The 144,179-nt window shown below is 37.4% G+C and overlaps 1 pseudogene; it reads right to left on the reverse strand.

The window, feature by feature from the left end:
- Positions 1–38,324: 38,324 nt before the first annotated feature.
- LOC124245783 (WD repeat domain phosphoinositide-interacting protein 3-like) lies at positions 38,325–114,670 on the reverse strand (annotated as a pseudogene).
- Between the last annotated feature and the right edge of the window lie 29,509 nt (positions 114,671–144,179).

Here is a 144,179-nt window from a genome sequence, read left to right on the forward strand (position 1 = left end):
CTTCTTGGTGGAGTGTCCCTTTTATCATTATATACTGTCCCTCTTTGTCTGTCATTGTCTTTTTTATCTTCAAGTCTACTTTGTCTGATATATGTATGGTAAAACTTGCTTTCTTTTGTTTGCCATTAGCTTGGAATATCATCTTCCATCCCCTTACTCTAAGCTTATGTTTGTGTTTAGAGTTGAGATGTGTTTCCTGGAAGCAGCATAATGTTGGTTCTTGTTTTGTAATCCATCCAGCCACTATTTTTTTTTTTTTTTACTGGGGGATTCAATTCATTTATATGTAGAGTGATTAATGACATATGAGGGTGTAATGCTGCCATTTTATTACATATTTTCTGGTTGTTCTGTATTTCCCTTCTTTCTCATCCCATGTATTTCAGCCTGCCAATTCAATTTGGTGGCTCTTTATGATGGCTTTCTCAGTTTTCTCTCTTATTTATCATTTGTGTCTCTGTTCTGATTTTTTCTTTGGTGGTTACCATGAGGTTTGTATAAAAGATCTCATAGATGAGATAGTCCATTTTCTGATACCTTCTTATTCCCTTAGTCCAACTAGTTTCCATCCTTTTCTTCTTCCCTTTCTAAGTTACTGTCACAACTTATTCCACTTTTTGTTGTGAGTTTGTGGTTAAAATAAAGTGATCATATTTATTATTGATGTTTTCCTACCCTTTATTTTTAATGTTATATTTAAGTGTTCGCTAATCTCTTCTGGCACAGAGTTGCAATTTTCTGATTTTGTGTGCCTGTTTATCTCCTTACTCAAGGCTTTGTAAATCCTGTCTTTTTTTCAGGTATGAGAGTATTCTCGATCATATCTTGTCGGGGGGGGGGGGGGGGGTTGTGGCAATGAACTCCCTCAATTTTTGTTTATGTGAGAAAGTTTTTATTTCCTCATCATATCTGGAGGATATTTTCACCAGATAGCATATTCTTGGCTGAAAATTTTTGTCTTTCAGAATTTTAAATGCATCATCCCACTCTTTCCTAGCCTGTAAGGTTTCTGCTGAGAAATCTTCTGAAAGCCTGATATGAGTTCCATTGTAGGTTGTTGTCTTCTGCCCTACTACCCTTAATAATTTTCATTGTCATTGACTTTTCCCAGCTTTACTACTATATGCCTTGGAGAAGGTCTTTTTAAATTGATGTAATTAGGAGTTATATTTGCTTTTTTTTCCCCTTATAATTCCAGCTCCCTCCACAGTTTTGGGATGTCCTCAGCTATTATTTCTTTGAAGAACCTCTCTGCTCCTTCCCTCCCTGTCCCCTAATATCTATAATCCTTGTGTTACATTTCCTAATTGAGTTGGATATTTCTTGGAGAATTTCTTCTTTTCTTTTTAGCCTTAGTTCTCTCTCTTCCTCCATCTAAAGCATTTCTATATTCCTATCCTCTAAATTGCTAATCCTATCCTCCATAATATCAGCTCTGTTAAAGGACTCCAGATTTTTCTTTATCTCATTCATTGTGTTTTTAATCTCCAACATTTCTTTTTCTTTTCTTTTTACTTTTTTGAGAAATATCAGCCCTGAGCTAACATCTGCCACCAATCCTCCTCTTTTTGCTGAGGAAGGCAGACTCTGAGCCAACATCCATGCCTATCTTCCTCTACTTTATTTGTGGGATGCCTACCACAGAATGGCTTGTCAAGCGGTGCCATGTCCACACCTGGGATCCAAACTGATGAATCCTGGGTCACCGAAGCAGATGGTGAACACTTAACCACTGCACCACTGGGCTGGCCCCCATCATCTCCAACATTTCTGATTGGTTCTTCTTTATAGTTTCAATCTCTTTTGTCAAGCATGCCCTTTGTTCATTAATTGTGCTCCTGATTTCTTTGAACTGTCTTTCTGAGTTCTTTTGTAACGTTGAGTTTTTTATTACAGTTATTTTGAATTCTCTGTCATTTAGATTGCATATTTCTGTGCTCTCTGGATTGATGTCTTGGTCTTTGTCTTTTTCTTTCTGGTCTGGATTATTACTATATTCCTTCATACTACTCAATGAGGTGGACTTGTGCCTTTGCATAGTGATAGTATCTGGTCACAGATTCTACCTGCCACCAGTGGGGGGTGGGCAGAAACTGTGTATTCTGAGCCCACTGTAATCCCTGTCAGCCGTGCCCTTCTGAGACTAGACCACTCCCTGGGGCCTACCGTGGCACTGTGGGCTCTCCTGGCAGATGAGAAAGCAATCATACAGGGCCTCAGTGCTGTTGTCACCTGTTCTGGCAGTCACACTGAGATGCGCTCCCACCCTTGGGGCCACAGTGATGCTATGGGCATTCCAGCTGGGAGAACAGTTGCACAGATGGACAGGGCTGCCAGGGCTGGAGAGTGCTCACCTATCTCCACCACCTCCCCAGGGGTAGTCCATCCACCAGATATATTGCTGCATGGGTCTTTCAGGTGTTCTTCCTGATGTGCTGTGTTTGTATCCTTCACTGATCAATGAATGTCCATTTAGTTGTAGTTTGAAGGAGGAGAGACAAAGGGAACTGCTCACTCTGCCATCTTGCTGGTGTCACTGGTTTTATTTCTTAACCCTTCTTTAAGTTTTGTGAGTCAATACATTTCCTCTCTGCCTGTCTTATTAAATTGGGATTTCCAATTACTTGCAGTTGAGCAATTCTGTGGGAAGTGGCACAATGGAAGTATGTGAGAGAATAGACAGGGAGAAAGGATTCTTGGAGAAGTGATATATGAGTATGGTCTTGAGTAGTTTTCCAGGAGAATATGTTTCCAAGGGCTATCAAGAAAAATGAGCAACTTGAAAAAAAGGAAGACAAATAAAATTTTCTAGCACTCTCGCAAATGTAACTGGGAAATTCAGAGAGATATACTGAGAAGGGATGCTGATGCCAAGTTGTGGACAGGAATGAAACCTGGCTTTTCTGGATTGAGAGCAGTCATGAAACATCCAAATGTAGCTCCAGACTAAAAAATGCAGATTTATTTATTTTCAATAACATTTTGTTTTAATAACTGCCTTTAAAAAATAACCAAGGCATGTTCTTAGAAAAATCTTAAGAACCAAGTGTAATAGATTTAAATGTGTTTCAGTACATTCAGTTGTAAACATTGTCATAGTTCTTTTTTTTAACCCACACTTTTATCAGGTTAGGTGAGCTTTCCACCATCAAATGTGAGCTAAACCTTTTATGGTAAAGATTCATGGGAATCTATGCAAATACCTTAAATTAGGAATAGGAAATCAATTGTAGTGGTTCAAAGTCACCATAATTTGGCAGTTATTAATATTAAAAAAGAAATTAAAACTGTTACTGAGGTTAAAAGTGTACTACGAGCCAACAATGTTAGGCTGCAATCAAAGATGTAGAGAATTTCTCTGGGTGGGGAAAACCAAAATGGATATCTAAATATCTTCAAATACATGAATGGATGTCCTCTAGGAAAGTATATTTCTCTGAGTGATTTCAAAAATGAATTTGGCTTCATTTAAGGAGAAAGCTATAGGGAGGTGATCTTTCCTCAATCAAAGAAAGCCTGTTCTATCAAAGTGGTCATATGGTTCCTATCAGATTGGATATATGGTAGGTCAAGCGGCCAATGGAAGGAAGGAGCTCTTATCCTTGGGAGTGTTCATGCTTGACTGGATCCCAATAATGTGAGAAACCTGACTGGATATTTTATAAATACCATTCAACTCAAAGATTCCAAGATTCATTAAAGAGTCACAGACATTTGCCAACCAACAAAAATATACTTTTAAACTGCATATTTTTTCTTGGATCAGAAAAAGAAAAAGTTCAATGATAACACAGTAACAATAATTAATATTGAAAGTTTACTATTTGTGAAGAACACGCACACTCTGTGAGGTATTTGAATCCACATTTTGTAGATGAAGAAAATGAGGCTTAATGATGCTACTTGCCAAAGGGCACAAAGCTAGTAAGTGTTGCAGTCTGTATTGAAAGCCAGGTGGCTCTAACTCCAGGGTCACTGATCTTAAACTCAATTTGAGTCCTCTTTCTTTTTTATTGTTACTGTCTTTTTCAATTTTGTTCTACTTTTCATACCCTGTGGTGAACACATTCACAAACACTGTCATTTTATCTTTACAACAAGTGAATAAGGTTGGTTTAATTATGCCTGTGTTTTCTGTGAGGAAAACAAGTTTCAAAGTGGTTATATCATAATAAGCAACTGAGCTGAGAGCCAAACTGTAGGTCTAACTGCTCATGCTTTGTGTTTATAAACACAGCTTATCATAGTTGACTGAGATTTTCAAATCTAACTCAAACACACCTATGACCCTTAATCACCTAGTCTTCTCTGCTATTGAGAGCACTTTTTCATTCAAAATCCAGAATACTAACATAACCATGCAGGGTGAGGCATAAAGGGGTCACTTCTCCTTATTTATAAGGATAAAAGCCAATTCCTCTTTCCCAAGTTCACCCTGAATTGTCCCTTTGATGCTAATGGAGTTCATCTCAGCCAGCTGGGAGGAGACAGGTGAATGATTTTCAATACATATGGTTCAATTCACACAGCATCTTCTATGGCTTGCGGGTCAGCTGAAACTCTGAAGCAAGGACCAGTTTTCATCTCAGGTTTTGACTCTAGTGCTCTTTGGGCTGACACTCCTTGAGGTACATTTCATCTGTCTAATAAGAGGCGGGTAAGGAGAAATAAGATATCTGAATATACTTGAGAGTCATTGTCAGGTGTGAATATTTGAAAAAAATGGGTTATTAATGTTTGCATCTTTCTATCATTCATATTTTAGTTAATGTATGCTCATTAATCCTCACAACTACTGCTTAGGAAAGGCCTTCTATCTCGGCTCACTGGAACCATTAGTTTATCCTTCTAAGTGGTTTCCCTGCCTCTGGGCTCTCTCTTTCTCCAGATTATCATTCACACTGCTATTGTCATTCTAATAGACAAAGCTATTTGTGTAATTTACCTGCCTAAAATTCTCCATTGGTTCCCTGTTGCATAACGGATATAGTCTAAATTCTTTAGTCTTGCATATAAGGACCCTCTGGCCGCAATCCATTCTTATATCCTTTTGTACTAAAAGACAAAATACACCAACACAGACAGATATATCATGCACAAGGACATCTATATATCAGCATACCTCTTCTACAAGTAGAATAAATTGTAACTTCCCTGTCTTAGACACATATATTCCCTTCACAACACTTATTCCAAGTGTTTTCTATATAGTAGGTGTTCAACTAACACATTTCCTCTATTTGGTCTGGTACAATTGACCTGTATGATCTTGGACAAGTTAGTTAACTTCTCTGCAGTTCAGTTTTCACGTCAGTTAAATGAAGTTGATTCAATCACTTTTGAATTGCTGATCTGATGTTCTGTAAAACAATGTTACTGCCTTCCATTTGAGCCTTCTCATACTTTTGCATTTTAGTGGTTTTTACTGGACTTATCTTTCACACTCTTATAACCTTTTTTTAAAATCACGTTATTGGGGTCTATGGTGTATTTCAAATTGTTTACCAGCCTGTAATATAATTTGGACTTGACAAAACTCTGCTAGAGGATTTTTTAGATTTACGTCAATTTCTAATATTCTATAAATCTTTGATTTTTGGATTTAATTAAGTTAAACAGTTACTTCAAAGTGACTATTGAGCTAAGAGAAGTATTGTACAACTAAGTACTGATAATAAATTTTATCACATTATTAAGTGGCACAAAGTAAAATTTTAGGACAGTGTTTGGAAATACTGTCATGTACACTTTTGTCTCACCGATATATTGTTTATTAATGTAAGTTATAAAGTATCTGGCCACGGGTACTTCAACAGTTTCAGTCATGATCAATTGTAAAGCTGCTTAGGGAGCTGACACATATATTTTTATGTTAGTCTTCAAAACAAACAAATATGTTAGAAATTTTTTTTTGTATACTAAATACCTTGCAAAAACATTTGGAAATATGAAGATTCTGCATATACACTTATTTATCAGGAACTCAGAAGAATAAGGTGCTACACTTCAGTGTAAACAGTGCCTGGATGTTAAAACAAGTACAGAACAGATGCAACAGCCTAATTGCTGATGCAAGGCAGCCATCAATCACTCCCTGCTTAAGCATTTAGTGCTTTCTCAGTCTCTACTGTCTACTGAAGAAAGCTCTTTGCTTTTTTTTTTTGTTTTTTTCAAAAGTAATCCAAGGACCCATGATGTAACACCAGTAGAATGTTGGTTCTTCAGTCATTGTCCATCTCCATGCTGACTTCTTAGCTTGAAATGTTCTTTGCTCCACTGTTGTTTAGAAAATGCTTACTTTCTACAATCCATTCAAGGGACACCTTCTCTTTGAAGCCTTACTTTATATTTTCCCAAATGTCAAGCTGTTAGCAGTGAACAATTCTACCTTTGTGCCCCCATACAAACTTCTACTGTAACACCAAAAATATTTATTTTGACCTTTTATTTTACACATCTGAATTCACCCTTCCCTTCCCCAAGAACGAGAGCTTCTTTAAGACAAGGACCAGGCTGGCACATTGTAGGTGCTTAGTGAATGCTGAATGGATACATGAATAATGAAAAATACAGAACAAAGTTTTAGATATGAGTTGAGTAGAATCACCAGTTGTATGAGCCATCATGAGAAAACAGTGACTCAAGCAGGGTCCCTGCCATGAAATCCAATGTGATCCATTACAATTACTTTTCTGTACCAGAACCTAAAAGTCAGTCAGCTGTGCCCAAGCAAAGTCAATCCCAAAGAGATTCTAAAGGTTGCCCTTAGATAGATAATCACTTACGTATTAATATGAAATACTCTATCTACATACTATATCAAAGTGACACTTGCTACATGATAGAAATTTAGAATCTCAGGTTCCAACCTGAATCAAAATCTGCATTTTAATATTGTCCCCAGTGATTCATATGCATGTTGTTTTGAGAAATATTTCTTTAAAATAACAATTGTGGAGTTAAACTCCAGCTAGAAATTATGATTTTATCCAAAATTTTAAAATACAAGTCTGCTTTCATGTATTAGCCAACAGTTGTGACTATAATCAACAAGATTTTAGGTCAAGTAAAAAAATTGAGGTAGTGTCAATAGGGTGTAATTAATGAAGTGAAGTAATTGTTCATTATTTATAACCACTTAAATGAGTTCTTCTTTAGAAATATGTACGTAGAGGTAGGTAGATAGAGATAGACTACATACTTTTACATTATATGTGTAAGAAGCAGATGGATCATTCTGTACATGGAACATACATGAATGTAAATCCACAAGCAGAAATGCATTGGTAGAGTATGTTTATGAAGTCCATTAGGATCAAGCTGTGATCAAACAAAGAAAGCTTTAGGAAACACAAATTTAATCAGTGTTTTCAAAGCATTTAAGGGAGCAGTATAGCATAGTGGCTAAAAGTATATACTCTAGAGCCAGGCTGTCTGGATTCAAATCCTGGTTCTATGCTTACTAGCTGTGTGACCTTGGGCAAGTTATTTAAAACATCTATTCCTCTATTTCCTCACCTATAAATGAGGATAGTAATAGTGCCTAACTCAAAGGGTTGTTATGAGGAGTTAATATATGTAAAATGCTTAAAGCAGTGCCTGGCACATAGTACTATATAAGTGTAATATGTATGTATATATATTTGCCATTATTTATTATTATTATTATTATTATTATTATTAAAGACTTGGTCTATGAGAGGACACAGGTTGGTCTGGATGCAAGAATTGGCCTGCCACAAGAATTGAAGAGGCAGAGAGGAGAGGAGTGCAAATGGACAGTTGTGATGTGATGAGCACGATTGGGCTTTAGAATGTGAATAATCAGGAAATAGGAGATATTCAGGAGGGTCAGGCTACCATAAAGGAAACAGAGAGGCAGAGAAGAGGAGGAAACCATCAATTATTGAGAACATACAATGTTCCGGGGACAATGCTAGCAGTCTTCATATAAATTAGCTGGTTAATCCTGAACTCACTGATGAGGTCTGTCTTGCTAACCCCATATTACATATGTGGAAACTGAGATGCAGGGAAGCTAAATGAATTATTCGAGATTAAAAATGTAGAAGGTGACAGAGCTTGACTTAAACACAGGGCTGCTTAGATTTAATAATCTTACACCTCACATATACCTAAAGTATATGTACTAGCTTAGCCAGTAGGAAATGGGCTAATTCTTTCCAACATGATCTAAGCTCGGATGATGTTGATGATGACGATGATGATGATGTCTAACACTACTGTAGTGCTTACTGCACACCAAGCACTATTCTAAATGTATTGCTTTTGTTACCTCTTTTAATCTTACCAAGGACCCTTTGAGGAAGAAAGATGATCCTAATCCCTATTTCACAGATAAAGAAACCAAGGCACAGAGGACTTAAGGAACTTGTCCAAGATCACTTGCCCAAGGGTAACAGCGGCCAAGCTGTGCTGTTACCCCAAGCAGTATGGATGCAGTGCCCATGCTCTTAATCATCACACTGTACTTTCTCCTGTTAAAACAACAACATCAACAACGTGTTAGAGGAGGGGCAATGAATTCATATTTTTGAGCACCAATTGTATGTTAGATTACATGCTCACATATTTAATTCTGGCCTCTACAAGGTGAGGTAGGGAGCAGTTTTGATGTGCGACTTTAGAAAATTGGGAACCAAAGTCCAAATGGATTATATGAATAGGAGAAACAGAAGGATCTGAAAATAACCATGTTTTAGTTAAATTAGAATTCAGAAAAAATGGATCTCTTGATCAGGAGTCAGCAAATTTTTCTACAAAAGGCCAGATAGTAAATATTTCAGGCTTTGTGGGGACATGGTAACAACTAGTTACCTCTGCCATTGTAGCATGAAAGCATTCAGAGATGATACATAAATAAAAAAGCATGGCTATGTACCAATAAAAACTTTATTTACAAAAATAGTTGGTGGGCTAGATTTGGCCCATGGTCCATCATTTTCAGATTCCTGTTCTTGATCTTTAAGTAAAAAAAGAACATACCACTCTTCTTTCATGGTTACTAGGCAGTACAATTCATGATAAATGAAATATAGTATTATTTTGGATTCTGTTTCTTAAGAATTAAAGTCACATTGGTGAAATAGAGTTGTTGAGCTATAGGATATTAGTACTACAAGGGCTCACTCTTCCAATGGTCTATTTTTGGAAAGGCAAAATATTTTAAGAGATGTGGATGCTTTGTTTTATTCTACAAATTACAGGTAAATCATGAACCATTGGAGTAAGCAATAATACCCTGGAGAGGATGTTAAAATCATGAAAAAAAAAGTACAAAGTTATTTTCTTCAAAAAATAGCTACCAAAGTAAGGTGTCAGATTGAGATCATAGATTGTGTCCCACACTTTTCCCTTCTCCACTTTTCATACTATCACCAGGCATCTATAATAACTGCATGATGAAAAATTACAGTCATTTCATCTTGAAAGATATATTGCATCCACATGTGGGCCAAGTGATTTAATCTTGATTAGTGCTGTCTGAAGTCTTGTCAGATGGGTTAGTGATTGGTCATGTATTTCACAGCACTGCTATTAAATCTACTGGGAATTAACATGTTAAATCCATAATTATGCTTTATTGCCTGTATAATCCTGGGTTAACTGCAAAACGAAGTTGATTCATTTTTCACATGTTCACCAAAGTGAAGTCATATTTTCCCCTTAACTAGTAATTAACCTTTATGGCTATATTAACTACTTTATTAAATTTAAATGAAATGTTTATTGGAAAGAGTTCATGGGAAGTGTAAACCACAATGACAGTGTGGCCCTGGTGATGTCCTGTTTCCTGGAACTTCTCCATTAAAAAGGATCATATTACAAGTAGTTCATTTTTTATCACAAGGTACCGGTGCTTGTAACCTGATAGGCAGTGTGGTATAATAAAATAAGCAATGGCTTAAGAGTCACCAAATTCGTATCTAATTGCTTACTAGCTGTGTAACCTTGGGCAAGTTACTTAATACCTCTGAGTCTCAGTTTCCTTATATGTAACATATAAATAATAATAACTGTGCCTAGACTTTTGAATAAAGGAAGTGAATGAAATAATGGAAAGGATATGAGAGGCAGTCAATTTGCAAGAGCAAATCTTTGATTGAAGCAGGAAGATTTTGCTATGGTGCTCATAGAGGAGAATGAGAACACTGGAGGCCAAAGGAAAGTGTCTATTCCTAACTTCTTCCGACCTTCCCCAGCCCCATGGACGACATATGAACACTATATGGAGAGCATCTGTGGCATAGACAGCTAATATGTTTCATTAAGAATCCCTAGGACTGCCACCAGCTTAAATAGTCACCTTGTGAAAATTAGAAAAGGTCCCCCTTGGGGTGGAGACAGCCCTGTGGACACATGGTTTGACAAGCAGAGAAAGTTTTATGTAAAGAAGAAGGTGGAGTGGGGCTCACGGCTTGGTGAGCAGAGCATGAGTTGGGTATCAGTTCCCCTAGCCTCTCAGCAGTGTACTTTTGATCAAACCACAAATTACACATTTGCATGTGATGCCCTGAACTCCAGAGTTTTAACTTGGCATTTGTCCAATTGGAGACAAATTTCCCAGCCTCTGTTGTAATAGGAGTGGTCATGTGAATTAGTTCCAGCTAACGGGATTATGCAGAAGTTATATCTATAACTTGGAATCATCTCCTTAAGTAAAGCCCTTTGTCTTGGATATTCTCCTTTTTCCTCTGTGAAATGGCAAAGATGGGGCAGCCATCTTGGATACAGAGATAGAAGCCATGTTTTGAGGATGGCAGAGTTAGTTTATCAATCTGGAAGGAACAGAGCCACCATCAGCCCAGGGACACTCACTTCTAGAATACACATCAATAGAAATAAACTTCTATCATGCTGAAGCCACCATGTGTTGGGATATTTTTGTTATATCAGCCTAGCTTGTATTCTAACTAATATGTGGCTTTTAGACCAGAGTTGAAGGAGTTATTTTTATGAGCGAGTCTGATTTCTGGTGATACAAGTAATGCTGCTTTGGGTCCCAGGTGTAAAGATATGATGAAGTCTGGAGAGGAGCACATGGCGGTGCTTTGGCACCAGTGGCAGTGCCAGGAAGGCTGTAGTACAGCAACGATGGACACTGTGATGCATGATAGGAGATGGCAGATGCCCAGGACACTCAGCAATGTAGTGGCTCTGCTCAACTGAATAGGCACACAGGAGATCTTCCTATGGACTCCTCATTACACTTGAGTGAGAAGAATGTTGCAGGTGGCTAAGATCTGCATGAGAAGATGATGGAAAAAACAAATTTTGCATTATTATAGTTACTCTGACTTCACCTATACTCACAGTCTGATACGACTTTGAGTCAATCAGGTCCAATAAAGGAAATAGAAATCACATTGAGCGTTTCAAATAGAGGGTACAGTCATGTGTTTCTTAACAGAAGGAATATGTCCTTAGAGATGCATTACTGGGCGATTTTGTTCTTGTGCAAATATCATAGAGGTTACTTAAACAAACCTAGATGGTTTAGCCTACTACACATCTAGGATATATGGTCTAGCCTATTGTTCCAAGGCTACAAACCTGTACAACATATTACTGTACTGAATACTGGAGGCAATTGTAACACAATGGTAAGTATTTATGTATCTAAACATAGAAAAGGTACAGTAAATATATGGCAAAAAAGATAAAAAGTCGTACACTTGCATAGGGCACTTACCCTGAATGGAGCTTTCAGGACTGAAAGTTTCTCTGGGTGAGTCAACTGAGTGAGTGGTGAGTGAATGGAAGGCCTAGGACATTACTGGACACTCCTGTAGACTTTATAAACACTGCACACTTAGGCTACGCTAAATTTATAAAAAACACTTTTCTTTCTTCAATTAACTTTAGCTTACTGTAACTTTTTTACTTTGTAATGCTTTTAATTTTTTAACTTTTTAACTCTTTTGTAATAATGCTTAGCTTAAAACACAAACACATTGTACAATTGAATAAAAATATTTTCTTTCTTTATATGCATATCTATAAGCATTTTTCTATTTTTAAAACTTTTTATTTTTTCACTCTTTAAACTTTTTTATAAGCTAAGACAGAAACATGCCCATTAGCCTAGGCCTACACAGAGTCAGGATCATCAATGTCACTGTCTTCCACCTCCACATCTTATCCCACTGGAAGGTCTTCAGGGGAAATAACATGCATGGAGCTGTCATCTCCTATGATTACAGTGACTTCTTCTGGAACACCTTCTGAAGGATCTGCCTGAGGCCCTTCTTGAGGAGGTGTCACTCTTTTCAGAAATATGTCCATGGTGATTTGCTTTGTTTGTTTCTTTTCTTCATCATAGATTTGCTTATAAGCAGATAATTCACCTTGAACATTCCTCTCTATTAATGAAAACTTTTCAGTTGTGGGGATCTGGAATTGGCCACCCCAAGATACGTTTCTTTGGCATCAGGATTATTTGAGGCTGATTGCTTTTGATAAACTGGGACAGGGAAGGAGGCTCTGAGGAATGGAACTTGCCCTTTGTTAGGACACGTTTACATTTGTAAGGTAAATCTCTACCTGTAAAAGGTGCCTCCCTCTCTGTACCAGGAAGAAGAAAGGAGATGACCTTCTCTCTAGAAACTCTTAATCAATACCAAAGGCAAGGACTTAAATCTGCATTTTATTGTGCTTCTCTGGTAACCTCCTGTAACTGACTTCCCTCCCCCTCCCAACGTTGGCGTCTCCTTAAAGATTAAGCATCTTTCTTTGGGCTGGGAACCGATTGCGGCGCTCATCTGTGACCCCCCCAGCCTGAGGCAACACACCTGCCACCCTGCGGCGCTCACGGAGACAGCAGACCTATCTGCCTCCATCAAGCGCTGTGCTGACAGAGCGGTCTCATGACTGTTGTAAAAGGGACATTTCAATCACATGTGAAACACCCTGTTTGGGGGTATATAACAACTGTGTGCACCCCACTTCTTCAGTGCCCTTTCTTCCTTCAGGAAGAAAGGCCCCAGGCCATGGTTCCTCATAAAGCTTTGTTTAATTTTCTCTTGCTATTCTGTCTCATGTGAATTTAATTCGTTCTCCAGCCAGATGAACCCCCATTTGGGGAGAGGAAATGTCTTCCTCCCCTACACAGTGTTAGGGCTGTGTTTTCAAACTTTTTAAGGAGCCTGTTGAGATCAGCAAAAGCTTTTGCTAAACACTTTACTGTAAATTTTCCTGGGGGTTCTTCTCTTTCTTCTCCTGCAGTTTCCTTTTCTCCTGCCTCCTAACAGTAGGGATATGTTCTGAGAGATGCATCATTGGGTGATTTTGTTGTTGTGCAAATATCATAGAGGTTACTTATGATGCAGGGTCGGTGAGCCGAAGAGTTGAAAGAAAGATTTCTTGGACTCTCCAGGTCTGGCAATAGTGTTCTTTTATTCAGAGAATAGTGTGAAATAGCATGGGGACAGGACCCATGGGCAGTAAAGAGCTGCAGGCATGGGGACAGGACCCATGGGCAGGAAGAGCTGCTGAAACATGGGTTGGGCATAGGGCTAAATTTACAGCATACATATCTGAGTTTTCTCTTTACAAGACAAAGGAAGGAATATGTTAAAAAAATTGTTAAAGTGGTATCAGTGCAGGTGGCGTCTGGTTATTGAGTGGTCCTATAATTTTTAGATAAGAATCAAACCGGATTAAGTAAACTGAAGCCACCACCTTAAATATTATTTTTAGCTAAAGACAAAGGAGGATGTTGGGGGTGGAGGGGAAGTCAATCATGGGAGATTACCGCACAAGTACAGTAAACAAGATGCAGATTTAAGTCCTTGCCTCTTGCGTTTATTAAGAGTTTCTAGAGATGAGGTCATCCCCCCTTCTTCCTGATACAGAGAAGGAGATACATTTGCAGATGGAGATTTCCTTTACGATGTAAATGTCTCTTAACAAAGGGTAAGTAAATTCTACTCCTCAAAGCCTCCTTCCTGTCTGCAGTCTTTAAAAGTAACCAGTCTAAAATAATCCTCATCAACTTACACAAACCTAGATGGTTTAGCCTACTACACATCTAGGTTATATTATATAGCCTATCGCTCCAAGGCTGCAAACCTGTACAGCATATTATTGTACTAAATACAGTTCCCTTTTCTCCTGCCTCTTCTTCAGCTATGCATTCTTGTTCAAGTCCCAACAACTCCTCATTAGTCAGTTCCTCAGAAACCACCTCTAGGAACTCCTTAATGTCGTCCTCATCCACACTCAGGTTAAAGTTGCTCGCCAACACACGCACAGCCCTGGTGGTTTTTGCAACCTCCTCATCCTTGGCAAATCCTTTGAAGTCATGGAGAAAACTCTTGAGTGTCTTCTTCCGGATGCCATTCATACACTCTTTGATGACATCACCTCAGGTCCAAGCAGGTTCTTGATGCAATCATAGATGTTGTAATCTTTCCCAAATTGCATCAGTGTCTTCTTAGTGTCTTCCTCAGTTGTAGCAATAACCTGAGCACAGGTCCTCTCAGGTGTAGTAGGCCTTAAAAGCTGCTATAACTCTTTGATCTATTGGTTGGGTCACAGAGGTGGTGTTTGGAGGGAAAAATACTGCTTTGATATTGGAATGAAGATTGTCTAGGAACATTATCAACAATAAGCAACATCTTGAAAGATATGTTTTTTCCTCAAATAGTACCGCTCCATTTTGCTGGCATAGCAACTCAGAAAGTCATCTTGGAAGAGGAGCTGAGTCATCCATGACTTCTTATTGCACCTGTACACTGGCAGTGTGTGCTAATTGATATACTTGAAGGCCCTGGGGTTCACACTGTGCCAGATCACAGAGGGTTTCGATTTGTAGCCTGCAATATTGCCCCAAAGCAAGACTGTTATCTTGTCCTTAAAAGCCTTGAAAGCTGGCATTGACTTGGCCTCCTTAGAGATGAAAGTCCTTTCAGGCATCTGTTTCCAGGATAGGGAGCTTTCATCCATAATGAATATTTTCTCTGGCAAGTAATTTTCCTCCACAATCAGCTTATCTAGAGTTTTTCAAAATTCTTCAGCTGCCTTCACATCAGCACTTGCAGACTCATCACTCACTTTCACTTTATGTAATGAATAACAATTCCTGAATCATTTAAACCACCCACAGCTAGCAGTGATTTCAACATCATAGTCCAGTTCTGCCCTTTTTTTCAACAATGCAAACAAAATTTTTGCTTTCGCTGTGATCATCATGGTGCTGAGAGGGATATGCTTCTGTGTCTGGTCTTCAATCCAGGTCAGTAGAAGTTTCTCCATGTCTGATATAGGCTCTTCTCAAATTTTTGTTAGTGTTGTCACCTTCAATAAAGCAGATCCTTTAACAGCTTCTGTCACTTTGTTCTTGTTCTTCAAGATAGTAGCTATGGTGGAATGGGACATGCCTGACTGTCAAGCAATAACCGTCACTGATTTTCCACCTTCACAGTCCTTAATCAGTTTTAATTTTGTTTCCAGGTCAATTACTAGACGAGGCCTCTTACTGGCAACATTAGCAATGGATTTGGTATGTTTAGGGGCCAAGAGGAACAAAACAACCAAAACAACATGAGAATAAATCAAGCACAAGAGAAAATGATGCAATCAAGAGACACAGTGAACACGAGATGTATAAGGCTGCTGTCAGTGTAACACAGCATGCTGTTTTACATTAAACTTTTTTTTTTGCAAGTAGAAAGAGTACAATAAAAAGTATACTATGGTCATGTATTACTTAGTGACAGGGATATGTTCTGAGAAATGTGTCATCAGGTGATTTTGTCATTGTACAAACATCATAGAGTGTACTTACACACTTTATGTAGGTGTAGCCTACTATACACCTAGGCCTTATGGTACTAATCTTATGAGACAACTGTCATATATGTGTTCCATCCATAGTTATGTGTCACACGACTGTATAGTAAATACATAAACCAGTAACAGTCATTTATGATCATTATGAAGTATTATGCACTGTAAATAATTGTCTGTTATATGCTTTCATATGTCTGACAGGGCAGAAGGTTTGTTTACACCAGCATCATCACAAACATGTGAGTGACGCATTGTGCTATGACGTTATAATGGCTATGACATCAGTAGGCAATAGGAATTTTTCAGCTCCATTATAATCTTATGGGACCACCTTCATGCACGTGGTCCCATTACATTTCATTGTTAACTGAAATCTCACCATGCAGTGCATGACTTCAAAAAGCATTTGAAGAGTTGAGGAAGAAAAAGGAAAGATGAGTTAATGCAGAGACTAGAAATTATAGGAAGTTGCTATAGGACTGTAAGAACAAAAAAGAGGAGATGGTATTAACAAACCCGGGAGAGTACTGACTACTAATGGTGGTGGTAGAACCCATTACAGCTGTTGCAAGTGCTTCTGGAAACACTGACCACTCTGGGGCTTTCGAATCCTAGCAGGCATTGCCCATTACACTCTGCTACTCCTGGCAGAAACTACAAAGCCTACTGGAGTTCATAGCTTCCTGCTGCTGCATGAGAGAGAAAGGGTAAATGGGGGAAAGGGGGAGGAACTTAAGGAACTAAGGTATTAATTTCATAAAGGCAATTCTTATGTTACTGTGAAGGAATTAGAGGTGAGAGAGATCGGAGGCTGGGAAACCAAAAGATTCTCCTGTCCATATATTCTCTAGAACAATCCTGGGCAAGCAGTGAAACTCCAATTTGTATATGGTGATCTAGAAATTGAATACAAACCTTTCTGTTTTTTTCAGCATCTAATTTTGTTATAGCTCCCTTTCCAACATACAAGTGTAAGTTCAGGGCACATAAAAAATTTTTAAGCAGCTAACAATATCATTGTGTACCTGACATACACTCCCTTTGTTTCACAGCATGAAGAAGTGTATTCATTTCAAATTATGAAATATTGAATTAAACATAACCTAGAATGCCGAAAGAGCAATAGAAGCATGTCAAAATTTCTCCTGCTCTTGGTTAAATTTAAATAAAATTTGTTGGCCTTCAGAGATGGACACTTAAGGCTTACCAGTGAATAATCCTAACAAATGAGTGATATACATATTTGAAGAGATATTTTAAGATGTACTAATATTTTTACATTGACACCTATTTACCACACTTTTCAAATCCTTATGTTTATTTCTTAGGTATTCATTCTATCTTAGGTTTTGATGCTTGAGGTACACAAATTTTATCTCTACTCTTACCATGGATTCATACCCCCAACCTTAGCTTGCACAAATGACTAAGGAATCCTGCTTATTGGGATTACACTGACTATTTAACTATGTGTCAGACCCGGCCCACGAGATCCATTGACCCTATTTCTGTCTCTTCATTCAAATGATGGAGCCTCATTCATCACATCATTTCAAAGTGATGCCTCTTTACACCTGACTGGTTTTCCTTGGGTCAATATTATTGAAAAATGACTATCTCCTTCAATACCAACTGGTGATAACTCTTAATGTGCTCCATACTTACAGAAGATTAATTTAAACTTCCAGTGCACTCAAAAATCAAGAAAAGTCATGTCAAAGAATATTTCTAAGTTTCTTGAGTGCCCAGTCCTGTGCTACGTAAAAAATATATGAAGTGTGTAAAATAATAGCTCTATTCTTTGAATGCCTTGCAGTGAGCTGACCATTTTACATGCATTATTTCAGCTAGTCCTCTCAATCATGCTGAAAAGTATTTTCATGCCTATTTTATAAATCAGGAGACAGAGACCTGGCAGTAGAGCTGGCATTTAAAGTTAGTTCTGTCTGATCCCAACGTCTTTGCTGCTAAGTACCTAGCATACTCTTAGACAGTATCCCTGCCTTTTAGAGTTGGTCATATCCCTTAGGGGATAAAAGGAAGACCCACATGGCTATTTTATTGCTAATATCTTTCTCATCTGTCTCTCTGTCCCAAAACACAAATTTACTAGACATACCTTGTCTAAGCAAATGCACAATCAGCCAAGCATCAACCTCTCCCTGCACAGATGCATCTGCCATTTGTGGTGTTCGCCATGTCTCTTTAGCCTCACTCCATGGCTTGTTCCTCATATATGTGCCTGTCCTCCAGACCCTTGCCCTGCAATAATCCCTTGACACCAGATCAGCCCTCCCTGCAAAGGGATCGGGTAATTAAGCTCCAACGTCTCCTGACTGCTTCTCTGTCCTATATTTGTTTCTCTGGTCCTCCACTTTTCCCTACTCTACTAACCCCAAGATTCTCAGCTTTCCTTCCTTTTGTTTCTATCATGCTGTCATGACCTGCTTTACTGTACAGGGTGAGAATCAGTCTCCCAACATCCTCTCTTCTCATGCTACCCACAAACAAAAACCATCAAGCCTTTCGGGTGTGAGTTTTCAAGTTTTTAACCATTACAAAAGCACAGACAGAGAAAGATAAAAAATAAATAAGAGGAAGATAGAGAAGTTTAAAAAGACTATTATTGCTCCTGATTTCATAAAAGTGGGGAGAGTTCACCTTAAAATCTCCGATTGTGCTCAACCCTGCCTGGTGATGACTACACATTGACCACATGAGAAGGTCAAGGGCCCTGCACACTATGTTCCACACTGGCCTGTCTGATGCCATCTCCTGTGACTCTCACTTGCTTGTCTCACACTCCTGCCACAGAGCTTTGCAGCCCATGCCCCTTTATACTTCCCTCTTCTGCACCTGCTATTGCCCATGCCAGGAAGGACTTCCCTACCCAGTCCACGTGAATTCCCTTGTCCTTCAAAAATCACATCCTATTTCATTTCACCTGTGAAACCTTCCCTGATTCCCTCAGGCTTTGTGAATGGCTTCCATTGTGCTCTGCTTGACAGTACTTCTTGTCTGACTCTCTTGCAAGCTGCCCTTGTCTCGTTGCATTATAATCATGTTTATGTGCCCATGTCTCCTGCTTAAATATGTTCTCAATGACAAGAACCATGTTTTGTTTACTCCTGGGTCCCCTTTGCACTTCCTGTAAGTACATGGATCTTAGAAAGTACCCCCTAATTTGTTGAGTACATGAATGAATAAATGAATGGGTAAATGAATAAATATGGTTGAGATGAGGGCAAGTGATTATCATAACCATGTGTCACACATCCCAAGGCCAGGAGCGTGAATGACAGTTATAAAATCTCCTGTATTTATAATGTCCCCATTCACATCATATTGCTACAGGAGGCTGGCATTTTCACCAGTTTTTTCTACCTAAGGATATGGAAGAATTGCTCTTCCCCCTCAGGAGAGGCAGTGTGTCAGTCTGAGGTGTGTTCTGCAGCAGAGCCGTACCCTCCATGAAGTGACTGCCTGTCAACTTGTGACGCATTATGGTAGGTGTCACAGCAAGCCAGCTCTCTTTGGCACAGAGGAGAGTTAATGAAGGAGTGGGAGGGATTCCCCAAGTGATTCAGGCAGCGTGGCTGGGAGGAAGAAGCGTCCCTCTCAAGCACATGAACAGTGGTCCACTTCCAGTCTTGGAAGGGGGCAAAGAAATGTGCTACCCCTGCCTTCTTGAAGAAGCTCTTTCATATGGGGCTTGCCCTCTTTCTCCCCATATTCTGCAGCAAGCAGCCAAAGTATTCCTAGAGGTCATTTTAGTATCAGGACCATCAAAGACACATAATTTTCTTTATCTGCTTTTGGAGAAGATGAATGCACAGGATGTGAAAAGAAGATGGAGATTCTGTGATCCTTTGAGGTCTATTTTGCCTGAGAGAGGATTCTCTCTCCTTCTACTTCCCTATCTTTGGATAATATAACATCTCAAATCTGGAAAAAAAACTTGTCCTATTGATTGAAGTTGAATATTTATACCTATATCTGGTATTGTGGCTGATTAGGATACGGGCCTTGCTCTCAAGGAGACTATAGTTAATGGAGAAACACACAAGTTAACCAATGATTACACTATGATAAGTGTGATTTATGGAAGAACTAAGAACAAGGCACTATAAAAACATGCTGGGGGACTACTAAGTCATAGTCTGTTGTTAAGGCATCCTGGGTCAGGCAGGACTTGAGCTGAGTAATAAAAACCATCAATAGTTAAACAGGCTGAAAAGACTAGAAGAGGCTTTCAGGGGAAGTGAACAACATATAGGAAAACATGTGCAACACGATACCTCCTTCGGGAACTATTATTTGACATCACTGACATACTGGGAAGTAGAGAGTGAGTGCAAAAAGGTGATGCAGGAGAATCAGGTTCAGACAAGATTGTGATGGGTTTTGTGAGTAATGTGAGAAGCTTGGACTTTAAGACCTCGGGGGAGTGGCTAAGGACCACAGTCCAATAGTCCAGGTCAATGAAGGGGAATACTGACATAAAAAAGAACTGCATAGATGGATACGCTCATCTCCAAGTCCTGATTCACAATATGGAACACAAAGGGCTGGGTTTCCTTGCTCTTCTGACATAAGAAATCAGCAGCATATGTAACACGAGGCCAAATGCCCCAACTGACCAGCTACTCACATTAGGATGTTGGACAGATTACAACTGATTTCTGACCCTTTCAATCAGATCAATTCACTTCCATGAGTCACTATTTTTTTTTTTAATTTAAAAAGTTGGTATAACAATATCCCACAGCCTTTTTGTGAGTATTAAATAAAATAACATATGGGAAAAGTGAAAAGTGCCTAACGTAACATCTGACACATACTTAGAGCTCAAGAAACTGTTTGTTAAATTTAAATTGTGACTTATTTGTTAGAACTCTATACCAACACTTCCCAACAGAACCTTCAGTGATAATGGAAATGTTGTGTCTGTGCTGTTTGATGCTGTATCCACTAGCAACATGTGGCTATTGAGCACTTGAAATGTGGCAAGTGCAACTATAGAACTGAATTATTAATTTTAATTAATTTAAATTAAGTAGCCAAATGTGGCAAATAGCTAGCATATTGAACAACACAGCTTCATTTTCTACAAATTCTTCACATAATTAAAATATTTTGTTCTAAAAATATAAAAAACAAGGTTGGTGGTTTCCAATTTTGATCACCCCTTAAAATAATGTTACAGTAATTAGTATTCTACTCTACATCTTGAAATCTCTGGAACAGAAATAAAAATTAGAAATAGAAATAAAAAATTACAATAGTTTTGATCTGACAATATGTTTGGATACATGTAATAAAATAAATGATATAATTAATTTCAAAAAAGAAAATTACATAACAACATATATAATGTAATCCCATTTATTTTGGAAAGATATACATAAAAATTTTCACACTTTATCACAGGAATGTGGGATTATATGTGATTTGTGTTATCTCCCCTCTGAATGTTTTATACCACTTAAATCTTTTTAAATGGACAGGTGTTAATTTTATAATTTGAACTACGTTGCTTGTGTTACAAAAATGCGTTAGCCAAAAAGATTCTCAAAAATAAGAATAAGCTCCAATTCACAGGAATACCACCTCCATCTTTGTCTCCATTTAAGGTATTTAATTTTGTCTTTCTATCGTGAGTAGAGAATCACCCCATCTTGATAAAAAGTTAGGGAGAAAGGAATTAAACCAGCTGGTCTGAGACCCATTTGCTCCCTTTACTGAGCGTATGCTACTGGGTAAGCAAGGAGGGCAGATGACCCAGTCTAATCTCCTCATCAGTGTGACCTGTTGGTAAATGATAAAGTAATATTTTCTAGGAGTGTTCTTAAGTATTGAATGTTCTTAACAGGATGTGTCTGGTTATGTACTGCTTATAGAAATTAAAGCCATAATCTTTGGATTTATGATGTATGGTTCCTGTAAAATAGTAGGGGCATTGAAAGGAAATCCTTGACTAATTTATCAAAAAAGTGGCCCGTCCTTAACATCACTCATCAGAAAGTTAATAGAGCTTCCAGGCTTAACCATGCATTGTCCATGGTGCTGGTTATTCAGAAGTCAAGACACAACGTTGTCCTCAAACTCCTTATATTCTAGAAGAACTCAGAAAAATAAATACAGTGTTGCTAATGCTAAGATATAAATGCAGGTGCTATGCTAGTACATAGAAGAGGTAGATACTCAGCATGAAAGAATTATGGAAAATTTCCTTAAAGAGGTGATATCGTAGAGGAAATGTTGAAGTGAGCTTAGCAAATGGCTGTTGGGTGTTTTGGGAGTTCTGAAGAGATTGACAGGGGAAAGGCATAGATCTATGATGGAGCCTGCCATATGGAGAAACTAAAATTAGGCCAGGATGCTAATAGCCTTGTTCATAAGAAGAACAAGAGCAAAGATGGACAATGATGCAGGAAAGGTAGAAAGGGACATATTGGATCTCTTATGTTACTTAAAGAATTTACTATACTGAAAACAAAGGGGAGGCATTCAAGCAAGACAGTGATACAACCATATCAGCATTTTAGAATGGTTATTCTTGTAGTAGTGTGGAAAACTGATTAGGAGGAAATAAGGCAGGAGGTTAGCAGAGTTTGTCAGTCATCAGGGAGAGAGATATTAGGAATTTGAAATGAGGCAGAGGCAGCGAGTGTGGAGAGGTGAGAGTTATTTTGAGAGCCATTTAGGAGGGTCAGTGTATAAGATTAGATGAAATGTGGAAGAAAAAGAGAAAAGTGAAGTGGATTACTTGGGTTTTTGATTTAGGAAACCAGGTGGATGGGTTTGCCAAAGTTGTGACCCAATGGAAAAAATTAATTTAAGGGAAAAATGATGAGTTAATTCAGTTTAATTTTTGAATTTGAGGTATCTGATTTACAAAAGCAGAGATGTTGAATAAATACCTGTACATGATATCTGGAGTATAGAGATCTAAGCTAAAGATATAATCTGGAGGTTATAACTTACACCTGAAAGTTGACTTCCCCAGGAGGATTAAACATTGATCCCATTGAGAAAGAGGGCAAAGTGACATTGGGCTGGGTCCAAGAACCGATATTCAGGAAACGTGTGGAGAAGGAGTAGAAGAGAAGGAGCCACACAGGAGACTAGGAAGCAGTAGCCAGAGAGTAACACACAAATGCAGCACTAAGACGGACATCAAGGAGGAGAGAAAGGGATGTCAGTGTCAGATATTCCTGAGCTGTCAAGTTTAAAAACCGCCCAGTGTTTTTAAAATGAAGAAGATTATTGCCAACTTTGGCAAGAGCAGGTTCACTAATAAGAGGAACGGAAATCCAGGAGTTTTATTGGTAACCATTCCAAGGAGAGAAGAGTAGGTTTCCTATTCCAGTATCCTGATTCCTATCAGAGTAATTAGGATTCTCTCTGCTACCACTGTCAAGAAGGTGATAGATTCTCACTAATCTTTGTTCTCTTATCTTTGGGGAAAATAGAGTACTAACTCCATGCTTCTTGGTCTCAAATTTACAGTAAGAAGAGTTTAGTTCAAATCTTGGTCCTACCATTTTTAGCTTTGTGACCTTGAGCATGTTTCTTAATTATTTGCTACTTAAAGGGAGGTGGCTGGACCAGCTGCAAAGCACCACCAGGGAGCTTGTTAGAAATGCCCTCTCCCAGGATCCACCAGGGGCCTGCTGAATCAGAATCTGTATTTTCACAAGATTTTTCTGATTCTCATGCACAAAAAGTTTGAAAAGCATTGGCTTAACTCAATAAATTCCAATTTTCCCAACTATAAAATGGGATGTAACACTGACCACATAGGTTTTTGTAAAGACCAATTAATAAAGTGAAAGTAATATCAGTTTGTATTATCCTTGAGCCTATTGCTCAATACTATAGAGGGAAGAGAAAAGGAAAATGTAAAAAAGCCCAAACACTTCTTGCACCATTTCCGTCTTAAATCTTGACCTTTTACAAGGTTAAACTGTCTTAAGAAATAGACCATGCACTATTTCTGCTTTTTGGTGAAATCTATCAATATTCCCCAAGTGATAAGAATCAATTCCGTCAGCTTCTGTGAAATGATATGTGGGCCATTTGAGCCAGCTCCCAGTGAAATCTGTTATATGTGTGACTAAGCCTATGAAGCGGATGGAACAACAATTATTCATTAGGTATATAAAATTGTTCTTCGCTGCCTTGTGGTTCATATTTCTGACCGAACACCCACATACTCATACACTCTTATGTGTATACCTGCCTGCCCTTCAGAGTTAGAGTTCATTGTTCACCCATTTAACAAAGCTTATTTACTGAGCAGCTGCTCTGTGTCCAGCACAGTGTTTGGCTAAAAGTACCAATGTGACCACATGATGTGATCCTCAACATCGTGGAGCCTATGGTCTTATTTTTCCCCAGAAGTTGGCTCTACTCCTGCCCCCAGCATCCTGATAACCAATTTTATTTTATCATTTATACTGCCCCAGACTTTCGTCCCCATGCTTTCAAAAGAGAATCAGGGTCATCTTACTATTGACACCTGTAGTAAACTTCACTGCGCAATACAATTCTGCCCCTTACAGACGAAATCCTACAATGGATCAAACACTTCCAAGACCATTGCAGCATTCATTCATTTATTCACCATTTACTTGTTAACCACTGTTCTTAAGCATAGAACAGACTCTCATTTGCCAAACTAAAAAATAAAGAATATGGTAATTTCTAGCTAACAATAACCCTGTCATTATGATTTTATTAGAGAGAAGTTCTCTGAGGAGTGTTACACTTAAGATTACCCTAATCACAATAGCATGAATGATATTTTACTCAGTAATTTAATGAGGACTTTTTATTTAAAGTATTTGCAACTTTCCTGGGATTCTCCTATTCTGTGTACATCCGTATTTGCAAGTCTTTGCTATTTTCTCCATTTCTACTTTGATTTCTTCATAATACATTATCCCACTGAGGTGGATCTGACTTTTCACCTATCCTTTCAGCTAAAAGTATAAGGTCATCCCAGATTTAAATAATTGATACTATATATACCTCTGTAGAATACAGAAATCTAAAAGCTCTTTATGTCCTTGCTCTCATTCGTTGTTCTAATATTCTGAGGAGAGACCAGCTGGGTCGAGTTCAAATATCAACTATTTATGTTATTCTTAATATTGTTTTATGAAAAAACCTTTTACTAGGAGAGAGTTTCAACTCAACTGAGGTAACATGGGCGCTAAAGACAGAAGCCTGAAAAATGCAGAATAATATGATGATCACAGGTTCAGGAGGGAGAGAAAGAGGGAAAAAGGAGCTTGAAATATAGCGGTAGAAGTCCACTGGAAAGAAAGAGAAAGTCATTTCTGGTTATTGCTCACCAAATCCAAGGATGGGCAGATAATCTATTCATGTGAAATAGAAAGCATGAGAAAGTTTTTGAACATTAAAACTGGATTCTATTAAAATACTGCAATATGTCAAGTGATTTAAATTATTTTATCTTCCAAACATAATGTCATATAATTAGGAGGAAGATTTTAAGGAAATATTCCACAATGTTATCTATGTAACTAACCTGGGGAGATGGGACTACTAGGTATTTTTGCTTTCTTCTTTATAATTTCTGTATTGTCCACAATGTGCATGTTTTGTTCTAATAAGAAAAAAAATCAATACTCATTTTAAAATGAAATGCTCCCTTATCTGTCTTCAGAAATGATCACTCTCCAGTTTTGAGTAGGTCTAAGATTATTGCAACAGGAAATTTTTATAGTTTACAGTGAGCTTGTAACTGAGATCATGACTTCCATTCCAATTTCTCTACTGAAAAAGGGAGTAGGGAGATCTTTGAATTGGAAAATCTATTTAGAAGATATTCCCAAAGGTTGGGCACCTTGTAGTTCCCCTCCCCTCCCTTTATATATATATATATTTTGTGTGTGTGTGTGTAAGATTGGCCCTCAGCTAACATCTGTTGCCAATCTTCCTCTTTTTGCTCAAGGAAGATTATCACTGAGCTAACATCTATGCCAATCTTCCTCTGTCTTATGTGGGATGCCACCACAGCATGGCCTGACGAGCAGTGCTAGGTCCACACCTGGGATCCAAACCTGCAAACCCAGGCCACCAAAGTAGAACATGCAAACTTAACCACTATGCCACCAGGCCGCCCCCCCCCCCCCCCCCACCCTTTAATAGCAAAACAATATGGTCGCTTCTCCTCAGCACATTCTTAGCAGGGTTTAATTGGCTTTATCTCCACCACCATCCATTCCTGGTGAACAGAAAAGCCTAAATAAATAAAAGTAGCAATGGCGCAGATAAGTAAATCCACCCCGGGCCATCTCCACCGCAGGATGTGCTATGGGTGAGAGGATGACTTTGCAGCCAATCAAAAAGCAGAAGGTATAGCTGTGAAAGTGTTTCATGTGCACAAGTCAAGCGCAAGGGGCTCAGTGGAGTAGAACAGAAACTGTAGCCCAGGATGCAGCAGAATCTGGCCCTTGGATCCCCTCATGTTAAGAAAAGCGTGCCCAAGCATCTGGAGGTAGGCACGGTCACTTGGATTAGTTGCCTTCCAGGTCCCACCTGAAGGATCCTACTTATTCTTCAGCACCGTGATGAGGGGAACCTCCTCTTGACAACCTTCCCTGGCTACGCAGTCAATTACCCTTTTGTACTTCCACTGTGTCATTTCCATGCTTCTGCTACTGTTTTTATATTAGAGTGATCATTTTTTTTCTAGTTACCTGGTGATTATATTGATTATATAGTTTTTATCTATATTGTATATGTATTTACATGTTACATATCATTGTAATAATATAATTGTTATATTTAACAATAATATTATATTGTTTTTACCTGTGTTCCTTACTAGATCATGAACTCCACGAGGGCAGGGCTGTATCTCCAGGATTTAGCACAGGGTCTGGAATAGACTCCTCTCGTCATATATATATATATATATATGTATGTATTTTGTGAGGAAGATTGGCCCTGAGCTAACATCTGTTTCAATCTTCCCCTTTTTGCTTAGGGAGATTGTCACTGAGCTGACAACTGTACCAATCTTCCCCTATTTCATGTGGGATGCTGCCACAGTGTGCCTTGATGAACGATGATAGGTCTGCGCCAGGGATGCAAATCTGTGAACCCCTGGCCACCAAAGTGGAGCACGCAAACTTAACCACCATGCCACTGGGCCAGCTCCTCTTCACGTTTTTGAATGAATAGATAACTGGTTAAAATCAAAGAAGGCAAGAGAAACATAACTGCCTATTATGGTGGGTGCTGTGACATCATAAAATCGATTTCTGTGCCTTTGTGCCTACTGTGGGAGCCTTATCTGAGATTTTTATCCTGCAACTACAGTGGAAAAGAACTTCTGACTGAAAGTTTGCATCTGGCCTTAAATTCTAAGTCTTTCCCAGATAAGTCTCCAGGTCACAGTTTTTTTGTTTGTAAAGTGGGAGGATAGACTAGGAATTCTCTAAATCCCTTCCTCTCTTTTAGTGTTTAGGACATTTTCACTACTCATTATCATAAATTTGTTAGTAGTTTCGTTAAAAGTTTCCTGCATTTCAATCCAGTTCCATTTAGATTCCTACAATGTGCTAGCACTTTGCTGAGCTACATAGCTTTTGACGCGTGATTTGAAAACACAGTTCAACACATATATAAGATAGTTCATATTCCAATGGTAAGCTTATATTTATAAGATGTATTTTTTGATAGCATATCTTTATTCTTGAATTTAACCTAGAAAAGTTAGACAAGAGTAATCATTTCTTTATGCTGCCATCCCCCTATCCAATTTTAAGCTCCCTATACACAGGAAAACACATTTCCTGTCTCTCTGGCCTCAGGGACCAGTCCTGGGACTGCCGTGTAATGATAAGCAGGACACATTCATTTAACTGAGCTGAAATCCCTGAGTACCACTCTGACTCCCAGTCTTCCAGGCCTGCAGGCTACTGCTGATTTAACAAGCTGTTGTATTTAACAGATGGATTTCAAACCCCCAAAATCTGGTTTTGGAGTCTTCACTTTGAACCACTAGACTAGCTCTCCCCAAGATTCCCCCATTTTAGGGAAAATGAGTAAAAGACTTTAAAACATAATCTTTTTGAACTACATACCCAAGATTCTTTAGAACATCTTTTCTCATTTGAGATGTCTTTATATTTTGAGGGAAACATTCACGTCATGCTGTTATTGATATCATTGAGTCACTGTTACTGATGTCTACATCCTCAACCTTAATTATTATCTCAGCTTCCTGTGGACCCTGAGTAAATCTCTCAGTCTGTGAGGCCCCTGATTTGTCATCTTATAATATCACTTTTTGGCATACCACATATCACAAAATCATAATAGTGTAGTCACTGTAATCTTCACACAGCAGGGCTCTCAGAACATTGCAGTAGAGGGCTGATTCTCTATTTTCTTCCCTGTGTCTCACAGATGGCCCACTCTGTCCCATACTGCCCCCAAACCATCCCAATCAGTCTGCTCTGCCTCATGATCTAGCCACATCGGTCCATAAGAATTCTGACTTCAAGTTCAAGGTAGCAAATGGATTTACTTTCCTTTCAAAATCCTGTTAAAATGTTAGTAAGCAGAGAATAATCTATTTAAAGCTCCAATCTGAGAATGGAGCCCTCAGTGATCAGAGGTACTGAGGAATTTTTATAAGATAGAAAGCAGCATGGATTGTTTTGTTTGATAAATCAGAGCAGGGAAAGCAAATAGTCCAGAACACAAATAAAGAAAATCTGCAGTTGATGAGGAAGCTGTGGACACAGAACTCAACTGGGTCATGATGCCAAAGTCCAAGTAATTAGGGAACTATTGTCAGAAGAGCCAGGTCAGCTGTCTTACCTTTCCAGCTCTAACGAGCGTGCACGCACGCACACACACACACACACACACAGTGAATCAGGCTACAGTCATGATCTTCCTTCTCAAACAAAGGCATTCTGCCAAGGAAAACTAGAATCTTTAATAAAGGTGTTTCTGCCCCAGAGTTAAAACCTTCTTTAAGGTGTCCTGCCTGTGTTATTCCATTCACACAAATCAGGACAGGCTGACAAACCCTGTCATCACTCCACGCAGTCTCAGCGGGGAACGTCTGCGTTTGCTGTTTCCTCTGCTTGGTATGTGCTTCACCTAATATTCACATGGCTTTCTTGTTTCTTCTTTTAGGCCTCTGTGCTAACTGCCATCTTCTTGTAAAGGCTTCCATGACCAACATGTAAAATAGTCACATATCTTTGTCCATTTACAGCATTCTCTATCCCCCTTATTCTACTTTTTCACTGCCTGTGTTTTTCTTTTTTTGAGGAAGATTAGCCCTGAGCTAACTACTGCCAGTCCTCCTCTTTTTGCTGAGGAAGACTGGCCCTGAGCTACCATCTGTGCCCATCTTCCTCTACTTTATATGTGGGACGCCTGCCACAGCATGGCGTGCCAAGGAGTGCCGTGTCTGCACCCGGGATCCGAACTGGTGAAGTCCGGGCCACCAAGAAGTGGAACTTGTGAACTTAACTGCTGGACCACCAGGCCGGCCCCATGCCTGTTGTTTTTATTTATTTGTTTACCAGATGTCTTTCTCTACTGAAATATCAACTTCATAAGTTCAGAGACTTGGCTTGGTTCACTGTGGATTTCCCAGTGTTTATGACAGTATCTGGTGTTTAGTAAGCATTCAACAAATATTTATTGAATGTATGAATGAATTAACTCAGGAATATGACAAGAAAACTCAAGATGCCCACTGTCCAGGAGTTAAAGAAAGCAAGAGGTCTAAATTAGTGTAGGAATTCACAGAATCCTGAGCATAGTGTCTTCATGAAAACTGGAATCCATTAAACGTATAGCATTCAAAAGCAACTGGAAGCTCTTAGTATTTTGAAGGCATATGTAGTTCTTCTGCCCATCAGGTAAAGCAAAAGCATTTAGAATATCCAGAAATAACAAAGAGACACATGCGAGAGCATCATAGCCCAAATATCAACCAAAATAAAATGTATCGTGATTTTGAACAAAAAAGAGAATGAAATGAAAGAGACTCTATTTGATTTTCATGCTTAGGATATTCAGCCTCAATAGTACAGTTTAATGTCATCAAATTGTTGACTCTCTTACTACTCCCTGACTGTGTGACCCAGACTTCCAGGGCAAGGAGGACTTTCTAAGCAGTAGCTGAGCAGACTGTGTCATTCTCAGGCCAAACTACAGAGCCTCCAGTGGAGGCATCTTTGTCTTTCCTTAGTCCATGGTTTCTTTGAGAACCATACTGCCAGTACGTAGTCACCAGCCACAGGCGGCTTTTAAATTTAAGGGGAATTAAAATTACATAAAGTTAAATATTTCTTTTCTAGTTGTATTAGCCACATTTCAAGTGCTCGATAGCACATGTGGCTAGTGACTGCTGTTGAATGAATGAATGAATGAATAAATGAATAAATAAATAAATAAACTTGAACAGCAAAGAAATGAAACATTTTCATCATCACAGAAACTCCTATTGTTCCAACAAGTGATGGAGACCAGTAGAAAAAAAAAGAGTCAGAGAAGATAGGCAATTTTGCGTCTTAATGTTTACATGGAGTTGGGGAAGCCACAGGTCTGCAGTTGTAACCACAGGACCAGTTTAAACTGACCCCATCTTATCAGTGACAGAATGTTAAAGTTCTCTCGCGGGGGCATGGAGCCAAACTCCAAGTCACATGGCTGGAGCACAGGAGCGCAGAGGAGACAATTTTGACCCGAAATCAAAGATTTGACCCGGAACCAAAGATTCTCCCTCCCACAGAACCAAAGGACTGAGACCTGACTGGAACTCAAAAGCCGAACTCTCTTCAGAAGAGAGGGGTCTGTTGTCGGGGAAGATCCTGTGTGAAAGCCCCTTTCCACACCTCGCGCTGTACATGTTTCAAGTTCTTCCAATTGAAACCTGTGCTGCCAGTGCTTCTGTACACCAGCCTGCCCCTCCTGATCCCTTAGATTTTACCTCAAACCCTGTATTGGGGAGACAGATTTGAGAGCCCTGACTCCTGTCTCCTTGCCAACAGTCCTTGCATAAAGCCTTTTCTTTTCTCAAAAGCTGGTGCCATGGCATTGGTTTCTACGCATGTCGGCTAGGGAGTCCTTGCCTGGTAACACAGTTGCCAATAATTTCCCAGGCAGGAAGACTTGAATACATGTTTACACAAAACCACAAACCTGTCTCCCGTTTGTTTCACACCCCTCAAATTCCTGCTAGGAATCTAGGCCCATTTTCCTGCTTGCTTCCTTTGTGGAGTCATTTTAATATGGCTAGGAAATAACTTTCTGTCTCTGTTCTCTTTTTGGTGGTGACGTTTGATAATGCAAAATCTGCTGGATGTCCTTCCAAGTATTTTGCAAAACAGCAAGCAAGCTTCTGTGATCAAAACTATGGTAAAAGCCTCATTTTGTTATCTCTTATTTCTGCTACCTTGTACTTTCTTTTTTGAATTTTGGAGGAGCCTTCAGATTGATAGATTTAATTATTTCTAAAATGCAATTGGAACTTGAAAATTCTAGCTTATTTGATTATCAACTTTATTTCTCATCAACATCACATTTCTTTCTCTATGGGAAATCACAATATTTGGTTCTATATTGAACAACAGTTGCATGATCATAATTTTGTAAAGGCAGATTATTGATGATTTTAAAAGTTAAGCCATAGAAAAACATTGAATATGATTATAACTATAAAAGGGACTGTGAAGTCAGGTCGGTAGCTTGAAATCAGCCACAGAAATAAAATGCTACCATCAGCCTCCCCTTCCCCACCAATGAGTCAGTTTATTAGCAAACCACTGGATATGAGGTTCTGCAAATTTATGATTTCATTATTTAAATTGTAGGAATCAAGGGATAATGATGACAAAAACAGAAATAGAGATTTATATAGATTACTTAGAGCTATAAATGAAACCAATAGAAGAACTAATAATATAAATAACAAAATTAGTGGGGAAGAAGTAGTTTAAACAAATTAAATTCCTAATCTTTCATAGGCAAAGTTGGTTACCATTTAAAATTGATATATTGGGAAAAACAGATACAGCATATTATTTTAAAAATTGTGCTAACAGAAGGTTTGGGGAAAGGAGGATAGAAAAATATCTTTTTTTTTCGTTTAATGTTGCTTCATACTGTTTGAACTCTTAGTATGTACCTATGTTACTTTAATAAATGTAAAATTTCCAAAATAAAACAAATGCTAACTACCACATTTGGAGGACCTTGCTCCTCCAAACCTTCCAGAGGAATAAATGCTTTGTTATTGAACTTATACTCTTGGGGGAAAATAAAGGAAACAAAAGCATTTATTAGGCACCTACCATGTATACTATCCTAGGAGTTTCTATATTGATGAATTCCTAATCTGTTAAATCCTCTTGTGTCCCTGTGCAATAGGTATTACACAGGAGCACTCTTAGAATTTACCAATCTGAAGCAAGAAGGGTTATATTTGGGGCAGAAATGTTGGTACAGTCCCTACAATGTCTGGGATACCCAATGTCATCTGTGTATAAAACCAACTTTGTTAGTGATGTCAGGATTGGAACTACATTTCTCCTCAAAGATCCCTTCATTTTTGTTAAAAAATAAAGACTGTGAAATGGAGACAGAAAGGGAAAATAAATTATTCTTTGATCGTGCTTGCTTGGCCACAGGTGGGCAAGCAGATTGACCTGTCCATCCAAACTGAGTAATTCCTCACTCCTTCACTTTTTGTTTATGACTTTATTTCTTCATCCTTGGCAGGAGCAGAGAGTAAATCAAGGCATTTCTTGGCTGAAAGGCAGAGTAAAACAGCTGTGACCCTTGAGATATTGTTTACTTTACTGCCTCCCGATACACACTCAGTCACTTTTGCTGGACATGCTTGATGGCTTTCGTTCATACAGTTGGCTGTTCCGTCTGTTCCACCAATTGATGAAGAGGCAGAGAGTGGCTGCTCTAAGCTACATTTATTAGTTCATTCATTAAACATTTATGAGCACCCACCATCTGCCAGATACTGAGATGGTTACAAATGGGAACAAATCAGGACCTTACCCTTAAGGTGCTAACAGTCCAGTAAGGGAAGACAGGCATATGACTACTAATCATTATACAGTGGAGGTAAGTGTTAGAAGAGGTATGAATGAAATAACATGAGAACACAGAAAAGATTGACTAATCTGCAAAGGAGAAAGGTGGAGGAAGGCAAGATGCAGGAAGGTTTACATACAGTGATATTGAAATTATACCCTTGTGGTAGGCAATGGCCAGGCTGGTAGAAGCCTTCATGAAACACTAAGAAATGAAACCCAGAAATCAAAAACTGGGGCACAGTTATAAGGCCATGAAGAGTAGCAGATTGAATGGATGTAATGATACTCCACCCAGGTCACCCCTTTAGGATCAAAGCCCTCAACCCCACTGCCAGTAGTGTTACCTACTGAAGGCTCAAAGCTGAGTCTTTTCCCTGGAAATTGCCTTCTTCCAAAGGGGTCCCTTCACCCAAGGTTACACCTTCATTGGCAGAGGCTTCCTGATTTATCAATTTAGGGATGCAAAAACCTTACTGCCTTGCCTCGGATGGAGGGTAATTCTGGTGGGTCATCTGAGTTCCAGAGTTCTCCATACGCGGTAGGCCAAAAAATGAACCCCCAAAGACATCAAGTCCAAATACCCCTGGAAACGTAAATCTTATTTTATATGGAAACAAGGTCTTCACAGATGTGATTAAATTAATTAAGAGTTTAGTGATTGAGAGATTACCCTGGATTATCAGGGTGGGCCCTAAATGCAATCACATGAGGAGAAGGTGATGTGAAGACAGAGGCAGAAATTGGAGTAATGCAGTTGCAAGCGAAAGAATGCCAGCAATCATAGGAAAAGGCCAGGAATGGATTTTTCCCCTAGAGCCTCAGGAAGGAGTGTAGACATATAAATACCTTGATTTGGGCTCAGTGATACTGATTTAAGGCTTCTGGCCTCTAAAACTGTGAGAGAAAATACGTTGTCTTAAGCCACCCAGTTTATGGCAATTTGTTAAGCAGACATGGGAAATTAATATAGCATGGGATCACCTGAGGCCTTAGCTGTACATGCATCTCAGTTCAGCTTCTCCCTTGGCTCAACCCTGTGAAACAAATTAGGCCTAGTCTAAGTAGTCATTCTCCTAGATCCTCCAGTTTAGACCAGCCTTTTTTGATCTGGCCTTGCTCAACGCTATAGGCTAAATAATTGTCAGGAAGAGGAACAGAGGTCAGGCAGAGAACAACATGTGTAAAGTGCATGAAAGAATGTGTTTGGACAAGTTCTGGGCATTTAGGGCATATATGTTATGATGAACCTCACGATGAAGCTGCTCTCAGGGGCTCCTTATAGCCTGATTGCCTACTTTGTTTCTGGCTTCTACCAAACCCAGATCTGACACTAGAACAGTGAGCCCACCTCATGCAAGGCTTTACATTTTATGCTCAGGTGTTCGGACATTATCCCCAAAGCAGTGGGAGGACAGTGAAGGACTGTTTGCTGGGGAGTAACATCATCAGATTTGTGTATTTTGAGATCAGTTGGCTGCAGTGCACAAACAGGAGTGAAGGAAAGAAGAGCAGAGTAACAGGGTAACAAGGGTACCAAGATGACAGGAGCAAAGGGAAACAAGGTCACATGAACTTGGTATATTGTTTCCTAACAGCTGTGTTGAGTTAGTGCTGACCTTGAGCCCCATAACTAAGTGTTGTGAGGTTAACAATGTGAGAAGACGGCAATAGTTCTGAGGACAACATACCCTTGATCATGGCTGGCAGAAAGCTGTAGGGACCTGGATCTTATTGCTGGGTTTGAATCCCAGCTCTGCCACTTACTCACGATACATATTTAAGCAAGTTTTACGAACTATGTCTGCATTTTTCTCATCTACACTAATGATACCTATCTTATGGAGTTATGAGGATTAAGTGCATTGATATAAAGAAAGCCCTTAGAAGAATGCCTGGCACATAGCAAATGCTTAATAATGTTAGTTAGTATCAGTCCAGCAGTTTCGTCAAACGTTTTATAGTGAGAAGAGCTGGTTTTCATTTATCAGAGCCCTAGGATGTCAGTGAGGAGAAAGGAATGTATTTATGAAAGTTGCTGATTAAAGTTGGAAAAGATACACTGCTACCAGGGACTTCACCCGTGTCCAGCCCCCAGCCTCAACTTAGTCCTACTCCTTCCTCACTGAGAATAACAAGCTGGCAAGGAACTCCCAAATGCTCAGAACTAAAAGGGGCACCTGCAGTTATCTTCGTAAACCACTCATCCAAGGCTAGGCTCCTATGACAGCCTGCCTCATCCTTTGGTTCCAGCATTGGACTTGAACACCTCCAGCAATGGGAGACTCACACCATCCCCATCCTCACAAAGCCCACAGTTTAGTGGAGGGCACAGCAATAAACTAATAATTATATACACATATAACAGCATAATAAATGGAAGCAACTTGAGGGTGCTATGGGAGTGAAGAGGCAGGAAGGACTAATTTACCTTGGGGCAAGTAGGCAAGGTTTCACCAAGACAATTACACCTGTGATGAATCTAACAGGATGGAGCTTTTTTTAGCAGGCAGAGAAGCTGGGGACATGCATTTGACACAGAAGGAACAGCCAACAAAGGCACAGAGTCTGAAAAGATCTCAACTTGTTTGGAAAATCTTGACAGTTGGAACTTAGCTTGAGGAGTGGTAGGGGTGGAGGAGTGAGAAGAAGGGACAGAAGTTGGAGCAGGGGAAGTAGGTTGTAAATCCTTCACAGCAGTGCTAAGATCTTTACAACTACCCTGAAAGCAAAGGAAGACTTTGAAGACCCCTACGAAGAAGAGAAACATAATCAGATTGGTGGTTTCGAAAATCTTTGTGATGCTGCTATGGATGAAAGCGGGCAGGACTACTGCAAAGCCTCCTGGACATAAAAGTGAAGCCTCTTTAAGACACAAAATTTAAAACCAGTGATAATGCAAATATCTTAATTTTTAAAATGCAAAATCCAAGGTTTAATGTAATTAAATGGTTTCCTTGGGATAGTGCATATAATCAAAGAACTTTTTATTCAGGGATTTTTCTGTTTACTTATATTTTATTTATGTTTGTTTTATCCAGAATACTATTGTATGGACGTGGAAGTTCAGAAGACATGCTTGACTTTTAGCCCAAAATGAATAGAGAAGTGAAAAGATAAGAAAACTATTTGTCCTTTTTTTCTTGATGTGAATGTCTAGAAAACAAAGTTTATATTGTTTGAAAAGTATTGCTCTAGCAATCTCTACAAATGCTTCCGTTCCTGTGAAAAATCAGTGTGCGTTACTCAACATATGTGCCCATCAATCTCTACTAGTTTGAGCTGAGGGTTAGTCTGAGAAAATTTCCCAATAGAATAACAAGTGCTAAAATGTCACTTCCTAAAACTGAGACTTTTATTTCACAAAAGGAAATTTAAAGCACAAGTTTGGGTTAAAAACAAAACCAAAACCTAATCAAAATGCAATATATTTTGAAAGTGAAATGCATTAGTAGTGTTTCACAGATTTTTTTTCCCTGAAGTTATAAGGTATTAAAATAAAATTGAGTGCTTTCCTGTTAAAAGTTGGTTGCATGTAAAACACTGACAATTAAAGAAAAGTATAAAGGAGAAAATAAAAATTATTCGTAAAGGCAGGACCTGGAAATAACTATCCTAAATATTTCACACACTCTTTTCCATGCACACACCATATATAATATTATGTATTTATCACTTATTTCTATTCATTTAAATTATGCCGTGAGCATTTTCCTATAACATTGAATGTTCTCAGAAAAGAATATTTTAATAGCTGTATAATATTGCATCATAAGGCTATTTCATAAATTATGCAACTATTAACTTACAATTGGGCATTTAGGTTGCTTCTAATTTTTTTATATTTTAAGAACTCTGCAATGTTCATGTTCATTCTTGTGCGTGAATCATTCTTCCCATCTCCATGTCTCTGGTGACTTCCTAAGGGTAGAATCCTAGAATTGGAATTGTTGGGTCAAAGTGTAAGTTGCATTTTTAAAGCTTTTGCCACTATTGCCAAATTGCTTTTGGGGCAGGTTTTACTAATTTGTGGCTGCACCAGGAGTGCATAGCTTGATAGGCAAAACATGGTATATAATTAATAATTCCTTATTGAACGTGAAGTGGGGATATTTTCATAACACGTATTGGAAAACTATACTCTGTGAGTTGTTTTTCTATGTCTTATTAGAAATTAGATTATACTCTTGATCATGCTGCCAATGGGAGCCCATTAAGGACACTTTGGTTAGGATCAAGACCACAAAGTCTGTAATTACCATATTATGCTTATGCTTCAGTCTCAAGCCCATAACTTGTTGTTACCCAATGTTAAAAAAAATATAATGTGCCTTTCATTCCCAAAATGTCAGTGTGCAGCTCTTCTTATACATATTGAGGAGAGAAAAAGATGGCAAGAAAGGTAAGTAGCAATACAGACTGACTAAAGCATTATGTTCAACACCAACAGAAAGCACTCTGTCTCAGGTATCCCTTTGTTGAAAGAGATGCTGAATATTTTCCTTCATATGCTCTAAATTGAATGCTTAATTTTTAAAGTCTATGCATTACTTTGCTCCCTATACATGACAGAGACATTTAGTTTTAACCCTGAAAAAGCTGACTCTCCTCTTTTAGGAGATCCAGCCACATCCCCTGGGAAGACTGGCTCCTTCTGTCAGTGATACTGCAAAGCTCTGGGCTCACTGGGTGGGTCTGGTGTTTTGCATCAGTTCTAACAACTCCAGCACAGAAACAGGGCATAGCAGCAGGCACATGCGCACACATAATCAAACAATGTTACAGGCATGGAAAAGATAACAACATTGAATTTATAGAAGGGGAAATGTCCACATTGTGTTTTCTAGCATAGTTGTGTCTTTTTTCTTCATGTTTACATTGGGAAGGGATTTTTCTCATTTTCTAAGTCAGGCTGCTGGTATCATTATTCTATTTAAATGTACTGTAAGAACTAACATTTGCACATTTGTTCATTTCTTCACTGTAGACTCGGTAAAAATGATGAAATCTGTTGCCAAAACCAAATCTCAATTTGTTCATCCTTTTCTCAACCCAGTTCCTAGGATTGTATGGAGCCCCTCCAAATTTTAGATGCAAAGGATGCAGTGGAACCGCTAAAGCTAAACTTCACAGTTGAATTAAAAGATAACAACCCAATAGTAAGGCATGATTTGTTCAAAGCCACTGAAGTATCTACTTATGCCTTGGTAATTATTCTTTTCTTTTAATCCTGGAAATGGGAAACCTTCCTTAGGAAAGCAAATGACCACATATGGCTTCGAGTCCAAGGGTCATTGGGGCAGTCCCTCCGATCCTGTTACCCACAAGGTCCTCAGTGTGCCAGCACCAGCCCCAGAGGAGTCTGAGGCAGTCAGTGCTTCAATGGGGTGGTCAGGGTGGGTGTTGATGGCACACACTTGTGAAGAACCGCAGCTTGTCATCGGTCATTTCTAGAAACTGCACATAGACATCCCGGGTGCACTCCTGCTTGAAGTTGAATAGAAATATGTACAATAGCTGCCTTCTGCACAAATTGAAATGACAGCAGTTGACTCTGTTCCAAAAGCACAAGTGCATGGAGAGCCTAAGGGAGCCTGAAATTGGGAAAAATCCATTTGGAACTAAAGTATTTTGGAAGAAAATTGGCTGACACCAAACTAGACTCCTTACTCCTCTTTGGCAGCAAAACTGTGCACTGTGCCATGGTCACTAGATACACAGATGAGGGAAACATCTTGACTGAAGTTAATGCAATAAATATTTACTGCTTGAGATCGTCTTCATAGTTCTTGGATTAAATGCCCTGATGAAGTAGCAAATATTCTTATAAGTGTCCCTTTTTCAGATTGTAATTCTTGTTCCTTACAGGTTGAAAGCAATGCAGCTCAGGACACCCTCCTCTGCGGGAATGTTCACAGGGAGCTTGTTAGTGCTGGCCAAGCCCATAAGCCACATGTGAATCCTGTATGTACTAGGAAGGAATTGCTACTATCATGACAAAAGACACAAAGGCCTTTAGGGTTCTAGCCTGTTTCAAAGACATGCAACTGAGGGGGATTGTGTGTGCATGTAAACACCTCAGTCATAGGGTCCAAAATGACCTCAATTCTATCACACCTCAATTTGACTTCCTTGACTTCTGTAGAAAAATCTGTTCAGTAAGTCTTCTTTCTCAGATCATTCAAGATCATCGTTTTATTGAGAGAGTATTTTGGCTTTTCTCTACCACCAACTAAAGCTAAATAGTTGCAGTGACATGCTGCTCGGGGAGACCTGGAGGTAGGACCAGGCCACCTGGGCGTCCAAAGTGCATGCACACCAGGGAGCCCTCTGAGCGCCAGTGCATCCGCCTGGCAGCACGGGCAGGGCAGGGCTACATGGTTTTTATTACTGTTCTTTTACTTACATATTAGAAAATGTAATGTTATTGATATGTAAATTCTACTGAAAGTAAGATGATTTGGTTCAAGACAATTCCAATGGAATTTTTGAGATTGTGTCAGAATGATCATAATGTTCACCTGAAAGAACAATTATTTGAGACTAACGAAGAAAATATTGAAAAGACATAACAAAGGAGTATTTGCCCTACACAGTAAAAAAAAACAATGCTTTATATAAAGCAGCAATAATTGGTGTGATGTGATGTGAGCTTAGGAAGAGACAGACAATGGAAAGAATAGAAAGTCAAGCAACAGACCTATGTAAATATAAATAATTTAGAGGACAAAAATGGTGTTGCTTGAGATCTGTAGAGAAAGATTTTGAATAACTAGTAAAGGTCACTAATAGAACAAAAAGCTAATCGTTGCACCAAAATAACTTCTAGATTGCTGAGAGGTTTTAATATTTCTTTAAAAACCCACAAAAACCTTACTGGAAAGAACTTCTTAAGCAAATATGTCACTAAATTCAGAAACAATAAAGAGAGGTGACAGATTTGACTGGGAAAAAGAGTACTCAGAATCAAAATTTAATGAAAAAGGGAGAAAAATCTTTTTTTTGTTGTAGTCATAATATACATAAAAGGTTGCTGAAATCCAATAAGAGAGAGAAGAACAAATAGAGGAATGAGACTATCACAAAGAAGACATATAAGTGGTCATAAAGGAAAAAAATCTTTGCATATATATGACAAATATTGAATAGTCATAAAGTATATAAAAATTTTCTATAATTCAATAAGAAAAGGAAGAAGAAAGAAGTACTATATCACAAAGAAGATATATAAATGGTCAAGAAACACATAAAAATTTCAACTCTAGCAGAAAAACAATTGCAAATGAACAAGTTTTCACCTACCAAACTGAACAAAGATTTTAAGGAATAGTAATAACTAGTGTTCTTACGGGCATTTTCTTAGTCTGTTCTGGCTGCTAGAACAAAAATATCTCAAAGTGGGTGGCTTCAACTAGAAACGTTTATTTTTCATAGTTCTAGAGGCTGGGAAGTTCAAGATCAAGTTGCTGGCAGACAATTTCTGGTGAGAACCTGCTAATCTGAGGACCGGGTTTATAGACAGTCATCTTCTTGCTGTGTTCTTTCATTTCAGACAGGGTGGGGGAGCTATCTGGGGTCTCTTTTAAAAGGGCACTCACTAATCTCATTCATGAGGGCTTCACCCTCATGACTAGTCATCTCCCAAAGACCCCACTTCCAATTACCAACACATCAGCAATTAGGGTTCAACATATGAATTTGAGGGGGACACAAACATCCAGTCTTATCACACCAGGTAAAGAACCACAACCAGCTGAGCTTAAGGCAAAGGGAATACAAAATGGGTAGTGAAAGAAGGTAGTTATTTATATCAGCTACAACCACGTGACCAGTTACAGAACTGAGGGCTGTAACTGTCTTAAGGATGCTTCCCTATTCTGTTATGAATATGTTTGTATGTGTGCATCAAATATCTTTGTTTTCCTATCATTCCTCCATCACGCAATATAAGATAAACATATTGACTTTTTATCATAGTGTTCAGGTATTGTTAATTTTTCATCATAATATTTGGGTTAAATGGTATCAGGGAGAAGAGTAAACGTTACCCAAGTTCTTTATGTCCTGTTCCGGGCAAAGGGTTAGTGGGTTTTCGATTGTATGCAGGATAGTTTTATCATGTTTGGTGGAATTATAACCTTGTTATTGGTTTTATTTAGAGATTAAGCATGGTTTAAAGAAATGGATATGAGTGCCAAGTTGAGAAGGGGTAAGTTTGTTATAGTTAAGTATTTTTTGTTTTGTTTTTTGTTTTTATTGAGGTATCATTGATGTAGAACATTATATTAGTTACAGGTGTACAACATAATGATTTGATATTTGTATATATTGCAAAATGGTCACCTCAGTAAGTCTAGTTAACATCCATCCATCATCATGTTTAGTAACAAATTTTTTTTTGTGATAAGAACTTTTAAGATTACTCTCTTAGCAACTTTGAAATATGCGATACAATATTATTAACTATAGTCGTCATTATATCCCCATGACTTATTTATATTATAACTTAAAGTTTGTACCTTTTGCCTTCCTTCACCCATTTTGTGCACCCTCCACCTTGGCAACCAACAGTCTGTTCTCTTTATCGATGAGCTTGGTTTTTGTTTTTTCAGATTCCACATATAAGTGAGAGCATATGCTATTTGTCTTTCTCTGACTTATTTCACTTAGTATAATACCCTCAAGTCCATCCACATTGCCACAAATGGCAAGATTTCATCTTTTTTTATGGCTGGATAGCATCTTTATCCATTCATTCAGTGAAGCAAACTTAGCCATATCTTGACTATTATAAATAATGCTGCAATGAACATGGGGGTGCAGATATCTTTTCGAGTTTATGATTTGGTTTTCTTCGGATAAATAACCAGAAGTGAAATTGCTCGATCTTATGGTGTTCTACTTTTAATTTTTTGAAGAATCTCCATACTGTTTTCCACAAGGGCTATATCAATTTACGTTCCCACCTACAGTACACAAAGATTCCCTTTTCTCTACATCCTCCACTTGTTATTTCTTGTCTTTTTGATAATAGCCATTTTAACAGGTGTGAGGTGCTATCTCATTGTGGTTTTGATTTGCATATTCCTGATGATTAGGGATGTTGACCCTCTTTTCACATACCTGTTGCCCTTCTGTATGTCTTCTTTGGAAAATTGTCTATTCAAATCCTGTGCCTTTTTCTTTTTGTTTTTTTGGTGAAGAAGATTAGCCCTGAGCTAACATCTGTGCCAATCTTCCTCTATTTTGTATGTGGGTTGCCACCTCAGCATGGCTGAAGAGTGGTGTAGGTCTGTGGGCAGAACCTGCGAACCCAGCTTGCCAAAGAAAAGCACTCTGAACTTAACTACTATGCCACGGGGTGGGCCCCACCTGTGGCCATTTTTTTAATCAGATTGATTTTTTGCTATTGAGTTGTATGAGTTCTTTATCTGTTTGGATATCAACCCCTTATCAGATACATGATTTGTAAATATTTTCTCCCAATCAAGTAGGTTGCCTTTTCATTTATTGATGGTTTCCTTTGCAGTGCAGAAGCTTTCTAGTTTGGTGTAATTCCACTTGTTTATTTTTGCTTTTGTTGCCTCTGCTTTTGTTGTCAAATCCAAAAAATCATTGCCACGGCAGATGTCAAGAAGCTTACAGCTTATGTTTTCTTCTGGTTTTATGGTTTTAGGTTTTACATTGAAGTCTTTAAAAAATTTTGAGTTAACTTTTGTGTATCATATAAGACAGTGGTCCAATTTCATTCTTTTGCATGGGGTTGTCCAGTTTTCCCAACACCATTTATTGAAGAGGCTGTCCTTTCCTCATTGCATACTCTTGGTTCCTTTGTTGTAAATTAATTGACCATATATTCATGGTTTATTTCTGGGCTCTCTATACTTTTCCATACTGTTTTGATTCCTGTAGCTTTGTAACATAATTTGAAATCAGAGAGCATGATTCCTCCAGTTTTGTTCTTCTTTCTCAAGATTGCTTTGGTTATTCAGATCTTTTGTAGTTCCACGCCAATTGTAGGACTGTTCTATTTCTGTGAAAAATGCCTTTGGAATTTTGATAGAGATTGCATTGAACTTGTAGATTGCTTTGGGTAGTATAGACATTTTAACAATATTAATTCTTCCAGTCTATGAGTATGGAAGATCTTTTTATTTATTTGTGTCTTCTTAAATTTCTTTCACCAATGTCTTATAGTTTTTGGTGTACAGGTCTTTCATCTCCTTGGTTAAATTTATTCCCAGGTATTTTATTCTTTTTTGATGCAATTGTTAATGGGATTGTTTTCTTAATTTCTCTTTTTGCTAGTTCATTATTAGTGTATAGAAATGCAACAGATTTCTATATATTGATTTTGTATCCTGCAACTTTACTGAATTCACTTATTCTAATATTTTTTTGGTGGAGTCTTTAGGGTTTTTTATATTTAATATCATGTCATCTGCAAATAGAGACAATTTTATTTCTTCCTTTCCAATTTGGATACGTTTTGTTTCTTTTTTCTTTTCTTTTCTTTTTTTTTTTTTTGCCTAATTTTTCTGGCTAGACTTTCCAATACTATGTTGAATAAAAGTGGTGAGAGTGGGTGTGATAGTTAAGTTTCATGTCAACTTGACTGGATCAGGGGATGCCCTGAGTGAACATTATTTCTGCATGTGCCTGTGAGGGTGTTTCTGGATGAGATTAGCATTTGATTTGTGGATTCCGTAAAGTACATTGCCCTCCCCCAATAAGGGGGGGGCATCATCTAATCCAGTGAGAGCCTGAATAGAACAAAAAGGCGGAAGAAGGAGCAATTTTCCCCTTTTTCTGCCTCATTGTTTGTGCTGGGATTTTTCCTCCCTTCTCCTTCCCAGAGCCTGGGATTTACCTCACCTCCCCTGGTTCTCAGGACTTCGATTCAGATTAAATTACACCACTAGCTTTCCTGGGCCTCTAGTTTACAGATGGCAGATTGTGGAACTTCTCAGTCTCCATAATTGTATGAGCCAATTCCTTACAATAAGTCTCCTTTCATATTCTATTGGTTCTGTTTCTCTGGAGAAGCCAAACTAATACAGACACCATAAATAGTTATTCTCTTGCACTGCTAGTAAATTGCTACAGTCTTTCTGGAAGGGAATTTGGAAGTGTGCTTCGAAAGCTTTCAAAATAACCGTGCTTTTTGAGATAACAATTCTACGTCTAGTAAGTTCTCTATTAGAAGTATCCATGAGTGAATTTACAGATTTCTCCACACACATGGACTTTTCAGTATAGTTTAGAAAACTAAAAAACTGGACAGAACTTAAATATCTAATCACTGGAGATTTGTCTAGGGAATTATCCACCCTTCAAAGCTATACTTTGAGGGCTATTTTTTGACAGAGAAGGGTATGCTTGTATTAGTCTTATGTAACATGAAGTTATAAAATAGAATATACTTATGATGCCATTTTTATACATAATTTTCTGACACTTACAAGTCTGCATTCCTACAGAGAATGGAGTTCTGTTTAAAGTCAAGGGTGTGGAAGAGGAGAGAACGATGGTGGGATTCATCTCAGAAAAGAAAGCTGAGTCTATAAAGGCCACTGGTTCTAATAACTGTCTCCAAAGGAGTGAAGGAAAAAAGGTCAGGAACTATATTTTAAAAGCTACTTTAAAACCTCAGACCGTCTGTGATTTACCCTTTTCAAAAACTGCCTTGCTATTTCCTGTGGTAATCATTCCTTTATTTAACAAATAGTTTTTGAGCACCTCTTATGTCCCAGACACTATTTTAGGTACTAGGGCAGGAGCAGTAAGGAAAACAGAAAAAGTCATTGCTCTCATATTAGCACATTCAAATTCACAGTAATAGATATAAAACAATTGATATATAATGTGTGAGGGGGTAATAAGTGCTATGAAAAAAAAACAAAGCAGAGTGAAGAAATAGAGAACACAGACTCTTTGATTAGTTGGCATTTGAATAAAGACCCAGAGGAAGCGAGGGAGGGTGTTTGGTGGCTTGGGACCAGCAAGGAGATCCAAGAACCTGGAATGGAGTAAGGTAAAAGAAGAACGTAAGAGATAAAATAAAAGAGGTAATTTGGGGCCATATAACATAATGAGATTAAGGTTAACAAGGAAATTCTTAAATTATGAAAACTTATGTCCAAGTTCTACAAGAAAGCAAGGAGCTGGACGAATTCTATATGACTTTTCAGCTGGTCTAAGGGGAAGGGAAGCCCCAAGGGCAATGACTAGCAACAGTTGAACAAAACAAGGTGAATGTTTGGGGTATGAAAGGTATATGGAGGCAGCTTGGAGCTAAGAAGATGGGGCTGGGGTTTCCTTGAAACCCAAAATGGTTGAGAAATAATTTGCATGATACATCTATTTTTAAATGAAAGTTTAGTTTTGAAAATGTGTTAGAAAATGTCAATGGATGTTCTCACTGGGTAACCAAGCATGAAAAAATGAATATCCTCCAGTTCACTTCTTTAGTTAGTTTCCTTGCTCTTCTTTCAAAGAATATGTATATAGAGGCTTGCAATGGCTTGCTATAGAGAAAATGAGTAATTTGAATTTTTCTCCTGGACTCAGAAATGATCCAGATTATTTGGCAGCTTGACTTGTTCCAGTTTGCACTGCATTTGCATTTTAATACAATGTCAATGGATACAACTATCTTCTTTGAACATTTTATTCCTTTCCTTTACAGAGTAGTTATTCTGATCAGGGGATAAAATAACAACTTAAAATAAATTCTCTGATGGAAATCAGACCAACCAATTGAAATAAATTTAAAAAGAAACCCTACCTCAGGATGTATGTGTAACAAAGTGAAATGATATACTCCTGCTGTTTCAGGAAAGATGAATTACTATGAATGCTGCCTAAATAAGAGAGGAACCTTCAAAGTATTGGTGTCTGAAAAAACACAGAGCTTAACCAAGGGAGGAAATACTCAAATTATATAGATGGACTATGTCCTTTTAACCGTCAATGCCTTAAGAAGATTATACGTTTATTTGTCAATTCATAAAATATTATTGTATAAATATTCTGTTCCAGGGACTGTGGTAGGCACAGGTTAACTCAGTTCAGTAGGGAAGGATGGCTAGTGAACTATATTATAAACATGATGAAAGAAGTAAGCACACTGGGGTGGGGCGAATTACTGTAGAAACATGGAAAAGACTGGAGAATTGAAAAGCTTCTTGAAAGAGATATTGCTGGGAAATCCTGAAAATTGGGATTTGAAGGATGGTACAGTAGGAAGATGCTTGGAAAGGGGTCAGGGGATCTATCTTCTGGTATACACTCTGCCATTAACTAAAACTTGTGACTTGAAAGGTGATGGGAATCATGCATAAAGGGAGGAGATAGGAAAAGCAAGGATGCCATGAAAGCAGGGAATGCTTGACACAAGCTGAGTGGAAAAGACTGAGGACCTTGAGGCGTGTAGCTGCCGCCCTTGACTAGCTCTGTCTGGGTTGCCGCTTATCCTAGGTTTCTTGGACTCAAGTGAGGCAGTGCTAGCAACTTCAGTATCTTTCCTGCACATCCTTTATTGTCAGTGGACTTTTTCAACTCCTCTCCAACAATTTCTGAAAACAAATGTGATCTAATCCACTGATTTTCAATGGGTGGTCCCAGAATCTCCTGCAACACAACCACTCAGGGGCCTTACTGAAAATGCAGGCCCATGGATACTGAATCAGAATATCTGGGGCTGAAGTCAGGAGATCTGTATTTTAACACCCTTATTAGGTAAGTTGTTTACATCAGCTCATTCTGGTCCACCCATTCCATCTTCCCTGCCATCCGAAGAAATTGGTGCCACACTTACACCTCCAAACAGGGACATTGTGGGGACTGAAAACTAAGGCTCTCAATTCCCCATTGTGTGGGTTTTCCACTCCATTGTGTAATTTCCATTTCTGATCCAGCAATTTAAACTTATTTAGTGTTTCCAGAAATAGTGTGGAGAAATTCTTAAGTTGGTAAGAAGCCAAGTAGGAACTGAAGTTATGCATACTTTAATACCTTGATTTTATCTGTGAGAAAAAATATTCAAGGAAAAATACTGAAAGAACCACAACCAAATGTTAGCCATTTTTGTTTTCATAGGGTAAGATTGCTGATTTTATTTATCTTTCTCTTTTCTCATAGTTTGCATCCTTTAAAATAAGCACATATTTTATAATTAAAAATAACACAATAACTTCATTTAACCTGGAATAAAATTGAAGTTGAAATGCCTAAAGCTGTAAGTGACCCTCAGAGAGCTTTTGAAGCCATTGGTAAATTGTGTTTTCATGTAGATGCAACAGTCTTTGTTGGCTCTGGCCTCCCAGATGGTGTGGATGTGCTCAGTGATCTCTGACCTCCTTTGATTTATGAAAATGTCCTTTGATCATCAACTTTTGCTCTACTTTTCCCAAAAAATTGAGTCATCAGAAACTCTGGCTCAGGGACACACAGTTTGGAAGATTTCAATTTGAGAGATGAATAAAAATCACAGGGAGTACATCTGCTCACTCTTCTTTGTGAGAAATTTTAAAGGCAGGCTTTAAATTCTTGATCCAGGATTTAAAAGTTGATGAGGATAAAAAAGAAATTCAGATATTCTTCCCATGTAGAGATAAAGCTAAAATTTTAAAAGATTTTGATTTTCTTTTGGTGATTGTTTTGGTTACTAACCAAGTGATTATCTGTTATTTTTTAAAAAATTTTATGTCATCTACTTCTATTATATGCAATTTAGGAAAAAATATTAATTATCCATAGTCCCACTATATATTAATATTATAGTGTATTTTCTAGTCTGTGCATAAGATTGTGATTAATTACATATAATTTGGATTCTTAAAATATTTTATAATATTCCAGCATACAAATATTTCGTTACTAAATAGGGTTAGAAACATCATTGAACCAAAAGATTCCTGATGCTAAAAGCATCACGGCACTAATTTGTTTTATTTAGATTATGAATCTGCTTCAATCACCTAAAATGTGCTTTTCATCTCATAACACATTTAAATATTTAAGAGCATCTGCATTCTATTTCTATTCTCCTGTTATACACTTAGTCACATCTAGGGAAAGCATTGATAAGGGGCAGTGTAAGTTTAAGTGTTTTTTCACCTTTCTTTCCTTACTTTCAATCCTCATAAAGATATCCATCTAATGGATGGAGATACATATAAGAGAGTTTATAACTAAACAATCAACAATATCAACTTCTTAAAAAGAAAACTTAAGCTATAACAGATGAGTTTGACCAAATTTTTGTGAAAGTACTAATTCAAGGACTCTTCCCGCTCCCCTCTTCCACCTTAGAAGCTGTAGCCCCTTCAGGTCCTGTATAATGTAGAGAAAATAGACAGCCATCGAGCTTGAAGAATCTTAGGAAACTTTTATTGACCTGAGCATTGAAATAATTCCAGATAGATCTGGACTTTCTGAACATCTGGGTACTGATATATCCTGGAGACTTCCTTATTATTCCTCAGTAAATCAGATGGTATCCAAAGCTGGATAAATCCTACATTTGGAGGAAGAGGAAGGCAAAATATTCTGAGGTAACTGATGTAGCAGGTAACTACTGATAATACATAAGAAAACTCTGGATAATAGAAGGCTCTTATATTGCCTAATCTAGGAGACCGGATATAATAGTCCGAGGAAATTTGGATCCAGTTTCTCTGCTCTTTCTCTAGGGAGATTATTATAGTTCCCTAATTTCAGTTAAAACCCTGCAAAAACTCCCTGAGTAGTTTTTATATTAGAATTTCCCTTTTCTTTTCCTATAGTGACACAAGCTCTTTACATTTAAACTTAAATTGTCCCACATCAATCACCAAGTGGTTCATTCTGTGCTTTAGAAAAGATATAGCTGATTCACAAAACAAGAAAAGTACAAAGTGGCTCTCTTCCTAACTCTAAATTCAGTTACATCATGTTGATATCTTGAAATCAGCCACAGCGAGAGTACTTTAAACCACGGGAATCAACAAATCCTTTAAATCAGAACTATCACATCCAGCCCCAGCTGGCTTCTCTGACCAGACCACCACTGTTTGCAGAGCTCCGTGTATGGCTCAAGTGTGGGCACTGTCTGATAATCATGCACTTGGTGGCCTTGATCTTAACATAGATATCCTTAATTAGCTCTCACTGGCACTATGATATAGAGTCTAGATACAACAGCATAAACAGCTTGCAAAGAAAAATGAAAGCCAAATTGCCCACATAGGAGCATTCCAAGGTGACCCAAAGCATAAATCAAAGAAAACCCTCCTCCTCCCTTAATTCAAAGGACAAAGAAAAAGACAAAGATGAAGAATGAAGAGAAGGAAGAGGTGAAAGAGAAAAGAAGGAAAAGAAAATAAAAATAAGAAGGATGAAAAAAGGGCTTGTCAAAAATACTGCTTTTTCCACAATGGCCAAAGTGCATGGTCATTATTCATCCTTTGTTTCAGAGGCACTTTTACTGTGGATTTTATTTCCCTTTCCTTTTTTATATACCGGTATTAGAGTACCCTACAACATACTCTATTGTTAGTGCAGGAATATTCTGAACTATGCTTTACTTCTACACCTCAAAATCCAAGACCATCCACTCTTTTGAGGACCCTAAATTTCATTAACGAGTCGTAATAAAATGTTCTATTTCCAAGAATCAATGATACAAATAGGAGATTCTCAGATGTAAAAGAACCAGTCACAGGCAAAACAAGATTAGAGAAGAGTCTGAACTTGAATCTTTGCTTTTGGAGAGACCTAAGGGTCTAGATCAGACTCATTATGAAGTTGCCTTTCAGAAAACTAAATTTCTTATTAAATTGCTAATTTGACTCTAATTTCTCAAAGACCTTTAGTATAGTTTATCTCAGTTTGGCACTAGTCAAATACTCACATCATTTTAAATATACTCTATTCAGACCTTCTGAATATCAGATACATAGCCGAATGAGATAACAAAATTTCTCATTCGGGCAGTTCAGATTGGATGGTTTCATAAATTACATGAATGCTGTCGCACATACTCTGCAGTCTCAAGATACAGGACAATTTCTGTAAGTGCACGTATATTTTTAAGTATTGTTGGTGTCCCCATGAATCACAACAAAAAGGTGAACGTGAAACATATAATTTGTAGCTTGCACCACATTTCAGGTGCATTTCAGCTGACATTATATTCAGACAAGCAACAGTAAGTAATTCTCAGTTTCTGTCACATCACAGAAATTTTTCTTAAAAAAAGCAGAAGCAGAAAACATAAAAAATAAGTCCCCAGTTGGGCAGGGATTTTGTTCTATTTTATTCACTAAAATATCCCTGCTGTTTAGGACAGTATTTGGGAAAGTAAGGACTAAATAAATATTTGTTGACTGGATGATTAAACGAACAAATAGAAATTTCAGATTAGTAACTTTACTATTTTTCTGTAGGTTTCATTGCAGTTTGACTGAACTCACCATAGTTGTATTTTCCTTTTTATTTTCCATGGTAACTGTACATTTCTGCCCCAGAGAAGTAAAGGAACGCTATAGTCACAATTCTTGGTTTACAATTCTACAAATTAACTGCACTTTCATAAGAACTTCTCAACTATATTAAGTTCGCCATGTTGGAAAACCCCTTAGCTAAGGAAAAAATCCAACAAAAACTACAAGAAAAGGCCAATTTATGTTTACAATCTTGCACATTAAAATTTTTAGTTATGTTATTTATTTCCATCATTTTTTTTCTGTTCACGAAAGCACAACCAATCAAAACAAACAAACAAATGAACAACAGCAAAAAACTGATTTTCAGTTTCAAAAGGAACAGCCCATACCCTTTTGCTAACTAAGCACCTAAACTCATTCCCTCCGCTTTTTCAGCAATCTAGAGCAGCTGTGAATTCCCCTGGACACAAAGGGGCACTCATTTATTAAGGTAGTTCCTGAAAAGATGAAGAAATACCATATCTGTTTCTGGAAGTCTATGAGGAGTTGTTTTATGGTTGAAGTTAGTTAATGAATACTTTAGGAATATGCATATTTGAGAAGGAGAATCAACTTAATTCCAGTTGTCAATCAAAGTCTTAATTGTACAGTTAATTAATGCTAATTAGTTGATGAAGTATTTATAGTTAACTGTGTACACTTTCCACTATATGCTACTACACGTGGAAATAATTTCTCTTAACATAGGTCTGCCTATAGATGCCTATAAATGAAAGTCTATAAAAAATTATCCCTAGTGTTAATTTTCAGAAAGATAAAAATGCATGAATTTAGACCTTTTATTTTGAAAATTAAATTCTAAACTTCTTTTTCCAAATCAAGAAGGTAAGACTTCTTCTCACTTGAAAATAAGGAAGAAAGAATAAGTTTACTTGGTGATTTAAAAAATGCATGAGCTTCCAAACCTATGGTATAAAAATTTATAGTTTTAGGTAACAAATTCTCTTAAAATCCCTTACATGAATTATTTAGGTCACTGTTTCCCTAATTTGGCTGTGTTGTATCAGAATCTCCTGGGAAGCCTTTAAGAATATAGATCTCAAGATGTCTGTCTAGATCTGTGGAGTCAGAACCTTTGTGGGTGGAGCTCAAGAATCCATATTTTCAAAACGAATATTTTCTCCAGGTGATTCTGACATGTAATCAAGTTTGGGAATAAAATATTTTCGACAGTTAAGTATTTCCTACCATCATTTGCTATCCCCACTCTCATTCTTCCACGTATTCCAAGAAGCAAATCTACATAAAAATTAAGTCAATTATTGAATTTAGAGAGGGTGAATTGGTCTGACATCATACAGTCCACATAGAATATACAAAATCCATTCTGGAGAGCCCTGTGGGCAATCCAGAGACAGGATCGTTCATCATCCACAGCTATTGAAACCATGGTACCAGTGCCAAACTGTGTGGTTTCTGATCACAACATACATTATTGAGAAAACAAACAATAAAGATTGTAAAGATGAGCCCAAATCACAAGTTTTCATGCTCTCCATAACCAGCTTTTATTTGTGATTTGTTGCTTCTCACACATCAGCAACTCTTTTTAGAGTCCTCTACTGTAAAAAAAATTAGGAATTTACAAGTGATAAGTCAGTCCCTTGAACCACAATGGGATCCTAGCTGGAAAATATAAAGAGAACCCAGAAGGTCATTTTGGTAGCCTGACTTCTCTCCAGAAATTAGAGTCTGAGGTAAGGGCTTGGGTGCAGGTAATTTAGGGGGTAAGTAATCTCAGGGAACAGGAGTCAGGGATCAGGAAGTGAAATATGAAAGGAAGGAAAGCCAGTACAAGGGTTGTTCTTGAGTTGGTCACTGCTGTGGGCACTGGGGCTGGATTATGCTGAGATCTTCTGAGGAGCAATGTAAAATGTGCCTCAAGATCTCTCGCTGAAAAGAAAGAAGAGGAAGGCATTCATGCACCAGCTCCCATCTCCCATTAGTCAAGGATTACCCCCTCAGATTTTTATTCTTTGGCACTCCAGTTTGGGCATGTGAGCGCCATGTGGTTCCTTCAAGCATCCCACACTACAGTGTCAGAGGAGACTTGGAGCACAAGACAGAAGGTATGCAGACAGGTGAGGTGCTCTCAGATTGCATATTTGTGTGAAGCTGTTGTTACAGTGATGGCTGGATTAAAAGGTGGGCCAAGAAGCCCAGAGACAAGGCACAAAAGTTGTCCAATACAGTCATGCCTCTATCAGGAGCCTGTTGTTCTTCAGTGAACCTGCAATATAGAGATGTGAGGTCCCAAGGCTGAGAACTGTTATTTATGTATTGAAATATTTCCAGAGTTCTCTGAATTAACAAAAATAATGAAGTTATGCTCCTTACATACTGTCACTTTAGAAGTTTCACTGCTATGTCAGTTCTTTGGCTCCATATGCTGTCAATTTCTTATCTCCATCTAAGTTTTCTCCTTTCTGTTCCCACTGAGCATTGCTTTGTATTTTCACCTGTGACCAATGAGAAGCTAATTAATCCCCATCCTCTTTACATTTAGCAAATGAACAAGATATAGAAATTATAGTGGAGGTACCAGTCACCTCCATGATGATTTTGGGTAGAAGTCTCCTCTATGACTAGTATCACCTCACTATCAAATGCCACTAGAGACAGTAAGAAAACTGCCTAGTGCCCTTACACCAGGCTCCTTGGGATCCTAGAGAATATAAGTAAAGTGACGGGGTGCTTACAGTATTCTGAAGACTCATGGTCAGTGACACTTGTGGAACAATCTGCCACAACACATTTACCTGACTTCTTATTATATGAAATGTTTCTGGAAGATAAACCTTGTTCCTCTTCATCCCTGTGCCCAAACATTTCTGAGAGATGATCCTACCTTGCCTGACATACAGTCATCACCACTATGCACTTTGAAAGTCAAGTTCCTGTCCCACTTGCAAGAACCACTTTCCCTTTGAATTAACCTTCATTTCTAATTCCACTGTTTGGGCATTGTCTCTGATTGAAGACCACTTTTCTGTGGTCATTGACTCTGTCTGCGTTTGACCTGTGATCCTGTTAGCTCTGTCTAATCCTTTTACTCTTAGCTTGGTTGCCTCTTTATTCCCAACAAGGCACGAGCCAGCATCTGGAAACATATAGTTGGATCCTTTGCTAGGAGAATTGCTATTTCAGGAAATTGTGCCTTTGTGTATTCTTGGTGTGCAAAGGGCTTCAGTATTTCATATAAACAGAATGATTAGATTCACTTGTGCTTTTGAAGTCTTACATATTACTGTGCAGGAACTCATCAAATTGAGTGTGATCTAAAATAATACAGAAGCAGAAATGAATTATTCATTCTATCACCCTTCTTTCTGCAGTTCATATGGATACCCCATCGTTAATCCCACTCTTTAATCATATTAATTATGACTCTACTTCTGTGGCAATGAGAATAAAATGATAGTAAGACAGGCTTGAAAAAAGGGAGGAAAATTTTAGCTCATATAACTGAACACTTAAGGGAGTATTTGACTTCAGTTATGGTTTTATCCAATGTTCAATAAGAAGCAAATAGACTTTTTTATCTCCAGTTCTTGGCTTCACTGCTACAATGTTAGGTTCATTTTCTCCAAATCCCCACTCCCACACAGCAGTTGTAAGATAGCTGCAGCAGCTCTCGTCCCTACATGCTTTTGTGCAGTGGAGGAAAGGGTGAGAGTATTTCTGAGGATTCACAGTGAAGTTTTTATTGAACCTCATTGAGTCTTATTCACTTATGCATTTACATTGTACTGTTATGGATTGAATTGTGCCCCCTTCAAATTCAGATGTTGAAGTCCTAACCTTCCCAGTACCGGTGAATGGGACCTTAGTTGGCAATAGGGTCATTGCAGATGTAGTTCGTTAAGATGAGGTCATATGGGAGTAGGGTAGGTCTCTAAGCCAATATGACTGGTGTCCTTATAAAAAAGGAGAATTTGGAGACAGACAGGCACACAGGGAGAATGCCATGTGAAAATGAAGGCAGAAATTGGGGTAATACAGCAGAATCCAAGAAATACCAACAATTGCCAGCAAACCACCAGCAACGATTGTCAGAATGAAGCTAGGAGAGATGAATGGAACAGATTCTCCTTCACAGTTTCCAGAAAGAACTAACCCTGCTGACACTTTGATCTTGGAATTGTAAGACTGTATGAGAATAACTTTCTGTTGTTTAAGCCACCCTGTTTGTGGGACTTTGCTGTAGGAGTACCAGGAAACTAATACATGGACCAGTCACCATGGTTAAGTGAAACAATTCTCTGGCCAGGCTTGAGTGATGTGCAGACCCACGATACCGGGAATGGAATGACAGCACTGAAACATTGAGGCAAGGGGTGATTATTAGAGCTAAGTTAGAGTTGGGGGATGAATGGAAGGTGTGTAGAATAAACTTCAGCTGTAACCTATAGAGTTCCCTATCTTCTCTCAGTTTTAGAGGGATCAAAGTTCACCTCTCCATTTATCCATTAGATAAATCTTTGTCCTATTTCAGTCTTTCAGCTACACCTGATATTTTTCTCTTCTGCACAAGGCCAAGTGTTTCACAGGCCCCTAGAAACATTCGAAACGTCCATGGTTTCCTTCCGAGATTGAAGGTGTTAATGAAAGCAATGATAATGTAATCCCTGGTAAATAATTACGACGGTGTCTCATTAATCAGAGTGTTTGATCAAAATGTTCTATATTTTGTCCATAGTGTATGAGAGATTTTGCTATACTAATACACCAAAGTAGCAGGATGAACACGTAGAAATTCTACAAAAAGCTAATCTTTGGAATGGTATGTTAAAAAAAAAAGGAAAGCAGTTTCCAGGTTGAGACAAATTCTGTGCAGTAGCAATATGTGGGCAATATGGAATTCTGCTTTAGAAGAGAGTTGAAGTCATTGCTGGTTATATTAATGTATATGTTGAGATAATAAAGGTTGAGCCGTTGGTATATATATTCATGAAATGGGCTATTAACATTCTGTTTGTTTTATATTTAACTCTGTAGGGTCTACTAATTTACAATTAAATTTAAAAAGCCACTAGGACTAATGAGCTAATAATTGCAAAGAACCCTGAGCATGGATAAAAGGCACCAAGGGAGGACAAACTTCTATTTGTGAAAATCGACACATGTGAGACTTTAATTATATCCCTTGCTAGAACTGACTTGTAATCAGTTATGGGGACTAGCTCATTAATGATCTACTATGGGATTCCTAAGCAACATATTGAAAGCCATTTCACTTATCAAATTCGAATATACTTAAGAGCAGGCACTTTCTGGTAATTCTGTCTTGATCCAGCAAGTTCCCTTTTTTTCACTGAAATTCAAAGGATTCTCATTAGTTCTATAGTACAGCACACCTCTGCACTGGCAGAATTTTCATTTCGGTTTTTTAAACTGGGCAGTGCATATATGTTTGAGGGTTGTTATTTCTAGGATGGGGGAAAGGGAATAAATACAAGAATTTCTTCAGGTCTCTGTGTGGAGAAAGTTATAGGACTAGGCTCAGTGAAATGGCTACTGAGATATTTAGTTTTCAGTGCTGGAACCCTGACACATTGAAGGAAGTGCCAAAGTTTCTCCAAGCATGGTATTTGTCAATCAAATGTTCTGGAAAATGTATGAAGAAGTTATATACATATATATATATATACACACACACATATGTGTGTGTATACGTAACCTCTGATTTGAAAATTTTTAACTTACTGAAAAATGGAAAGAATAGCACAATGAACAACACCCTTGCATCCTTCACTTTGATTCTAGCATGTATATTTTGATCCAGTTTTGTAAAACTTTGAACCTAGTATTTATTAATTTTTTAAATATTTATATTGGAAAATGTTAATTAGTAATCTTTAAGTGGTGGGAATTTATGAAGCTAAATTATTCTCAATTTGCTCATCTAAATATTCTAATAGAATGATTATGTATTACTTCTATAAACAAAAAAAGGTAGAGTAAAACATCCTGGAAAACCATTCTCACTAGGTTATTTGGAAATAATTCCACTAGGGAGCTATCAAACGTTTCACAAATTTTCGTGTTATAGATTTGAACCTATGTGTAGAGTCAAGATCTGTGATCAGTTGTGAGTTACAGGTACCTGAAAAATAGCAAAAATTAATGATTTTCTTTTTCCCATGCACCAGGGAGTTTGCAGGTAGGAGTTCCAGGCCTGGTATCTTGGAACAACAAAGTCATAAAATAGTCAGGCTGCTCCCATCTTTTTCTGTGTCATCCTTATCATGTAGTCAAAGTGACACAGTCATAAGAAGGGTACTCAAATTCCAGCATCAAGTCCTCATTCTAGTGAGGAGGAAGGAAGCCAGCATCTATCTGTAAAATTTACTCATTTAAAGGAGTCTTTTTTTCTTTTTTTAATCTTAACCCAACAACCTCTGGTTATAGTTCAGTGTTTGGAACTAAGTGGCCATGTCTATCAGTAAGCAAAGCTGGAGAATGCAGTCTTTTGCTGGGCACAAGGCCTCTTCCAACAAAACTAAGTGTGAAATATATCATTTTATGTACCACTATAAAGGAAAGAAATAAAGAACCTGCCGATGAAACTATATTATAATTTTCTTTCTACTTAGAATTTTATTTGATTATCATTGATGGAATATTTATAGATATTTTTTACACTTAAAACATTACCGTATATCATGCTGTTCTGTGCTCAGGATATTGTGCATACATATGCTTTTTGTCAATGGTAAATTGTATCAATCTTTCCTAAGATATTGTAAAAAGCAATCAAATCCAACATGAATGGTACCAACTACACATGGAATTCAGTTGATGTGACAACAATGCGAACAGCACCGACCAAATTCCTGAAAACTCAGGCGATGACAGCTATGTCATGATGCATCTTGGCCAACAGTGAGGCAAGACACCAACAATGGCAAGAGCATGGAACAAAAACAAGTTTGTCATGGAACCCATCAGTTTGGCACCTAAGAATTAACTAGACTGCTTTTGAACAGTTGGTGGTGTCTGCAACTTGACTACTTGAATCTGTGTAGCCGAAACTTTAAATTTAATTCAGATTCTTTTAAAAAATGAGGTGAGGTGATAGTATTCTCTTCTAAGTAACTATTTAAGAATTAAATGTAACTACTTTCAAAAAGTAAAAAATCCAGATGACTGGATAAAGAAGATATGGTATATATATATACAATGGAATACTACCGAGCCATAAAAAAATGACAAAGTCGTCCATTCACAAGAACGTAGATGGACCTTGAGGGTATTATGTTAAGTGAAATAATCCAGATAGAGAAAGACAAACTCCATATGACTCTACTCACGTGTGGAAGATAAACAAACACATGGACAAAGAGAACAGCTTAGTGGTTATCAGGGATAAGGGCGATAGGGGTGGACACAAAGGGTGAAGGGGTACACCACACCTATAAGATGACTGAAAAATATTAATGTACAATTGAAATTTCATAATGTCTTAGACTATCATAACCTCGATAAAAAGAACAAAAAGGCAAAAAATCCAGAAATGAGATGAAGTGGTTTCAATTTCAAAGGCAGAATTGAGGGAGAAAAAGCACACTGGGTCCTGGGGAAGAAAAGGATAAACCAGAGGGCAGAGTAAAAGAGATATTTGTTCAATGCACTCTTGAAAGAGATTAAGGCACCGGAAGTACATTCAGGCATTGAAATAGCATCTCTGAACATGTTAGGAGCACATAATTAAACTGAGTGTGAGGGACAAGGAGGCTAATAGGATGATAACTAGCTCAGTGTTCTGCTGTGATCTTACATGCTCTTCATCAGTGTAATAAGATCATGTAATCCATCACCTAGCAGAGTATCTGGCATATAGTAGTGCTCAAAATTATTTATTACATTGGATTAGAAAATTGAAACTTTTTATTGGGATAAGGAGTTAAGAAATACCCCAAGATATTCATGAGCATTCCTTTTTGGCTGAATAGGTTAAATGGAAGTTCCTCTCAGAGATTTATATTTTTTGGTGGTGGTAAGGGATGGTTACTCTCTGACTCTGGAACCCAAGTGGGAAACAGTAGGTAGGAATGAGACATGTCTATCAAAACTAAAGAAGCTGACTTAAATGTTATATGCTGAAAGAATATCCTAGTTGTCTGTCTTCTTACAAGACAAGCACGGGATATACTGTCAGTAAAAAATGGATTTTGAATTCATACTAGATGTCATTTGGTTGCATTTATTATGCGCCTGCTCTCTATAGCTTCCTAACTTGCATGCTGTGGGAAGATAAGAGAAGAGATTGGTAGAATGTAAGGAGAGACTTAGGTTCAACGGCTGAGTCTTCTGAACCCCACTTCAGATCCACAAAGTCAGCATCGCTGCAGTTTTGACTCCAGCATCTGTAATTTAAAAATCTGCCAGAGTGATTCTGATGAGCAGTTATGCTTAGGATTCTCCAGACTGGATCATGTCTAGAGTTCTTTCTAGGTCTCAAATTTTATACTTTAACACATTCGTTGTGTATTCAACAAATCTACTGGTTTTTACTTGCATCTGGCAGTTCTGCTAGTTCTCATCTCTCCTTAAAATATAGAAGACCGTGAGAACTTCATAAACCTCAGACAGGCTCTGAGATAGGTGTGTATAATTCTAGAGCCAACTAAAGCCCCCAGAGATGCAGAGCCTGAGAAATTGCCAGAAGTATGGGAGAAGAGCAAGAGTGTTCCAACCTTATGGTGTTAACATTTCTACCTAATATCTCCAACGCTTTGCCCCTACGGTCTTCTGTAACAGCAGAAATTTAACTATTGCAATCACAATGGTCTCTCTGCCATGGGATGAAGGATGGTCTGGAGACCACCAAACTACTCCCGCAGAGGAACAGGACTGCTGCACCAAAGACTGGAAATAGGGGCAACTATTACATTAAGGAAGACAGAATAACCATTTGGGGGTTACTAACTGTAAGAAAAATAGTAATATACCAAATAATATGTTATTTTAATACACAGAATAATATAGTAATTATATGGTGGTCTTTTGATTCTCAACCCACGTGGCCTGTGAGGAAATCTTCTGCTTGAAGAGGTTTAGTGGTGGGTTTGTTCCTCACATTAGGGAACTCAAGAAATAAATACACCTGCCTTTAAAAAGAAGCAAAGACAGGCCTCTCTCTGTCAGTCTTTGTTTAATTGGCCCACACCACTCTATAAAAAAACAAACAAGGTATTGTTTCCTAATTGGGAGACTTTGACTTTGGAGGCTGTAAGATGGATTGCACAAGCATTAGATAATCGACATACCAGCTGTGGCTATAATGAAAACAAGGGAAGAGCGTAATGCACTTATCAGAAATTCCCCAGTAAAAATAAATATACCTCATAGATTCTTGAAGCTAAAAGGGCCTTAAGAGATCTTATAGTTCCTAAAGAATGAGTAGGAAATTGCCAGGAGGAAAATCAAAACAAGGGATTCCGGCAGATTTAAATTTTCAAATCCATGTTCAAACATGACACGTTATGAAACAGCAAGTTGTGAAAGGTAATAGGGAGTGCTTCTGGCTGAGAGCTTGATAAAAATAAGCTCATAAAGGGTGTGATAGGTTGGATTTTTGCTTCTCCCTTCAGCATCCCTCCCTGCAGGAAGATTACATTTTACCTTCCCTTGATATTTTCCTTACCTATGTCACATCCTTTAACCAATGAAATGAGAGCAAAAGTTATGATTGTCACTTCCACTAAACTTTTAAAAATGAGTGTATGGTCCATATATATATATATTTTCTCTTTGCTGCATTCCCAGACTGAGTTTGCTCCTTCAGTCGGGATCCCAGGATAAAGATAATTTGGAGTAGAGCTGCAGTTACCCTGCCAACAACATGTATTGTGAGCAAGAAATAAATCTCTGTTACTGTAAGTCATTGAGATTTGGGGGCCATTTGTTTCTATCGCATAACACTACTGAAGCTGACTGATACAAAGTACCTTATATGTCAGCTTAGGAGGACGATTTAATACAGAAGTTTGTGAGGACTCACTGGAGGTTTTTAAACTAAGGAGCAAAATGGATAGATGACTCTGTTAACTATGAGGGATGAAATGAAAGATAATGAAGCTGTAGGTTGGGAGAGGGAATTTCTACTATTAGCAAGCCCTAAACGAGTGTGCTTGTTCAGTATACGGTATCGTTCCTCATATTGGCATATTTTTAAACATTCTCATCTAAAAACACAATACATTACTTAGAGAACAAATTGGAATATTCGTAAGTAAATAATATATTCTCATGCTTTACCATGCTCCCAGTTGCTCCATTGCAATTATTAGTAAAGGACAATTTATTCTTTGTTAATTATTGTTTTAGCTAATAAGTAATCAAGATAGATTCAAAATAATTTTCTTTCTTCAAAGTTTTTTTCAAATTTTAATGTCACTGGAAGCTTTGTGTCATTAAGGATTCAGGTTAAAATATTTACTCTTATGATTAACATTATACCGCCAATGGCTACGAATGGCTAAGAAGGACAGCAATTGTCTTACGCGCCATGCTACTCTGTTCATTTGTCCAGATTCCTCATGGAAAACTAGCACAATTGTGGTATAATATTTTATCAAAAAGAATATATGAATATTGACACTGTCAATTATCTATCAAAGGGATTCACCAAAAAAATAAACAGTAGAGAAACAGAAAAAAACTCATAAAAGTGTAGGTACATAGATAGATGTTGATTTGGGAGTAACGGCAGATACCCAGGAACAATTGTCTAGATATTCCCCAAATTCTGGATGTTTAGCAGTTATTCAGAGCAAATATTTGGATATCTAGTGGAAGTTTTCAGTTTTTCAGAACATGGAGACATTTTATTTGGAAAAAGACATTATTCAAAAACCAAGAGGAAAGCATTCTTTAACTAAAAAGAAAAGTAGAAAGAAAAGTCTTTTACAGTCAAATTGATTGTCTGGTTTCATTAAGTTCATCAGATGAGTTTGTGATGCCTCCCTTCACCTTGTTTAACTCATCTTAAAGGCTTAAGGAGATTTTTAGCTCAAATCACAGCAATCTAAAAGGAAATTTCTCAAACTGCAAAGTAGGTTCTTAGAAATCAGGAAACTTGTACTTTTCAGAAATGCAAAACTCTAAGCAATTTTTTTCCCAGTGACTATAAAGTCATGTTTAAGATCCTCAGAAATATCTTACTATGCATTTTTTTCAAGCATGTCTTCTGAATACTTGTGAGATATCAAATAACTCCCATTTCTTCTCATCAGACTAGTTTACCAGCTGAGACGTGACCTGTTGGACCCATGTCTGGCAAAGATTATTGAACCTTAGTTCTCGTAGAGATAAAGGCTAATCTAATGTGGGAACTATTAGGAGCTGCTGAAATTATTTAGCCAACAGAACTGATGTTTCTTGTTTATTCTGTTTTCAACCTTCAGGGACAGGATTCAAAATAAGTCCCAATGAAGATGCTTAAGATAATTCCAGGAAAGTGTTCAGGAGATAGCTACTGCTCAAACTCATTAAGGAAAGAAAGAAATTACAAAAGCCTTGCTGATAGAAGCAAATACGTTCACTGGGACAAAAAGGTGGAAAAGCAGAGGACATCTCTATAATTCAGGCAGGAGAAATGATACCATTTCTAAAGAAAGGCGTGGGGTTAATTTGGCAGAGGCAAGTTAGTAACGAAAAACTGTGATGGGCCTAGAAAACTCACTGGACAGATACCTTCAGTGAACACATTAAAGCCATTATTTTAAAAGACAAACTTTCAGAGATTCAGGATCTCTGTACTCACAGGACCTGTTTATGCACGGTTGAATCCAAAGAATAGGCTCTTTGAAACATACCTCAATCCTAAAATAAGGGCTCTTGAAGAGACAGAGAGGAGAGAATATAGATAGAGAAAAAGAGACGCTCCAGGATGAATGTCATACATTGAAGAGAAGGAAACAGCTTGCTTTTATTCCTTCACTAAACATTTTTTAGTTTTTGGAAATTATCTTTGTTGATTTATTTATATTCAGTTCATTCACTTTAATTGTTGTATAGAACTCCATTATGTGAGTTCACAATAATTTATTAATCCCTTCATCAGTAAACAATTAAAATAAGGCCTTTTTCAGCTGCACTAAACCGGGCTACAAAAAACCTAAACTACATACTTAAATGGGGAACTGACGAGTAACAAAATATGCACATCTTCAACTTTGTTTCCCAAAGAGTCGATTTCAATTAAGATTGTCACCAATAATATATGAGAACTCCTTTTTCTCTACATTCTACTTAAATTTGATATTGCTTTCCTCTTTTTAAATAGTGTTTTATTCTATATTTTTTCCTGGTTTATAAGATGTATATTTATACGTGTTTGTCCATTTCATCCTTTACTGGTTATATGTATTGTAAATACCATTTCCCAGTGGTGTGGGTTGCTGTTTACAGAAGTTTTTAATAATCATATGTTTAAATTCATTTGTTTATGTTCGTCCTTTGTGAATCATTTAAGAAATCCTTCCCTAGTATCATGAAGAGATTTTTTTATGTTTTCTTCTGAGAGTTTTATAATTTAATTTTGTACATTTTATTTGTATATTATGGATATTATTTTTACTTTATGGAGAGATTTTTAAAAATAGATAGATAGCCACTTTCCCTAGCACCAATTACTGAATATGCTGTCATTTTAAAATTTCATTTGTTTCATTTAGGATTATTTTTGGCTACATATGTAGAAAAAAATTTAAATGACTTAAGCACACACAGGTTTCTTCTCACCTATGAAACTTCAGATTTGCTGCCCCTGAACTGTGTCCCTGTTCACTCCCTGCAACCCCTCTCCCCTCCCAACCTTGAGGAAACTTTTATTGCTCTTAACTCTACATGGCTTTTGCGCCAGTCTTAGTTCTTTGGGCAACCTTCTTGTAATTTTTTAATACATGGCTTTTATCCATCTGAGTTAACTGGAAACAGAGTTTAAAGGTCTTTTCCCCTATTCACTGTTGCTTTTATATCATATTCAGAAGGAAATAGTTCTCTCACATGACCATTTTCATCTAAGAAATTCTTCCTTTTACTTACAGACTTTTTATTTTTATTTCTTTTGTTTTCATCTTTTTAATTGTTTTTATTGAGGTAACATTGGTTTATAACATTTTATAATTTTCAGGTGTACACGTTTCAACTCCTGTGTGGATTACATCACGTTCACCACCAGAGGTCTAGTGCCATCCATCACAGTAAAAATGGGCCCGTTTACCCTTTTCGCCTCCCCTTGACTCCTCTTCCCCTCTGGTAACCACCAACCTGTTCTCTGTGTCTATGTGTTTGTTTGCTGTTATTGCTGTTGCTGTTGTTTGAATCTTCCCCATATGAGAGAAATCATATGGTATTTGTCTTTCTCCATCTGACTTATTTCACTTAGGAGAATATGCTCGAGGTCCATCTATGTTGTCACAAATGGCAAGACTTCATCTTTTTTTATGGCTGAGTAGTATGGCATTGTATACACACAGAACATCTTCTTTATCCCATCTTCTGTTGATGGGCACTTAGTATGTTTTCAAGTCTTGGCTATTGTGAATAATGCTGCAGTGATTATAGGGGGACACGTATCTTTTCGAATTAGTGTTTTTGTATTCTCTGGATAAATACCCAGAAGTGGAATAGCTGGATCCTATGGTAGTTCTATTCTTAATTTTTTGAGGAATCTCCATACTGTTTTCCATAGTGACTGCACCAGTTTGCATTCCCACCAGCAGTTAAATGAGGGTTCCCTTTTCTCCATGTCCTTTCCAGCACTTGTTACTTCTTTTCTTTTAATAATACCATTCTGACGGATGTGAGGTGATATCTCATTGTGGTTTTGACTTGCACTTCCCTAATAATTAGTGATGTTTAACATCATTTCATGTGCCTGTTGGTCATCTGTATATCTTCTTTGGAAAAATGTTTGTTCAAATTCCCTGTCCATTTTTTAACTCGGTTGTTGGTTTTTCAATTGTTGAGTTGTATGAGTTCTTTATATATTTTGGATATTAACCTTTATCAGATATATGATTTGCAAATATTTTCTCCCGATTGATAGGTTATCTTTTCATTTTGTTCTTGGTCTTCTTCACTGTGCAGGAGATTTTTAGTTTGATGTAGTCCCATTTGTTTATTTTTTCTTTTGTTTCCCTTGCTTGAAGAGACATATTCTAAAAGATACTGCTAAGACTGATGTCAAAGAGTGTACTGCCTATGTTTTCTTCTAGGAGTTTTATGGTTTCAGGTCTTACATCCAAGTCTTCAATCCATTTTGAGTTAATTTTTGTGTATGTCGAAAGATAATGGTCTACTTTCATTCTTTTGCATGTGGCTGTCCAGTTTTCCCAGCACCATTTATTGAAGAGACTTTCCTTTCTCCATCGTATGTTCCTGGTCGTTTATTGAAGTTTAGCTGCCCATAGATGGTGGTTTTATTTCTGGGCTTTGAATTCTATTCCATCGATCAGTGTATCTGTTTTTGTGCCAGTACCACGCTGTTTCGAATACCATAGCTTTGTAGTATGTATTGAATCAGGGATTGCGATGCCTCCAGCTTTGTTCTTTTTTTTCTCAGGATTGCTTTAGTTATTTGGGGTCTTTTGTTGCCCCATATGAAGTTGAAGATTCTTTCTTCCCTTCCTGTGAAGAATGTCATTGGGATTCTGATTGAGATTGCATCGAATCTGTAGATTGCTTTAGGTAGTATGGACATTTTAACTAAGTTTATTCTTCCAATCCATGTGTATGGAATATCTTTGCATTTCTTTATGTCATCATTGATGCCTTTCAATAATGCCTTATAGTTTTCATTGTATAGGTCTTTCACCTCCTTGGTTAAATTTTTTCCTAAATATTTTATTCTTTTTGTTGCGATTGTAAATGGAATTGTATTTTTAAGTTCTCTTTCTGTTAGTTCGTTATTAGAGTATAGAAATGCAACTGATTTTTGTAAGCTGATTTTGTACCCTGAAACATTGCTGTAGTTGTTGATTATTTCTAATAGTTTTCCAATGGATTCTTTAGGGTTTCCTATATATAAAATCATGTAATCTGCAAACAGCAAGAGTTTCACTACTTCCTTGCCAATTTGGATACCTTTTATTTCATTTTCTTGCCTAATTGCTCTGGCCAAAACCTCCAGTACTATGTTGAATAAGAGTGGCAAGAGTGGGCACCTTGTCTTGTTCCTGTTCTCAAAGGGATGGCTTTCAGTTTTTCCCCATCAAGTATGATGTTGGCTGTGGGTTTGTCATATATGGTCTTTATTATGTTGAGGTACTTTCCTTCTATACCCATTTTATTGAGAGCTTTTATTATAAGTGGATGTTAGATCTCGCCAAATGCTTTCTCAGCATCTATTGAGGTGATCATGTTGCTTTTATTCTCCATCTTGTTAATGTGGTGTACCACATTGATTGACTTGCAGATGTTGAACCATCCATGCCTCCCTGGTATAAACCCCACTTGATCATGGTGTATGATTCTTTTGATGTATTGCTGTATTAGGTTTCTAAATATTTTGTTGAGGATTTTTGCATCTTTGTTCATCAGTGATATTGGCTTGTAATTTTCCTCCTCTTTGTTGTCCTTGTCTGTCTTTGAGGTCAGGGTGATGTTAGCCTTGTAATATATGTTAGGAAGCCTTCTGTCTTCTTCAATTTTTTGCAATAATTAGAGAAAGATAGGCACTAAATCTTTGAAAGTTTGGTAGAATTCTCCAGAGAAGCCATCTGCTCCTGGCCTCTTATTTTTTGGAGAGGTTTTTTATTACTATTTCAATCTCTCTACTTGTGATTCATGTATTCAGATTCTCTGTTTCTTCTTGGTCCAGTTTTGGGAGGTTGTATAAGCCTAAGAATTTAGCCATTCTAATAAGAGATAAGAATTCTTATTTCTATTTGTGACCTTTTCTTTTCCACTTCAAGAAGTCCCTATAACATTTCTTGTTAGGCTGGTTTAGTGGTGATAAACTCCTTTGGTTTTTGCTTGTCTGGAAACTCTTTATCTCTCCTTCAATTCTGAATGATAACCTTGCCATGTAGAATGTTCTTTGTTGTAGGTGTTTTTCCTTTCGGCACTTTGAATATGTCCTGCCACTCCCTTCTAACCTGTAAAGTTTCTGTTCAAAAGTCAGCTGATAGCCTTATGGAGTTTCCTTTGTTTGTAACTTGTTGCTTTTCTCTTGCAGGTTTTAATATTCTCTCTTTATCTTTAATTCTTGACATTTTAATCATAATGTGTCTTGGTGTGGGCCTCTTGGGGCTCATCTTGTTTGGTACTTTCTGTGCTTCCTGTACCTGGATGTTTGTTTCCTTCCCCAGGTTACAGAACTTTTCAGCTATTATTTCTTCAAATAAGTTCTCTGCCCCTTTGTCTCTCTCTTCTCCTTCTGGACACCTATAATGCAAATGTTAGTATGCTTGATGTTGTCCCAGAGCTCACTTAAACTGTTGTTCTTTTTACTTTTTCCTTTTTCTGTTCAGCTTGAGTGATTTCCTCTGTTCTGTCATCCATATCATGGATCCATTCTTCTGTGTCATCTAGTCTGCTGTTAATTCCCTCTCATGAATTTTTCATTTCCATTACTGTATTCTTCAGCTCTGATTGGTTCTTTTTCATACTTTCTAATTTTTTGTTGAAGTTCCATGTTCATCTATTCTTCTCTTGAGTTCAGTGAGCATCCTTACAACCATTAATTTGTACTCTTTAATGGGTAGAATGCTTATTTTTGTTTCACTAATTTCTTTTTCTGAGAATTTGTCCTTTTCTTTTACTTGCAACATATTCCTTTGTCTCCTCAATTTGCCTTTTTCTGTGTGCTTATTTCTATATTTTAGGTAGATCAGCTACATCTCCCAGTCTTGGAAGTGTGGGATTATGTAGGAGATGTCTTATGGGGTCCAGTAGTCTGCTCCCTTCTTGTTGCCCATGCCAAATTCTCTAGGGGTATCCCCTGTGTGGGCTATGTGTGCCCTTCTGTTGTCGTGGAGCTGCTATTGCTGCAGGCATGTGGGATGCTGGGCTGGTCCCTGGGGCATCTGGTTGCAAAGGCATGAACATTTGCAGGTTTTACTGGCACATTATTGGGTAGGGCAAGCCTCTGACATGGCTGGATGCAAGGCCTGGTAATGCACAACTACTATAAGTTTGCTAGTGAGCAGGTCAGGTCCCTGTTGTGGCTGGTTGTGGGGTCCAGCAGTACACAACTTCTTCAAGCTCACTAGTAAGTGAGGCAGTCCTCCGGTATGGCTGTTTGCTAGATCTGGGGATGTGCAACTGCTGCAGGCCCCTGGTGTGGCTGACTGCACAGCCTGGTGGCACTTGGCTGTCTTAGGTGTGCTGGTGGGCAAGGCAAGCCCCCACTGAAGCTGTCTGCAGGGCAAGAGGCTGTTGCTAGCTCACTGGTGGGTGGAGCAGGCCTCCAGCATGAGTTGGCTGTGTTTCCTGGCAGTCCACCTCAGGCATGCTGGTGGGCAGGCTTTCAGTGCACAGCTGTTGCTTTCTTGATCTTGGGAGGGACAGGCCTACACTATAGGCTGGCTGTGCATTCCAGGAGTATGGAACTGCCTCAGGGTCCATGGTGGGTGGGGCAGGTCCCTTGTGTGGCTGCTTGTGAGGGTGGGAGGCAAATGTGGCCTTGCTGGTAGGTGAAGCAGGTCCCTGGGATGGGCTGTCTGCACTGCCTAGCTATACTGGATTACCTTGGGTGCTCTAGTGGCTTAGGCAGACCCCTGCCAGCATTTGTGTCAGACTGGCTGAAATAGGTCACAAAAATTGCTGCCACCAGTGTCTCAGTCCCTAGGTTGCGGGGGCAGGGGGCATGCAGTGCAATTACCTCTTGCCTTTCTGGGATGCACTCTGAGCGCAGTGAGTCTCTTTTGCTGACGGACTATGCATTTTTCTATCTGGGGTTTTTGTGCTGGTTTCCAAGTCAAGTTAGTCTGTGTGTGGGCCCTTTAAGAGCAGTTATTTTCTTACCCCAAAGTTCTATAGTTTTCCTGGGGATATTCCACATTGGTTTTCAAAGCCAGGTATTTTGGGGGCTCATCTCTCTCATGCTGGATCTAGGGCTGGGGTGCCTTATGTGGGGCTCCAATCTCTCATTTCTCCCGGAAAAGTTTCATACCTTTGAGATCACTCCGAACTGTGAAGCACCATGACTAGCGTGTGGTTCTTTTCCTCAGCAGGACTATATTTCTGCCTCTTCCATCCCTCTCTGTGCTTCCCTTGTTGTAGAGGTTCTTTTCATCCCATTTCCAGATCTCTCTCAGAGGAAATGTTTTCCATAGGGACTTGTTGTGTCCATGGGAAGACGAGAGCTCAGGATCCTGGTATGCCACCATCTATTCAACACTCTCACAAACTTTTTAATTTAATCTGAGAGAGAATATAGCTGAGACTGATGTTGCTCAATATGGTCTGAGATTCTCTGCCTTTTAAAACAATGTTTAATATGTTCACATTTATTGTAATTACTAATGTATTTACATTTGATCTCATTTGGAGTTATCTAATTACCATATCTCTGTTTTGTCAATGCCCTTCAGCCAGAGACCACAGACACATGTGTAGTTAAACAAGTTGGTTTTACTATTTGTTACAGCTAGAGAGAACACATGCCATATTGGAAAGGACATATTGCAGGTTTCAATGGACCAGACATGGATTATCAGAGAGAATACTGCCATAAATTTGTCTTAGTAACAGCTCAAAACAACCAGTTGGAAGGTAGATGAGACTTCATCTCAAATTAAACTATACACAAGAGGCCCCTACATATTGATGTGCTCACCAAAGACCACATGCAACACTTCAAAAAAAGAAAAAGTAGTCTTTGTTCTCCTATATAGAAAATTTGATAACAGCTTAGAATAACACCAGTCAAGAAGGAAATATTCTGTTCTCTTATATCTCCCTCATTCATCCTCTTCCTTTCCACAAGAACTTTGGAAATGTCAGAAACCATGGTTAGCAATATGAGAGAAAAGGGATAAAGGTTTAAGTTAGGAAAATAGAGGACAAGTTGGGCATGGCTGCTTTCCCACTGAAGATAGCTATCCCAAATTAGGCCCAGCTGGGAAAAGTGAGAAAAAATAAATAAATAAAAAAGTTTTAAAAATATTACAATGAACATCCAAATACCCATCACTTAGATTCATCATGTGGCTGCCAAGATTGCCTTGAGTGTTGACATTCAGCCAACATATAGGGAAAGGAGAGAGGGGAGAATAGCATGGTAGGTCTTAATGGGCGAGTGTTAGAAGTAGAAACATAAGTTTCGCAACATTTCATGGGTCAGGACTCATTCACATGGTACTACCTAGAGGCAAGGAAGGCTGGGAAATGTAATCTCTGGCTGGCTGCCTCAATTTAGCAACAATTCTAGACCAGGAAATAGGAGCATGAATGTGTGGTGTTCAGCTGGCTGTCTCACCACATTTGTTTTCTTAACAGTTAGATCTCACACATCTAAAATTTATTTGTCTATGTGTGTATAATGATGTGTTAATAATGTAGAAATTCAAAGTCTTGATTATTTCCCTGGACCGGATATTTCATTGTTTAACTGAGACCGTTGGGAGGACTAAAGTGACTGAAGTTCTTTTTCCAAATGAGAGAGAAGAAAACTGTGGCGCCAACCTGGGATTTAGTTGAGGGACAAAGACAGAACCTTACAAAGAGAGTTTCCACAGGCGATAGAGGAAAGAGGAAAATTGTTTTTCCTATATCTCTAATAAGTCCCAGGTGTCTGTGCCTTAACATATTAAAAACATCCGTAGTCCTTGATTTTAAATTTAGTGTGGGTCCAATTTACCCTCTAGTGGGTCTACATTCAGAATAATTAAAAGAGAAAAATCAACACACACCATCTCCACTAATTGAAAGACTTTTTAATGGATAGTAATAAAATGCAAAGATAAAAAGCAAGATCTAATGGGGTAAAAGTCATAGGTGTAGGATGAAGTGGCTTATATTTACTTTTAGTGTCTGATAGTTAGATATTCGACTCTTTTTTTCTGTGTCTCTTGAGCTAAGTGATATTGAGATACAGCCTCACCAATCATAGTTGATTATTCACTCCAGTATAGCATCTCTATTATATTTAAGACATACTCTCAAAAGAGTCTGTGTCTTGAAACCAATTTGTGTTATAAAACTAGGCCAAAAAATCTGATCACATTCTATGGTAAGAAAATATTTATTGCTGGTATCAATTTCAAAATATTTGTTGGGTTTTAAGATCCAGCTAATATGATACAAAGAATGTTTTCTACGCCATATTTAAAACCTATATTCATCTTTTACTCTAACGTTTGTAAAACGCTGACTCTGCTGAAGACAAAGGCAAACATATATCTAAAATACTGAGAAAAAAATTAAATTAGGTGCCATGGCTGTGAGGGTTAATTTTCTGGGTGAACTTGACTGGGCCCAGGAGCATCCAGATACTTAGTCAAACACTATTCTGGCGGTTTCAGGGAAGATGTTTTTGGATGAGATTAACATTTAGATTGGAAGACTGAATGAAGCAGATTGCTCTTTTGAATGTGGATAAGCCTCATCCAATCAGTTGAAGGCCTGAATAGAACAAAAATCTGACCCTCCTCTGAGAAGGAGAGAATTCTTCTTGCCGGTCTGCCTTCCAACCTTTTTCCTACCTTCACACTCAAACTGAAATAATGGCTCTTCATGAGTCTTGAGCCTGTCAGCCTTTGGACAGAAACTGCGTCATCAGTTTCTGGTTCTCTCTTGGTTCTCAGGCCTTCAGCCCTGGCCTGGAGCTAAACCATTGGCTCTACTTGGTGGTCAGCTTCCCAAATCACCCTGCAGATCTTGGGACTTTCCCACTTTCATAATTGCATGAACAAATGCCTTATAATAAACCTCTTTATAAGTATAAAGTTTTACCAAAGAAATTTTACTAAATTTCCACAAGAAAATTGTGACGTCTCATTTAACAATAGGATGGTCTCTCCTCTGACATGTTCTCTGTATCTCTATTTTGAACTCAGTGAAATAAGAATTGTAACTTGCACTACTACTTTCCTTACTGTCAGGAGTAATTAGAGTGAAGTTTTTGATACTCAAAGAATAATGTGAGGGAAATATTAAGAATGACCACTCTAGTAAACTCACAAAGGTGCAAGCATCAGGTTTGTGTTTAAGGGAAGAGATTAAATTGTATGAAAATATTTGGATGTATGACCTTTAACAATAGACTTACTCTAACAATAGTGAGCTCATTTTCTGCTTGGCTTGCACTCATCTCTTCTTTTCTAGAAATGCCCTGTAATATATAAGTTTTAGCTCTCATTGGTAGTGTTTTTTCTCTATTTTCTCTCCCTTACTACCCACCATTGATCATGGATAAATAGCTGACCTGAGTTTCCTTAATTTTTTTTTTTCACTCAAGAGTCTGAAACTTGGAATGGATTAAAACAGAGATGTGTGTGGTAAGCAGCATCTGATATTGCTCCCAATGATCCACCTCCTTGTATTCGTGTTATTGTGTAATCCCCTCCCCTTGAGTGTGGGCTGGACCTAGTGACATGCTTCTAATGAATAGAAGGGGACAAAAGTGATGGAGTGACGAGATTCCACTTCTGTGATTAGGTTAAAAGAAACTATGACTTCAGTCTTGCTGGTACTTCTCTATTGCCTTTTAGCTTGCATACTTTGATGAAGCAAGCTGTCGTGTTAGAGAGTTCCATGTGGCAAGGAACTGAGAGTGGCCTCTGGCCATAGCCAGTAAGAATAGAAGCCTTCAGTCCAACAACTCATAATATTGAATTAGACGCTCATGGAGTAATAAAATGCAATTCTATTGAATAATTTTTAAAATTACAGGAATAGAAATAATGATAAAAATAAAAGTGTAACATGAAATTGAAATAAACAATGACAGCTAAAACCTGTTTAGATAGTAATCAACAGAAATTAAATGTCTGGTTTAGTGAATATATTGGAAAGATGGTGGGATATCTTAAAGAATGAAAAGACTAAATAAACTTGTGTCAACCTAGTTATAATTTTAAAAATAAACCTAAAGATGTAATTTGTGGATTCCTGTGACAAGTAGGTCTTTATCTTAGATTTTGCTAATATTCTATTTTCAAAATTTTGGAATCCTTCCCTGTGATTGTTGTTAGAATTCTATATGACACAGCCAGAAGTCACCACTAGAGCAATGAAGTTATTCAGAATGTGGAAAATAATGTCCAGTGTATCTATCAATTGGAAAGAAGATCTTCAATTATTATTATTTTTGTGTGTGTGAGGAAGATTGGCCCTGAGCTAACATCTGTTGCAAATCTTCTTTTTGCTTAAGGAAGATTGGCACTGAGTTAACATCTGTGCCAATCTTCCTCTGTTTTATGTGGGATGCTGCCACAGCATGGATTGATGAGCAGTGCTGTGTCCACACCTGGGATCCAGACTTGCAAACCCCAGGTCGCAGAACTGGAGCACATGAATTAAACACTATGCCACGGGGCCGGCCCTGGATCTTCAATTACTTTGATATCAAATCCATAAATGCACAGCTGTAGACTTATGTGAGATCACTTAGGAAACTAAAGGTTATAAATTAGTAGTTTAAAAATATTCAAAAACAATAAAAGTCAAGTCAACAACCTAGATCTTATGGTTCCTAATGTTGTATTTTATCCACATTCCTCTTTAAATTTCTATCCTGATTTTGTTAAGTGGCGTTAAAATATGATTTAAATGTTTTTTTCTTTGGAGAAATTAAATCAAAATATTTACCTGCCAACATTCAAGTCATTTTTGTCTGTCTTAATAACTGCCTCTCTTCTCAAAGCTTGGCTACTCTACTTAATAAAATGTTCCTACCACTATGCACTATGTCTATTGATTCAAAAAATACGTTAAATTGGAAACTATTGCTTTATCCTTCATTCCACTCCAAGGAAGACATAATTCTGTTGAGGGGGTATTAAGTTCTCTTTAACTAGATTACAGTGTCAGAAGGTGGAGGTTTGGGGTTAAGGAGTTAAAGTATTTAGTTCTCAGTGGAGTCATGGCAGGTTCTATTTCAGTTATTCATGCATGTGATGGCCAACAAGAGAACAATTTCCTTCTGCATCCATCGCTACAGCCCCACTGAGATACATATTGGAAAGATAGTAAATTCTATTGAACAGGAGAAAACTTAAGCTTGCCTAGTTTCAGCCCAAGGGGCCCTCAGAATTCTGTACTCTCTAGTCCACCTCATCACAACTTAGGCTCCATATTGAAGCTTGAGGACAAATCCCAGGAAATAAAGTATTCCTTCACGTGGACTTGTTATCCATTCATATATTGCTCTCTTCAAGCTTTTCGTAATAGGTGGCCCGTAAAAACTTGGATGTCTACTACTTCTTTGTGGTATCCTAAAAGAGACATGACTTACATTTGATGTATTTTTGGTGGAACAGGTGAGAATATCCATTAAATAAAGGACAAAATGTTGAGATGCAAAGTACCAAAATAAAAACAAAGTTTTATTGTGTCTTTATTTGACTCTAAACCTTGAAAGCTAGGTCATCTTTGGCCTGGATCAAAAGCGGCTCTTCTGAACAAGATCTATATAGGGAAAACTCATTTTCCTATTGTAATATTTGAGAATCCTTTTGCAATTCAGTGCCATTTTGGTGTCCTTACCATCCCTCCACCCCACCCCAACTAGTTTGACAGTGTCTGCTTTGAACATAATCAGGAGACAAGAGAAAAGCAAACTTGAACTTAAAGTTTAATCATTAGCTTGCTAGAGATATTTGCTTGGACAGTTTTCTCTGTGTTTCTAGCTTGTGAGGTGTTAATGTTTTATGATATTCAATTTTATATCCTTAATTTTGTTTAGGTAACTCAACATGTGTAACATCCATATAGCAAAAAAATTAAAATGAGAGAAATCATATGCAGTAAACTAGGTAAAAGGTAAAGGCAAAACTTCCAAAAAAAAAAAAAAAAGAATTATGAACTGTCACTAAGTAGCTCTTTTAATAGAGAAGGAAATAACAGATGATAAAAAGAGTTCTGGAACATTTCTTTATCTTGGAGTAGCTTTTATTTCAGGACACTGTCACTTGAGTTTTGAGTCATAAAATCTTCTCCAATGCTGAATAAATCCATCCTTGACACACGGAAAAAAAGTTATCATGTCAATCTTTATTTTATCGTATTATTTAGGGGAGGCTATCTGCTGAAACAAATCATTTCAAAATCTCAGCAGTAATAAAATGGAATTTTATTTCTCACTCATGCAAAGGCCAATAGGGTAGAGGGAAGGGTGGGTATTCTGCTCCGCAGAGTCTCTCAGGAACCCAGGCTCCTCCTGTTGTATATTCAGTCCCATTGTTCTCTAGGGCCTTGGAGTCCTCTGCTGAGTCCTGTCTTTGAATGGCAGATAAGTGAAGAGAGACAAGAACATGAAAAGATCACACTGAATGCTTTTATGAGCCAGGCCTGGATGTGGCACACATCATTTTCACTCATATCCCAAGGGTGAGACTTCAGTAGCTGAAGAGGAGGCTAGAAAATGTAGCCTACTTATGAGCCCAGGAGGAGAAAAAATGGGTTTTCATGAAGACATACTTTCTGCCACTTTTCTGCTTCTTGTGTTTCAGGTTTTCATATTCATTTCTCAAGATCATGGAAAATTCACTTCAAAATTGCCAAGACCCCTGTACATAAGTTTTTGGCTTTCAGATTAATGTGTCTATGCTAGATCTTTTTGTATTTTCCTCTATCTCTAGCCAAGTTCTGAGGGACGCATTGATTACTAAATCTTTACAATAGCATGGATTTGGGGGAACCCAGATCCCAGAGTATGAGTTCCAACACAGTTCTTTTCAGGAGTTCATTGATAAGGAGAAATGGAACTCACTAGTATATAAAAGTTGTACCATCTCCTTGCACTGAGGTAAAGAAAAAATAAATGCATTTATCCAAAATTCAACTGCTAAGACAGAAACAACACAGTGGCTCTATTGTCAGAATTGCTAATAGGCAAAGGGCTAGCTACTATCAGCAGGTAAGAAGGCTGGCAACTGTGGTTTGCATTTTATAAGAGAACTGTCAGAAACTTAGGAGTAAGGAAATCTACTTATAAAAGGTTTTGCTGTAGTAGTTAAAACATGAGCTGTGGGAAATAGTAGAAGAAAGGAAAAAAGACATTCAAGCTCAGCATACATTAGTTTTATATACCATCAAGGAGAAATGGATCAAATTAAGAAGCACATTGAAGTGTTAAAATCTCAACTGGCCTTTTCAAAAGAGGTATTGAAAGGCACCAAAGTACAAAAGAAATGGATTTCCAGAGTCAGTACTGTCAGATTTCATTCTACAGATAGTAAATTAAAGATGCAAGGAGTGTTTCTGCTTCAATTAGAGTAGAGAAGGTTTCTGAAGGTAAGGGAATTCAAGGAAAAACAATGTTTGGGTGAGGAGTAGATGCAAATGCTTACACTGAGCCCAAAGTACAGGTTTGGAAAGCAAAAGGACTTCCATCTCCAGTTCATTGATCCCCGGTTCACAAGCCTATCCTCCAGCAGAGACAAATGTGAACTCAGAAAGAACTCTTCCCTGGGAGGGAGAATCCAAGGTCAAGGATTTCAGGAGTTAGGGGCTGACGCTGTAGCTATTGTTTCATAGTAACATAAGTGTCAGCAAATGGCTAAGGAATATGGTGGTTCTTCAGGGGATGGAAAACTTCAGAGGCAAGAATTTGGGAGTGTAGGAAATGCAAGGCATCAACTATGCGAGTCCTTGTTTCAAGTTCGAAATTCTCAGCTCAGGAGAGAATGGAAATTCTAGCCATAGTCAGACACTATGCTTGATTAAAAATTGGGATTCCAAGGACTCTGGTCTAAAGAGGAAATATGAATTAAGATCAATGGACCATAGGTGACAGAAAGGAGAAAAGGTGGCATTAATAAAGAAAAATCTTTGAATATTATCTTATATATATTTTAAGATAAGGATATTTTAATAAACCTCTCCTAATTTATATATGCAGGGCAGTGTTTTTTGTTATTGTTTTCTTTTCTTTTGTCAGTCTCTTCAGAATATAAGAGGTGGAGTGTCACAATTATCAATGAGTGAGAGATTTCTCACATATAAGGGTTAAATTCCCTGGCACTGGATTCAGGAAATTGACAGATATTCTGAAAAAGCTAAATAAATCAAGAAAGTTTTCTCTATTAAACTCTTATTTTTCCTTCTTGGTGATTCTATGAATTATTACAAGGTCTTCGAATGTGGGTCTGTCTTAGAACATCTTTTGTGCTTTAGGGACATCATTTTCATTTGGAAAATGCTTTTGTTTATGGGAATATGGTTAGATTTTAGGGGCTGCCAATGTCACAAGGGTCCTGAGTATTTGTGGATGAAATGTGGGGCTGGTGCTGTGATGTTCTTAAGTGTTTTCCGGTCCCTCTGGAACTTTACAAGAATGTGGGAGAGTTTCCTGGTTGGAAGAAGCCCATATGGAGGTGCTTAAAAGCTCTTCCACAACCAAGGGAAGGACGTAGGCCTTCATCATCAGGGCGCTAAAGATGAAGAAGAATCCCCCATTTCTCTACCAAGGTGAGTTCTACCCAAGAGAGTTCTCCTTTGACTGACTTGGTAAAATAATAAGAAAACCCAGGAAAGAAAGTATGTTTAGACACAATCTAGGACTTCAACTTATCTGTAAAAAGGGAAACAACATTTTGAATATTAAATTTCCTTGTGGTAAAAAGAGGTTTATATAATAACATGAAGGGTTAGTATTGTTAAAAGGAACAGCTGGGTTGCAAATTTGGAGCATTTTAAATCAGCGATCTTGTGTTATTTGGACTCTACTGTTAGTTGACACATCTTGTACAAGCTTTTCTGGTGAATAGACAGAAGGGGAAAGAAAAACTTGGATAATTTATCCCAATGTATAGTATGCCCTTGGGGTCACTCAATTAATTCCTGTAATGACCCATTTTAGAGGCTTTTGGGTCCAATATCAAAAGGAATTTTTGTGATGGCCTAAGGGGATGATCTGTCCTCTAATTGGTCCTTGCTAGACTATAAGCACAGTGGATGTGAAAATTAGGAAATTTTAATTACGTTGACATACTTCACTTATAAAAATGTGGGTTAAATCATATTTATGGATATATGTACTTGAAGAAAGCAAATCCTCTGTTGCAAACTTCCTTCTCACCAAGAAAAGAAATTGAAGGAATGGGAAGATATGCATCTTGTAACTGCAGGAATAGAAATGAAGATGTTAGCCAGATGGAAAATGGCTTTTTGAAACAAGAATTGTACATGCTCTGTTTCTTGTCAATGTTGATTGAGAGCTTTTCTATACTTATCAATAATTAGTACAACAAAATAAAATATAAATAAGACTTTCTGAGAAGGATGAATTTCTAACTAAATATCTTCTAAATGTAAGAGTTTAAACACTTAATTTTGTCAAGCATGTCTGTGATAGGAAGTTATGTTTGCTCACTTAAGTTATATATTTGTATTAAAACTTAAATTTCCTCTCTTACTTTGTAAATGATCTTGCTAATCTTGTTTTCATTATTATTTATTCTGTGGTTAAATCTCTTTTTAGACGGAGATAACGTTCATCTTCTATAGCATTCTTACTTGTTTATTTTTTTTTTTAAGTGTCCTTTGACTGATTTGACCCCGGCACAATATGAAGTCAGATTTATTTAGTTGCTTCCTGAGAACTGAACCCATGTGTGTTTTGCCCTCATCATGGCATTCCCACTGACTAGCATTAATTAGGTGCCAGACTTTCAAACCATGTGATGACATATGACTTGTTAAAAACTAGTAATGGGGCCACATGAAGGTATAAGGAGATGTTTTCTGATAATCCACTGATTTGTCTCCTTTTCTAAGTGGCTCAGTGATGTCTCCAGCTAACCAGTGGAGTTTAGCTCATAAGATTAATAAAAGAAAGAATCAAAAGTAGGGGAAAGTTGACCTCTGAAGGCTGCTCAGGCTGCCTTCTGTGTCTCATTGTCACTGGTTCCCTAAGAGTGAGTTAGGATCAAGGGTACACATTGGGCCATAGTTGTAGGGCGATAAGGTTCTGTATCTTTGCAGTATCTCCTTTCCTTCCACAAAGCTGAAGGAGTAAGAATGCCACGGTTCCCTATTCTGAGAAGGCCTGGGTTTGTGACATGGGCATTGGTTGGCAGAGGAAGGTAGATATTCTCTTCAGTCATTATGGCAAATAATTTCTAGTTGGCTTATGTTTATGTCTATCATGTATTTAATCCTGAACTTGTCTTTCTTTATCATTGAGACAAGGTTCCTTGCCTTACCATTTATGTTGGAGGTCATTTAGGCTTATATGCAGTATAGGCGATAGAATTGCCCAAAAAGATCCATCCCAACTCAGCAAATATTGGAGTATGAGGCAAAGATCTTATAGTAATAGTGTGCAAGGCCATCTAAAATACCAATTCTATCAAGAAAAGTGTCTTGAATTACTCATTCAGAATTAACCAGGTCTTCCCTTAAAGCATACTGCCAAGCTTGGATCTCTATATCATATTTATTTTATCCAGTATACTCTTACATCCTACTTACTATATACAAGACACTGTTCTAAGAGCTTTACAAATATTAACACATTTAATTTTAATTTATTTAATGCTATTTTTACTCCCAATTTGAAGATGACAGAATTGAAGTCCAGAAACATCAAGTAATTTGTTCAAGATCACGAAGCAGGACATGTTACTCCATCACCTGTTCTAGAAACTACTAAGCTGTGCTCCTTCACATTTATTATGTCTAGCTGCAGATCTACATTCATGCAATTTTCTCTGAATTTCCTGATTTTTTTTCCAAAAAAATTAAGTGATACATCTTAACCCCTTTCTCAGAAATTCTGGATTTAATTAAAATACAGGAAATTATCCTATTATGAGTTATGTAGGTTTTTCACTTAATGGAATAATAATAGAAGTAACAACAATCAAAGTATATTGAGACTTATGATATCCTAGGCCTAATATTCTAATATCTAAGAATATATTACTATATCCTTATATGTGATAAAATATACAATATAAAAAGTTTTCTGGACCCAATTCCACCATGTTGGGGAGAGAAGGGTTCCCCTATGCCTACAAGCAATTCTTAAACACCAGCTGGGTGTCCTACAATTCAATTCCTACACTATCTATCTGATAGTGTCAGATAGTATCAGATCCCACAGGTTAAGGGTTCAGTCCCACAAGACAGTCCTCCCCTCTACTTCAGGTACGAATCACAAGTCCAGGTTGTCATCTGTACTTCTGACCAACTGGCTATAAATCAGAGGTTCCCATGATCCCCACCTTGAGTTTGATTAATTTGCTAGAGTGGCTCACAGAACTCAAGAAATATTCTACTTATTAGACTACCAGTTTATTATAAAAGGATATAACTCAGTAACAACCAGATGGAAGAGATGTATAGGGTAAGATATGGGGAAAGGGTGTAGAGAGTCCATGCCCACTTGGAGCGTACCACTCTCTGCACATCTCCACATGTGCACCAACCTGGAAGCTCTCCAAATCCTGTCTTTTTGAATTTTTATGGAAGCTTTATTACATAGGCATGATTGATTAAATGGTTGGCCATTGGTGACTGAACTCAATCTCCAGCCCCTCTCCCCTTCAGAGGCTGGGGGTTGGGACTGAAAACTCCAATCTTCTAACACACTATTGGTTCCCCTGGCAACCAGCCCACATCCTTAGGCAAGTTCCAAAAGTCACCTCATTAACATAACAAAAGACACCTTTTTGGTTCTCATTGCTGAGGAAATCCCAAGGGTTTTGGGAGCTTTATGTCAGCAACAGAGATGAAGAGCAAATATATATTTCTTTATTATAAGTCACAATGTCACAGAGTATATCTTGTAATTCTCACAATAACCATATAGGATCAGTATTATTACTCCATTTTAGAACCAAAATTTGAACCTAGCTCAGGCTCTATGCTACGTACATATGGTAACCACTATCCACTATACTACAGTGCCTCATATAAGACAAACATTAAGCAGGCAGACTAGGTTTATGCATTGATAATTCCTCAGTATATGAAACTTGGACATGTGCATGGGTCCTCCACTCAGGTCTCATACTTTTCTGATGTTCCAGAATCCCATTGAATACTCTAACCTCCCACTCCATTCTCTCCAGGATGCTGCCCCTTCTGATGACACCAGGTGCTCCTCTATCTATTTACCTTGAGATCTACTACAGGAGCCTCTTTCCAGATAGCTATGGACCGTGCTGTCCTCAGGGCTGCTAAGGTATATTATAGGTCCTCATCAAAACACTTTTCTCAATTTCAAAGGAGATCATAGAAGGGACCTTAATTCATCTGGAGCTAACTTTTTATCGTTCTCTATTCTCTCTGTCTTTTTTCTTCACTGGACAAAGCATCATTTACTCAAAGTACTGAGCTAGATTTACCCCAATTATCTTCCAAATTTAACTTTCAGAAAATAGTCCTCAAAAGAGTCTCCCTTTTGTTTAGCTTTATTGTGGGGAGACAGTATAATCTAGTGGCTAGGACAAGGAATCTGGAGTCAGAAATTTGGGGTTTCCACTGACCTTGGACACACTATGGAGCCTCTAAGAAAGCCATATTTCTCTCATTTAAAAAATGAAGATAATGGTTAACAATAATACCGTCTTCACTGGGTCGTTTTGAAGATGAAAGGAGATTATCCAATTGAAGAGCTTAGCATGTTGCCTGGCCCATGATAAGTAATTACGAACATTTGGCTCTTGTTATTGCTGTATCCATTTCACACTACGCTGGAGTTTGTCATCTCTTCTAGGTGCATATTGAGATTACCTGGGGAGGTTTAACAACTGCTGATGTCTGGGTTCAACTATCAGGGATTCTGCTTTAGGATTTGGGGTAGTCCTGGCTAACTAGGTCATCAAAAATTGTGTTCTTCCACGCAGTCCCAGCGTAATACTTTGCACATAGTAGGTGCATGCCCTATAAATAGTCATTAAATAAAATAAGCATATTAAAAATTCTAACAGTGCAACCCAAACACTCAGCCATCTTTAACTGAAGATTAGAAGGTGGTTATTTTTTAACAAGGGCTAGCTTGCAGAGGAATAGACAAAGAGCAGCAAGAGTATGAGAGGGACCTGTCTAAATGATTACATCAGTCAAATGCACCACCCAAACAACCAGCTGATTATCCCTCAGCAAGACCACATTTATAGTTGTATAAAGGAAGATCCTAAAGTGTTCTAAAATGTTATTGCTGGACACGTTATTACGCAGAATCGTCATGGGTGGTGGGCTAGTTAGGCAAAAGACTTGGAATTCCAGTGTTAGAAAACCTGGTTTCTCATTTGGGTCCCACCACTTGCCTGTAAAATCTTGAGCAAGTCTCTAATCTTCCTTCAGGCTCAGATTCTTCATTTGCAAAAGTGGATTCATATCGCTTCACATGGTTCCTGAATGATCAGAAGAGACATTCAGTGTTAATCATTTTTTTCATTGATAAAGGTTACATACATTAAAATTTCTTCAGTATATTTTACCTTCTCTGGCCTTCTAGCCTTCCACTAGTCCCGCCTCTTCATAACTTCTTGTTTATTTTACTATTAAGGATTTTTTTTCCTATTGATGTGGTTGCTTCCCCACCTCCTCACTCCCCAAAGATCAGGAACTGGCCTTATTCAGTTCTGTATGCCCAGGACCTAGTTCATTATCCGGTACATAAATGGTGTTTAGTAAATGTTTGATGAAAGAAGAGATGGAAATCAAGAAACCATAATTATGAGCAAATAAATGTTACCAAGGCTAATACAGTCAAAGAAAATTGTCAGACTATGCAAATTTACGTGGGGAGTTGCAACTCCAAACCTTGATTTAACTTCCCTGATGTTTAACACTGCCTATTGTTTTGAAGGTAAGATTTTAAGAGCTGTCATATCAGACTTTTGATTCATTCAAGTCTCATTTATTAGATGTGATAAAACTCAGGATTTAAGACCCTGGCTAATTAACCAAGTGTGATTTAAATTTCAATCCCTGTTACATACAAGTATTTGAATTAGCATTGAACGTGTATTTTGAGCTATCACTGCTATTCCTGAGCCTTTGCAACTCAATTAGAAATGCATTTCCTTTCCTTCCAGCTTAACCAAAGGAGTAGCATTGACACTCATCAGAGGAGAGGTATTTCAGATCAAACATTCCTAACTGGAATTAGCATTAATGTAAATTCATTCCTATATGATTTGCATCCCCCAATAAACATTTACCATCTACTGTCTCTGACTTTAACCACTACATGCCACACTGAAGTCACATTATTGCATTAGTCTTTTGATATTTAAAATAGTGGAATTTCTCCCTACTGCTTTTTTCCCCACTCCTTGATCTCATCTACTATGCAAGTTAGCTTTGCAGTAATGATGAATTGAATGATAACCCTAGACTCTACATAACTTAGAGAGCTTTGCTTTGTTTTCAGCTATATCCTAGTCAGCTGTTGAACTTTAATGTGCCTTCAAATCATCTGGAGGTCTTATTAAAATGCAGATTCTGAATCAGTAGGTCTGTAAGGGAGTCTGAGATTCTGCATTTCTAACACGCTTCTAGATAATGTTGATGCTGGTCTGGGGACCGCATTTTTAGCAGTAAGGTTCTAGATAATTTCAACTCATTGTAATTGTTCGAACTTGCTCCTCTGCATTCATTGATTCTTTATCCTCTTTTTACAGCCATTGACTTATCCCCTAGACTAAGACTTCAGACTATTTCTCAGGTGTAGACCTTGGGCCATCTCGTTAACTATCGTATTCTGTTTGTCTCAGCTCCATAATTAGCACCTGGAGCTCCCACAGCTATCGGCCTTATAGACTCACCTGCATATAGAGTCCACACAAACAGGAAGTAGCCATTCAGCGACAGTGAATGCTAACAGGAGCCAGTTAGTTTGAGCCTCAGATTCTGTGTGTTTCTTTTGAAGCAAGACGTGTAATTTTTACAAACCTTCTCTGAATCCTTGAAAAAATGTGCATTGTGTTTCCAAACTTACTAATTATACTATTCAAGTTACCTGTCTCTCACTTCTATTGTATTTCTGATAAAAATGTATGGTTCTTTTGTTTTGTTTTTATTTTTTGTTTTTTATTTTGCTTTCAAAATTTATATATTCAAGTTGATCACTTTGTTTTCAGCCATTTTTTAATTTTCTAACATTATTTTATGTATTTTGCTACCAAAACTTAAGAAAATGAGCCACTTGATATTGTGTGTTCATCTTTTTTATGTGTATTGGAATTATCATGTTCTGATAGATTGTATGAAGGGCTGATCTCCCTAAAAGACTAAGATATTATCACAGACAGTTATCTTTGGAGTAGGCAGTTCCTAAGATAAGCGACCAGGAAGATAACAGGAGATAATGAATTATTAAGGCAAAACTTAGGGAAGAGGCATAACTCCTATTGGATATCTAAGTCTTGATCGCTTGAGTCTAGACTTCCGGTATAAATGCTTTAATATTTTTTTCTGCAATCTAACAACTTACATGTTGCTTGCTATATTCCCTTTTATTGTTACTAAAGTTTCACCTTTAGTAAGTCCTTATTTAAAAACTTTAGCTTGGTTTCAGATATACGTGGGGAATTAATAAAGAGGAAATGGTAAGAAATAGAGGCTTGGAGCTTGGTTGAGGGGAATACAGATTTGCTGGGTCTCAAAGCCAGAGACTTTAGCTGTGACCCCAGACTTCAACAGCAGGTGCAAGTACAAGCAACCTGACAAACATAGTGTCTTCCCCAGTGACTTGAGGGGTGATGGGCACAAAAGGAAGTTAGTGAAGACTCATAGGATATCTGCCATTCTTTAACCCTAACATCCCAGATAGTTTGCGTGCTGCCCAAGAACATATGTCTCCCCACCCCTACCACATACACATAGAAAAAGGCAGAGTGGAAAAGGTAGAATTGATTCAACTTATGGCCATGACTAAGTACCTCGAAGAGGCTGACAACTTGAAAGACACTGTTTCAAACTGGAAGAGATAGAGCTACAACGGGCAGTTAAATTTTTCCTTTAATGACTATGCAAGAATAGATGACAAGAGCTGGTGAAGAGCAGTTAGAGAAATAAAATTTCCTTTGTTTTCACGGCTGAGACATAGGATGTATATACCAACCCTGTGCTTTTACTTTGATCACAATTAACATTGAAAACTTTTGCCTTCTTTTTGTGGAGTGAATCACCAAAAAGTCCCGTGTTGCAAGATACTATTGCCTTTCAGTACTCAACTTACTTGAGCATTTAACACGTTTGATGACTTCTTCCTGCTTAGAGAAACACTCTCCTCTCTTGCCTTTTATGACCCTATCTTCCTCTGGTTGTTCCTTCTCAGTTTCCTTTGCTGAATAAGCCTGGGATCTACTTCTTCTTTTACCCTTTGCCCTCTTTTGAGTTCAGCAGTTCTCAATTCTAGGTGCACATTTAAATCACCTGTGGGGCTTTAACAAATACTGATACTCGGGTCCAATCCCCAGAGATTCTGATTTAGTTGATTTGGGGTAGTCTGGCCAAATAGATTATTAAATTTTGTCAGGAGATTCTAACGTGAAACCAATAATGAGAAGCACTTTCCTAGACTGTTTCTCCCATTGATAAATATCAATTTTTATATTTCTGCTCAGAATTCTTTCCTGAAATCAAGATTCATCCATTCAACTACCAGAATTCTGATGGTTGTGTGTCAAAATAGTTTATATTGGACTAAGTTTCCTGCCAATAACAATTATAAACTCTGGAAAAACAAATATATCTATATATCTATGTCTATTTCCATGCCTCTCTCTATATCAACTAAAAGCAGGCAGAGACTGGAGCTGATAGTATGCTTTCAAGAATAGAAGCACACTGGATGAGATCCACATTTAACTGGCTTTTCCTGTGATAGCACTTTCCAGTTTGCTCAAACAGAAGCCTGAGGTCAAAGTTCAGGGCTGCTAGAAATTGGTGAGGATAGGTAAGTGCATGAAAGTATGAAACCACAAAAGGGGTGGCCTCCTAGTCTGCACGTGAACTCTTCCAAAATCTGGCTGCATACATATAGAGTGAGACTCCAACACACCCAGCAGAAAACAATAGTTGGAAGGGTAAAATGCTGAACAGGTATTTCAGTAGCTGCCTGGCGTTAGGGAGACACAGTTTGGGATTCAAGTCCTGCCTAATTAGGGGACTTAAATCTAGGGTTTGTCACTGATGCTCCAGAAAGGTCACATCTTATAGTAAGAAGAATCATTCCCAAAAGTCTATGCCTTGGAGCTGAGAGAAAAATTGAATTACAGCCACTCTAACAAAACTAAAAACAAAGCATCTGTAGGATCAAGTGGATCCACAAGCAATTTAATTGCTTTCTGGAACAAAATTAACATTTTTCAGAGGAAGACTGCAAATCCAATGTCTCTACAAAATATCATTCAATGTACAATGAAAATTACTGGACATGTAAAGGGTCAGGAAATTGTGACCACATTCAAAAGCAAAATCAGTCAATAAAAGCAGACACACAGACATACCAGATATTGGAATTAGCAAACAAGAAGTTTAAAATGACTATTATAAGTATATTAAAGAATTCATAGGAAAAATGGATATGATGAGTAAAGATATGGAAAATTTCGGAAAATATATGGAAGCTGAAAATGAACCAAATGGATGTCCCAGAACTGAAAATACAATACCTGAAATTAAAATAGGAAAGGCTTTCAGAAGAAAAGTATCAGTGAAATTGAAGACAGGTAAATAGAAATTTCCAAACTTATACACAGAGAAAAAATGAAAAAAAAGTGAACAGAGCCTCAATGGTTTGTGGAATAATATCAACAATTCTAACAGGAAAAAAAGAAGATGGACAATGGAGCAGAATAAATATTTCAAGAGACATGAAATATGATGAAATATAATGAAAAATGACAATCAATAGATCCAAAAAATTCAGCAAACTGCAAGGATGTATTCAACAGCCAACTAATCTTTTCAATTTGGGTTACTCACAGATATTAAGATTAGCAAGTTCAAAAATGGTTTCTTGATATTTCTTTGATACTTCCCACCCTTCAAATCTGTCTGCTCATTCCCTAACATTTCTCATTTTAGTAAATGGTACTACACTTATCCTGTTGCTCAAAATGGAATTCTGGAAGTCATCTGTATTGGTTTCATATGGCTGCTATCACAAATTATCACAAACTGGGTGGCTTAAAACAACACAAATTACAGACTTCAACAGCCAGAAGTCCAAAATGGATTTCACTGGGCCACAATCAAGGTGTCAGGAGGGCTGCAGTTCCTCCAGAGGCTCTAGGGGAAAATCCATTTCCTTACCTTTTCCAGCTTCTAGTAGCTGCCTTTATTCTTTAGCTTGTGACCCCATCTTCCATCTTCAAAGCCAATGTTTAGCATCTTCTCCCTCTGACTCTGCCTCTCCCTGCTTCACTATTTTCTTCTCTTCTGTGTCAAATCTCCTTCTGATGAGGACACATGTGGTTTCATTTGGGGCCCACCCTGTAATCCAAGATAATCCTCCCCACCCCAAGATCCTTAACTTAATCACATCAGCAAAGTCTCTTTTTGCCAAATAAGGTAACATTCACAGATTCCGAGGATCGGAACCTGGATATGTTTGGGAGCCATTATTGAGCCTATCACATCAGCTTTTTTGCTCCTGTCTTACCCCAACTTTTATTTTTCATAAGTAATTCTTTTTGATTCTACTTGGAAAATACATCTTGAGTCCACTCCACTTCATCTCCACTGCCATCCCTTCAATCCAAACTAACACTAATCATCCAAGAAGATTCCCTCTGGCTGAAACTCACTTCCTTCAGATCTCCTTACTATTATCTCCTTCTCATACTTCAAACTGTAGCTCAAATAACTTCACTTTTAAGAAGGCTTTAATAAGAACATCTAAACAACCCCATTTTACACTTTTATCTCCCTGAAAGCACTTGACACATTTTTAAATCAATATATTGATTTATTTCCTCTATCAATTAGGTTCAACCAGGAAAATAGAAATCCTTTTTGGACTTTTAACAGAAGGAATTGGTTACACTAGTATTGGAAACCTGGAAGATCAAAAATGAGGAGGGATCCTGGAGAAATGCCGGAGGGAAGGGAATGTTGCCCAGAGATGAATACCTGCAGAAAGCAGATACCTCCTCCTTGGGTTAGGTAACAAAAGGGAGGTTTTAGTACCAGAATCCAAGAGTGAATTCACTGCCGAGGATGCTGGACAGCAAGCGCTGGAACCACTCGTACAGATAACCTAGGAACAGAGAGAGAAGAAGAAAAGGAGCATCTTGCTTCCTCATGTTTTATCTCTCTATAGACCACTAATGCAAGTTTCCTACATTGCCAGTGAAGTGCATTTGTGTGGACCATCCCTTGTGAACGAATAGGGGACTGTTTAAATGTGGTCTGGTAACAAAAATGGGTGAACATTGATTGCTCGAAAGCTCTTAATCCCCAACAGTAAATATATTTGGAAAATCTCCCTTTAAAAGCGTCAGATGTTCTCTGTTTTTCATTATCTGAATCTATCTATAACAATTGACCCTGCTGTTCTAAACACTGTTTTTACAGTTGCATTTCCTGAGGACTTTAAAAATAAATGTGGAGGGTTAAGCAGCATGAGTACACTGGGGTGAATTTATCTTGTTTCCAAATAAATAAAAATTGCAAACGGCAAAACAACTTTGTAATACTGTAGGAAGAGATCAGAATGTATTCTTTCCCACCACCAGAAGCATGCTCATTACAGCAGGAGCCTATGTATGTTCTCCATTGGGATCTTGACCTTCAGAACAAGATGTAAAATAATTAGCATTATCATAGCAATGGGAGCTGAAAATACACTACCTTAACAGATCTGCCTCCTGCACAAAGAAAGCAGCTAGCACAAGTAGACAGCAGGGACTTGTAAAAATCAACAGTTATGGAATACCTACTATGCGCTAGGAAGTTTAAAAATATATTCATTTAATTGAAAGAACATAGGATTAAGAATCAGAACAACTACACCTAGATCTCAACTCTGCCTTCCAGAATTACACGATTCTGGAAAATGTATTTAACCTTTCCACTTTAGTTTTCTTGGGTGTAAAATAGGAGTAAGAATAGTAATCTCATAAAGAAATTGTAAAGATGACAAGTAAATATGTGAAAATTTGTAAGGCTGCTGTATAAATATTTCTGTTGAGAAGTATAAATTGCTACTTAAATATTTCTGTTTTTATGAGTGTTAGTATAAGAAGTATTAAAATAATGCCAACCACCTTAGGCATTTGGCTGCAAAACAAGATTGCAGCTTTAGAAATTAAGATGGAATTTTGAAGGTGTTTATAAAAATATCAGAGTGCCTGAATCCTGTTCTGCAAATCACAATTCATCCTTGAAAAGTCTGTAGGGAGACAGACACAGGGACCAAGGCCAATGGGAAACAAATGTTATTTTACTTTTACTTAAGTACCTACATTACTCTGAATGCAAAATATTGGCAAAACTAAGTTGGAGGTCCACAGCTCTTTGCTTGCGCCTGGCCTAATTTCAAATCTTGAAATATTATCATCTACTGACCAACCATGTGGTACAAGGGATATGACACACTGACCAGGATACTCAGGCACTTTTGTGGAAAAACAAATGGCAGAGTTCCTCCAAAGAACACCATAGAAGAGAAGAAGTGAAAAAGTGTAGTGTTGATGCCTGATATTTGTGGCACAGTGTTCCTGCCCATTAGCAAATGTGGACAAATCTATTGCCCAGAATTTGACGAAAGAGATTAGCAATTTCTTCTACATGGGAAGGTGAGGGAGCTAGGATACGTGAGGAGAGAAAGAAACTAAAATCTTCTCCCCTACTTATGGCAGTCACCATCCTTAGATGGCCCTTCCTGGGAGCCAGCCAGCTTATCTGATTGGCCCTCGCACCTACTGTGTCCTAAGAGAAATTCACAGGGAATGACTCCACACTGATGCACCCCAAAAAGGAAACTAGAATAGCCAGTATGCCACGTATCATTTTATTGCCTCTCAGCTGCAAATTTACTCTTCACTGCCTGATATGTGAAATGGAGCTGGGTTCTTTAATTATATCTTCTTTACCACATAGGGCAATGTTAAGCTTTGAGCTTTGTCAATAGAGAGTTCTGGAGAGACAATCAATATAGGAGGAAGGAGATCTTCTTCCTCGTTCCAGTGTGTTCCTCTCTGCAGACTCCTGCAGAGTGTGTGTAGCTTCTTCAGTGCCTGGTTCTTGCAGTGTACACAGCTTCTCCAATCCTGGCTCCTGCAACATGGGCAGCTTCCTTTACACATGGCTCCTGCAGCATGCATGGCTTCTTTAGCATCCTGCCCCTGCAGCACTGTGGTTTCTCTAGCAATAGGATTCTGCAGCCTGGATATCTTCTCCAACACCTTGCTCCTGCAGTGCACAGTTGCCCACAGCACCTGTGACAAACAGCTCTCTCCAGTACCCTCCTTAGTGGTTTTGCAGTGGAATACCTCTGGCAAGATACTTCCCTGTGAATGGTTTTCCCAGCACTATAGAGGATGGTCTTCTAGCGACTTCTGCTGGTGCAGCAGCACAGCAACCTTCCAATAAGTCATGACCATACCCTCTTCAAAGACATCCGGATCTCAGCCATGGGGGTGAGGGCTGGGGAGGGCTCTTTCTTGGATGCTCTATCATACTGCTAGTGGTAGTGACTACTCCTTATATTTGCCATTCCTGTATTCTTTAGAGTTCCCTTTACTTCTCACTAGCTACTCCCTTGTTACTCCAATCCCCTATTATTGTTAATATTCTTTCTATTAAACCTACTAAAATAACTGTGTGGCTTCTGTCTCCTGATTGGACCCTAACTGATACGGCCAGGTTGGTATAGGCTAGACACTGCTCTAGAGAGAGGAGGGAACTAGTATTTACTGAGCATCTACTCTGCACTAGGCCCTGTGCTGGGAGTTTCAGCCTCATTCTCTCACTTAACCTTCACAGCAACTCTTTGTTACAGGATACTATTATTGGCATCATTTTACAACTAAGGACACAGAGGCTCAGAAAAACAAGTGACTTGTCAAGGTCTCCCAGGTATTAAGTTACAGAGTTTGGAATTAAACTCATATTTGTCGGGGTGAAGCCCATACTAAATATGGCCAGGAATTTTTCAAAATTCGCTTGAAAGATCTTTAGTTTTACTTCCCTAGTTAGCACTGGGTAATATCCTAGATTCTTATTTATGGAATAATATCTGTAGCCCCCCCTGACACAGGAAGGGTTAATAATCACTGGAAAAAGCTTGCCAACAAACTGTGACCAGGAGGTGAGAAGGCTGGTTAGCCAATGACGGGTAAGACCCCCTGGGGGGGCAACCTAAGACAGGCAGCGGCCGCCCGGGGGGCACAGATGGAGAAACAATATCGATGTCAGGAGCAGGAGGGACTGTTGCCTAAGAGACCTTGCCTGCTCCAAGATAAAAATATAGGAGCACAGCAATAACATGATAATATCAAAACAGAGGCCAAGGGAGGGCTCCTTGAGAAATCACTAAGAATTCTTGGCATTCGCTAATTACTTCATCCAGAACACCTGTGTATGTTTAACAGCTGTAAGCTACGTATATATTGAAACGCTGGTTATAATAAACTCAGAGTGGCCATCAGCCCTCTCCACATCTATCCTGATGTGTACATTGGATTGCGACACCGACAATATTCTTTCTAGTTCTCATTGAAATGGAAATTGTATTGCTTAGTGACAAGATGAACCTGGTGTTTGTTAGAGTTTAAGAATTCTTCACCATCAACTTGACCACCTCTTCTTGGTGTGTCTGCAAGGATGCATTAGGAACGGCAAGGACTGAGCTATCAGTAGATCAACTTCAGAGCCACTGCTTCTATGTTGCCTCTCTTCACTGATCTTTTAACTCCAATTGATTTTTCCAGAATTTTCAGTTTCTGCTTGATTCCCTATCTTCTTGCACTCCTATCTTCCTTTATAACATCACAAACTTTATTTCATATGCTTTGGCCCAGTGGGGTGATTCTTAGATGAAATAACACGTTTCCTTTTTCTAGTTCTAAAATCATCAGGGGATCCTAGTAGCATGAAAGGGAATTGTGCAATGTATTTTGAGGATCGTAAATTACTCATTGGAAAGAAAATGATGGATATGCTTTTCGGTTCTCTGCATAGATTACATGTTTCCTCAAGACCCAGTTCAAATGTTTTCTCCTATAAAGTTTCCCCGAAACATCCCTATCATAGTTGGGTGGCCCCTAATTTATAACTTCTTCATGTACCAATTCTCACCAACTAGTACAAGACCTTCCTGGAACACACCATCAATAAATGCTTTCCAATGAATATTAAAATTTCGTCTCTTTGTATTTGAATGAAAATTGTGTGAATGTCGGACTTGAAGGAGAGCTTAGATCTCATTCTTCCCATTTCATGGATTAGAAAATGAAGCAAAGGAGGAAAGTGTCTAGCAGAAAGACCCACAGCTAGTCAGCAACAGGACTTGCGACTTGCTCTTGTTTTCCTTCCACGGCTCTCCCTGTTTCTTGAGAACCTGAGGCTGGAAATGACTAATCTTATCTTAAAGTGGGAATCAGGTAGTTTACTTTTCTTTTTTCTTATATATTACACTTTTCCTTGGCTACCAATATTTATCAAGGTAATAAAAATAACCTAAAAGTCAATTCATTATAGCTCACGGTTGGAGATATACATTTAAACATCATTTATATTATTCAAATTATTTACAGCCTTATTTCACCTCTGCCTTTTTGATATGCAAGGACTGAGACATGTTTCTTAAACTCTTTGGCTCTAATAGTAATTTTGACAATTTTCTTTCTATTTCTAAAATTTTTGTTTTATGTACTGTTTTTCTTCTTTTGTTCTCATAATAAAATGATCCCTTTAATACTCCATGTGGTAAGCATTTTAAAAATTTTACTTATTCTTCCTTATAGATGGGTTTCCCATATAAAACCTGCAATTTTGAAGATATTTTGTGTAAATATCTATATTTCCCTGCTTGCAGTCCGCTTTTCCATTATCTCCTAATTCTATTATTTCAGGTTTTGTTCAAAAGCCCCCTTCACATGAAACTTGAGGACATTATACTAGGTGAAATAAGCTGAACACAAAAAAGACAAACACTATATGACTCCACTGATGTGAGGTACCGAGAGCAGTGAAGTTCATAGAGACAGCAGAGTGGTGTTTGGCAGGTGCTGGAGGAGGGGTGGAGGGAGGATGGGGAGTTCTTGTTTAACGAGTATACAGTTTCAGTTTTGTAAAATGAAAAGAGTTCAGGAGATTGGTTGCACAATATTGTGAATATACTTAACACTATTGAACTGCACACTTAAAAAGGGTTAAGATGGTAAATTTTATGTTATGCATATTTGACCACAATTTTAAAAAAAGCAATTCTCCCATCCCAGAGTCTTTTCTAATGACTCTAAACTTGACCACTCTCTCTCTCTTGTTTCTGGACCCCTAATACTTATACTCTTGTTAATCACTTTGTTCATCACCCCTTTCTATATCATCATGATCTCAGCTGGTTTCACAAATGATGGCAGCACCTGAAGACATAGGTGAAAGTCTTAAGCTTTTCTTGTATCCACCATAATAGTAAGTTGACATGGTAGTTTTGATGGACACTTGCTGACAGAGATAAAACTAGCATAACCAAAAAAAATTTAAAAATTCCTAGTGCCACAATAGAATTCATTAATTCTGCTTTACAGTTTAATTGATACTACCCTGCCAAGTGTTTATAGAAAATGGCTTTAACCAGACAAATTTGTGTTTCCTGTCCTTTATCGTGTCCAATTCAATACATATAACTTTATGTATCTATTTATAGATACATAAAGTTTAGAGAATATACATATTATGTATAATTATGTGTATATATATATATTTAGAGAGAGTTCAGTTTGAAGGGCTGAATCAGATGGTTCCCATTACTCCTCAGGAAGCTTCTGTAAACTTCACATCCATCCAGTTGTCTGCCTGAAACAGCCTTCAGGGAATAATGGTTTCTCCTTCTCGTATACTTTCCAAATCACATGAGTGATTTTCATTGGCACGATTTAAATTTGAACCATATGGGGAAGAGAATTCTAGAAAATGAATTTGCTGCTTGTCCTCTGCTGTCATTAGAAGAGGACACATTTGAAGAGGGTAGTAGTGATGCATATTTGAGAAAGGACAATTCAGTCCAGTCACACGGACCAAACACAATAAACAATATATTTTATCCTCTGCTTTGTAGCATCTCCCCCTTACACAACCATAATTAACTCATAATTTTTTTGCAAACATACAAGTACTTTATCATTTAGGGCTTCAGAAATATCAACCCTATCCCCAGTCATTGATACAGCCACATGGAATCTTTGCCCCAACAGTTCTTCGAATCTCCCACTCTTGTCTCCAACATTGAAGATACGCAGCATCTTTCAAGACCCAGGACTTCTGACCCCCTCCCCAGTCAGTGGTACACGTTGAGGAGTCTCCCAAAGCTCTAAGGGAGGTAGACACACTGGAACCTCCCCCCACAGTGCTGCAAACATCCTGGCCCTTCTCGGTCCACTGTAGTGGATTCACTATCTCCCTTAGCATCTACTGGTGGAACCACAAGTGATACTCCCCAGATTAATTCTGCAAGCACACTGGACACTGACACAGTCTCTGATAGTGATGCAAACAATCTCAACATGTGCCCAGTGACAGCCTGAGCCATCCCAAAAGAAGGCTACGAATACAAACTCCCCACCCAGTGCTTGAGACTGACCGCCCTCTTGAATCTGAGAGGAATTTCTCTTCTATCCAGTGCTCAGGCAGTGCCAGTCTCATTCCTAACAATGACACAGGGAGACAGATCCCCCTTCATGATGCTGGATATGGTGTGGTCTTGGTTGTCCCGTGCTGCAGACTGTCAGTCTCCTCCACAATCTTGTTCTTGAGACCTACTCTGCCCATCCCATTTCTGATACATTTGAACCTTCCCTTTCCTTCCAGCACTACTTCATTCAGGGCTGCAGAAACACTGGCTCTTGACCCGCTAGTTCTTCAAACTCACCAGCCTTCCTCCTAAAAGGTTTTATCCTGTGCTGCCCATATGATGCCTCCTGCCACTAAGATTTATCAGCCGCTTTTGTTCAAGTGACAATATACCCAGCCCTGTCTGGGGAATGGCTCTTATTGATATGAGAGAGTCACAGAAACCCCATACACTTTTCCCAAGAGTTGGCCTAGAGGAAGTATAAGGTCGAGGTCTAGCCAAAGGGATGTGAGGAGAGTGAGCTAAGAGATACCCGAAAAGATTATCCTCCCTGAGAAGGAAAAAAAAAAAGGTGCACAAGAAGTTTCCTTTGCCCTTTTCTTTCTTCCAGCTCTGGACACTGCTATGTGAGAACACAATGGGTGGACACTATGTGAGCTTGTTGAATGAATGAATGACTGTGCTGTTGGAGATACCATATTGATTATAATTGATTTGGTTGGTCTTAAAAGTAATTCGCAACAATAATTGGTTGCAGGTAGTCAAGAGAAGATTCAATCCCCAAGTAATCCTTTAGCATTCTCTCTGGAAGAAGCCAATTAGAACTAGATTGAGATGGGATTTAAGTTAAATAAAGGCAGAAAGCATGAGAGAGATTAGTCACTTTGTTATTTTCTATCATAAAACAGCCAAAAGTGGCCTTAAATAAATCACAGAAATTTGAGGCCTTTTGTTTCTTCATCCCTAATATTTGGGGATGCAGGGTGTCTGCATTTTCACTCTCTCTTTTTTAATATTTCCCTCAGAAAGATCTAAAAATTAAGGGAGGGTGACAGGAGGCAGTTGTCAGGGACTAGGGAGTTGCTAAAATAAAATTGCATTTCTGAACCCATCAGAGCTAAATGCATTTGAGAAATAAAAAGATACAAATTCAAAGGTAGAGTTTTTAAAAAGTTAATTTAACCTGTTTCTTTTCCCAATTTTTGAGTCATTTAGAACTAACAGTTGATAAAGTCATAGAAAACAAAGAAATCTTAAAAGATCTAGGCATCTTCTGTGAGAGCATTAGACCAAATGAGGTAGTGATCACACCAACTCCCAAACTCTGGGTATGGTTTCTTTCCACTACTCGGCTGTGGCTACATGAGTAAATTCAAACAGAACAACCCCATGAAAGCATTGATTTATATTTTGTCCCTATTTCAAAAGAAAATTTCACGGTATTATTTTCCCAAAGTATTGAGCTGAAGAGCATTTCATTCTGCCCAGTCGTTACCCTGTCTCCAATTCTGTCATTTTCTGTCCAAAATCTCATGCATTTTGCAGGTGCTCTTTCTAGATCTGTTCTGTGAAAGAGGGACTGGACAGCTTTTGGTCACAGTTAGATGACTTATTTGTGAATGCACAGCAATAGCCAGGGGAAGAAGCAGGAAGCAAGAGCAGAACTCTCACTTCTGCCATTTTTATCTATATCTGTACCTGTACTCACGTCTTCATTCTGTAATTCCAAAGTTATGAGGTTAGTGGGAAGGAGGGGAGAGAGGAGAATATCAGAATGCTATTTATAAAAGCACTGCAATTATCTTAAATTTTTCATATGCAGACCTCTATGAACTCCTATGGCTTAAAATAAATTCTTCATTGATTTTGCTGTAATAATTTACAACTCCAAGATAATCAAACCGGTGGATAACTGTTGCAATAGTCATAGATATATGCAACAAGAAACAAGCACAGAAATGCATTTGCATTAGTAATATCAGTCTCAGAGTTCCTAAAGCAGATATGCCATTTCTTGGCAAATATCTGCGGAGATATTCGTTCCAGGTGCCAACTCCGAGACCACTAGGCAGGATCCCAGGAAGAGAGACGATCGAGAGTAATGTAGAGCCATTGCCATCTAGTGGTTAGTAGCAGAAACATCAGGCTTCTTTTCTCAGGTCTAACAGGAGTAGAAACTTTTTTACAAAGGCATAGATATTTTGCAATTTTATTTCACTGCTCTGTATACATATGGTTGGACTAAAACAGTTTTTGAAGGGATTCATGGATGCTTATTTTTATATTAGAATAATTCAAACCTCTAGCTATTTTGAAATTTTCATTCATTTATCAAATATTTATTGAGTATAGCCAAGCTTTGTGCTTAGGGATCTAGAGATGCACCATCCTCAGAGCCCCTGTTTCAAGCTTTGGCTCAAAAGCTATGGTCTAGTTGCATTCATTTTGTTTAGATACTTGGTTTTGACTACTATTATAGCTGCAAAATATTTCTCAGAAGATCTGCAGATCTGACAGAGGAGATGCATCATTGGTTGTACTTTCTAAATCATATTAGTTTCTTAGTCCCAGTCACCAGATTTCTCATTCACTTGTATTATTAAAATTTAATAAATTCTACTTTCCCTGATGTTAAAATCAGATTTTTTTGGAATCTGTCAGAAGGGATTTTATTTCAATATTTTCATCAAATGGTTTCAAAAACCACTGAAACTCTGCGTTTGGAAGATCTTAAAATAGGTTAGAGAACTCTGCCTCAACTTTTTTCCGTATTAGATACAAAGAGTTTATGTCTGAGACTCATTTTTGACAACAATGATGTAAACATTCCCAAACATCCATTTTTCAACATTCTTTTCCCACAGTAGGTTTAAAAAGAAAAGAAAACAAAAACCAGTTACTTTCTCACTTATTGTTAGAATGTCGCCTTTACCTTGAAAGGAGACAATAAGTGTCTTTATCTTTTTTGAGGATCTCTGTTAGGTGGCATTCTATTGACAGCTACTTGTCATCGCAGAAAAGGTCAGCAAACTCAGAGTACTTGTCATTTAGTGAGAAAAAACTTACTCTTTTAGGTTCTTTGCCAAAAGATAAGGGAACTATGTTGCACAAAACAAAAATAAAAACAATACATAAAATAGATTTACACGCTCACACCTTATATCATTACAGATTTCAGTGTCATAAGAATTCTACTCTTTATGACACCAAATTCGTAAATGCACACAACCAAGCATAGGTGAAACACACTCTGCTGCAATGTGCTTGAACAAACGTGTGAGCATGCAGCTGTCAACTTTTTTGAGTTGTAAAAATTTATATTCTCCCCTCAGGGTACAACTTACACCTTAAGTGACACATGGACCAAGTGAGAATGCCACTGCCAATCATATTTTATATATTATTAAAGCATATGTTCTCTTTAGCCTATTAAATCAAAAAGAACGTAAATAGAAGTTGTAACATTTTCTTCCAGCACATCACTTCGGAGCCCTTTGGGGGGCCTTGAAACTCTTTCAGGTTTTGATACTCCACGCTCAGCCCTGAGGAACAAGAAACTCAGGGGCCGTATGTGGGTGGGCAGTTCCAAAGTAGAAGGTGTTTTCTCTGGGGAAGTGGTTATTCTCGGGTCAAGCCTAAGTATGGTTGGGCGTTCCCCAAAGACCAAGATGTGTCCGCGGATAGTTGATTGGTAGTTTGTGCTCCTCTGGAGCTAATTTCAAATCTTCTTGAGCTATTGGAAGCCCTCCTTCATGATGGGTTCAAGGGAACACATCTCCCTCCCCAGAGGGGCTTCCACTTAGAGAGTAGGCCGACCCTACAGGTCTGCTCCAGGCTTCTGTGGGGTGGTCCTTCGACTTCCTTCAGCTGGACTTTCCTCATCTCAGGTATCTTGGTGTTAGACACCTAGTCTGGAAGAAGGAACTCTGCTAACTCAGGCTTCTAGGCCTGTTGAGCTACAGGTCCTACGGCATAATTTGAAAGATGCTGGCAACTCAGGAACGTCAGTGAGTCTGACAGCTCTAGGGCTCTGGAAGAGCAAGAATCTGAGAGCCCCAGGCCCTGGATGGCTGATTGTGCCATCGCAGACCGCCGGCAAGGCAGAGGGAGATGGTCTGGGGCATCACGGCTGGTAGTTGGGGAGGAGTTGGATACCAGAGCTTTTGTCTGGGTTTGGAAATGAAATCCAGCCCCTAAACTTGGTGAGGATCCAGGCCAGATTTTGTTTCATCTTCTTCCAGTCTGGTGGACCAAAACCAGCAAGATTATCTGAATCTAGCAGCTTTAGTGGATCAGGGACTCTAGCTAAATCCCATCTCTGTGTCTAGTAGAGCCTTTGCTGGAACTAAAGCAAGCAGAAACAAAGCAGTTTCATTCAGATTTTTGTAAAAAAGAAAAAAAAAAGAAAGAAAAAAGAGAAGACTATAGAATCAAATACTGGACGATAAGCTTATTTATAATAAAAGATATGGCTATTCATTCAAACTATTAATCTATCCCCACAAAAGCATCACATATCTGTTCTGTTTCTGTGTGAAGATGACTAAAATGGAATATTTTGATTTCTGATGACTTAGTTTATATGAAAAATAGAAGTTGGAGAATCTTGACGAAGGATGGAAAATGCATGTCATACTGCCACGTCTCCACTCTAAGCCCACGGCAGGCATTGCTACTCCCTTTATTTTATACTTAGGCTTTTTCTAGCATGGCCAGGATGAACTTTATCCTACAAAATAGGGGTGCAGGAATTGTTATCTTATCTACTTTTTAAAATGTTTTAGTATGAAATATTTCAGACATACACAAAAAAATAATAGTTTTATGAGCCCCCATGTACCCATCACTCAATGTCAAAAATTATCCACAGTTACCAGCCTTGTTTCAACTCTCCAACTCTGCCTCACACACATACATGTATATGCTTTATTGTTCATAAACAAAATTAAATCTGACTTCAAGTTTCCAGCTAGCAGCCGTCCAGAAAAACAGTCGTTTTGAGAATCCTCTTTCTGTCCCTGTTTTCGTATAGAGATGGTGATGGGGGCTTCTATAAAACCGGATGTTCACAGAGGCCTCTCCTGCCTTTGGGACATTCTGGAGGAGCTGATAAGCCTATCGTCCATCCTATACTGCACTTCGGTCCTATGGACCTGGATGTGACAGGCTTCTCTTCCCTCCTTCTCATGATATCCATCATGAATTTAAGCTTCCAAAGAGGCCACACACAGTGATTTTCTATCTGTAATTTTGTTTTGCTTAGAAATTACGCCCAAGAGAATGGAATGAAAATCCTAGTTGCCTTTTGGCAATGAGAGGAAGAAAATACAAAGCATAACACATAAATACTGCTCATTCTTTTAAACATTTTTTATAGCTGCAAAAGCAAAACACAATTGAATATTTTAAAAAATTACCTGTCACGCCAGCTTTTCATGATTAAAAACAATGCCTCTATAAATGCACTTGTACGTTACCAAGGTGTCTGATACATGTTTTATTTCTAGCCAGCCAGTGCTCAGCTCTTGCAGTCACATTGACAACCTTTTGAAGATATCCATCATTCTGGAGGAACTAGCCAAGGAAAAACTAGAATGATTGCTGGCAGTGGCTGAGGCACTGAAGCAGAGTAAAGAGATTTGCAATCAGAAGAGAGTCCGGCCAGCTGCTAACTGTGTGACTGGACAAGTCACTATATAATTCTGAACCTTAGGTTCCTTATAATATAATAATAATTATTATACTGTTGATAATAATAATAATAAATGATAATCTATTTCATAGCATCCTAATATTGTAAATATCAGATAAGTGAATGTATAAAAAACACTTCTAAAATAAAATCAGAATACTAATATTTTGTGAAATGTAATGTTATACTTCTTTAAATATTAACAAAGTACAGTAAAAATAAACCTTTTGAAATCTCAGAAATTATGGGATTTAATGATTCTGATTAGAGTTTGCTTGCACTTAAGAATATATTAAAAATCCACTGAGGGGTCAGCCCTGTGCATAGAGGTTAAAGTTTGGCACACTCCACTTTGGTAGCCCAGGTTCACAGGTTCAGATCCGGAGCATTGACCTACACCACTCGTCAGCCATGCTGTGGCAGCGTCTCAGATAAAAAATAGAGGAAGATTGGCACAGATGTTAGCTCAGGACTAATCTTCCTCAAGCCAAAAAAAAAAAAAAAATCCATTGAGTTTTGGTAAGCACAACACAAATGGTCAGTATATACAAGTGGAGAGTCTTTGAACTGGTTGGGTGCCAGAGACGAGCTTTAAGATTTAGGCAGATTTGTGAACTTGTACCTAGGTCATCATTATGGACGGAATATTTCTGTACCCTGAAACACCTATGTAGAAATCTAACTCCCAATGTTATGGTATTTGGAGGTGGGGCCTTTGGAGGTAATTAGGTCTTGAGGGTAGAGCCCTTATAAATGAGATTAATGCTCTCATAAGAAGATGCCAGAGAGCTAGATATCTTTCTCTCTGCCATGTGAGAATACAACAAGAATTCAGTTATCTGCAACCTGGAAGAGATTCTTCACCAGAACCTGACCAGGCTGGCACCCTGATGTCAAACTTTCAACCTCCAAAACTGTGAGAAATAAATTTCTGTTGTTTATAAGCCACCCAGTACATGGTACTTTGTTACAGCAGCCCGAACTCACTAAGACAGACACTTTGTCATCGCCAGGTAATGACATTAGCATATGAAGAAAGATCTTCTATCACACTAATTACTACATCAAAGTCCTTGATGGAAATAAGATCTTTCTTATTATGCCATCCTGAGATTGAAGGTTTGCTTGTCTCACTCTCCTTTAGACTATAAACTTCTAAAAGTCAAAGTCAGGCCTTCAAGGGTACTGATTAAGAAGTTGGAGGACAGACTTGGGGTCAAACTCAGGTTCTGACTCTTCCTAACTTGGGGCAAGTTATTGAATTCTCTGAGCCCCAATCTGTAAATGGACTCCCTAAATCCTCAATCTGTGAAATGCTGTGAAGGTTGAATGAGGAAGTGTAAGTAAAGCCTGACATAAAGTTAATACCCAATAAATGCAGCCATTATTCTTTCAGTGCATTGAACTGTATGTGTTGATTTAGTTGCCCAGCTCTCTAATTAGACTGAAAGTTTGAAGGCAGAGGCCATGTGCTAGGCTCACTCCCATTTCATTCCATATTTTCCCCCAGTAGATTACTGTTTCTCAATACGGTAGTCTGTGGACCACTGAGATTCTCCAACCATCTAACAAAGAGAACCCCTTTTCCCTACCTGGATTCTGATCAATGTGAGAAATAAAACAAATAATAAAATTAGAGGCCAAAACATTACCTATATTATTGATAAAGCTAAGCTGAAAAACGTACTTTGTGGAAGAACCAAATATACTCACTAAGACAACTCCAGACTTAGAAAAATTTATCCACCCAATTCCAGGCAGCACTAGACCAGGGAATAGGGAGGCGAGACCAAATGATATAAGAATGAAAGGACAGAGACTCACTCCCAAGCCCACCAAAGAGACCTGCCCTTGAAGACACCTGGACTCCCAGAGTTCAGCGGCAAAATGTGAGGCATCTGAGAACCAGATGCCAACCCTGTGGAAGACAGCTGGACTTGCATGTGTTAAAGGATCCCCAACCAAGAGCACCATCTGAAGTGGTGAGTAGACTCTCCAGAGAGTCTTGGGATGCCTCTGAGAACCCAGGAACTGAGCAGGAAATAATAAGTTTAGCCAGGAGAGATCTCACTTACTCCAGGTAACAGCGGGTAAGAGGTTTCCAGCAAGTCTCGAAGAAACCCACAAAGGGCTCGATTAGAAGCAGCAGCATTTGGACATTTGCCACACTCAGAGGGTACTAACGCCAGATTATGACTGTAGCATATGGGCAAACCTTCCCTCTCCTAGTTCCCCTGTTCCAATGCTGGGGAGCTCCAAAGCAGCACAGTGAATGGGAAAGAAGGAGTAGAAGAGAAAGAACAGGAAATGGGGACGAAACCAGCATCACCCGTTTTTTCCCACTGCAGCATTTCCAGCCAGAAGAAGGGCTGCGCTGGGGAATGGAAGGAGCTTTCAAGTGGATGAAACAGTGAAGCTTTAATGTTAGCCTGGACTTTTTAACATTGGGAAATAAAACTATTTGTTATCAACTAAAAGAGATGGAACATGCCCAAGATTTCATCCAGGGATAAGCAGTAATGTTTCTAGAGGAAGGTTGAAAGGGGCAATTAACTGCAGAGACTGATTTTCCCATAAACCATTTTCATGTTTATTTTATATGGGGATTTATAAGAATGTCGTAAGAGGGAAAGTTTCTCTTTTGTGAGATGGTGATAGTTAAGAACTATAAGCACAGAGTGGCTGAAAGCCTTTTTTTCCTGAGAATAAAGACAAATGGAGGAAAGCAGAACCGAGAGATTGAAGAGAGAGAGTTGACTTACTATTGATAACAATGTCTAAAATCTTAATTCAGCCAGTCTTTTTTTTGTTATTTTTTATTTTTTAATTGCAATAACATTGGATTATAACATTATATAGCTTTTGGATGTACATAGTAATATGTTTCAAATTCTGCATAGATTACATCATGTTCACCACCCAAAAACTAATTATAGCCCATCCCCTCACATGTGAGCCTAATCACCCCTTTTGCCCTCCCCCTCCTTCCCCCATGGTAACCACCAATCCATTCTCCATTGCTGTGCGTTTGTCGTTTTTATCTTCTACTTATGAGTGAGATCATACAGTATTTGACTTTCTCCCTCTGACTAATTTCACTCAGCATGATACCCTCAAGGTCGGATTTCATCATTTCTCATGGTTGAGTAGTGTTCTATTGTGTATATATACCACATCTTCTTTATCCATTCATCCCTTGATGGGCACCTAGGTTGCTTCCAAGTCTTTCTATTGTGTATAATGCTGCAATGAACATGGGGGCGCAAGTATCTTCATGCCTTTGCATTTTCAAGTTCTTTGGATAAATACTCAGCAGTGGGATAGCTGGATCATATGGTAGATCTATTCTTAATTTTCTGAGGAATCTCCATACTGCTTTCCATAGTTCAGCCAGTCTTAATGTGAAATCTCCTCTGGTATTTCCCAGTTTATGTGATCCAATGCATTCCTTTTCCTATTTAAACTAGTTCTAATTTTTTTCTTTTAATTAATATCAAAAAGACTTCTGCCTAATAAAGCATAATTATTTTGAAAAGCAATTAAAACCACATGTACTGCATATACTACAATTAGATAAAATCACCGATATTTGAGTAAGTTCTTAGATTTTTGTGGTATTCATATATAACAACGGATAACATGTACTGAGCCTTTAAGTATCAAGCACTGCTCTAAAACCTTTAGGTGAATTAACTCGATTACCTGTGAAATTGTTACTATCTAGTATGATCCTCAGTTTATCAATGCAGAAACTGAGAGGTCAAGTTGTCCATGGTCACACAGCTAGTAAGTAGTGGAGCTGCGATTCAAACCCAGGCAGTCCAGCTCCAGATTCCCCTCCTGACCTCAATCCAGGGTCAAAAGAAAACAGGATAGGGTCAGCCCAGTGACACAGTGGTTAAGTTTGCACACTCCACTGCAGTGGCCAAGGTTCACAGGTTTGGATCTCTGGTGTGGACCTACACACTGCTCTTCAAGCCATGCTGTGGCGGCATCCCATGTACAAAATAGAGGAAGGTGGGCACAGGCATTAGCTCAGGGCTAATCTTCCTCAGCAAAAAGAGGAAGATTGGCAATGGATGTTAGCTCAGGGCCAATCTTCCTCACGCACACACATGCACACTAAATTAAAAAATAAATAAATAAAAAGAGAATAGGGTTAAACAAAAAAGAGGATAATGTGAATGTGATCAAATCGTGCATATTTCTCAATATGCTATGCAAAGAACTGCTTTTATGCACGTAAGAATGCAGATTGTTATAAAGGCATGCAAATGAGTGAAATGAGATGCTAGATGAAACATTTACGGTAATGATCTGGCATCATTTTAAGATTTCAAGTGATTTACTTAAATTGCGTTTTTCATTGAAATGGGCAAAATCTTGAACAGTCTGAATCTATGACGTCATGCTAAAATATTACAATTTTTCAAGTTAAGGATATTAAAGTTTTATAAGAAAACTAAACCATGTTGCAGATTGTTTGATTGCTGAGTTTCACTCTTTCACAATATCTGATGGCTTTTTCACCTGCTGGAGAAGGAAATTGTTGGTATATATTATTGAGTGTGTTTAATCAAAACTTGAAGGAATGCTTTACTGAGATGAATGAAACAAAGAGTGGATAAATGCCATTCACCATTATCTTTCATGTTCAGATATTTGACTTTTCAGCTATTGAAGATGATATTACAGAATGTCATTAGTCACTAAAAAATCTGTCATGAATTTTCGTTCCATTTTGAATCTGAATCTCCAGAACTATCAAACAGATATGCTCAACACTATTGTCCATTCCTGGTGACTTAAACATCAGTTGGAATGTTCTAGTTTACTAGAAAAAGAGATTGAAAAGAATACATCACCTGGAGGGGCTGGCCTGGTGGCGCAGTGGTTAAGTTTGCATGTTCTGCTTCGGTGGCCCAGGGTTCGCCGGTTCAGATCCCAGGTATGGACATGGCACCACTTGTCAAGCCATGCTGTGGCAGGCATCCCACATATAAAGCAGAGGAAGATGGGCACGGATGTTAGCTCAGGGCCAATCTTCTGCAGCAAAAAAAGGAGGATTGGTGGCAGATGTTAGCTCAGGGCTAATCTTCTTTAAAAAAAAGAATATATCACCTGATTATGGCCCCAATTGTCAGCTATAGCCATTCATTTTTAAATCAGATTTAGAAACTTTGGTGAAAGATTTCAAATAATTTCATCTCTCTCACTGATCTGAAATAAGCATCATAATTATCAATTTTTAAATATTCAGTATTATTTGTATTATTACTTTAAATGTTGATGAATCTTTTTGAAATGTACTTTAAATTGGTGACCTAAAGTTGCCAAAAATTTGAGAAACACTGTTCCATGTAATTGCAGAAATTCCTGTGACTTGAAATCGTGTTCATGATTGTGTCTTCCTGGTGTTTTAGTGGAAGCTGTGGCCGAAAATCAAGAGACTACTTTCTCCCCCTCAGCGGCCTAATTATATAATAGATTCTTTTCATAATCAGTGAGTGAAATGTTCAGAACTTAGAGACAGACATCAGCCTGAGTGGTTTCTCAACAAAGCTCCATTTTCTACTCAACATTAAGTAGCAATCAGCTATCATCCACTCTGATTTCACTGAATTCTGATGATGAAGACTTTTTACTTCAAGTTTCAAAAGTCTGAGCAGAACTGGAGAACAGGCTTCCTAATGAATTACCCAGCCCCCAGCTATCTTGTGAGGAGATGGGTAAAAACAGCTCATTGGCAGTTAAGCTATATAGACACAACCTTGTCATTCCTTTCTTCCATGCGAGGTGACTCCTTCATTTACACCCAATGACAACAATGACATCATTTGGGATGAAGAGGTGGCTGATCCTTTCTCTAATGGAGCTATTATAAAGTAGCAATCATGCAAAAATGTTCATGACATAATGAAAAATATATAAGGAAACTTACATGTTCTCATTTTGTTTCTTGTTATGACTTAAATAATCTCCATGGAATGAAACAAACTAAGCCTTGCTGTGCAATGTACTCCACACAACAGTTGTTCTCAGATGAAGGATACATTGCCACATGCCAAATGACCAAAAAACGTTTTTGACCTGCTGAGGCAAGTTCCAACCAGAGACCCTGTGCAGCAAGGTAGCTAAGTCCCGGTGCCTACTTGATGGCTTGAAAGTTTCGTGATATATTTCAAACTTAATATGTCTCACACTGAATACTTGCTATACATTCTGAGGATTCGGCTGTGATATATCATGTTTCATTCTTCATATTGGTGATTTGAATCTTCCCTCTTTTTTTCCTATGTCAGTCTTGGTGGAAGTTTGTCAATAATTATGAACTCTTCAAAGAACCAGCATTTTGCTTTGTTAAATATCTCTACTATTTTTTTCTTCTTCAGTTTCATTGATTTTTGCTCTCACCTTTATTACTTCCCCCTTCGGCTTGCTCTGGGTTTATTTTGCTCTTCTTTTTCTGGATTCTTGAGATGAGATCTTAGGTTATTGACTTGAGACATTTCCTCTTTCCTAATGCGTGCATCTAGTGTTATAAATTTCTCTCTCAGCACTGCTTTAACTGTGTTCCACAATGTTTTTTATTGTGATAAAATATACATATTATAAAATTTATCATTTTAATCACTTTTAGGAGTGCAGTTCCATGGCATTATTCACATTGTTCTGCAGCCATCACCACCATCCATCTCCAGAACTTTTTCATTTTCCCAAACTGAAACTATGTACGCATTAAACAATAACTTTTAATTCCTCTCTCCCCCATCCCCTGAAAACCACCATTCTCGTTTCTTTTTATTTTTTTATTTTTAAATATACATATTATTTTTGGTGAGGAAAATTGGCCCTGAGCTAAGATCTGTTGCCGATCTTTCTCTTTTTTTTCCTCCCTGAAGCCCCAGGACATAGCTGTATATCCTAGTTATAAGTCATTCTAGTTCTTCTACATGGGATGCTGCCACAGCATGGCCTGACGAGCAGCACTAGTTCCATGCCTAGGATGCAAATGGATGAACCCGGGGCTGCCAAAGCAGAGCACGCAAACTTAACCACTCAGCCACGGGGCTGGCCCCCTACCGTTCTACTTTCTGTCTCCATGAATTTGGTTATTCTAGGTACCTCATATAACTGAAAGCATACAATATATGTCCTTTTATGACTGGCTTATTTCACTTTGCTTAAGGTGTTCAAGGTAACAAGTGTCAGAATTTCTTTCATTTTTAAGGCTAAATAATATTCCACATTTTGTTTATCCATTCGTCTGTCAATGGATGCTGGATTGCTTCCACCTTTTGGCTATTGTGAATAATGCTGCCATGAACACCCTTATGCAAATATCTGTTAGAGTCCCTGCTTTCACTTCTTTTGAGTGTATACCAAAAGCAAAATTGCTGTATCATATGGTAATTCTATGTTTAATTTCTTGAGGTACAATCATATTACTTTACATAGCAGCTGCACCATTTTACATTCCCACCAGCAAAGCACAAGGTTTTCCATTTCTACACATCTTTGTCAACACTCGCTGTTTTCTATTTGTTTGATAGTACTCATCTTAATGGGAGTGAAGTGATATCTCCTTGAGGGTTTGATTTGTATTTCCCTAATGATAGTGATGTTGAGCATCTTTTCATGTGCTTCTTGGCTATTTGTATATCTTCTTTGAAAATGTCTATTTGAGTATTTATCCATATTTAAATTGTGTTTGGTTTTTTGTTGTTGTTGAGTTTGTTCCACAAATTTTAATCTACTGTATTTTCATTTTAATTCTGTTTAAATTTAATTCTGTTAAAATTGTCCATCTTTTTATTTTCAATCTACCTATATTGTGTTTGAAGTGAGTGTTTTCTAGAGAGCATATAGTTGGGACATGTTACTTAATTCACTCTGCCACTTTCTGTCTTGTAATTGGTGTATTTAGATCCTCTGCATTTAATTTAACTATTGATATGTTGAGGCTTTAACTCTACAATTTATTTTTGTTTGTTTCAAGTTTATTTGCCTTTTTGTCCTGCCTTTTTGTGAGATAATTAAACCCTTTTTTAAATTCCATTTTGAATTATCCATACAGTATTTTTTAGTGTGTTTCTTTGTATAGCTTTTTTGGTTATTGTCCTAGATATTATATTACATATGCATAACCTTATCACAATCTACTGGTATCATCATTATACCATTCAAGTGGTATATAAAACCCCTACCTCCATTTATATCACTTTACCCTCCTCTGTTTATGATATAATTGCCATAAATATTTGCTCTATATGCATTTAGAACCACAGAAGACAGAGTATAATATTTGCTTCCACTGTCAAACATAATTTAGGAAACCCAAGAAGAGAAGGAAAGTCTATTGTATTTACCCATATTTTTGCTCACTGTGTTCTTTTTCTCTCCCTGATATTCCAAGGTCTCTCTCCTTCTATTTTTTTTATCACTTGATTCAGAAAACTTTCTTTAGCCATTCTTTAAGGTAGGTCTACTGGTGACAAATTCTCCTAGTTTTGCTTCATCTGAGAATGTCTTGATTTCTCCTTCGTTTCTGAAAGATATTTTCATTGGATATAGTATAGTGAGTTGATAATTCTTTTCTTTCAGCAGTGGATGTCTTTTTTTCCTCATTGCTTTCAAGTGTTTTCTTTTTCTTTAGTTTTCAGATGATTGACTATGATACATTTAGTGTGAATTTCTTTGAGGATTTTCTGTTTGAAGTTCATTCAGCTCTTGAATCTTGAGTCATGTCTTATGCCAAGTTTGGAAGTTTAAAGCCATTATTCATTTGAGAACTTTTCCCTCACTGCCCTGTCTCTCCTCTCCTTCTTGGACCCCGATGATACACCTTAGACTTTTGGTTAAAGACCCAAAGATCCCTTAAGCTCTGTTCTTTTTTTTTCTTTCTTTAGTCTATTTTCTCTCTGTTGCTCAAATTGGGCAATTTCTATTGTTATATCATCCAGGTCATTGTTTTTCTTTCCTCTTTCCCCTCCATATTGCTATTAAACCCATCAGTGAGTTTTATATTTCAGTTATTAAATTTTTCAGTTTTAAAGTCTTCATTTGGTCTTGCTTATATATTTTACTACTTCTCAGATTTTTCTATTTTTTTTCTGGTTCTGTATATTATTTTATTTGTTTCAAGCATGTTCACAATTGCTCTCATTTGCCTTTATTCTATTTTTAGTATTTTTAGGTTTAGGGTGGATTTAATTTTTCTAGTCATAGCTCCGACTCACTCTCAGTGTTTAGCATTTTTCTTTGTCTACCTTTGCTTGCCTTAAAGCCCTGTAACAGGCAGGGTAAGGCGGACACCAGTGGATGGATGGTGCTAATATCTGTTGATTTTTCTCATTTTTTTCAGAGTTATTTTGAAATTTCCTCTTTCTCTGTCTTTCAGTAATGCTTAGGGTGTGACTCTGTGTGATGTGAGGTTACTTTATGTCTTTCGTGGAAGAGATCTTAGGATGTTATTTAACATATTGACTTCATTGTCTACAGCTACCCAGAAGACCAGTTTATTTCTTAGCTAAAAAATATTTAATTGTGATTTTCTTAAGCTATTATATTCTTTTGTTTGTTTTTTGAGGAAGATTAGCCCTAAGCTAACATCTGTCGCCAATCCTCCTCCTTTCGCTGAGGAAGACTGGCCCTGAGCTAACGTCCGTGCCCATCTTCCTCTACTTTATATGTGGGACACCTACCACAGCATGGCTTGCCAAGCAGTGCCATGTCTGCACCCGGGATCCAAATGTGCGAACCCTGGGCCGCCAAGAAGTGGAACATGTGAACTTAACCGCTGTGCCACCAGGCCGGCCCCTAAACTATTATATTCTTACTTCTAGATTTCCTGGATGATTAGATGTTTACTCACTTGGGAAATATTTGTGTCATTCAAATTTGGAGATAAACCTTGCAAGTAATTTCAGGTTTACCTTCCCAGATTTTGCTGAGATTTCCTAATGAATAGGAATATTGACTATGACATGCCCAGATTCTCATTTGTGACAATGTTGCAGTATACTTAAATCAGATTAAAATCAGCATTAGGAAACTTATAACTTATGGAAGGAGTTAGAGTCTTTGTCTCTAGATCTGAGTCATATCATTGCTTAATTTTCAAGACATTAGAATTTTCGCGCCTACTCAGGTAAAGGTATTATTTGATTGAATCATCTAGTCTATTAATCAATGCTCTATTCTACTCTGAAGTCTCATCAGAGTCTTCTAATTTAAATGCTAATACATTTGCTTCATAGTAACAATACCAGCTTGATGATACAAAGGAATAAAATATTTTATATACAATTAAAAATAAATAAGCAAGAAATGTGCAGGAACTCTATATAAGAAGTGTCAAAATTCTCATCAAAGTTGTAAAGTATTTCAGGGAGTCCCTGTATGTGAAGAATGGATTTCATAAATGTTACAATTCTCCCTTAAGTAATTTTGGTTTCATCGCAGAATCAATATTCAAAATTATATATAGACACATCTGAGAATAGCTAAAATAATTCGGAGAGGAAAAGCGGACTTAAGTAGGCAAGTCAATATTTTTGAAAAACTAATAAATGAAACTTGCACTACCAAATATTTTTGTTGTGTTGTTTTCTACTTGAGGTAGATTAGCCCCAAACTAACATTTACCAACCATCCTCCTCTTTTTGGTGAAGAAGATTGGCCCTGAGCTAACATCTGTGCCCATCTTCCTCTATTTTATATGTGGGATGCCTGCTGCAGTATGGCTTGATAAGCAGTGCATAGTTTCTGTACCTGGCATCCATACTGGCAAACACCAGGCTGCTGAAGTGGAGCATGTGAACTTAACTGCTATGCCACTGGGCTGGCCCTCAAAATATTTTAAAACATCATAAATATATAATCCTAAAAAGTGGGCTGCCAGAATAAAAAGCAAGAGTCAGGAAAATGGAAGAGAAAGCAATTGAAAAAGCATAAATTAAAAATAAAAATTACACAAATAAAATAATGGAAATAATCAAGATTATAAATACTAGTTAGTGTGAAGAATTAAATGTAAGAGTTAAAAGCACATTAAATTGACAAAAATTGAGTTGACTTTGAAATAAATTAAGATTGGCTTAATTTCAGTACATCAGCAAATAAATCTGAGATAAAAATGTGTCTGCCACTCTTTTTCCATTAGAGGACATAAAATTCTATCATCTTCTGCATTATTTACCTCAATATTATTCTTGTCTCTCTCTGCACAGACATCACTGCATGAAAATGAAAAACACATCAAGAAATACAGTACACTATTAGACTGCTCCTTCTTCTACCTGCCGTAGTGTAATCTGAGAGTTTGTTTCTTTGAATGGATGAATAAGGAGAGGTATTGACGAGGAGTAGAGAAGGGTGGCATGTGGCCCTGGTTCTAGCTGTAAAGAAAGCCTACCCACAGGGTAAATCTATAGTTGTGCAGGTCGTTTTAATCCAAAGTCTCCAAGTTAAGTTGAAAGGAATAAGACTATATTCTATCCTGATTTTCTATTCTCCTCAATCCTCACTTCCTCTCACCAGGACCAGGATTCAACACATAGATCATAATTGTATTTCTCAATCCAGCTTCATCTGCTTCTGGTGGTTCATGGAAACTCCTCTGGGTCACTTTCCAATGGTTGATACATAAACCCAGTTCTCAGAATGACTTTTAGGTGTTATCTTTAACTGTCTCCATGGGTGTTTTAATGGAAAAGGTACTGATATCTTTAAAATACAAACTGCAATTTAATTTCAGTTTAAAACACTTATTAGAGCTCTTAAATAAAAGAAAACTTCTCACATGGCCTGACCTTGCTTATTCTTTATTCCTCTCCTAAGTCAGACCAACACCAGGCTCTTAATTTGCATTGCTGTATTGTTCGTTTTTGATCTGTATCATCGTCAGTCATTATGCAATGGTTTCCATGCTATTAAGTTCACAAAACAGAACAAAAGAATGACCTCATAGCCATTTCTTATTTTTCTTACACTCTTAGTGTCGTCTGATAGCCTTCAGAACCGTGTGCCCTTGACATACTTTAATACCAAGGTAAATTTTAACGAGCAATTAATCATTTTTGCTCAGCTCCCCATTTGCCCTCACATTAATTTTATGTCAAGAAATTGCCCATAGTATCTCTGCTTAAAACCTCATCTTTCTTCTCTCTTTCATTATTTTTGGCCTTGATCAATACCTAAAGTTATGCAATAGTCAAGTAGTTGATATAAAGATTTCTAGAAAAATAAAAAACACACACAAGCAAAAAACCTTCAATCAGTGGCTTATCTTGTCTGACATCATGCTGCTAGCAATAAACTTTTCCTTCTAAGTAGTTTGTTTTTACCTTTTAAACTAAAGTCAACAAACTGGACAGGTTGACTAGCATTGCAGCACAGCGGCAAAAAACTGCCTTAGAGCCAGATAGATAAGAATTGAAATCTTGCCTCTGTCACTACACTTAAACCTCAATTATCTCCACATTTCAGTTTCCTCATGTAATGTGGAATTGTTGTGAGAATAAACTTAATTATGTGTGCCAAGTGCCTAACATAATACTGCCTCTTTTTCTTTCTTCTCAATGCAGAGTTAGTTTGTATAGTATACTTTGGGAAGGTAACTATTAATGTGCCTGCCTTGTCTATGTCTACATTAGAAATCAGATATAATTTCTCATCTAACTGTTGTAAATATAACAAAATTGGGTACAAGTCTTGCTGGAACTTTATCCTATGAATAGATGGGAGAAAGATGAAACAGGGACAAGAAAGAGGCTGGTGGTATGGGACATTTATGAAACCATAATGGTTAACTTATTTAAAGTCCAATTCAAGAATCCAATGTAGATGCAGAAGTGGTTAGGGGAAGGCCCAACATTGACATCTAAAGGTATCCAGACCAGAAGATGAAGTGGATAATCACTAACCTTTGTTGCATACTTTCTAAGTATGTGCCAGTCACAGTTCTAACCACAGTAGCTGTTTAGGTAGCAGTCATTAATTAAATCACAGCAGGCTGAAGCTATATGCTTCCTATTGTTAGGTCCCTTCAAAGCAGGAAGCTAACTAGTGAGTTGACCAGAGGCAATTCAGTACCCCAGGGAGAATGCTGTCAAGAATACGCTAGGGTATGATGTGTGTTGGGTCACAGATGGGATCTGCTTCAACAGGGAAAAGGAAAGCCAGGTTTGAGGAGACAGGATAGCTGAGATACAGCGAATGTGGGGTCACCCAGAAATGTGGATACTAAATCCGTGACAGCAGGCTTAGCTCCAAGCCTCCTCCATTAGAGAACCATCATTTAAAGTCTTCATCAATTCATGAACTATTGTAAATTTATTGTTTGCCCTGCTCAATGCTGAGAACTGAATAACAGTTAATTAGCAAATGGAGTCACTCTCTTCCCAGGGAGTAGATAGGAGGAAAATAGAGTCCCACAGACTTAGGCTATTAAAAAAAGGATTAGTGGGGGTCAGAAATATGCAAATATCATAATATTATACATCAACTGTGTAAACTTAAGTCTATCCCATTCTGACTAGGGGCTGGACACACAATGAAGTACAATATATTCCTGGCTTTTCCCCTATTTCATGTTTGTGCGGCAAACAACATAACCATATTAGTGGATTATAACACTGTGGTTATAATCCTTTAACTCACTCATGACCCTGTCACAGTGCCCCCAACAGTGAACTACTTATGACTGCCTCAGAATCACTTGGGAATGCTTTTTTAAGCTGTAAATTCTGAAGTCTCTCTTCAGAGTAATTGAATACAATCTCATAGGGTGGGCCTGGGAATGTGAATTTTTAAGAAGTATTTCAGACGATTCATTTGCATACTATAGTTTGAGAAGCACTATTTGATCACCTCTATGAATCAAACTATTTTCATTTTCACTGCTCTTTTCCAGACCTGGCTGTCAAATTCATGTTATTTTTACAGTGTTTTTAACCATAGTATAGATACACATTTACACTCGGCTTAAATGATTCATAAGAATATTCTTGTTACTACAGTCTTTATAATAGTCATTTTAATGGCTATCCATTATTTTATTGTGATATAGAGCATAATATGTAACTCAATTAATCATTTATAATTATTTTGTTCCAGATCTTCTTTATCTGCTTTTGGATTATTTAACTATGATAAAGTCCCAGGAAAGAGGCTTACTGGGTCAAAGATTTGGCCCACTTTTTTAACAACCGGAATCAAATATGAGCACAATTTCCATAACATCCAGCAATTTTAATTTCACAATCATAAAATGAGGCATAAAATCTAAAGCACTTTAGCTTGAAAGACATTTGGCTAGAAGTAGAGAGGGGTGGAGCAGGGGAAGAACATGTGAAATACACAACTTTAAGACTATATCATAAAAGAGGAGTTTTTGTAGATGTCTATGTATGGAGAGAACAGAACTGCTATCTATATGTAAATAAAGTATAAATGAGACCGCAGGGATGGCACCATTTCCTAGAAGTCATTTGTAATAGCACTCCTTATTCCACCAAGGGATTAAGTCCCATATTTTTATAACTTTTTAAAATAATATGGTTCCTGCATGATTTTAACCTGTATTCTTACTTCTGCTCTTGACCACACTGGACCACTCTGAATTGTAGCCGGGATCATCTTTCTTAGTCATATGATTGTCTTTGACCATCATCCCACTGTCCTTTAGACAACATTCACAAATGTTAATGCATCTCTTCTTGGTCAGGCTACTCCAGTTTCACCCCTCCGATGTTCATTCAGAGCTTATTATGTAGAAGGCAGTGTTTTAGATCCTTCCTCCTGTATATTTACTCTTTAACTATATTAAACATCTCTAATTTACCCTTCCAACTTATTTTGATAAATGTGGAATAGCAATCATTTTTCAAGAATTATAATCCTAACTTTTCCTCCTTGTCATTTGTATTGTTAAGCTAGTTATATTTTTAGTGTTGAGAAGCTTTCAAATATTCATAATCAAATGTTTCAATTTTCTCTATTGACGTGTTCTTTACTTCTTTTGAGGTTAGAAAGATGTTACTCAAAAGAAAATAAGATATTTATTTATATTTTATCATATTAAATTTGGTTCTCAGTTTTTTTCACTTGACACTGTACTCTCTCTGGAACATTTTTTACTGCAAGATATGAGAAAGTGATCTACATTTTATTTCCACACATTTCTTATATAATTTATTTCTTCTTCATATTTTAAAATGCCAGCTCTATATCCTCCCAGTTGCTTATGGCAAAATTCAGATTTCATTCTAAATTGTTTCTTTGCACCCAGCATCTTTCCAAAAACCCTCACCCAACCCATAACCATGTCCTGTTGTTTCTACATCACTTTATCTCCTCCAACACCAGTTGGTTCAAGTTGTCATCATTTCTCTTCTGACAATTGCAAATCCTCGTTACTGGTTTCCTGTTACTTTCTTGCAATACTCCAATGAGTTCGCCATAGGTCTGTCAAGCTGATCTTTTAAAAACATACGTCAAATCATGTTACCTCTCCTCTCCACTTAACACTCTTCAATATCTTCAAACTGATCTTGGAATCAAAATTCAGATTCAGTACCAGAGTACACAGGACCATGTGTACCATGACCTGGCTCTCCAAACCCATTTTAAAATATATTTTCCAGTTTTCCTTCTACACTCTTATTTACTCATTTCCTTTCCATTTCTAAACATGTGAAGCCCTTTCTAAACTCTTGGCCTTTGCATTTGTCCTTCCTTCTGTCTGAAATGCTTATCCACTAATTCTTTCCATGGCTGGTTCACGACCTTGCTCTAAGCCAAGGGACTTTCCTCAATTGCCTCATATAACATGGTCTCCCCTCTCTGTTTCATTGCCTACTTTATACCCTTTAAATACTAATCACAGTATGTTATCTTGCTTGTATAATGATTTATTTACTTATTCTCTATCTCCAATATGTTGAGATATCTGTCTTATTTGGTCTTGTATCCTAACTATAGTTTGCTAGGTTTATTTTTATACAGCTTCTTGATTTTTATCCAATTTTGTTTTGGTATCCATTGAGTTGATCATATAACTTATTTCTCTTTTAATCTGTTCTTGTGATATATCACATAAATCAGTGCTCTAATATTTAATCAAGCTTGAATTACTAGGATAAACCAAATTTAGTCAGGATGTAGCAACTTTTGTTTTTGTCTATGGATATGCTTTATTAATAATTTTTTTTGTAATTTTTGTGCCTGTGTCCACAACTAAGATTTAACTATGGTTTTCTTTTTCAATTTTTCATATACAGCTTATTCTAGCTTCATAAAATGAAGAGGGGAAGGAAGAGTTATCTCCTTTGTAATAATATGCAGTAGTTGAGATCAAAGACATTTTTCTATGCTTGGTAGAAATCATGAACTAAAATCTGGGCAAGAAGGTTTTTTTTTTTTGGTGGAAAGGTTATATACATATTTTTAAAGTCAAAATATATATGTATATATATGTTGATTTTTAAAATAAATATATATATATATAAAGTTCTGGCTATGATGGAATAGCATGAAGGAGATCAGTTTTCTTATTGAGACAAGACAGAAAATTTGGGTTTAAAAAAACTGAATATCTTGGTACACTGTTGGGGCAGTCAAGACTTAATGGGTCAAGATTATGGAGAGAAGAGAAACTCATTATGGTGAACTCAACACAACGAATGCGTATTTTCTTCTCAGTGACTTTGCCCATTCTTAGCATGGAGATGATGGGGAGAAAATTAGAAGATGTTAAGAGACATAAAATCCAACAGAGCTTTCCAAAATCATATGGCTCTGGGTAGTCAAAAATTTGAGTATAGGGACTTCCAAAGAAACCAAGATTTGAGAATTAAACATCAACAAAAGAAGCAAAATACAGAGAACCAGAATATACAGTTAGCACTTCTATCTTTAAGATAATCTCCAAATCCTTACATATGCATAAGGCACGAGGCAAATAATCCAAGTAGAAAGAATCTCAAACACAGACCAGAGTTTTTTGGTCTCTCACAATGCCAAGGATGAAAATTGAAGTTCAGGAATTTCCAAAAAGGAGTGTCCCTGGTAAAGACCTTGGAAGTCTACACCCTAGGAGCAAGGGTAAATCAGAAGTAGAACAAGCCTTGCAAAGGTTTACAACCCACATCAAGTCAACTCAGTCCATTATTGGATTGTAGTAATCCACCAACCAGCTGTTTATCAGTGGATAGGGTGCATCCTTTCTGGAGAAAAGTAACATCATCTACAAATTCTCATACACATGTCTGGCATTCAATAAAAAATTAGGCATAAGAAGTACCAAGAAACAGGATGAAAGTATTAAACACAGATACATGTAACCCAGATATTAGAATTATGAAAACAAAATTATATGTACTAAAAATAATATTTACCAAATGCTGTACAATGAGCAATTTTCAAGATATCCGAAAGGATAGAAAGCATACTGAGTATAGTTTCTAACAAACACATCATTAAAAAGTGAATAAATGCATATGATAAACAGAATTCTAAATATTTGGAGCTTAATAGACTTCTATGGGTCAAAATGATATGTAAACATGATAAAAATAGCAAACACTTAGTAATATGGTACATATAAATTCAAGTACATCAGTGGTTGTATTAAATGTACATGAATCAGTTCTATTAAAGTAGAAAGATTGTCATAGTGAATATAAAATAAAACCTACTACACAGTGCTTATAAGAGATATACGCAGAAAGGTTAGGAGTTAAAGGAAGAAAATAGGTATACCATGCAAACACTAACCAAAAGAAAGTTGATGCATCTATAGCAATACCAAATAAAATAAAATTTTAAGTCAAGTGAAATTTCATAAGAAAAAAGAGTCAAAAAAGAAATCATAACGTAAGTTAGAAAATACTTTGAACTGAATAATGAAAAGATGAAAATTGTAGAATGCAACTGATAAAAGAAAGAGATAAGAACGAGGCAAGAGTTGATGTGATGGTTACCATGACCACCACAAGGCTGAACTATGGGCACAAATAAAAAATTACATTTTAACTTTGTCACCAGATGGCCAGAGAACAATGCAGTAGTCTTTTCCTGCAGTTAGGACGTTTAGAAGGCCCCTGGCACAAGATACACTGTAGCTTGAAATGATGGCCAATCATAACTAGACTCAGCCTTAACCTTGCACACTCTGCAGTTTTTGCTTTTAACAACCAGCCACCTCAAGGCCGAGGGCTTGGGGTTGATGGGGGCTCGACTATCAACTTTCGGGTTGAGGTGTACTCCTCCAGTTTGCAAACCTTTTAATAAAGGCTCAACTTATCTTTGCCTTGTAAAGCTGCTCATTTTAGTTAACGCAGCTAACCATGTTTAGAAAAATATGTTAGAGAAAAGAAAGGCTAAATCAAAGGTCTAAGTGTCTAAATAATAAATTCAAATATGAGCGATATATTAATCCCGAAGAAAATAGAAACAAGAGAAGGGCAAAAACAAATGGAACAGAAAACAAATTTACAATAGATAAAAGCAATGAAGCCAAAAGCTGGTTTTTTTGAAAAGGTTAATAAAATTGATTATTCCCAACCAGACTGATGAAGAAAATTTGTGCGCACGTGTGAGTGTAAATTCTCAATATCAGAATAATGGGAACATCGCAAGTTATTAAAGACAACACTAATAAATTATATAAATCTAAATGCCAATAAATTCGACAAATTAGATGAAATGGTCAAATTCCTAGGAATGTATCACTTACCAAACTGGTGTAAGAAAAAATAGAAAATCTAATTAGTATGACCTCTGAAAGAAACTAAATCTGTAATTTAAAATCCTCCCACAAAGACATCTTTATGTCCAGTTGGCTTCAACAGTAAGTTTTTCCAAACATATACAGAAGAAATAACTCTAATCTTACATAAACTCTAATAAGAGTAAGAACTCTTCTTAATTTGCTTTATGAGGCCGTGCCAACTAAATACCAAACTTTGATAAAGTCATCACAAGAAGGAAAGATTATAGGTAATTTTCTTCATGAACATACAGTCACGCACTACATAACAACACTTCTGTCAATGACAAACTGCATATATGATGGTCCCCCCATAAGATTAGTACCATACAGCCTAAGTGTGTAGTAGGTTTGTACACTAGGTTTGTGTAAGCACATTTGATGATGTTTGCACAAGGACGAAATTGCCTAACGATGCCTTTCTCAGAAAGTATCCACGTTGTTAGGCAATGCATAACTGTGTATAAAAATTGTAAGCAAAATATTATAAATTAAATGCAGCAATAAAATAATTTTTTTAAAAGTTAATACATTACAGCCATTTGGGCTTATTTCAGAAATGCAAACGTGGTTTAACATTAGAAAATCAATCCATGTAACAAATGTAACAAAATAAATCGGAAAAATTATATGATTATTTCAATATCAGAAGGAAAAGCATTTGATAAAATTCAACTCATGTACGATAAAAATAAAATCTTAGCAGGCTAAGAATAAAAAGAAACATCTTTAATTTGACAAAGAAAATTTAAAAACACTCACAGCAAATAACATCACACTTGAGAGCTTGCCCTTGGGATTGGAAATGAGGTAAGGGTGCCTAGTATCATTATTTTTAGTCAACATTATACGGGTTGGCCCTGCTAGTGCAATAAGGCAAGAAACACAAGTAAAAGTTATTACGACAGGAAAAGTACAAACAAATAGAAAATTACAAATTATTATGTCATGTGGTTTCCAGTCAGACTTTAAGAAGAGAAGTTGTGATGGAGGTAGAATTTACGTTTATGAAGACTGCTTGTGTGAGGTAGCAATTATCTATCATTTATTGTTGAAAAATGTATATATTTTAAAGTAAAACAATTTCTTTCCTACTCTTATAGTAACTAATCTCAAAATGAATATTGGTAAGTTGTCATGTCTTTTTTTAAAAGTAAACTTTAAAGTTTAGCTTACATGTATGATAATTTTTTTGAATGGTTACATAAAAAATATTTAAAACTTTAGAGACTATTGTTTCTTTCTACTATAATTTGCTGAGGTAGAAAACTGGGAGGAACTCTTACTCTCTGTCTTGCAACACTCACATTCTTTTAGTGATAAAGTGTAATTTTTCTTATCCAATTGCTGTAGTAATCTTCCTAAAACAAATCACATCATTACCCCACTACCTATTGCTTAAAACTTTTCAAAGAATCCATATTTTCTATGCCACAGGATATAAAGCCTAAGTAAACCTCATTTATCTTTCTAGCTTTTTCTCTCTCCAGTTTCCTCACAACCTCGCTACATCCCAATTACACTGAATTGAAAGTTCAACAACATACTTTGCTTTCTTGTAACTTCATGCCTATGAATTTCACTATTTTCTCTAATTTGAGTCCCTCTCTGGCACTCTGCCTACCTGACAAAGAGCTACTCATCATTCAAAACACAGTACAGATGCCATTTCTTCTTTTTTTATTGAGGTGACTTGGTTTGTAACATGTAAATTTCAGGTGTACATCATTATATTTCGATTTCTCTTTAGACTGCATCATGTTCACCACCTAAAGGCTAATTACCAGCCATCATCATACACATATGCCCTGTCACCTTTTTCTCCCTCCTTCCTCCCCACATCCCCTCTGGTAACCACCAATCTAATTTCTCTATCTATGTGTTTGTCTGTTGTTGTTGTTGTTGTTTATATCTTCTAGCTATGAGTGAGATCATATGGTATTTGACTTTCTCTCCATCTGACTTATTTCTTTAGCATAATACCCTCAAGGTCCATCCATTTTGTTGCATATGGCAAGATTTCATCTTTTTAATAGCTGAGTAGTATTCCATTGTGTATATATACCACATCTTCTCTATCCATTCATCCCTGGATGGGCACTTAGGTTGTTTCCAAGTCTTGGCTATTGTGAATAATATTGCAATTAACATAGAGGTGCATGTTTCTTTAAGCATTTGTGTTTTTATGTTCTTTGGATAAATACCTAGCAGTGGAATAGCTGGATCATATGGTAGCTTTAGTCTTAATTTTTTGAGGAATTTCCATACTGTTTTCCATAGTGGCTGCATCAGTTTACATTCTCAAATGCACTGTATGAGAGTTCTGTCTTCTCTGCATTGTCTCCAATACTTGTTATTGCTTGTCTTGTTAGTTATAGCCATTCTGATGGGAATGAGGTGATATCTCATTGCAGTTTTAATTTGCATTTCCCTGATAATTAGTGATGTTGAATATCTTTTCATGTGCCTGTTGACTATCTGTATATTTTCTTTGGAAAAATGTCTGTTCAGATCTTTTGCCCATTTTTCAATTGGCTTGATAGTTTTTTTGTTGTTGAGATGTATGAGTTCTTTGTATATTCTGGATATTAACCCCTTATCAGATATATGGTTTGCAAATTTCTTCTTCCAATTGTTAGGTTGCCTTTTCATTTTGTTGATAGTTTCCTTTGCTGTGCAGAAGCTTTTTAGTTTGATATAGTTTCATTTGTTTATTTCTTCTTTTATTTCCCTTGCATGGTGAGACATGATATTTGAAAAGATGCTGCTAAGACTGAAGTCAAAGAGCATACTGCCTATGTTTTCTTCTAGAAGTTTTATGGTTTCAGTTCTTACACTCAAGTCTTTAATCCCTTTTGAGCTAGTTTTCGTGTAAGGTGTAAGATAATGGTCTCCCTTCATTTTTTTGGCATGTGGCTGTCCAGTTTTCCCAACACCATTTATTGAAGAGACTTTCCTTTCTCCATTTACTCTTCAAAGGCTTTCTTATTCCTTTTATATTTACCATGTCCCTCCTTAGTTTCCCTACAGCACTTTGAACATCGCATTAATATTTTCAGTTTGCTTTTCTTTCTTCTGCACCAGGCTATGCATGTCTTAAGAGAAGAAAGGATCATCATTATTATTATTATTAGCACCTAACCCAGTGCTTGACATATAGCAGGCAATGCAAAAATGATGACTAAGAAACCCAAAGTTGCCTTTCCTATGTCCAAATTATTGCAAGTGTCTATATTAGTACAGTCTAATTTAATGAGGTTGGCGGTTGAGGTTAAAGTTTGGTGTCCAAATCAAGCTGCTAACTGCTTTCTTCTATAGAATTCTGGCTAATAAATTACACATATACCAAGATATGAGCTAAATAGGACAAAGAAACTGTTTAATAACCACCAGTACCTGGCTTCCTAGTAAAATTAGATTGAATAATATAGTAAGAACCAAAACCTAAACTGATTTCTTTCACTGAGGTTCCAATCTCTTCCTAAACACTTCTTCAATTTTTAAGATCTTCCTGAGATCCCACACATCTCTCAAGAAATCCTGTGATACCCCAAAAGAGGGTTTGCTGTCCCTGGATTTACCTCTCTTCGTCATGCGTTTCTCCAAGTCAGAGTCCTACTATTCGGAGAAGCCTCCTGGAACTTTAATAAGATGATCAATGATGCCCATTTACACCAAAGATCCACAGAACAGTCAGAGGTTGGGCTTTGGGAATAGGGAGTATAGAGCTTCAAGTCTCATGGTCTATGAGACTGTAGTGCTGCTGAGAACCTCAGTTTGATGTGCACACACAAATGTTTTCTTAAACATTGCCCCATTAGATGAAATCAATGTGTTCCCTCTTTCGGTCTAGTCAAAATCACTATTGAGGAAGAAAATATGTCTTTAATTCGTCCTTTGCAAGATGCTTCATCCTCCTTTTGTCATAACTGAACACATTGTTTTTCAGAATAGAGTGGCGACTTTTCTTTCTCTACCTGGGAGATTAACAAAGTTATTAAGCAGGAAGTCTCATTGTTATCTTAATAGGAACTTAAGATCAGTTATTCTGGTAAGGCCCTAATTAAACTAGTCTGTTTATTTCAATTTCAATCTAGATGGGCTAAGAAGAGATAGTAGCCAAATTTTATCTTAAACTGCATTAACTAAAAAATATTTACTGAATAAGTCATATTATGATTAGATTATAGAGTTTCTGTAAGTCCAGCTCCATGTTCTGGATAACAAAGATATTCTGTACAATATTTTACTCTTCTTTGTCTGAACTTCACAAATAAAAGTAATCTTTCTTGTCTGGACTCTAACTTCCATAGATATTTAAAAGTTTTTAATGATAGACAGACCTGATTTGTTGAACATATTTTGAGTATTTATCCTCAGAACTTCAATACACACTTTCACATACATACCTTGTTTAATTCTTACAGCATACTACGAGATAAGAGGCCATAGCCTCATTTTACAGATGTGAAAACAGGTTGGGAGATAAAACTTCAGGTTTTATTTTTCTATGAAGTCCAACCAACTCACCAGGGTAGGCAAGTAAAGATAGATTAAGAATAGCATCTTTCAGCAGTCATGTATGTGCATCTACCTGGAGCATCTTATTTTGCTTCTTTTGGAAGAAGTATATGAAGGCAAGTTCTTCCATCTACTTCCCATTCACCAAAACACAGAAGCAAAGCAGCAGCAGTGACTACAGAGATTGAATGATTTCAGGGTCTCCGGAAACTTCCTTCTTTTCATAAACTACTGGTTTCTTGTATGTTCTTCAGGTGGATAGATTTTGAAAATTTTCTGCTGGCTTCTAATGTTCTCATTTTACTCTGTGAGAGGTTTCATGTGTCATCTTCTCTCCAGAAGTGTATTTCTGTTTCTGCTCACTTGTAATTAGAAAACCTTTTGGCTTGCAAAACATTCAAATCCATGAAAAAAAAGCAATAATTTTTTTTTACAGATGCTGTTATAAAGGACTTAAATCACTCTGTGTGTGTTTGTGTTTAAGATGTTCTTCTATAATTAAGCGTTTTGCCCTCAAAGCACTATTTAGCCAAGAAGAGGTCACTTCTAGTCCTGAACTCATCCTTAAAGAGCTAAGCTTAATTATCCTATAATTGTGTGGGAAAACCAAGCAGAGTTTATCGTTTACTCTTGCAGAAACAGCAGGATGATGCTAAGTTTCGGCAGGGTGCACTGCAGATCACAAATTTCCTTCAAATTGCTCAGTAAATTGTGGTGAGAGAGAGACAGATAACTATACTGTGAATTGGAGTTAAAAATGTTTATCTTTTTTACTTGTTTTTATACATATAAGTATGCATTGTTTTATTTTTAATTTTCATGAGTATTTTGATAAAAGAATATCATTAAAGCAATGCAGCAAAGGAACTTGGGATTTTAGAGGAATTTGTCTCCAGGCAAAATCTCAGGGAGCCATGGGAAATTGGTTTTCTCATTTAATTTATATTTAAAAACATGGTTTATGGAGAAATTCACCAAGACAAAACATCTCATTAACTGGGCGTCCAATGAGGTTTAATTATGGCTTCCTAATATAAATATAAATACAAATTGATTCATTTGCCAATTTGAAGATTCGTGGTGTTATTATACCTGCTGTTGAATTTAACTGGGGTCATTTTGGCCCCAAAAGTTGTATCCCAAATACCACAAGTATAGTCAGCTGTGAAACCTATATTTCCAATTCCATTTAAAAAAATATTTTATAAACCTTTCCTGTGTGTCAAGAATCTGGCTGCGTTCTGTCAGTGGTACACATTATTTTCCTTTTCACTTATTTTAATTTCTACCATCCACCACAACACCTTGTTATCTCCCATTTAGATGGGACCATCTTCCATCTACCACTGTCCACTACCTAATATTCAAGCAATATTTATTGGGTGCATAATAAACACTATGTCAAAGACATTCATTTTTCTCACTTAATAACTACTAACAACCAGTAGATAATATTATCCCCTTTTTAAAAATGGGAAAATAGAGACTCAAAAGCTTAAGACTATGGATTCATAAGTAGGAAGAGGAGGGAGAGATTCTTCCACAGAAATCTTCCAATCATGGCATCTACTCAGTTCTTTAACATCCTTCCTTAATTTGGACCATACGCCTCTCTGACAAAGAATTCCTCATTGGATACCTTCTCCTGACACCTTAAATCAGCCTCTTATTATTATTTAATCACCATCTCCTATCTCATTCCCTTTACACCTCTACCTGTAGGGCAAAACTAAATCCATCATATTGATCCACTCAGATCTGCTCTATTTTCTGTTTTTCTGAAGTGCATGACATTTTGGGTAACTTTCATTAAGAAAATATGTTTTATTCTTCAAAAATATTTGCCATGGGGTTTATTGTGTATACATATAACAAAGATCCTTAGTAACATGTGTATAATACGTGGAGTACATATATTTAATGTGAAAGCAATTTTGTATTTTGCATAACATTTCCCAGCAATCTATCCTGCAGCTGCCTTATAATATAGTACCTAGATTACTGAAATAGCATTCTGATTGATCTCTATTGCCTTCAGTGTTTCTCGCTTCCAAGCCAGACTACTCGAGACTAGCAGATTAATTTTCCTGAAACACAACCCTGATACCATAACTCTCTAGTTCAGATAATTTCAATGGCTCCAAAGTGGTTACTGGATAAATTGGTAAATCAGTATCTTCCCTTTTAATGATCTATACATTTAGGCTCTAACTTTTTCTTTTTATCAGTAGGAAGATTGGCCCTGAGCTAACATCTGCTGCCAACCTTCCTCTTTTTGCTTGAGGAAGATTGGCCCTGAGCTAACATCTGTGCCAGTTTTCCTCTGTTTTGTATGGGGATGCTGCCACAGTGTGGCCTGAGAGTGGTGTGTATGTCTGTGCCCAGGATCCGAACCCATGAACCTGAGGCTATCAAAGGAGAGCATGCAAACTTAACCACTATGCCACTGGGGCAGCTTCTTCAACTTTCCTTTTAAAGTTCATTTTGTACCACTTTTCTTAATACACTCTATGCTTCAACAAGACAGGTGGAGTTTATTTTTCCACAAGTGAAAAATAAATACCAACCATGTTTATGAGATTCACATCTTACAAATATGCTTAATACTTACCCCTTGATAAATCTCTCACATCTTCACCATACTTACTCAGCTAAACGAGCAAATTGTCTGTAGAGTACTCTTCCTATCTAGAAAAGACCTTTCCCACCCCTCAATTTCTATAACATTGTCTGCACCACTTTTATAAAATTTGCCACTTTCTGTCCTGTGCTGCCAACATCTTATTTTCATATTAGAAATAGAGGAAAAAATGCATGTCTGATTTTTTTTTACTCAAAGAATCTAGCAAAGCTTCATGTTCTTTAACATCTGTCTTCCTAAAAATGGTCATGAAAATTGTGGTCACAATAGGGCATCTGCCCCATTGGATAGAGAACAATACTGAAGCTTCCAAATTGTGAAAGCTTTGAGTAAAGGAATTATAATGTTTCATATATACATACTCCCTGTGACAAGTACTATATGTTTTCATAACACTCCGATCCTTCTCCAAACTATACCACTTATTATATTGCATTATAATCATTTTAATGTGTCTGTCCCTCTAGTTCTCTCTTCTATGAATTGCTCAAAACCATATATTACTGAACTTTACAGCTCCATGCTCTAAAATAGCTCCGACTTCCTGTTTAGATAAGCACATTGATTAGAAATTTAATAAAGAAATAATTAAAAGCACGTTTGTCAAGTGCAACTAGATATTCAGAAATCATCAGAAAAATAATATAAAGATTAATTATTAATTAAAATCTCAAAGAAAAAGCTTAGTCATAATGTTTAGCTATATAAACTACCCTCAAATAAAAGTCTGAAAATAACCAAAATTATATCGCTGACAGTTTTAAATTTTCCAGGCAAATACTCATCCTAAAAATAAAATAGAGAACCAGTTTGGTGAGAGGTCACTTTTTAACAAAATGCAGCAGGATATCTTCTCAGTAGGATAACTCCAATTATTGTTACCAAAGATTCCAAGAGTCAAAGGATGGAAGCCTCTTGGAATACTGCAGTTCCACTTTAGAATCTAGTTCAAAGGGCCCTGCAGGGCAGGAAGAGTCTTCCTCCTGCAATAGCAAGCTTCTTTAGTCTTGGAAAACCACTCTTCTCTGAGACTGTTTTCTTGTCTATAAAATGAAGCAACTTACTTATGCCATTTTTTCGAGTTACATATTTTTTTTAATTTTAAGCATGGATGTTATAATCTCTGATTTAGGATTGTATATTAACTTACAAGTGGAAGCCTACTCTATAAGGTGATTCTTGGAGTTGCTTATTCCTGAAATCCCTCCTCAGGGTTAATAATTTGTTCTGTTTCCTTTCATTGACTCATTTTTTTTTCTCTCTCAATTTTGTTGGGATTTGTTAGCTTATTTGTTTGTTTGAAAGGGATATAAATGTATGTAAATAGTACATTATAAAACTACTTTCTGCATGCTTTGGGCCTCGAAGGGATGATTTTGTTTTCAACAGGAGCTATTAATTTACCTGTTTAGCAATAGAGTCAGAGAAGTTTATTATAAGAATGTTTTGATCTTTGGGTCCAGTGGCTAATGAGCCTCGCCACAACGTTGTACCCTGAAATGTTTGTTTGAGTGAAGTGAGAGCCATAATCACCATACAAAGCATAAGTGTTGTGTTAATACTTTCCATTGGTAGAATTTTTCAAGGCTGATCTTTGGCTCTGTTTATATTATGTAACTCTACCTCTAGCTGATTGAGGAGCAGATTCCTAACAAGTGTTGAGCCAATCAGTAGCTCTCTACCAAGAATTTGGAATGGATGAGTGAATGGGAGTCCATAAAGGTGTCTATTTCTTGCCCTGAACGAGGTTGCGGAAACACTGGCTGCTGGGGGTTCCTAGAGATTTTCTGATTTCTGCCATTTCCATGTTGACTATTTAACCTGCCTTGAGATTTACTAACACTGCAAAATCTTTTTTTAAAATTTCGCTTCTTTGAGTAAGCAAATCAAGATTGAATTCTGTTCCTTACAATCGAAAAAGACTTGACTAGTATAAGGATACAAAATTAGAGTAAAGGAATGATGACTGTGAAAGATAGTTTGCTTCCTCATCAGCTGAATAAAAAGCTCGATATTTTATGTTGAATCAGATAATATGGTTTAATTTTCTATTGCTGTCTGTGAAGAAAGGACCACTCATGACAATTTTATCTTCCTTATTTAGTCTACCCATTCTGCTAACCACAACTACTTATTGCATCCACTTGGTTCAAGAAAACGTAGTTTCGTTTACTGAGGGTCTATAGACAGCAGCAATAAAGTGTTTCCTGTTCCAGGTGACAGATAGAACACACATTTTGCTTTTCCCACCTCCCAAAATCCCACTGGAATGATTGTAAAAGTAGATTTTAATACACATACAACTTAAGACAAAATAAATTTCCAAGAATAAAATATATTTTGTGAATTTCTAGAAGATAGGGATTGTTCAACATGATATTAATATGCATGGAGAAGACTAGGTCTGAATACACTTTGGGAGAGACCGTGATGGAGACAGACATGCTATTCCAGGATAAGTGCTGGACGGGCTTAAAGCGTGGAGCTGGTTGTCAGGCCACAGTCAGGCCAGTCCATCAAGACAATCGCCTTGCAGAAAACTGGTGAAGAAAGAGTGCGCCCATTATTAAAGCCACCTGATTTGTCAACAACAACATTGGATACAAGAAGAAGATGAAGCAAGCTCTTCAAAATTTGAAAATTGAATGAATTCGACCCTTAATTCTCTACCAGGCCAAACTGGCAAATGAATGTAAAGACAAATCAAAGATAACATTTCAGACACAGAAAAATTTAGAAATATATCTTCTCTGCACCTAAAATTTATTCAAGATGTACTCCAGAAGAATCAAAATGGAATCTTGCAAGGAAAAAGACACGGAATCTCACAAACGATAGAGCTAACCCAGGAGTGCAGGTAACAGCCAGCTGGGCAGCAGGCATAGAAAACAAGCGGTTCACATTAGAACAGAAGTCAGAAATTTAATAAGAAAGTAGGTACACAAAATCTATAACAATATATAAATAAGAACTTGTAAAATTTTAATCATAAGATGTACATAATGCATATCTCATCCATCAACAATAGATGGATTTTCAGCAAAAAGAAAGATAAGTAGAAATTAAGGAGAAGACAAAAAGCTATACAGGAATGAAAACTAAAATGTGGCCCAATTATGAATAATTAATAAAGTATGTAAAAATAGAATTCATTCACTTTGATGATTGACTCTTCTTCAGCTGATGAAAGTCTGTAATTTGTAATTACATTTCTTTTTCTATGATTGACTAATACTATTTGGCTCTACATTGATTAACATTTTTCATGGTCATAATAAGTATGATTTATTTTTTCAATTTTTAGAGTAAACCTATAGGCTAAAAGGAAAATGTTTTCACACTTCATAAATCAATAAAAATGTTATAAATAACAACAATTAATAAATTCATCTGACATAAAATTGACAAAAGAAAGAGTCATTAGGGGTAAAAAGAAATGAAAATCAAAATGCGCTTCTCATCTTATAATTCCCTAATCTTGTAAAGTCAATCAATTTAAGCTTACCTATGTAACTTCAAGTTAGGTTGCCAATAGGATAAACACACACACAATTTATTTTAAAAATGAAAGGAGAACTGGGAAGGGAGATAAGAGGTAGTGTATGTACACTAAGTTGTTTTAATCAGCAGAGAATTCCTTGATATTATCTTAAATTTTTAGAGGTGGCTACTTCCAGGGAGAAGGACCAGGAATAAGGATGTTGCAGATGAAGGTTTTTGTCTGCTTTTAGTTCTTTTGTGATGCGGTTGTTTTTCCCAAGCATATGAAATGATTTTATTATCCGAACACTTTGAATTAAAGGCAGCAAAAGGACTAAAGGTGAAGAAAGAGTCTTAATATCACGGAATATAACACAATTAGTTTAGTAAAACATGAGAATACAAGACATCTTTTAGTTAGTGTCTTTTCTAATTCCAGAGGCAATATTTTAGGGGGAGGGGAGATGATGATTTGTTTCTGAATTATCTCCTTTCCTGCTTCTGTGGTTTGCAATGACCAATGGCATCTCGACCTCGAACAAATATGATATGTTGTGGAGGCTTCATAAACAAATCCTTGTATTCGAACTCCACTAATTTACCAGAATCTGATATTACATGATTGGTTCCCAGGCTTGCAAATCTTGGCTTCAACTATTCCTAGTAATATGATCCAAAGGTGTTGCTTAAGTTTTATGAGACTCACCTTTCTTTTCATAATATGTATTCCAGAGTTCTTTGTAAAAAGAAGATAAAAAAATATAGCACAAAACCTCACACATGGCAAAACAATAAGTGTCAGCCACTATCAATATTTGAGGTTAAAACGGTGTTATTGAGGTATAAGTTACATTAAAATAAAATTTGCCCATTTTAAGTGCATGGGTAGATGATCTATAGCAAATGTCCACAGTCATGTTACCATCATCACAATAAATATATAGAACATTTCCATTACCACAAAAAGTTCCCTTGTGCCATTTTGCAGCCAATCCTCTCAACCATTGACCTCAGCCAACAAGTGATTTGCTTTCTGTCACAACAGTTACAACTCTTCTAGAATTTCATATAAGTTAAATCGTAGAGTAGATATGTGGACTTTGTGTCTGGCTTTTTTTTTTCTTCTTCTCCCCAAAGCCTCACAGTACATAGTCATATATTTCATTGCAGGTCCTTCTAGTTGTGCTATGTGGGGTGCTGCCTCAGCACAGCTTGATGAATGGTACTAGGTCAGCACCTAGAATCTGAACCGGTGAAACCCTGGGCTGCCGAAGGGGAGTGTGCAAACTTAACCACTTGGCCATGGGCTGGCCCTTGTGTCTGGCTTCTTTTACTTAGCATAATATATTTGAAATTCATCCATGTTGTCTCTTGTATCAGTAGTTCCATGTTGTTTTAAGTAGTGTGCGATTGTATAGATACACTACTATTTGTTTATCAATTGAGCAGTTAATGGACGTTTGGTCTTTCTCCAGTGTGGACCTATTTGAATAATGCTACTATGGACATTCAGGTAAAGTCTTTGTGTGGATATATGCTTTCAATTCTCTTGGGTAGATACATAGGAATATAACTGCTGAGTCTCATATAACAAAAGTATATTCAACTTCATAGACAGAAAAAAGCCTGCCAAATTGTTTATCAGAATGGCTCTACCAACATTGATGCTTTCAGTCTTTTTAATTTTAATCATTCTGTTGAGCACGTAGTGGCATCTCATTTGTGTGCATCTGAATATTAGTGATGTTGAACATCTTTTCATGTACTTATTATTGTCCATTCTCATATCTTCTTTTGTGAAGTGTCTGTTCAAATCTTTTGCTTATTTTTTATTGTCAAACAAGCAACTTATTATGAGGTTGTAAGAGTTATTTACATATTCTAAATGCAATTCTTTTATCAAACAACATTTTGCAAATGTTTTCACCAGACTACAAGTTTTCATTTTCCTAACAGTGTCCTTCGAATATCAGTAATTTTTAATTTTGATAAAGTCATCATTTTTTTTTCCTTTTATTTGCTTCTTTACCTAAGAACTAGTCACCTAATCCAAGACGACAAAGATTTTCTTTTATTTTTTCTTCTGGATGTTTTATAATCTCAACTCTTATATTTAGGTCTTTGATATATTTAATGCTAATATTTTAATATGGTGTGAGGTAAGTGTGAAGGTGTTATTTGTTCCCTAAAGAAAAAATGTTGGAAAAACTATCCTTTGTCTATTAAATTACCTTGACCATATAAATGAGGGATTCTTGGAGTCTCAATTCTGTTCCATAAATATGTATGTCTATCCTTGTGCCCATACCAAAATCTATCTTGATCATTGTGTCTGTATAGTAAATGTTGATATGAGATAGTTTAACTCCTCTAACTATTATTCCTTTTTAAACTTGTGGTGGCTTTCATAAATCATTTGCATTTCCTTATAAAATTATAATTAGGTCATCAATTTCTATCAAAAAGCAGTCTTCTTAGGTTAGAGTATATCATTGTATATATATTTCTCATTTCTCACTTTCAGCTACTTTTCCTTCCGCATAAAATGCATGATGAGGTATGGAGCTTGAAGTTCTATCATTAAGAAGGTTTTCCTTTACCACTGCATTTTGGTTGCTTGTTAAATGTCCCCATCTTTTAAATGTTTCCTTTTTTATAGCATCAGTGCAACTTAATAACAGCCAGCCAATTCCATTGTCCTTGTGTTCATTACCCACCCCCATCCCTTACTTCTTAAATGTCTGTGAAAAATAGAAGAGGAAGAAACAGGGTTGAGCAGGGAGAGCATTGTAGAGCTGACAAAGGCTTCGCCAAGCCAACTGGCAGCTTTGGAGTGAAGACTACCCATTAGAGGGGTCAAATGTTGGGCAGAAATTCCAAGCCCTAGTCCCCTCACTGTCCTCAATCATTGACAGGGAACCATCCAGAAGAAAGTGGACTTGGCCTGAATGCTGAATATGGCTGTGGCTATAGGTTCTACACCTGCAAGTTCACACTCCTTGCAGCTGACAAAAATATTCTTTCTTCAAGGGAGCTCTGAGCAGTGTACTCCATAGCTGCCAAATTACTAAACAGAAAGGAAAAAAGCCCTCTATTCATCTGTGGGGCAAAGTTACTAGCAGAGAGAACTCTGGCATTGGGCAAATCTGAGTTCAAATTCTTCTAGCATATAGTTGCTCTGTTACCCAAGTATGTTGCCTGATGTTTTTGAGTATTATTTTTCCTATCTGTAATGTGAAAATAATAATTTTCTTATGGTTATTTGTTAAATAAATGAATAAGGCTGTTGTGAAGATTAGATGAGCTAATACTTAGGAAGAGCCTAATAGAGTGTTTAGTTTAGGAATGTTCATTAGACACATTAAAATAACAAATTGCCCAAGTTTTTGCTATGCAGGATTTAAGAGACTCTAGTCAGTAGTTTGGATAAAATATCTTAGAGAATTCCTTTTTTTTTTTTCTGGAGATTTTATGCACAATAATGGGACTGTGACACACACATTACCCCTTCTACATGAAATAGCTTGATTTTCTCTCTTTGCCACTCTGCAAGGTCCACTGTCCATACTGATATGTTAAACAACTAGCATAGTAGGTCATGAAGGACAGTCTTAGCATCTTAATTCTAAGGGTATCCTTTGGCCACAAGTCAATATCTTGACATTATTAGGATTTCTGGCATCAGGATGACCATTTTTAATTCTCTCTGGAAGAATTGCTTTAGTTAAGCAATTCTATTGAAATTCTACTTGAACCAGTTCCATTCCCTGGCAATTTTCCACCTACGTACCCATTCACACAGCCATGGCAGACTCTCCTTCCTCACTGACTTATTGACATAAAGCCATTTGGTTCATTATCATAATTTCCATTTCAACTATAATTGATCCTTTAAATTTAAAGCCATTAAACTACTATGGCAATTACTCTTCATTCCTGACACCTATTATTCTATGCTACTACTATTATTTAAAGCTATGATAATGAGAATGGTAACAACAAATTTATAATAGTTTATTCCACATCACTTTAGTTTGGGACATATTAGCTGTTTAGAATTTTAAGTTACTAAAATAATCTTGCTGTGTAAATATCTGTTGTTCTTTATTTTTTAAACTTTTTTTATTTTTAGGAAGATTAGCCCTGAGCTAACATCTGCTGCCAATCCTCCTCTTTTTGCTGAGGAGGACTGGCCCTGAGCTAACATCCATGCCCATCTTCCTCTACTTTATATGTGGGACACCTACCACAGCATGGCTTGCCAAGCAGTTCCACGTCTGCACCAGGGATGGGAACCGGTGAACCCCAGGCAGAGAAAGCAGAATGTGAGCACTTAACTGCTGCACCACTGGGTCAGCCCCTGTTCTTTATTTTTTGAAAATTATTTCTTTGGAAGTTTTTCCTAGATTAGGATTACCGGGTCAGAAAATATTAACATTTTGAAGACTGATTATTTGTTGCCAAACCAGTTTCCAAATATATTATTTTAATTGGCAGTGCCAACAGCAATGAACACATGTGTTTATTTCCCTGAAGTGCTGCCAACATTCTGTTTCACTGCAGCATAGAGAGGTAAGCAGCAGCACAGACACTGGCACCCATGTTTCCTGATTTTGTCATGTGCCGTTTGCAGCACTGCATAGCATATAAGCAAAAGTATACATTAATCTGGTAGAACACTCGCACGCTCTACCATGTGGTCTAACCTCCAATAGTGCTTCCTAAAAAAATTTCACAATGGCGTAGCACATATTAGAAGTTGAAGATTGGTTTTCTCTTAAATTTTCTGGATAGAGTAATTTCCAGGCACATCTTTATGCAGATTCAGTTTCGGTTCACAGTGTTTATTTCCACTGGCTCAGGAGTCAGAATGAATCCCAGGTCTCCCACTTACTAGATGTGTGACCGTACACAGGTTATTTAATCTCTCTGTGCTTCAGTTTCTTTTCTGTAAAATGGGTATGACAATGATATCTATTTAATGGTGTTATAAAATTTAAATGAGTTAATATAAGGAAAGTACTTCTATAACACCGAATATATAGTAAACTATCAATAAATGATAGCTATATTTTTAAAGTTTAATACTTATTAGGCAGGTGCATATTTAAGAGGCTTTGTTAAAAATGATTGATTATGCTATTTATGGTATATTTTTAACAGATGTTTTACATTATGGAGATCATGGAGGGCAAATAAGTAACATTTCATGTATCAATGAGAATTGGTTGGTAATAGCTGCCCAGAGCACTGTGCTGAAAGGGATTTTGTGTCCATGCCTCTGACTAAAGAGAAAGAGGGTAAATTCTTGTTTAGGAGTGTCTGTCACAGATGCAGAAAGGACAACTGGAAGTGTGCATTTCACATATTTGATATATTTGCTGCAGACCAAATATAGATAATCAAATATTTATATCCAAACCATTTTATTGGTTCTGTGTAGACAAAGAATGGAAATAACTTTATTGGCTCTGTATGCATATAAACTAATAAAAATTGAGCATCTGGGGGCTGGCCCAGTGGTGCAGCCATTAAGTTTGCACGTTCCACTTCAGTGGCCCGGGGTTCGCTGGTTCGGATCCCAGGTGCAGACCTACGCGCCGCTTGTCAAGCCATGCTGTGGTAGGCGTCCCACATGTAAAGTAGAGGAAGATGGGTATGGATGTGAGCTCAGGGCCAGTCTTCCTCAGCAAAAAAGAGGAGGACTGGCAGCAGATGTTAGCTCAGGGCTAATCTTCCTCAAAAAAATAAAATTAAATTAAGCATCTGTCAATTACTACAGAGAAGATCTGAGGCAGGTATTGAATTTGCAGTGAAGGACCTTATCTTTCAATAGGTCACTTCAATTATATAGGGTTTTTGTTTTCATGGAAGGGCATACTTTCAACTATTTGCATTTAACTACAGAGAAGCAAAAAAGAAATTACTCTAGTTCTAAAAGATTTAAGATCATTAAAATAATACATATATAGCTTTTTAATAATAAATCTCTGCCTCCTACCTAGTAGATTATGTTATTACAGGAAGAAAAATCAGTCCGCTAATGTACTGCCATCTGTCTCCCTGACTAGTCAAAGAGGAGCTCATATGGAAGAACCAAGTATTATTCATCTTTGTGGTCCCGATACTTGGTCTAGAGTCAATGTTCAGTAAATGTTTGTTAAGCAGAGGAATATCTCCCATGTCTCAAACACTGTGGTAGTAGGATTCAAAATGAAGGAGAGGACCTGGGTGATGGCAGATGCTGTATTGCCAGAACACAGCAGCACTTTCACTGACTACCACAGCAGATGGGAATTTTTCAAGCTCCGCATGCAGGAGTACACAGAAGCATAATGGCTAGATGTTGCCTCAGCCCATTTGCAAAAATCTGCCCTGGCACCTGTGACCTGGGGCAAGAATTTCAACAGAATTTCCTTTGGTACTCATCCGTGAAACTCTTAAACGTTTCTGCTAAGATTTCCAAATTATTTCCAATTTTTCTAAATCCAATAGGTGATCCCTTTTCTTTTCTTTATGAAAATACTCTGGGGTCTCTGGTAGTAACCATCACTTCCTGCTGTTGGAAATACTTGCCTTCCTGTGTTTCCATCATGCCCCACTGTCATAATGTTTTTCTCTCTCTTTGTGTTTCTTTTCATTCTACTCTATCTATCTTTCAACATGTTGCTGTTTCCTAGGGGGTGTTATTGGCTATTATTAGCCCTCTTCTCTTTTCCATATACACACTCCTATTGTGAAATCACCTACTCACATAAACTCAACTGTCACCTCTATCACATATCTATCCTCTATCATACCTCTATCCTCTATCACACCACGTATCACATGTCTATCACATATGTTGATGATTCCTTAAGTGATATTTCATACTCTAATCTAACTCTTGAACTTCAGATTTAAATATTGGACTCCCCCTAGACATCTTTTCCTACATTACTTCCAGATCTCTCAACTTCAACCTATCTAAAACCATAACTATTACTTTCCCTGACAGAAGTCTCCTTAGCCACCTTTATTTCTTACATAAATGAATGATTACACATCTTTGTAAATTACAAAGTGTAAAAACCTATGAGAAAGCCTATGAAAAAGTCATACTCTTCCTCAGTCAATATATCTAATTATCTGTACAGTCCTTTATTTAGTTAGTTAGGTTTTTTTTTTTTTTTTGGAAGATTAGCTCTGAGCTAACATCTGCCACCAATCCTCCTCTTTTTACTGAGGAAGACTGTCCCTGAGCTAACATCCGTGTCCATCTTCCTCTCCTTTATATGTGGGACCCTACCACAGCATGGCTTGACAAGCAGTGCATAGGTCCGCACCCAGGATCCGAACCGGTGAAGCCCAGGCCATGGAAGTGGAATGTGCAAACTTAACTGCTGCACCACCAGGCTGGCCCTGTCACATCCTTTTGAGTCTAACTTTTCCAATGTAGTGTCCGTCCTCTCCTTTCAATTCCTACTCTCATTGTCCTAGATGAATCCCTTGTTCTCATCTGCATTAATGGAACAGTGTCCTTATTTATTACTCTCCTTATAGAGTCTTCTGTTTATACTGATGCCAGAGTTATCTTTCTTTAAAAATAAGGCAGTAACTATCATCCCTAAAAAACTTCTTCCTCTCCCATTTCACACAGAGAAGAATCCACTGTCTCTTGTTTGCATGAAATTTTCTAACCTCAATAAGTTCTTTCTGCAATATTCCAAATATATCAATGATTTTATTGAGTGGAAATGGACTAAATACTCCACTTAAAAAAAAACCTAAAGATTGTCAAGCTGAATAAAAACACAAAACCCAGATACAAAAGGCACACCTCAAATGCAAAAATACAAAATGTTTGAAAGTACAAGAATGGAAAAGAAATACCAAAACCAAGACAAAACAAAAGCAATGAACAAAAACCAAAGAAATAAAGCTTACACTGGTGCCTGGTGTGTTGTAAGAGCTCAATAAATATTAGTTTTATTAAGAAATTTGTCCAAAGTTATGTAATGACAGAGACAGGATTTTAACACAGCCAGTCGAAAGTCCATATGCTCTTAACTATTAAACAGAGCTGCATAGGCACAGATTAGACATTATAAATGAGAAGGGGAATAAAAAGAAAAATATTGACAGACTTGAATACAGCAAAATATAAAATATCTGTATATCAAAAGGTGTCCTAAAGAAAATTAAGAGAAAGGCTATACTTACAAAGAAATTATACTTGAATCTGATCTCGTCTCTAGATATAGCTACCAGTTTACGGGTATTATAAACACCGAACATGTTCAGTGACACTAGAGATGCAATTAGCAAAATATGAAGCTTCAGGTTTTTGAAATCTATTTCTGCTCTGACTTCAAGGCATGACACTCATGGCCTGCTTTCTGCCAGTTATGGAAAGAAGGCAGACTTCTTCCTAGCAGATGTGGAACTATTTTGTCTACAGACTTTGGTGCCAGGTATCCCTGAAAGATTTATTGAAACCTCCTTAGACTGAATATCATTCTAAGATGCTTTTGCCCAATTTACATCATGATCTGAAAGTTCTCCCAGCTTTCCCTGACTCCTTCCTACTTCCTTTCACACAGTCATTCCCCCTAACAAAATTCTGTCTTGGCATCTGTTTCTTGGAGGACCAGACTAACACCTTCTACTTAGAAGGCCCAGTACAGCTTAGCCTCTACCTACTTCTCCATCTTTCTCTTGTGTGACACTTCCTCTGATACCCTCTCCTTGAACGCTGGCTTTCTGTTATCTCATCTTGAAATTAATTTCCTCCCATCTTTTCCTAGTTTATATCTACAGATCCTTCAGCTTGCAGCTTAAGAATGTCATTTTCAGGGAAGATTTCCTCCTATTATATGTTATAACATCATCTTGTATCTACTATAGCATTGTTGCATTGAAATTTTATACTTATTTTATAATGATTTTGTTAATTATTCTCTACCCCACTAGACTACAAGCTAAATGAATAAATGATTGCATAAACAAACAGACAGGGAAATAACTATTTACCCATCATTGTATTCCCAGCATATCTTAAAGTGTCTGGCTTATAATATGTGCTCAGTAAATCTATGCTGAATGAAATAATGAAAATCAGCAGAATAGAAATTCTCCCTTTTATTACTACCAAATCACACTGCAGTCTAGCAAAATATTTATCCTCAAGTGGTCTTCTCTATCCCATCCTTACCCTCTCCTGCCCTGGTCTACTAAATTCGTATTCATCCTTTTAAGCTCAGCACAAACAACTGTTCCTCAGAAAATCCTTTAATGAAGACTGCCACCTCCAGATGGAAGGCCCTACGTTATGTCTTCTTGCAGTCCTGAGATTATTCCTTCATATAGTTTATCACGTGTAAAAAAAATTTTTGCATTAGTTTATGTAGTTATTCAATTGCATAAAAATAAATTGGTTAATTATTCCTCTCCCTTGGAGTAGATTCTAAGTTCTGTGAGACCAGGGATATAATAAACAAAGTTGAATGACTGAAGAAGATTGTCTCTTCACTTAAGAATGCAGCTTTGGGAAGTAACATTTGAACCATCAAGGATAAAGTGGCAACTGCTGGCCAGACAGACCATTGAACCAATCCTGGGGTATAAATGGGGTGACAAATATGGCAGTTAGATCACTATTATATTCATAACGATAAAAAGAGGATAAAATACACACAAAGAAATAATTTTTGGCAAACTGATATACAAAATTTTTCTCAGAATTACAGTGCAAATATTAACCAAGCCCAAGAAAATGAATTTTTGCATATTAGATTCATAATATGCCAAACAGCCAGCCAGAAACAAGTCCTGCTCCAGCACAACATTGTAAGGAAGACTGATCCTTGAGCATCAGAGTCTTGACTATGAGTTCAACTTGTTTATGTATGTCTCTATTATAATATTCTAAGGAGTTATTTTAAAAATTATTTTTCCCAAAATGATAAATAAATGAATGAAATAACAATATTGAAAGAAATAATAATGATGATGAAAATCAGCATCATTTATGGAACATCTACCATGTGTTTGATTCAATAAAAATATAACTGGTTTGCTTATTCAACCTTCCCCCTAAGCAAGTACTTCCTTCATCTTTATCCAGGGGAGAGGGCCTACACCGATTCCAGAGCTTGCAAGTAGCACTGGACATTGTGTAAATGCTTACTGGGTGTCCACATAGCTTAAGTCAGATGGAGACTGGGCAAAGTCTCAGGGCATAGTCAAGCGTTAAATCATTGCTTGGTGGTCTCTAGGCCAGATTCTAGTTGCTGGTGAATACAAATTCACATTAAAAATTGACACAGCCAACATCACAGATCTTCAGTATAGGTTCAGCAAAGACTAAGTAGTTAGCTGTGGATGACTCAGCTTCCATGCAGCTGTTGGTTTATTCAAACAATGCTTCACATAGGAGCCCTTTTCTTTCTTTGCTACTTCAGTTTCATGCTAAGGTCATGGAACCTTACTACGTGTGTACATTCATTTCTATCTCAGGTCTTACCACATTCCTAACAACTTTTCACTTTCCCTCTTTCTAGCATCCTCCAGTCTGCTTTGTCTCCTATATTATCTCTCCTAATCTCTAGCCTAGGAAAATGCATTTTAGCACTGAAAAAGTTTTTGCCAAAAGCACTTTGCATAATCTTTTTAACAAACATAAGCTCTCAGAATTTTGCCCTAGAAATGAATGACTTTGGGTGCTGATGGTATTTTTAGACAAAATTAACTTTTCTGACATTGATATTTAATGGCTAGGGAGTTTTAGTGGGTGGCAAATGTCCATGGGTTCTTTATTTCCCATTATCTTGGAAACTTTTAAGACGATTTTTCATTTATTTTCATCTTTGTTTTGCTAACCATAGTTTCAAACTACCCTATTTCTCATTGTCAGACCACATCTTTCTGACACTATAAATGTATGTGATCAACAGCACAACCATGAACTAGCCATTTGTCAAGTTAATGGTGCCTTTGCCTTGAAAAGAAATGGAAATTCTTCTTGTTCATTCTCTGTCCCTTTCACAGACCCCTTGAACTGTCCTAATCCCCTTTTTCTGACCACTATTTTCATAGGCAAGTGACCTGATATGCTGGACCATATTTTTTTGATTTTACCTTTTACCACTTTTGTAGTGTGAAAATTGGAACATGACCTTTTAATAACACACCCTTCTTAGATTTTGACCTTTACCTATTCTGATCTCTAATTTCTACTTTAGAACTATTACTTTACTATAGGCTTCCCTAGACCTACATTGGTTGTGTGGCTCTTTTTATTAATGATGAATACACATCTAGTACAGATTAAGAGAGTAAACTGCACATCATAAAGCTTCATTAATTCTATGGAGCCCCAGAATACATTCTCTTTTGTTTTCTATAATCAATATTTCCAAAAGCAATCAGTGGATATTATAAACAAATTTGGAGTATATGATGGAATAATGGTTAAAATACTTAAGAACAAAACTTCTAGCTATTTAGAATAATTTACTTCATACAAAACATTACAAATTATCTTCTAGAGGAGTTTAGATAAGGAGAGATAGCTGCTCTAAGGGGCCATAAAATAAAGCTACGTCTAAGAAGGATAGCCAGGATTCAAAAGCCAAGTCAATGTGTATCTGTCATCGGTTACTTCTGAAGAGTAAGTATTAGGATCCCAACTGTAGGCAAGGCAAGAGTTGAGCAGCTTGATGAAGAGAGGAGCCAGGCAAGAATAAATGCTCAGACAGGGAACAAAGGAGAAGGACTTCAGTTACAAACAGGGCCACCCTGTGCAGAGCTCGCTACTTTCAGGTGCTAGCTACCTGAAATCTGGACAGCTTAGACATATAAAAGGCACAAGTTTGGTTTGAAAACAAAAGGATTATAAATATTGCCCCTTAAAGCCATATATAAACTATAGTTATACTAAATAACTAAACTTGATGGCTTGGTTTGAATTATTATAGTGAAAGGTAATTGAATTAAAATACATGCAAACACATAGACATGCTCACACACACGTTCTTCAGAATTGCCTGCATGACGTAATACTATTTTAGCAGCATGGTTGCAATTTCTTTTTTTATTTTTCCTTCTTTGCTGCCCTCCCCCCTGGCCCACCTTTGGCATTTCTCTCTGCCCACTGCTCTCCCAGTTGCTTACAGAATCTTGGCTATTGTCTAAGACTGCTGTTTCCTAGCCAGGGATTCACTCTCTCACTTCTTTTCAGCGATGGTTCAGAATGAAATGTGTAGTGGTATGACCAGTGGTAGAGGTAATGAGGATGAATGAAAGAGTAATATTCCAAAGTCTGGAGAAGAAGGCAGGCAACCTCACATTAGTTTACCTACTGATTTCAAGGTCCCAGGGGCTATGTGCCAGTCTCCAGGAGTAAAGGCTGAATGAGGCCTACATGATATTAGCTGGTGGAAGGTGGAATTCAGACCTCCACAAGTATCTATCATGGCATTAAGCTCTTCAGGAAACTGAGTGCAGAATTCTTAGTTTCAAATTTAGAATCTTGGCTGTGACATGGCAGCTAGTGTACTTGTCATATTAATTTAATACACATGGATACCAACTGTGCTCCGTGGATCAACTTGCCACCTTTCCTTCAACAAAGCAGCAGCTGTTTGGTTACTAAATGTTCAGTTACTAGGGAAGGGGGTAATATTAGATATGCTTATCAAAGCATAAACTCATGTATATAAGCACAGACTGATGTGAGAATTGTGATTGAATAAATCATTCCAAGAAATTATTTAACTCTTTACTATTTAACTTCTGGTTTTTGCACATGTTGGAGAAATATAATTAATCTCCTCCTAACCCAGAAAACTTCTCCCCAAAGATAGAAGAGAAAGGAAACCATTTTATTATTAAATAAGCATTAAACTGGAATATGATGAGCATCACAGGCAATTTTCTAAGAGATTGCAAAACCAGAAATAATTTTCACCCTTTTACATGGCCTAGCAGATACAACCCATTACATACATGTTCTCAAGATAAACAACAACTAGTCCTCAAGTAATCGGACTTGATAGCACCATTTGTCACATAGTTCATCCTAAATTCACTTGGTAATTGGGGTGACCATCTGTGTTAGCTAATTGGCTTTATCCAAAGGATTATAAATTTCCAATATCTTTATGACAAAAGGTAGTTCTGCAACTTGGAGCAAGGCACTCACTGAAGGTAGGCTCCTACCCTCCCACAGAAACTGGGAGATAGAGGTCCTATCTTTATTGATGATTACATTTCAAAGAGATGGTTTCCAGGTCCTTGAAAAAGACCTTCCTGGGCCATCAAACTGGAAAGAGGCTTATTTAGTTTTTAAAAGACTTCCATACATCTCAAAAAGAGAAAGAACTTAACAAATTCCCAATGTAGATATACCAAAACATCACATTGTATACTTTAAAGATATTCAATTTTTATTTAAAAAATTGAAAAAATTCGCACCTAAAGACAAAAAGAAGAGATCTTTGTTTGGAGGGGTCTGGGAGAGAAACACAGAATATTTCTAATTTGAATAAGATTAAATCTACTTTCAAGGAAAAAAATAAAGTAAATAAAGAAGGAAGGGAGAGATCTTTTCCCTTATTTTCAACAGAGAGAAACAAGGCCTCATTTTTAATTTGTATTTCCTATCATACACAGAATCTGGTAGATAATAAGTGCTCAGTAAACATTTATCATGGAATCCTATTGACATGATAAACAAGATGAGTAACTCCCAAACCAATGGAGAAAATATAAGCAAAAGAATCATAATCAGTAGAACAAAATATAGAAAATTAATGATATCTCAAGAAAGCACACATAGACAATATATAATAAGACAGAGGACAATGTTTCAGTTATGAGAGTGATGAATTGGGCAACACCAAACCAGAAGTGGTTAGGAGGGCTCTGCCATACCCTTAGGGGAAATACTTTGATAGAGACAGCGTGGAAGCAAAGCCAAGAAGTTATCTGATTGGCTATAGCTTAAGTGCTTGCCTTATTTGAGAAAGTCTTGTTGGCTGTTTGTGATTGGTTGTGCTTAGGTTTTGATTTCTTAACCTTGAGGTATTTAGAGGCTTAGATGTTGGTTTCTTACATAGGCTGCTAAGGTATTAGAGCCACCTCAGTCTAATGACCATCTTGTTTAATTAATTTAACAGTCCTCAGTTGGAGTCACAGTGTCATCAGTGGTCACACAAGGCCCCAGCATTGTAATTGATTTATTCCTTTTTATCCTTTTTTCCATTTCTATCCATCCCCATCCAGGTAAATATTTCAGTATGTTTAATACAACCTTTGAGATATATATATATTATTAACTGTTTGTTATGGTTTTGTGATATGTATGCATATATAATTTATATAGATAATATGGTATTATAAGTTTGCTTCTATTTCGTTTATTATATACACAAATATGTCTATATATACATACATATATGTGTGTGTGTGTACACATACACACATTAAACATAGGTCTTTGTTTTTAAGATCTATCCATGCTGCTTTATGTACATCTAGTCTACCACTTGTGGTCTAGAACCTGTGGTCTGTACCCACAACATTACTTATCTCCTCAGATTGCTTCCATCACAAATTTGTCATGAATATCTTGAACATGTCCCCTTACAGATCTGTGTGAGTATTTATTTGTGATATCAGGAATTTATCATGGAATCCACTGGATAAACCACTGGGCCATAGGCTATATATGTATTGATTTCACCCAATACTACCAGATTCTACACAGAATGGCTGCACCAAACT

The sequence above is a fragment of the Equus quagga genome, chromosome 1 (assembly GCF_021613505.1).
Source record: "Equus quagga isolate Etosha38 chromosome 1, UCLA_HA_Equagga_1.0, whole genome shotgun sequence".
In the NCBI taxonomy this organism is placed as follows: Eukaryota; Metazoa; Chordata; class Mammalia; order Perissodactyla; family Equidae; genus Equus; species Equus quagga.